The following is a 137,965-nucleotide window of genomic DNA, read 5'->3' on the forward strand; positions in this document are numbered from 1 at the left end:
TGTACTGGTTCCCCTCCAGAAGGTCAGGTGCTTTAGGGGCTCTTTGGGATAAAAAAAAACAACGATATTTAAATGAGAGCAATTACAGAACAAGAATGAATTCAGGGTTTGCGAACTCCCTCAGTTATTAGTTTCTGGTTATAGGACAGCGAGCCCAAATAACACCACCAGTTAAAACACTAAATGAATCAGACTGCAAATATTGCCATTAGTGAACCATATGCATTTTTATTAATTATATATTTGATTGCTGTTCTGTGTAAATGGTCCCACTTAGCCATGTAATACTGTATCCGTCAACTTACATGAAAACATACTTTATGATGATGAGAGTCAATTTCTAAACACAGTACATAAATATGTGAATCTACTGTACATGCACAGGGAAGGTTCTCACTATTGTCTCCCTAGGAATTGGCAGGTTTATTTTTACTTGCAGTACTCCATGTTGGTATGGATTTTAATCACAAAACAGCAGACATACCCCAATTAGCAGTAGTTAAGGGAAATTAATTACATCTCTTAAAATTCACAAGGAACATCATACAGTGAGAGGACAGAAAAAGGAAAGGAGACAGTGGCCAGCCACAAGCTTTCACACCTCTTAAGTTAGAATGAATGGAGCATAAGGTCAACTAATGAAATACTTTACTGTACATCCTGCACGAAATGACCACTGCAGATACTGGAAGGCTTTACAGTTACGAACAATACTGAATATGTACGAGCAAATCACAGATATAATTAATGCTTCACCGTGTATACACAATGTACACATTAAAAAAATACCCTCATTGAACACGTTCTTTTACCATGATATTGTATGCTACAATACAAAACGGCCATCTTGTTTTCGTTCTTTCTCTCACTGTTCTCTCGTTCAGAAAGACCGGAACAAAAATAAAAATGTGGCTATGGATGCATACAAGGGAGAATCAGACATCCTTTAAAAATGAAACAAAAAAGTGCCGTGGTAAAGTGAATTCAAGTAATGGGCATGCTTTACACCACAAGACGCCCCTGGAGAGCTCACTGGCCATGAACAAGTGGCTGCTCCTCAGTTTAGCTTTGCTGTTCTGTGCTTTCAGTAATCTCCCCTTTGGCTGCTTTTGAAAGGATGTCCATCCATTTCATTTGAAGCTCCTCGTCCTCTGCACTGAACAGTATGGTCTGTTGGGACTGGCTGAGTTTGATGACATGTTTCATTTCCTGCTTGTCCTGTGGCAAGCAGATTTCATAGCCTGGCAAAGGGATGGCACGTGGTGAGCGACTTTCCTGAGGAAACAGCAACAGACACGTTAATAAGAGGCTTGAGCTGTCACAACAAAGTCCAACAGCAACGTCCTCCTTTCTAAACTTGTTCCGCTCCACTTGGGTTTAATATTTATTTGGGACTCAATACCAAAGTCACAGAAACCTTTCTTCCAGCAAATGTTTTATTCAAAAAGCAATTAACCACAATCTCAGCCACCTCCTGGCTTTTTAAAATTGAAGCCAGAGAGTACAGCTCATATCAGACCCTAGATTTGGCGAGTGGAGTTGGGTCAGGTATGTTATGGGAACACAGCTGTGGGATCACGCTGGCTCTTGTGTAGCGTGATCCACTTTCCGAGCCTTTATCAATTTTTAATTGAAGTTTAGTTCACCCTTCAAGTAGTTTCAGATGTATCCGCTTTTACTCCCTGCACTGGAGGAACTGTGAAGTGCTATGCTAGCAATATGACACTCTCATAATGATGGTTAAATTAAAGAGAGGCACAAACGTTAATTATACAAAATAACAAATGACACAAAGAAGGACACATTGTTTTTTAAAGCTATACACCCTAGAAGGCAAAATGCAAAAATGTTCTTAGATTAGATATCAAATCCATCTAACCTAGCAATATTGAATATGGGCCAGTATCCATTAAGAAATAACATCTGATGAGCCGCAGGCAATATAAGTCTTTTTCACCTGCTGGGTATTCTAAATTACCTTGCAAACTCCTGCATCGTGTAATATCATGCACTACGCTCCTTTACTGAAGTAATTCCTCCCTTCAGGCTGCATGTTATTACCACACGGCTTTTCTTCAGATTTGGAAGAGCAGACCGCTTCATCTGATTTCTATTTATCCCCATCTCTTGTTTTGGAATACAAAATGATTTGGGATTTTTAGAAGCAATGGGATGGTGCACAAAAAAGTTATAAATTTTAAAACCCCCTGTCGAAGAAGCCAATCAAGCTTTCACACCCCTTGAGCTTGGCAATATGTTGGAAACTCGCCAGTGCTAAAAAATGTCTAAGCCCTAACACATTAGACTGGATATAATCTGCAAGGGCTCGTGCCAGACTCACAACATCAGGTCAGTACCAGAGAGGCTAAATCCTCTGACCTAATTCTCTTCAGCTGCTGGCTGAATAGCACTTACGTGATCAATCTTACCTGATCGCTCATTTGCAGGTATAATACCAGTGGCTCATTTTTGGTAATGGTAACCCAGACTTTATTCCAGGTCTTCCCCTTCTCTAGAAAATGCAGATGACTGCAGAATAGACTGTTTTCTGCTGCTAGTGAATTCTGTTTCTGTCAGAGAGAGGGACAGTGAAAAGGCACAGAGGTTATTTTTTCCTTAAATGGGAAGCAGTTACATTTTTATCTTATTTTTAAATGTCATTATTTCTACGTTAGTACAAAACCACCTAGTAGTGCTCTAGAGCAAAGATTCTCAGCCCTGGTCCTTGTTCAACTGAGCCCTTAATGATCGGTGCCTGTAACTGATCTGTTTGCTCGTTCGGATTCTGTTTTGCACAGCCCTTATTCTTAAAAAACATCCTCGATGAGTGTGCAGTATTTCTACCACACCAGCATGCAAACCCTTATGCACTCTGACCTCAGTTTCGTAGTAAAAAATGTCTTCACTAAAATGTCTTCTTCTGAGTTAAAAGCCTTTAACAGGTGACCAGTTTTGATTAACAGGAAGATCATTAATACTGTATACTGTATCACTCCAACAATGAGTGTGTTTCCTTCTGCTTTTCTCAAGAAGCCCAATTTGTCACTTTCAGCTAACACACCTAAATGAGGGCAGGGCTAAAAATCCTAATTAGTAGGGGAATGATAGCAGTTACAAATCCCATTAATTTTCTAAGGACTGAAAAACAAATACAAAAATAGGCATCAGATTACCTAAATCAACAAAGCTTGTGATTAAGAACTCTTCTGGAGCAAAAACCAGATCTCCTGATCCTGGAGAGCATCAATTCAGTCAGTCTTACAGGTCACCGTAAATGTGACCTCCTTTTCAAAGGTTAGGAAACACTCGGACATTATTGATTAATTAAGCAAATAATGTGTTCTGTTAACTGAATTGTGGTCCTTGAGGGTTTAAGATTATTTGTGATTTTTGTCTCTAAATTTATTATTTCGAAAACTGTTGTTTAACTGTTGACAGTTAAATTACACCAATCTTTTAAAATTGATTTCGTGGTTACCTACAGTAAAATCTGTTGGTTTGGAGCAGGTTGGTAACAAAAATTTAAAGCCAAAACCACTTCTAAGTTTAAATAGTATCCTCTTGTGGTCACTTCTGGGCACTACACTTCCTCTCATAAAATATAAGCAGGAAAGTAGAAGGAACACTGAACTATTTTTATAACCATGATAGGATCGTTAGGACATGCTCGTTTTCCGCCTGTTCTGATCGGTCATATACAGTACTTCCTTTCAGACAATTCTGCTTTACTACGTTAACACCTGAGCACTTCTTCATTTTAAGGGCTGCTGTAATATAATATTTAAAATATTTTACTGCTGCAAGGATATTAAGATATAGACGATTACAATATACACCTCAGAAATTAAAAAAAACTTTGTCTAAGATCAAAGAATTAGAGAAAATGTTTTCTTTGTTCTTAAGACCTTTCTTTAGATCCATGAATATCAACTACAATAACTGCATTTAGAGCTATAGTTCTGTGATACAGTGTAAGATATCCATTAGCACTGCTGGATCACAGTACAATGTTTAGACTTAAGTTAAACCTTAAATGAAATAAAAACAATTAAAACTAAGTAGAGCAGCTTCAGTACAGAATGGTTACATCGGGAATCACATATGTAGAAATATTTTCACTATATATCTTCAGGGAGCTATATACAGTGACCTATTTAGATTTTAGATATTAATTGCATGTAATTGAACAGTTATTTTTACATTAATAAATATTTAATGTGTGTATATTTCCCATCTGCACTAAGCAAGTGCATAGTGAGCCAAAATATTGAGCAGCACACTGAAGCTCAATGAGTTAAGACATTTGTATGCACAGCATGCTGTATCCTGCGCTGTGCGGTATGTGAACTCTTGAATTTAGTGTGTAAAATGAACGTGCATTAGCATTACAGATGTTGGATATTAAACAAACTTGTCATTCAAAGTGACAGAGAGTAGTGTAGATAATGACATAATACTGAAGAACTTTCTGCCTTCCAGCTTGTCTTTACCAAGAAGCTAATAATCATCTTTAAAGCAGAGAATATTATTGCCAGATTATGCATGGCTATTCCAGTAGAATAAGTCATAGTGATTAATATTAACATATCAGCCCTCTGCAGCACTAAACCAACGACAGCGAACCTTGAGATCATGATGCGGAGGTTATTTCCTCCAGAAAAAGACTGCATGTAGCAGGACAGGTCCCCTGGTGTTCCTCAGGCTACCCATAACCTGCTGTCATCCTAGTCGTAATGACATCCAAGGACATTTGAAGGGAGCATAATGATTCCCTCGTGTAACATAAAGCAGGGGGTTTCTAAAAATTTCTTCTACATCGTGAAAAAAAAAAGACACAGCAGAATCATATTTTATGCTACCTGGCTTTCACACATTTTTTTTCTCTCCTGGTTTTATGAATCCTAATTTTTTTAATGTCCATTTTTTTATCTCTTTATAATTCATTGTAAAGCTTTTTTTCAGGACCTTTTATCATAACGTCATCATTATTATTTAATTGTTATCGATAATTAAAATAATTTGGCTTATTGAGTTCGAAGATCTTCTGTATTGGGAGAAACGTGTGGTCGCATTTTTGAGACGATAATACAAGAACAGGGACTGCTGTAAAACTGCTTTCCTTTTTGATACACATCGAGAGCTCACCATTTTTCACGGGTCTGTGTTTAAGATTAGCTTCGCCACCTGAAAAACTTAGAATTGGTTGAGCTAAATAAACACTGTTTTCAAACCGTATAGTACACTTTTTCGATCTATTCAGGATTAGAAGGTTAAAGAGCAGCTCCCAGATCAAGGAAACATATGCTCAAAGTGTAGTTCAATTTACTGTGGCACTGTTCTCCACACTTATCCCTTCCATTACTATCAATAACTGTCAGATACTTACTCATGCTTGCCATTAGCAGGTACATTGCCTAAACAATAATTAATCACTGCGAAGGTTAAACTCTGAGTTTGCTTAGCCATATCGGCTTTTCCATTTGTAATCTGAATTGTACTCTGATTTATCAGGCATTGATTGATTTTTTTATTCTGTATTGTGCGGACACTAAAACGCGAGCCGTCTTTGTAAGATTTAGCTTTATAAAAAGTCCACGATAGAAAGCGAATTGACCTATTTTACACTGCAATCCTTACCTTTGGTGTATGTGTTAAACCTTACAATTAATGCTTGCGATTTTGCATCGTATTACTCAAAATAATAATTTTAACATTATGTGGTGGTCATTTGATGGTTAAGTCATGTTCAAGGTGGTGCTAAGCATCTAGAGCTAAAATACAAAAACTAGTAACGACACTAAAATAATTTTGCCGTGATATTGATGTATATGGGAAGGCGAAAACTTGCCACCCCGAATGCTTATTTAAGACAATGCTTTTGCTTTTAAAAAAAAAACATGGTGATTATGGAATGATTTAGTGTCTGCTGCACTATGGCAGGGGGTACTGGGTTGATTGGTAGCTTGAATCTTTAATCACTTCTCTGCGTTTAGCTGCTCTGCGGCTCACGTCTGGAAATGAATGGGTTTGTGCCTTTTCTGGCTCCCCCTCGACTAATAGAAATCATCCATAAAGCTGGCAGTGAAGGATCTCCAGAAATTCCTGCTGACCCCATTACCACAGAAACAGGCGGGAGGATCTGACTGATGCTCAGAACAAAATCCGCAAAAGCACCGACAAACAGAAGGAGCGGAACTCGCGCTTTTCCCCCAAGGATTCCCGAGTGCTTTACAGTACGTGTATTAACAGGGGACTCGCTTCCTTCAGCACTGAAGAGCAGCCCCCCACCTGGGTGATGGGCAACTGTCATTACGTGCCAGCAGCCTCACAACACAGCACATGTTGGAGGCGGAGAAGAGAAGAACCTTCAGCCGCTGAATTAAGTGGAAAGTAAAGCAAGGCTGGATTTTGCAGGTCCCTAGTAGAATGTAACCAGGACGCTGGGGTTAACATCATTGCTCTGATGGACAGTTCCACAGAATCTTCAAAAACCAAATAGTCAGTTTAAAGTCTCTTTAGACGTACAGCACTTCCTGCATCACATTATCCCTAGTAGACATATTGGGTTACAATCCATTGGGAAGAGTGCCACCTACTGGTCTACCGACAACATCTACAGCAGCAACCTTAGAGTTTCTGCATCCCGTTTCTGACCAGAACCGGCTTTGCTTTGCTCCTGCTCCTAAAGGGAAGGTCAGTCCTTCGCCCAGTGGAAGAAGATGCCTTCTAATCCACTAGCTGAAGGCTGTAAGGTCTTACAGTGTTGTGCCAGGTTTAGTTTGTCAGTGATTTAAGCTGAACTCAAGACAAGCTCACATCAAGGCGCAGACTTTCCCCTGAATCTTCCCGGCAGCTCAGCATGGCTCGGGAAGCGATTTGAACAGGTTCAGCTCTCGCACAGTGATCAGTCTCACCTCGACCGCGGTCTTCTTCCTCTGGTCTCCCGCGGTCTCCGGTCCAGAACTCCCCTGGCCTGCGAAGCACTCTTTACACACGCGGCTGGGTTTGTTCTCCGATATCTTTGTTTCAGAGCATTTCCCACAGATTGCCTGCCGGAGAAAGTGCCCGTATTTTAAAACTCTCTCGAAACCCAAGCATTCCGTATTTGAGTTCAGACCCGATCGGGAGAATTTATCAAACCTTTGTTTTCAGCCTCTAAGTGCTGGTAATGGATAAATGAAACGAAAAGCATATGTACATGAGGTTAGCTCCCTAATCACACAATTTCAGTACAATTTCCTTCTTTCAGTTCAACACGGAAACTAGGAATTTGCTGTTACTAATTTGATTTTGAACTGGCCGTTAAATGACGTCAATAATAGAATAATAGTATTGAATAACAGAAGACACTGTTGACAGAGTAGTCCAGAGAGCACTCTAGTCCTTTGGCCATTTTCAGCAGCAGGATGGGCTACATGTGAGAAGATCCAGTGTAATTAATGTATGAAATGGTTACATAGAACAACAAAAAGTATCAACTGACACTACACTGGAAAAATAAATGCAGTGGGAAAAAAAGGAATCGGACGATGACACTTAGCTTAAGGCTGGTGTCAGTACATTTTTTCCAGCTGTGTAAAGGAAGCATAAGGAACCCCCTGTCTTCCTGACAACACTTTCTCCCTGTTACTCACTGCTCCACAGGCCTTGCAGTGGTGACGCCTTTTAGTTATGGAATGAAAGCTCTCGTTGCAACCTTTACAAGTCTGCTTCTCCTTTTCCTTCTTTGATTTGGAATTTTTCTTGCACAAATCCATCTGCAAGACAAAAAAACAAACCAAAACAACAACATTTAGGGGGCCTTCCCAACCACGAGCAGCCTAGCCTGTGGTTTCTCACAAAACATGCGATGACAGTTTCCTCATCTGTAACCAACCTGCTACTTTGTTAAAGCAGCCACACCTCAGCTGTTCAGCTCCCCCTCCCTGCTGCGTTCTGGGCTTGATGAGAGTGAGAAGACAATCCGTGAAGCTGGAGGGGACACTGAGCTGCACATCGTGTCTTCACTGACCAACATCTCCAACGTCTCCTAAACCCGTTTTTCTCAGGGGTATCGGCGTGTGGTTTTTCAGCTAAATCTGATGGGCGTCAAGTTTACCACACGTGCACAGGAGAAGGTAAGAGGTGAAAAATATTATTATACCAGCTCTGGCTGAAGGTATTTCTCCACGTTTCCAGAAACAGCTTGGGTAACATTTCAATGCAATGATGGCTCAAGAATCAAACAATTGTGTTTCTCTTTTCCCCACTTCTCAGTGCGATATCAACCTTTACTTGCTCACTAGCCCAGAAAGCAGGGGTGTGCAGTTCTGCTGCAGTGCTGCCCCACCAGACCCACAACAGCTGGGATGTAGAGGTTAATAAGCACATACTGGAAGGCATTCCTTCTAGTATTTTTTTTTACCTTGTGACAACAAAAATGGAAAAATCAGAGTACAATCAAGCAACTTCTCCCAAGATAAGAGTGGGCAAAAACAAACCTGCTTCATGTTTATTGTTAAGGATTTCATGGGATAGTCAAAACTAATTGAATAGGCACATTCCAGCATGGTTGGTACAGTGTGCTTCCATTGGCGTTAAAGACACGAAGGACATCGCGTGGCTTTACTTTCTTTACTGATCACAGCTTTATAATAACATACAATATAAAAGAATAAAACATTAGGTTCTTACCCCTACTGGTGAGCTGCTTCCATCAAAGGAATCCATACTGATATTACTACAGACACTCTGCAAAACACAGAACACCTATTTGTTAATGGAAACATCTCTAGTATATAAAGAGAGGCACTACAAACTCAACAAATTCTAGTAGTTCCAAAAATCATGTGACAGTTTTTTAATGATGAATTTAAATTAGTTTAATTTAATTTAGTTTTTTTTAATATACAAAACGTCTATCTCATGAATGTCTTTACAGCTTCATGCTGCAATGAGAGGGCTTACACTAGACATTTCTGATCACTAGGTGGCAGACATTACCCAGGAAAACACAAGGGCATTCAGCCACATCGTTCTGGTTAAGTAGGTCAGAAATAGATACAGTATGTGAGATATGTACACTTATTGAATAAACTACCCTGAAAACTCCATATTTAGTTCTGACATCTTCAGGGAAACTGCAAAAAAGTTTTTTTAATTCTGTAACAATGAGGGTTTCCATTCACAAAACCAAACTGTAGCACAATATGCCAACGTTTGGTTGATGGTTTTGAATTTGGACAGTCTTCTGGGGTTTAGTACCATAAGGTGATAGCACAACAAACAGAAGTAGTTTACTAGGAATGAAGAAACTGGACTCAATTCTAGAAAAAAAAATCGATATTTATATGTGAGTTATGAAAGCATACAATTGTATCTGCGCAGGACTGCCCACATCTGCTCACTGCCCCTCAACTTGAGGGAGAAATCAAATTCGGTTTTCTTACGACTGAAACTCAGACTAAAAATCAAAACGTGGGGTTGGCACTTGTACTACTTCATAAGCCCTTACTATCCTAAGGCATTAAAAGAACAGTAAATGAGTATCTGAACCAATAGCATTTGTTGCGTTTTTAATATCTCTCTAATACTTGCAGCGTTAAATCCATTGTCATGTACTGTTCTGTCACATCCTAAAAGACTGCAAAACGCCCAGAGAGACGAAAGCAGTCAAAAGAGCTACAGCGCCATTTCCCCCGCAATATGTCAAGAAGCTTCTATAGCAAGTGGCTCTTGTCATCCAGAAGTCAACACCCAGGGAAAAAAAGCACTTAACCTCCGGACACTCACAGGGGATTCAGGAGGATGCTCTTCGTCTCTGGAGAAGGAGCTGTTGAACGCTTTATTGAACGTCTCACTGTTCTGCTTGTGCTTTTCTATGGTGGCCATAATAACCTGAAAAGGATGAAAAGCTTTTACGTGAAATAAGCATTTTTGCAACAAGGACTCCCATTATATTCCTTTGGGGTCAGCCTTACGATTTTATTGTCCAGTGTTTCCTGACAGAATAATCCCAAATTACAGGTTGCCAGTAAGAAGCATTACTCTGCTGATCACGAATGGTTGCAAGCTCAGTGGCCTTGGCTAACAAGAGGAAACAGCACTAGAAAGGGAAAACTTTCACTTCCCCAGAACACTTCTGTACAAGAATAAAAAAAATACAGTATTTTTACCGGTTTGACTGTATTTGCTATTGATGCCTTGGACCACAAATCGCTTGCTGCCTTATTTTGATATTAACACAGTTTACAAGTGTTTGCAAGGAAGATTCTTCTACTTCACAGTGTTTCAGAATCTCTGCTGAAATGCCAGTTTGTGCTATTAAATTGTCTGGACCACTAACTGAACAGACAGGTCTAAGTGCCTGGTACAATGAGTACTCACAGACTGTGATTTTGTAAGAAGCTATTCAAAACTAGAAGTTCCAGAAATTACCTTCATAATGTACACAATTAAAAAGAAAACTGAACAGTAAATATGATATTAAATAGGTACAGTGAACTTACTATACCTTTCGAATGTATTGAAATGTCAAAGTCTGACCTAGTAAGTTATCCCTTCACAAGCACACACTGAACAGGAGCAGACGGGGCTGTTTTCTCAATTTGAGCAAATTGAGAATAGCTACTCTAAACTTGTACTGAGTATTAACCTGCTATCTCATGCAGTCCTATATCAGGAAATCTTAAAATATCTGCCTGCGTATCTTAATTATCAACAATAACTGATACAAGATTATTTACCTGAATCCAATCTTTCTTTTCTTCCTCAGTCCTGGTAGATAAAAAAAGGAAACAAGAACATACATAAATACCAAAATTTTGGAACTCTCCTCCATTTGATATTTTTTCTTAAAATCCCATCTGTAGTTCCACAGCAATTCTACCAAAATCCTCTGATCTGAAATCTTAGAAAAATCTCCACCTTCTTTGGACCACTCTGAAAGTCACTGTATGGCAAATTTCATTGACCCTTTTCTTCCCAACTTCCACCCATCCATTGCTTTTCTAACTGCCTCTTCCAATCCAGAGTCAAAGGGGAGCCGGAGCCTGGACAGGACACCAGTCCATCACAGGGCAGACACACCCGGAGGGAACATACAGTACGAGCCCCACACAGGTAGCACCACAGGGATTGCACCCAGGGCCCCGGCACTGCGAGACAGCAATGCTAACCACTGCGTCAATATGCTGCCTCTTTCTGACTTCAATAAAATAAATAAAAAAACCTTCAGTCATATTGAAAAAATAAGCAGTAAGGCATAAATCCACTCTGCTCAGATCTATAATTTGTCCAGACTGGTGTTAACTTCTGAAATAATTAATAGATTTGGACCCAAATTCAACCCCCATTGAACCACATGATTCTTTACCAGAAGATGATTCTGTTCAAGTTAAGGACACTGCATTCAACTACAGTATGTGATATTCAAAGACTCCGGGGCACTGTGAGAGCTTAGGATTTCAACAGAAAAACTTCAGAACTGCTTCTGAGTCGCAGACATAAAGTGAAATGGATCTCAGTTCTATTTCCATCATACAGATTTGAAAATATACCCAGTACGGTAAATACAGTATGCACCCTCACAAACTGAAACTGTAACTAAGGAGGAAAATCGATACTATTTGTTTCAGGTGACAGGTTTCTACAACTCTTTGGCTCCATCTCACCCCACCCTTTTCTCACGCTCCCAAATCCTACAAACAATCCGGTTTTTGAGTCTTGGTTTTGCTTGAGGCGGGCACTCCAAGCTTTACAGCCCAAGGAGGCCCCTTTAAATGCAAAACGATCTGTTGTTTCAGTGGAAAACAAGCAATGATCTAATCTCTCAGTCTCACACCCAGCATGTTGGTTCGAGTGACACATCATGCAAGCTTACTTTGCATAATGATATTTCAAAGTGTCACTTGCCTACAAAGCTCACAGCCTCCGACATGTTTTTTATAGCATTTGAAATGAATAATAGTAGCCAATCTTACCTTGCCTGCAATTCCAGTGATCTCTGTTTCCCAACTATTGCAAATGTATGAGGCAAATTGTGCTTCACCTTTTCTTGCACCTACATATTAAAGAGAAATAAATGGAGGGAAATCTCGTCAGATTTGCAGTTGACAAACAGCTTTTAAAAACTTGGACTCAAACGACCGAGCAAGCAAAAGAACAAACCTCCATGCCAGCAATGTCAATCCTTTCTCTAACGCTGAATTTTTGACCCATAAGCCGGAGTTTTGGCACACAGTACAGCACCATATTGTTAAACTACAAGAAGAACACAAAAGTTATGTTAGTCAATGCCACATTTAAAAAAAAAAAAATCGCAAAACATGCAGCAAAACCAAAACCAAATTAGAATCAGTAACTTCCAGCCTGGTTTTGTGAAGGATAGAATTAAACACTGGAATGTTCCCTGTTGTGAATTTAGATTTAGAGACGTGAAAACTAAGACTTTTGGAAAAAATACCATCATAGCACAGCATTATAAAAAATAATTATGAATAAGAAGGCAAGACAAACTATTATTTTTCGCCACATTCCAACTACAGTGCGCAAATAAAAACTATTACAGTGGGTGTTGCTATAGACCTACTTTAATCAAAGAAAAGACAGGCATGCAGATTAAAAGAAACTTTAAAAGGATGTCTTTAGCAGGAACAGGTAAGGGCAGTTCCTTTCTTAAAAACCGTCAGGGCCTGAAATTTACCACAGATTTGCATGCCACCCACAAGACAGACTGTCAGTCTTAGTCTGGTGGAACAGAGCTGTTTATCACAAAACACCTCTGTGTTATAAAAACAAAGTCCAAAGCCCCTTTTCTGAAAAAAAGTTGCAATGTGCAAAGCTAGCTATAAGCCCTGTTCAGTCAAAAAACACAGAACAATCTACAGAAAAATTAAGTCTAGTAGAATATTATTATACTATAAGTGTTTGTATTTTCTCCTCAATTTCTAACCTTTCTTTTTCCCAAGCAAATTACTTACTCAAGGAAATTCATATACTGCAGCAACAATATTCAATTAATTGCTTGAGAAGATGCAGAGTACTGCAAGTCTGTAACAAAACAGTCTCCTTTCAAGGAGATTTCTTGGTTATTTAAAAAGTGTTCAACAAACATAAGAATTTCTATGGAAGTGTGTTTCCTTAAAACTGCTGTCTATTTGTTTTACAGTGCTGTACTTTAAAAAAAATCACTATTGTGGTACAGATAAACTACTTATCTGAAAAAAAGACTTACCACATATAAATATCTGTCCTGAGCAGTTCCATTCTTGGCAGACATTTTCTTGATATGACCTTCTTTGATAAGCTCATTGGCAGGATTAACGATATCTTCCTCACCTCCAAGTCTCTCGTAGACTTCCAGAAGCTTGTGCATCTTTTCCTGACCACACATGAATTACACCCAGAATGACATCTTCTTTATTCACTATTAGGTTCCATACTGTATATTAAATCACAACTGAAAAATCTTTATTTGAAATTCAACCATGTAAGTTGAATTATTTCACTGATATCTCACTCAAGATGCTCCAGTGTTCATTATTGATTATAAGTTAATATTTATCCCACCTTGATGGTGTTTCCAAGAGGCCCAAACATGTTCTGGTAGCACCATCTGTGGGCCCTTTCCCAGAACTGTTTTCAAATTCAATTATTTTGCAGTGCAATTCAAGCACCTTAACAAATTTTACCGGTCTATTCTAGAACAACCTACAAGTAGTGGTAAAAAAGCATTATTTCACAGCTAGTAAACCGCTCACATACAATGTGGTGTGCAAAATCCAATAAATCAAAAACAACAAATGTAGATCATTTCAAAGTTTGTTGAGTTACATTATTACAGTATATTACCTAATACTGAACAAGTACCAGATGCTTTTGACAAGAAATGTACTGTAAGAGTCTTGCTCCTTGCCCACAGAATACCTCATTAAGACAGAATGCAGTTTAACAGGGAGAGAAATGTACAGAAAATGTACATACAGAACAAAACAAAGCTAGTGGATAAAATATGAGCAGGAATCATGATTTCAAACTACAAAGAGGGGGATGTCTGGATTAACATTTTAAAAATAGTTCAAGGCTTTCAAAATATTAGAGAGACGCATTTCTGAAATAGTCTGCTGTGGCAGATTAACTCATTTGAGAGTAAACTAGGTCCTGCAAGTTGAGACTGGCATCCCATTTTGCATTGTCTCAAACAGGAAATGGCACTTCCTGCAATGAGACTTCTGTGCAGTTACAGTGTGAAGAGGAACTCGGGCCTTCATACTGTTTGAAAGCAGTTGATGTGATCTGGCTGCTCTGTTTATATGAATTAGTGATGACAATAGTAAAGGTAGAATAGCAATAAACCCCTATTGTACTGAGGAAATCTGCATTATCCCATATGTTCATCTCACAAAATGCAGCAATGGAACAAGCTGAAAGTAAAGTAAGAAGGAAGGCCATGCTGAGTTTAGTCCTGCTTTTAGAATCTTTTAGGACATTAACAAAAAACCTCTCAAGAAAAGAGTCACGAAAGAGGCACTGCAATGAATGTTCACTGAACAAATGCTCACTTACCATTTTTCTGATAGCTGCATTTGAATGGTTGGCTGCTGTAGAGATAAGCTCCAGTGATTCTGCAAATTGTCAGAATATGTACCCATTAGAGAAGATTCGGGGGAAAAAAAATCAAACAACCTCTGAGTTGTAGGAAATCAAATATGTGGTTAGATGAAAGAGACTCTATGGGGCTTTGAAGCTAAGGACTTTTCCCAATATTGTCTGAGAACGATGAAGAACAATAATGTCTACAGTTTGCAACAGTTTCACCATCAGCTTGCCATTAAGCACCACACACTTTTCCACAAGACTAGTAGAAAAGGTTTTGAAAAAACATGACTGATTTGTCCCAAGACATCACTATAGAAATGATTGCAATGTCTGAGAGGACAATTTCAATGTAAATTTAAAGTGAAACTGTTGTTGTTGAGTTTCAAGTCGTTTATAAGAGGCCACCACAGACAAAGCTTAAAATATTAAAATATGCTAGGTTATTTTCAACCTCCAAGACAGTGAGCTAGCTGCTGAATCTGAGGTTTGGTTCTATATTCACAGCAAGACCGGAAATCTACACAGAATTAAAAGTATACGCTAAACAAAAATTGCTGCTTGTAGTTCTAGACCAGTCATGCTGTATCTCATACCAAACCAATACAGAGAGATTACTATTTTATTATCTTTTGTTAAAAGACACACATTTTGTATCTTCACTTGCAGTAAAAATGAAATTAGCATCCTTCAGCTAGTGAAACCAAAACTACATTCTGAAAATTGACAAAGATAAATTACAGATCATGTATTCCTTGTATGCTCACCATTTAATTACAGTAGTTCAGTAAGAATCATGTTTTGTTATATATTTATATACTGTATATATAAATAGTTATATATACTGTATGTTTTGTTCTTCATTCAACAATACAGAGTGTAGTTGTGAATATCAGAACTGAGAGCTGTGTCATTGATAATTTTGTGAATTAGCCTGGCAAACAAAAGACAAAACTTGTGAGAACGCAGCATTTCACTTGAAAATGTTACTACTACTGATGAGGCAGAAATGCCGTGCATTGCGTTACAATGCAATCTAAATTGTTTCAGCATATGGTGTGAGTACATGCTGTATGTATCTGTTGATTTCAGGGATAAGCTTGGGTTTAAGCTGAAACAACCCACACTGAGCTGCACTCTTACTGCACACATTTTGGGGAAGTGCAACACGAGCAGTTTGCAGAACCATGTAACAGGTAAGTGGAACACAGAAACCGGCAAACAGCTTTTAAAAGAAAAAGCCTTATAATTTAGTTTCAATGTTCCTAATTATGCTTCTCTGTCATAGCCATTCAGAAAGTAAACTGTCATATATTTTATTTCTTCATAGTTTGGCTCACCTTGTTGAAGTTATTGGGCTTTAATGACTATTATGGGTCTATTGCCACATCAAATTCAACAGAGACATCGTAAAAAGACACTAAATGAGGGCCAAATCCAGAGATCGCCGTCAGGAACGGTTTCACCGAACGGCAGTACGGATGAGCGCGGGGCCTCGTCCGCAGGTGATGGGGAAAAAGAGACGAAACGAAAAAAGGGGCGGTGCTCACTCTCTGCGTCTTTCCTGTCCAGTGCATCCTCGGGCAGCTTCTTCAGGTAGTCCTTGAGCAGCAGCTCGTACCGTGGGATTCTCTGCACAGGCTCCAACATGTGATGCTGCAGTGTCAGGTTCCCACACACTTCCTGTTTCTACGAGTGAGCAAGAGAGATAGCCATCAGAGCTCGTGGGCCCCCCTCATAGGACAGCCTGGATACCCCACCCCTGACAGCACCACGGAGGACTGCAAGCTCTACCCTAGATACAGAAAAATTCAAATGTCACCATGTGTCTTGTGAGTCATCTTCTGGGAGTACCTGATCTTTAATCAAATAGGCTTAACTCCCCATTACACTGATGATGTATACATATTTTTCTACTGTACACATATAAGGTGGGCAAGAGCATCTCACACCAACACGTAACTTCTTAGAAAAGAGGGTGTAGTCATTTATTATTATAAAATTTGCCACCCCCAGCCTTACACTTATGTTAGAGTGACGTGACTGGGGAACCTACAGGAAATGTTTTTCAGATTTTGGAATGGCTCTTTCAAATATATCAAAGTCATTTCCAGGAAAAGATCGTGAGACTGTGTACGAGCTAGCGGGGCAGGGTAGGTAGAAATTGGACAGGACCCTCTTATCTTTCAGCAAAATAGCAAAGTGACTTCAGTGACCTGCCAGATGTCAGCAGGCATGCATTGAAGACACCTTGCTCCAACAGCTGAAAAGGGCTCGTCTATAAGGCGATGCGGAGTTTGCAGTATGTCAAAGGGTCAATGGCTCTCATAGGTGGTCTTCATTCTTCCCAGACAGCACAGGAGTCAGTATTCAACTGTTTGCAATTTCAAATTGAGTGGGTATATAAGGGAAGAATGTGTGAATCCAGTGTAATAAAAAGAAAACAAAATGAATCTCCACACCAGAGCTGCCAACTTGCGAAAGCAGTGAGTCAGTAATGAGCACTGGCTTTGAGCAGGCTTACCAGGTGCAAATGAAGCAGGAGCGTTTTGATTCACATTTTTGCGCAAGATCATAGCGAGTGTACAAGTACTGCATAATTTCACAGGCCCCACTGTTTATTAAAATAATGAAGCTAATGCTAAATAAGCTGCTAATCAGGAAAGCTGGCAGCCGCAAGATATTTTGAAAACACTGAAAAAAACTATGGCAGAAAACATTATTTGCGTCTGTATTGCTGAATTAATGCGAAAAGGATGCAGGGACTATTGTGCGCTTTTTCACAACCCACTGGAATTAAAACCCTTTAGTGAACTGACAAGGAATATACCCATTTGTTTTAGAAAAGTTACCACTGGAAAGCCAGAAGACTAGCGAACAGTGACGGAAAAAAGATTGTATACCCCTGACTTAACAAGGGGTGTGACTTCACAAACCAAAGGACTGAGATGGTGTGATCAGACTACAGCGAGATAGAAGATACAGTAGGTGACTCACCCACAAGGGTAACACAAAAACACACAGAACTGACACTTACCTGTATGTGCTGAATGACACCCTTGAACTGAGAGGAACGCTGTGTCCAGGTGTTTACAAGATCCATCGCGCGATCAAAATTCTTCACATACTCTCCATACATCTTCAGGAACGGAGCTAGTTTCTGAAGGATGTCTCCGATCCGAGGGTTGGAATTCCTTTGGAAAAAGAAGGGCAGCGAAATGCAGCAATAACTCTCGACCTGTAACCCGCTCTCCTATAAAAAAATCCTTTCTAACTAAAAACAGCCTTACGATGTTTCACTGTCGTATTAATTCCAAGTAGTTAAATTTCATTTTTGCTGCCAATGTAAACATCCTTTTTTCAAACCCAGTTTTACCACAATTTGAATTTCAAAGATATGTTATTTCATCGGTACAATACAATACAACACTGAAAAAATCCCTATTCAGACCAGCTATGGATACAATTTCTTAATTATTCCTTATTTAAAAAAAAGAGAAATTGTTGCCACATGTAACTGGTGGGGATATCCAACAGAATTAAAACTAATGAATTTCACACATTGCAGCCATCTATTTTACAGGTATTTAATTGAATTAAACTGTGTGTTATCAGCTCAAACGCACACTCAAGATGTTTCTCTCAGGAGAAAAGAGTCTTTTATATACATTTTCCACAGAAAAAAGAGGATAATGTCAAGGACATTAATCACGTAATCATTGTCAAAACATTATAAGAATTAATGATTCTTTAATCATAAATCTCTTACAGCTCATTAGCTCATTTTAAACCCTTCAGTTAAAACGGATTCGGGGGTGGTTTGCTAAGACACTTATAGAGGTCACTAGTAACACATCGAGATGTTAACTGCCTTGTGAATAAAACATTGAAGCTCAGATTCCAAACTGTATAATACATGGTAATCAAGGTCACTGATAGCACAGCTATCACTCCAAACAGGGGCTGTGTCCTGTCTCTTGAGTTGTCTGCATCTAAGACGCTATAGGAACTCGATTTCAGCCAAACAAAGACGATGATAGGGGAGTGCCTTCACAAACAAGTGCCATTCTGGGTCATCTGGAAGTAACCAAATCTGCCTAACAGAGTAGGTTCACTAGCTTAGTGATAGCATCTTATTTTTCTTAGTTTGTTTAGGTTAGCTTTTGTTTTTAATTACCTGCATATAAAAACACATCATTTTTATATTTTTAACTGTTCAAAAAATACTGCAAGATAACCATGTTGTCTTACAGATAACTCTTAGACTCGTGGATAGTTAAAGCAGTGCATTACAAATCTGCGCACAGACACTGTGCACTTTGACCCTTACACCAGCAGATGGGTTCAGCGATGCTGGTAATACTGCTGGCCAACATAACATTTCTGGTAGAAAGAGCATTGTTCAACACAAGAACATAAGCAAGAACGATTACAAACCTTAGGAGGCCATTTTGCCCATCTAACTCATTTGTTTAATGGTAGCTAATTAATCTGATCCGGCTTTTTCTTGAGGGAAGCCAAGATATCAGTTTCAACAGTGTGGCTGGGCCACGTGCTCTGGATATCCTCACCCCTAAGAGTCTGTTTATTGTGTAGATACAGTAGCAGAGCTGAGAGGTTTGGTTTTTACACAGACATGCACCCCTGAACTGCAGCGCCCTTACTCACCATTCCTCGGTGATTCGGGTCTTCAGCTCAGGGAGGAGAAACTGCTTATGAAAGCAAAAAATTGACGATATATTGGAGAAGATTCCAGTGATCACCTCTGGAGGAATTCCAGCTTCTGTTAATTTAGTGCAAAATACCTAAAATCACAGAAAATTAAATAGTGGGAGATTATCAGAACATAGGAATCTCCAGCACAGACAAACAGAACACAGCACAACACAACAACTTAACACAACATGAGCCTCTCTCTTGGTTATTTTTTATCTTTGGTGTTGTTTTTTTTTCCTGAGAAGCTCTATAATTCAGCTCTGTCCGGTGACCACATTAAAGTTGTTATCGCTTTCACCAGAAGTTGCAAAATTCCCAATCAAACCTATCTCTGTGCTTATTGATATAATAAAATAATATCAAAGCAGATAATCTTCCACAGCACCATTTCAACAGGGTGTTTGGGACACTCTGCCCAGTAATTCTCAGAACAGATGAATAACATCAGTGTGTTCATTACTGTGTCTTCCCAAGTTAATTTCACTGGGTGTTTTGTCACTCAGCCTTTGGAAGTTGAGGGCTCCAACAGTAATTGAGATACCTGGTCCAGTAAATGGAGCCTCTTCACATATGCTTCCTCCGTCTGTAGGAGTTCTCTTGCAATGTTCAGCAACTTTTGTGGCTCTGTGCACTAGAAAATGAAAGAAAACGATTGAGAAACAAATGCATGTTCATTCTGTCGTCCAACAGATTGAGGAACACTGATGAGAGTTTCAGGCTGCACATTATCATCAAGTCGCTGAGCTAATATCTTGAGGGACATGTTGAGATATCACACTGATGACGACTTCTTCTAGGTCAGAGAAATCTGAAAAAGCAGGTCTTTACTATAGCACATAACACAATGTGTTTTTTTTAAGCTTCCTTAATGCTCTGGAATTTTTTGTTCTTTTATCAATCTGTCTACAGATCGTAGGTCTCTAACTATAGGCCACGTGCTACATAAGCTTTCTCTACCAGCTTGTAAAGGAATAAAATTAACAATCAATAAAAGGTGATCTTACTTTTCAACCTCGAAGACTGTGAACATTTTCAATGTTTTCATGGAAAACGTAAATCTAGCTGCTGTATATCTTTTTTTCCCCAAAAAACCCTAAAGACCAAATTGATAATGTTTCTGACAGACATGGCTTTACACTGAGTGTTTCATTCTGAATGTATTGGTTCAGTTATCCACAAGCGAGTTAAAACAGATAAATCCTCTATGTAGTATGACAAATTGCCAAGATGGTGTCTTAGGCCAATACAGTAAACCAAACATATACGTTTGTGTATGTACTGTACACATTTTCTTGAAATATATCACATACATTCATAGATATCAAAATGATGCTGGATAGTTGATATAAATTAAACAAACGTAAGCTCAGAACATGTTAATTAAAGAAGTCATCCCCAATATGTATACCTCATTGGTCAATTAAAATGAAAATCCTACAGGTTTATACTTTAAATCATAATTGTGTGGAACAGACAGACTCTGGGGCTGTAGACAGCTATTACTCAATACCCACTTGATATTCAATGAATAGATCTGAAGCAATTGATTGTTTTACTGAACTGTTAACAATCCCTTTTATTTTGCAGATTATGGTAGAACTAACGGATTTTTTTATTAGCGAAAGAAACTGAAACAGCTGTCAGAAAGGCATGACCTGTTTAACTATGCCAGGCCACAAAGGCAGACAAGAGGCCAAATACGTCAGCCAAGGAGGAAATGGGAGGAAATGCAAGATGAAGCCCTCTTTCAGATTAAACTTTGCGAGGGTGAAAGCTGAGGACTGGCTTCCTGATAATACCTAACCCTGTGACAGAAGCATAGACAGAAGCAAACACGATAACTTCTTCTTTGTAATGTTATGAGGCACGGAGTCCGAACCACATCCTGTCTGAGATGCCAACTAGAAAAAATAATCATCTGACATCACATCATGCTTACAAATGTACTTGAATGGACTAACAGGCATTGGGGGCAAGGATCACACTCTATAACCCCCACCGCCCTGTTCTTGCTGTGAGATCCAGAAGAGGCAGATTAGAAGGAAAACCAGATTTTCAACACACAGCATAACAGATACAAACACAGACTGCAAGGATGAGGTGGGTGCAAAATAAATCACCTTTCACTGGACCTTGGGTGTGCTCTTATGTTGAGGCCATTGTTAAACACAACGATAAATCCTCATTTAAATTCACAAACCATTCACAACTAAAAAAACATTCAATAACGGAGACAAAAATCCTTCTAACAGCGGCTTATAAAGTATAGAGATAAAGATCATTGGTAACACTTATTTTTTTATTGTCATGTTTTGCATTGACAATGTACTGCTTTCCTACACTGAGCAAAATTACTCTGGCAATCTCTGCCAAGTGTTAATGAATGCTCAAAGTCTGTTTCTGGTCATTCCACATAGCACTCTTAATTAAATCTACAATCTTGCAATACAAACAAAGTGCACTTGGGAATATGATTCTGTCCAACCTGGGCTATTTGGCAGAAAGATAAATTAAAAGGACAAAACCATCCTGAACATCAATTGTAAATAAGAATGAGGAACCACATTTTTTTTTGTTGCTTTGCTAGAGGTGGAAAGAACATTTCAGTTAGTCCAAAAGCATGACTTGCTTTAAATAAATCCTATGTAAATACATTTGAAAGCCTTTTTTTATTCCAAATCAAACCTATAGACAATGCATGCTCAGAACATATCCCATCCCTACAAAGCTTATATGCCAAATATACTCAGACTTCTAACAACCTGTACAGCAGACTCGGGCATTGTAGATAAATGGTGATTACACAAAGGGATATTGAAATCTGTCACATTTTCAACATGATCCAATTCCTCATGGTTCACTGCAAGAGTCTTCAACCATAACCACATCACATCTACTTATTCACGTGACACAGCTCTTCAGGAGGAGTGTTTCTTTAATACAAAGACTATTCTGAAGTCAACAATTTGCATTGGGGGCCCTGGGAATTTCAGATTGTCAGCGACTGACAAATTTGAACAATGCATGAAGCCTCATTTAATAGTCTTTTTTATATACCACCGTACGTTGGAAAGAACTCTAAAGCTTGTTGATGGAAATCAGGCCTGTTGTTGCTCATTTATTGCTTACGAATTCCACAGCACCAGGTTCACAGCAAGTGTTAGGTGAACAATGAGCTGTAAAAGCCACATCAATTTGGGACTAAGAGTGCCTGCACAGTGATGTGCAGGGTATCCTGGGCACAGCTGAAGTGTTCGAGCTGATCTCTGTGCAGGGTGGTACAATGTACCAAACACCAAAACACTGTATCTGCATTCTACATTCCAGAGAATACTCCATTCTTTTGAATCCTAAGAGTTATCTTTGCATAAAACCAAATAAATAAACAAATTGGATGGGACATAAGCTGATATGTACATGACGATCATCCAACAATACTATACATTAATATGTGTAGTGCTTTATTAAGACTTCAAGATACTTAAGAAAGGTTACAAAACCAGAGGAGACCATTTGGCCCATCACACCTTTGCTAGTTAGTAGATGATTGACACCAGGATCTCAACCAGCTGTTTTTGGAAAGAAGCCAGGATATACAGTAGGTTTCAACTTGGTAGCTTGTTCCAGACTTCAAAAAGCTACTTTGTAAAGTTACTCTAGAACTTATTAATTAGCCCTGGATTAAAAAAGTGTGAAATATGAATAAAACATCCATAACCAACATCCTTATTTTGAAAGGCTGGCACCTGCCACCCACGTTCTCAGCAAGTCTTACCTTAGATGTGTCTGGCTGCTCTGTTTTTGGCACTTCTGCTGTTTCGTGTTCCTCACTACTGCCCTCGTCCATGTCGCTGTCCTCCTCGTCCTGAGTGGAGTCTCTCTTGTGGTTGTCCACGGACGAAGCACAGCTCTCCTTCGCCCCGCTCTCCATCTCGGCCTCCGTTTCATGCTCCGCGAGACTCTCGCTCATCTCCTCATCGATGGCCTCCTCGTTCGGAAACCCCTCTCCTTCCACGTTACAGGAGGGGCTGTCGATGCCGCTGTCCCTGTTGGGAATTTTGCCATTTCCGTTGTGCTCCAAGGCAGAGTCTCGATTGTCACACGCACGTGAGTCCTCAGTCCGGCCAGCGGAGGAACAGTCCCCGTCGGTTTTTAATTCGCACGTGCCTAAATCGCCGATCTGCAGCTCGCTGAAACTCGAGAGCTCAGCGACATCGGACTTTGTTTCCGAAACGTTAAGTGCAAGTTTATCTGCCGTGGAACAGTTACCAGACCCCTGTCGATCAGATTCTGTACCCAGCTGGTCCGTTGACTCCTGGGGAGTATCCATGTTAAAAGAGAGATGTAGTTGGGTTCTCCTATTAATTCCAAAAATAGGAATTCTGAAACGAAAATAGATCCTACTCAATAGCAAAGTATATACTGATCTTTAAAGAACAAAATAACCAAACAAAAGGTTGGGAAAATGTGGTAAATGAAAGTAGGCCATTTGACCCGTTTGTTAGAAGCAAGCAAAAAAAAAATGCTGTCAGTGGTTTTGATATTTAGGCTTACCTACTTGGGCAGGAAAAAAAGCAATATCTGTTTCAGTGTACTGAGTTTTTAAGTTTTAGACTATACAGTAATTATTTACACTAGCTGAACAGTCCCTTATATTGTCTGTTCCCAATGATGAGATTCTCACGCCTCTACAGGTGTGCATAATTTCACTAAAGCACCTTCTCCATTTTTATTATTGAAAAGTATTGTCCATTTTTAACATTACCTTCTGTGTTTGTAGATAACAATGAGAGGGAAAGCGTGTGTATTTACCACACAATTTCATTTAACTTCCACGAGCACAAACAAAAAACCAACACAAAGCATTTTTCTCCTGTAGAAAATCTGCTCTATAAATTCTCTCTCAGAATTTTAAATGTTCTCAAAAGTCTATTTAAGAGAAAACAACTTTAGTTTTGATATTAATATCTATTTTTGTCTCCAGCTTAACTGACCCCTTTATATTTTCAGAAACACTTCAGTCAAATAAAGATGAAAGACTGTTCTGCATCAAAAAACGTCAAAGGCCCCTCTGGAAATCATTAGAGCAACTATTCAGAATTAACATTTGTAATTTGAAAGAGGAAACAAATGGTTAGCTCTAGATTAATGGCAACAATCTAAAATTAATCAAATACAAAAGAAAAGCACCTAATTCTCATCTAAACACAGAGGTAATTAAGAACATTCTTTAAATTAGCTTTTGTAAAAGAACCGTGTTTTTAAACAAAGCAAACGGCATTACCTGGAGTTTTCAAACTTCTCAATGAGTAAGCAAACACTCTTTACTGGTTTGTTTTCCTCCTTCCCTGCAGAGACAGGGCTCTTGCTTGGCTTCGGCAGAGGTTTGGAGGGCAGGGGTCTGGATGGAGGTGGTGGGATGAACTTGGGTCTTCTTTCCTGACCAAAACTCTGCAGGTGAACGGGCTTAGGAGGCACTAGAAAGACAAAATATTGCACAGCATCCTTTACCGCCGAAGTCAAGATGTCCCAATGCTTCACTCGCCACCCAGGGACGAAGATTCCATCTTTCCAGATCCTCAGAACAGCACTATTCCAACAGAGATGTATTAAATACAGAGAATTTCAAACAAAATACAGAAAAATGTGCAGCTGTAGAAAATTATGACCTGCGAACACCAAATGCAGACTGCTTCTTCCTTGTTCCTAAACAGGATGCTGCAATGTGTGCTGTAAGTCAATGTGGTTTGCGCGCACACACAGACACAGATACACACACGCAAGAGACGCATCGCAAGAAGTCATGGCATTGCATTATTTGTCTCTGCGGCCAAAAAGTCTTAACCCCGAAACGCGCCGTGGTACGAGAAGCTGAGAAAAGAGGGACAAGGAAATTCCTTGCACCTGTGAAACAGTTCGGAAGAGAAAATATTTTAAAAAAAGATCGTTTTCAGGAACTAGCTCACATAAATGACAATAAAGCTTTCACTGTGGTTCTTTCTGCCATTTCCTTCCTCTTTGGCTGTTCTACTGAAAAAAAAAAAATTATATATAGTAGAGTTATAATTTACTCAGGTTCATGCTATGGGTTTTAGAAACTCGTCCAGCTAATTGGTCAATGATTCTTTTCCTCTATCTAAAATCTTATATATATATTTATATTCTATGCGATTATTTGGAAATATACACTGTGCCACCCCCCAAAAAAAAATTAAAAACATCTACGTAAGCAGTACCCATGACAACGTATTTACAATTTTGCGGAAGTCCACACAGGGAAGAGAACTTTGTTTAGATGATGTGAAAATACTGAGTGTTTACCAACCCACACATTCAGAAAAGTTGACAGGTGGTTAGGGGATCTTAAAATAATTTTCACACAATTCCAGCATTAACCAACACTATGCACTATGTAGCCCTATTCAAAAACAATGTCCGGATCAGTCAAAGCATGAATGAAATAAAATAAAATATGCTTTTGTTTAATGTTACATTTGTTTTTTTAAGAACATATGCTTGAAAAGCAGGTTTTAAGCACGCAGAGACGCTGTAGTTTTTGCTTAACAGGAAGCAAACTGAGTTCTTAATGACTTCCACAGTCACCCTGGAGGATGGCTTCATACATTGTCGTTTCCATGGTGATGTGAGGATCATGTTGGAGCAGACAGGGAGACTCTAATTATATTCTGCTTTGCACACACAGACTTCTTCCCCCTCAGTAGGACATGCACTACTAGTTTTCCTTTATTCATTCTGGCAATATGCGTGGCAAAAAGCCAGACACATGACAAACATCATTTACACAAGACTGGTGTTAGATGACGTTTCCAATAAGAATTGAACGGTTGACTAAAATAGTTTGCCACCCTTCTACCGGCAATAAAGAAGCTGACTTTCCATTCGAGACCCAAAATGGTTCAGAACTCACAACACCCCATTTATGAAGGAGTCCGCAAAGGCAATGGTTGTGTAGGCACACCAGGAATGTGGGCAACGGAACATGATTTTCCAAGTAGGTTTGAGTTTAGTGGGACACAAGAGGGGGGAAGTGTTTGAAAACGAGCCGTACCTTGGGGTTTTTGTGCAGGCGGGTTCTTGGCTGCAGCAGTGCTGGAGATGAGGTCCTTCCCTGATTTCTGCACACATGGCCTGGCAGGGGGCGGATACAAGGCCCCTTTAACCTCCAACAGTGAACGTGAGTCAGCAGAGCCACATTTAATCTGCAGTGCTGCAGGAGAGCAACCTGGAAATACAAACAGTCTATTACTAGTTCATTCTAGGCACAGTTTCTGTATGCATGAAAAAGACAATGATTTTGAAAGTTATATTATACTTATTTGAAGAACGTCAAAGGTATGGTTACCATCCATATAACATATTCACCTCATTTGAATTGCTTATGTAGGGAGGCTATTCAGAAGAGCACTCTCTTTTTTGCAATGTCTTTTGACAGTTCTGCAATTATTCATGAGAATTTAAGAGAGCTGATGTTAATATTTTCTCTAGCCAAGTCATACTGAAACTCTGAAAAAAATTAATAATAAAAAGCTTTCTTCTATCATCATATTGTATTAGATCTCAAAGTATATTTCTGAGAATTGTAATTGATTTTTACTAGGTCTGCAATGCTGTTTTTAGTATTTTTGCATGCTTATGCATTGTAGGAATCAGATTTTGGCAAAAACTCTCCTCACAACGTAGCAGTTTTTGTGATATTCTTGCTAACTTGGAAAGCATCAAACACATACTGTATTGCAGCTGACACACACAAGACTGACTGTGCAGCACAAAGTCCTGACACTGAAGTGAAGAGCAAAACTTAAGTAAATTAGTAGAAAACAAAAAGCCATTGATACAAACTATTTTAAAACATTTTTCACCATTGCAGAGTTAAAAGAATAATTACATTACAATAATGAGCTATATGGATATATCTGAATATTAACATTAAGAGACATTAAATAATTAAGAAAATGTAGTTAATGCCTGCTTGTGGAGTGGAAAAAAAAACTTTTACACACCATAAACCCCAGAGATTTTGGCATAATGTCAAGCACAATATTATCAGCATCAGTAGTTTCTTAAAAGACTGAGCGAGTAATCTTTACAAATACACTAGTTTCTAAAAATGCTGCAGTCGTTTTCCAGATAAGAGCAAGGAAACATGAATGCGATCGATAGTGTAGCCAACACTGAAGGAGTTGCCTGCAGTAATGATTTTTTAAAAGCTTCCCTGAGCTCTATGCATTTAAAGCTTTTTCTAGACACAATTGTACTGTCAGATAGGACAAATTATGTGATTCAGTTTTACTTTGGCACTAAACAGAAGTTTGATATCTACAGTAAGATGTGAAAGAGAAGACAGTAAGTAATTTTAAACATTTTATTGGAAAATTCAGACTGTATCATATTCTAACACATTATAACACACTTAGGTCATTAAAATGAACTGGTTAACCTGCTTGTAAACGAATGGCCTCTTAAATAATCACATAAAGGAAAAGTGCAGAACACTGAAGGAGTAATGCATTTGAACCGTATGTGATGTAAACATGGCTGTGTTACAAGAAAATAGGTCAGACAAATGCTCTGAGGTTTGGATAAATCAAGTAGTAAGTATGTCACATTTTTAAAGGATCTTTTGTAGCTCTTTTTGTATTTTTCATTTGTGGTGCATGCGCCACTGTGTTCTGTTTTACAGCAACAATTTCCATCTGGCACACCCCTTGTGTGAGACATATTTACTGCAGTTATGTGATCCGTAAATGCAGAAAAGGTTGAATTAATAAACCATTTAAGAACCCTATCCAGGGTGTATTTTTGGGGAAAACTCAGAATCAGATCAAATTGTACGGGAATCATGATAAGTACAAGGTTATTTAATATATCTATAGATTCCTATCTATCGGCACTTTAAAATCCAAGGTTATCATTTCTGCATTAAGAAATATTAAGAAATATTTCAGAATAAGCTGCCATGGAGAAACGCAGGGAACACACAGCTGTATGCAAATACAGATCACAAACACTGAATAGGGAAATAAGTGGAGTAAAGTTTTCACGAGAGCCTTATACCTTAACCCAGCTCTGTGCAAATGTATATTGTTTCACCAACGGTTATTCAAATGTTCAAGTCCATTATAAATATTTTCTGCTAATCAGTAGCACTGCAGGATAATACTTCCTTTTTGAGAATCAACACCACTGCAGGAAAACAGTATTAAAACGAAAAGCAAATCATTTAATTAAAGACATGAGAAAGAAGTTTTAGTATACCAAATAAGAAAACAAAATCACTCAATGCAGTCTGTATTCAATCATTTCAAGGACTTCTACAGCTAAATTGAAAGTGAAATCTAGCCTTCAAAAAAATGTAGTAAACAGGGATTGTATTCGTTAACACTTACAGTACACAACTTAACTGCAAGGTTTTTCAATTGATGCCTGCTCAGCCCAATAAAACCATATAATCTAAAACTAAAAGTCTCCATTGTTATTTATAAAGGATTTGTCTAAGCTTTACAGAAAAAGAAAACATTCATGCAGGTTCTTTAGGCAAAATTAATGAGCTCCACTGATAAATACCCACTTGCCAAGTTTGCTTAAATATCTCACAGACAGTTATTATTTTTTTCTTTCAATGAAATAGATTGGCAATCCCATACTTGTTAATAAATAATAAGTAATGCTTATCATTTCAGCTGCATTGGAAAAACCATAAACCTGCATACAACTGTATTCCTTATATTTTTAGCACATAGATTCTGGCATATCTGCTGCAATGTTTTTTGAGAATCATGCATGGCATAAACATGCACAGGTTAACAACAGAATGTTCATGAGAAATGAAAATTAATGAAAAGTAGAAAGAACAACGTTTCACAAATCTTCTTTTTCTCTGCTTCTCAGTGTGGAATTAACCTCTACTTGTTCCTTTCCAACCTGCACACTTACAGTACATTGCTCCTCCTTTGAGCCTACAGTATGTTGTCAAACAATTAATTCAGTTCTTATTAGGGAATACTGAAGTTTAAAAATAAACATACGTTTGATCAAATACAATATTAGTTTTGCATAACACCTGAATAAATGTTCTTTTCCAAGATTAGATCTTGATATACAGAAAAGTAATAACCCAACTGAATATTTAAAGAACACGCAATACATAATCATTGAATGTTTCTGCTTGCACCATTACAACTTCACTTCTATGTTTTGGTTTCAAACATCTCTTTTTCTCACGGTACTCAAGCTCCATACACACAGTTCTCAATAAATGTGGTAGTTAAGATATTATTATTTTCCAGTAGGGAGACGGAGTATTCTGACAACCAAAAGGCGAATCCACCCTATTTTGATAACGCGTGATTACACAAATCAACTTCAAGAAGCACAGAAGAATGTCACTTACACCTTGCAGCACGTTGCCCAGTTTGTATTAAAGTGTCTAGAGTGTGAAGAGATCCATCCCTCCTGCCTTGTGATGTCCCAAAATGACACGTCAAAGCTCCATTCTACCATCTACAACACCCTGCTGGGACTATGGCCCTTTCCTTTTCCTTATTCGCCACCTGCATTGCACACACTTCCATAACCACAGTTGCCAAGGAAGCAAAATAATCACCTCCATACTTGCCAAACCTGCTCTGCAAACCCGGTCCTGAACTTCTGGAGTCAACAGACATCACTGTAATGGGAACTGTGAATACCTTTGTGCAGTAAAAGGCTATCAAAAATCCCATTCAGCACTTGACTGTGTTTCCGATAGGCTCCCTATTATCAGAACATTAATTAATACAGTGATCTGTGAGACAAGCAGAGGGACACAGAGGAATGTGTATAAAGTATGTACAGTACAACATTAGAGTAACCCTGGTGTGAAACTTCTTGTCAGTTCTTCCCAAAAAAAAATGAAACAAATTTTAGGTTTAGAAAGACAAAAGGGTGTAACAGACCTCTTTCTTTGTAAAATGGATTTATCATACAATAAAATCTACAGTATGAATCAAGGTAAAAGAAAGGGAAATGATGGAGAGTACAATTTGATACAAACTGTTAGAAACCATGGAAAAGCAAAGTCAGTTCATTTACGAGCACGCTACTGTACATCCTTGACAAATGTGGCAAGCAAATGTACCGTGCGTAAGTTCAACATTAAGCAAACTGTACGTCTACAGTAGGCTTCACAACGCTGATACCACTTTGAGTGAAATGCTGTGACTGATTCGAACGTACACAGGCATGGGCTGGTCGATCTATTCATACAGGTCCTGCAGGCGTTTCCAAAATGAGTCAGCACCGGTGTAACAAGGTAAACACCCTGCAGTTCTTTCCAAATTATCAAGCGCCCTCGTCCCTGTCAATTCTGTATTGGTTTTGGTATCAACCCCATTAACTCAGGCACACTCCTCAGACCTGCCAAACCCAAAAAGTCAACAAAACACTCAGCAGCAGTAGCAGGGCTACGCTGCCAAAAAACAAAAAGTCAACAAAATGACATTTTTCTTGCAAGCTAAACCTCAGGCTTCTGCTTTACAAAATGATCTGGATTCTCCTGAGATGTCCTCTGTCTGACTCAAAAAGAACATATTTAGAGTGTGCAGCAGAAACATGGAATGAATATGGAAAGTATGCCACATTTACTACACTCTGTCAAAATCAGCAAATTATACACTTGACAAAAGCACACTCTTGAGGAAGCACAATTCAAAAGGCTTGTCACTTGCACTATACAGGCTGGAGAGGCAGTGCCTTCATTTGTTCATTCAGACCAGGAATCATCTGCTATCACGTTATCATCCATAATAATTAGTGCTGCTCCGGAAGTGCTGCACTGAATGGGGTTATACAGAGTACAGGATCAGGTTTCTCTTCCAAAGAGACTATTAAGACAACAAAGCCTTTAAATACTCTTCTATTCTATTACTTTGCCTCTTTCAAAATAGACTTCCAAATTGTTTAATGCATTTCTACGAGACCACTTCTGCGACAGGATGGCTCATACATTTCCCACTGAAGGCATTATTCCCAATAAATGCCCCCTTAAGTGGAGTCAGTGATTTAGTTTTAGTAAGGTGCACTTGGAAGAAGTACACGCGGACACTCTTCATTCTTTGGCGGCATAAATTTCTCTACACTTATTAGCAGCTCCGTAGTGTTTCAGTAATCTCCGGGTGATAGATTATTCTGAAAATGTACAACTTGTTTTATCCCTCCTGACAAGATATTGGTCTACTGAAATGCAGTGAAATATTGTCTGCAATCCTTAAAATCTAAATTTAAAAAATCACTGCTCATAGTCTGCTCATACTGTAGACATCTGAGGACAGAATTCAGAATGGGCACTCAGGTGTGTTAGTTATTGTGTTTTAAGGTAGAAAATAGCTTACATCTATTTACATCTACATGTTACCAAAAACTAAACAGCTTAGTCCCAATATTCTAATTTTCCATAGTTTCAGTCAATAGAAAAACAAGTGTTTATGCCTTTCAAAGGAGCTAAATTCCTGCAACTGTTAATGTCTCTGCAGTCATGATTACATAGGGCAGTAAGATTACCTTCTTGATATTAAACATATGGTGACGTTAGACACAAGGCAATTAAAGCAAGCAATGCTCTTTTGCTTCAGACACAGTGAATAATTCAGAAAGAACATTTTGACCCTAAAGCAGAACTGGTGCTTGAACAGACTCCGACTCCAACAGCAAGCCCACACAGGGTCAACCTCATTTACTACACTTACTGGAGGGGGCAGAGACGGATCGGGTGCTCTTCAAGTGACGCCCATAAGGCTAGGTTCCTGCCATCCGAGAACAAATCTTGCCTTAAAAAAGCAAGATCCTGTACATAACTGAACCCTTCCAGCACACCAAAGTCAGAACATATAATACATTGGTAGAGTTACAGCTATTTGATTTTTCATCAGATTTGGGGGTGAATGTCATTAAAAAGTCACATTAATGAAAGTCACTAATTTAATTTCTATACCAAAAATACACTGGCTGTACCTTCTGTAATCCATTTCATTTGAAACGTGAAGCAGAACATTTCTGTCTCTCTGTGAAAACATTATAAAGGGGTTAAGGTTCCCATACTTCGGATAACTTTTTGTATGTTACCGACTATAACATTTTTATTAAGTCTGGAAAACCCAGCTAGTCAATGTCTTTTTGCTTCACAAAGATTATGTTAATTGATTTCTCTAGCCAGTGATTAAATACTCTACCCTTCTTCTTACTACATTATACATATCTGAGATTTCAGCGAAAATAAACCACGAGTGCAATGATCTTCTTGACCTTACGGTACTCAATAAACCTTCACCAGTTTCAGGCTCTGACAAGACGATATAAAGGTCAAGATAGAAAAATATAGATCAAGGTGAAAATATACTGAAGAGACCCTTTACCAAGCCGAGACTCAGACCTGCTATCTGCTACTGGAATGAATACTGCTTGACAGACATTTGTACTCCTCAGCAGTGCCAGAAGGCCTGTTTTTTAATAAAGCAGCATTCTAATTGCACCATATTTTCTGACCTTGATATGTCTCTATTATATATACACCAAAGACTAAAAATTCAGCATTGTTCATTAGAAAACATCCACTAATTCTCAGCGGGGTGGGACGTTGAGCAATTGCTCATTAAATCAGCGTTCCAGTGCTGTCACAATACTTTATGTTGCCTGTCCTCATTTAAGTAAGCATTCATACTTAGTGCAACATACAGAACTTACAGTACCTTCCTTTCTTGTATCTGACAGTGCACAACCGCTCATTTGGAATATATCTAAAATTCTAAAAGTGTATCTCTCCTCCTGTAAGGCAATACCCTCGAAAAGGATCATTTTTTATTTTAATCAAGGGTGAAGCTGCAAGGCATCATTAGAGAAATGGGAAAGGCTTGTCATCTAGAAGTACTTCTGTCTTCTATGTCCAATAATGAAGATGTTTCTTGGCAACCAAGGTCGTTATGTCTCCCAAAGGCATTCTACAGCCCCAGACACCAACAAGGTGAAAGCCCACTGTTTAAAAAGCCTGTAATGGCCTTTCCAGCTTCAGCACAGTGAGCCCCCCAACCCAGAGCAGAAGCTCTGTCATCTTCAGATCATTTGAATGTTTCAGAGCACTGATGAAGAGAAAACTGTAATTCCACATGCTTGTTTTTTCATTAGTCTTGACTGGGTTTAACCACAACATTACAAAAGCAGTTTCTTTTCTGCACGTCATGTTTCTGACTCTGACTCCAAGAAAGGTTTTCTCCGTTCACAGCTATCCACCTTCTGTCACATAGCGATAATCAGAGTATGTCAAGGAAGGAAGACGAACAAGTCAAAACAACAAATAACAGGCCATTCATCAGCAAACGCCTTTGAAGTGTTTATCAATAAGTAAAATGAAAATCTGTCAAAGACAATAACACGGCAGATTAGGTTAAATACATTTCAGCAGGGATTGAACACATTTTAGAATTTTTAATTATGCAGAACAGTTTAATTGAATTTGTTCCCTCCATCTTGTACGACAAATTAAATTAAGTCAATATTAGACTCGCACTTTTCAGTGTGGCTTTTACTAGCCTGTGTCCTTAATTGGTTTGTTCTACAAACAATAATTGTGAGAATGCTTTTTTTTGCTTTCTTGCCATTGATTGTGATTTTCTATAGAAGGCATTTCATTACAATGTCAAGTCAATCTCAAAAAGTTTGCATGTCACCTTCATTTAAAAGTGAACAACTGCTTGTGCCTCAGAACTGGACTCAATATCACTTATCCTACCACAGTGCTATTTTGGCATAAATTCACATGCAATATATTTGTGAGAAACAATAGAACACACTAAATACAAACCCACATTGTGAACTCTATGATGACTCAGAACCTTTAAAACTGTATTATTCAGGGGATAGATTATGACAGGCGGTGTGCTAAACAGCCGGCGTTATCAGATTGCTGGTGGATTATGGTATAAACTAACAAAAATAAGAAGCAGTGGATAATGACATGATCAATGACTGCAGAGTCTTCTTCAGGTGTGTGGAAGACGAAGACTGTGGAGCTTGAACTCCAAATTTCAGGATCAATAACAGGCCATAAACTATAAATACACTTACACTGCTATAGCTATCTGAAACTAAAGTGCAAGTCCCACACTGTAGCTTATATCTATTGCAATTATATATACAGTACATGTTGCATGACATACAGTAACAAACATGAATGTTAGTAATGTAAGAAGAAGGATATAAAGAACACTGTGAAATACATCATGTGTCATCTGATTTGTCAGTGGGAACTAATTTAGATTTATATTGAATATCTAAAGGTTTCTGTGATGATCTCTCAGACTCTGCTATGTTCTAGTTTTTAAATATTTACATAAGGTGTATGTAAAACCTATACTAACTGATTACTTTAGGATTGAGGATGCCTAAACATATTCCATCAATGCATGGTATTGAAACAAATTGTCCTAAAAATTATATTTTAAACCTAAATATATGCACATACAGTAGGCTTCGGGATTAAATTAATAAAATTGAACATAATCCATATGCCACCTAAATACAGATACCACAGTAATGCAATACTTTATTGCATTCATAATAAAATAAATCTGATTTGTACTTATTTCTGATTATTCATAAACACCAGTTTAATTGATTTAATTTGCTATATGTTCATATTAAAAGTGGTTAAAAAAACTGCTGCCTGAGAAATGCAGATCAGAGACTGCGGCTCAAAGCTTTCTGCCAGGACAAGTCTTTTAAGTGTCTTTGAGGTAAAGCCCTTTGCCGTCAACCTTTCATGTAGAAATCACCACATTTAATATTCTTTTTCTGAATTAGGTCAGCGTACACATCAATTAAATGCCTCCATTTGGATGTCAAGTGGGAATCTTTTATTTGCTCAACAAGATTATTGGCTTGACGGATAGGGCAGCCATATCTTTTGAAGTGTAATGTGAAGCAAGATTAAAGAAGCAAGACTAAATGACACCAGGACAGCATTACTGTAGTAAAAAAATCACACACGCTGCAAAGTAACATTACATGAAATGTGGGATGAATAAAGTTAATAACAGTTTGTCTGGTTCTGCCACACTTAAGCAAAAACAGCCCTGCCAGTCAGACATATTTATTCAGTTAGGATTTACTTCATACTCAGCCTGAAGGAAACAGCTAAGACTTTATTATAGATACTATACTGACTGAGAGCCTGTCATTTTCTCTTACGCAAACATGCAAGTGATAAAAATGCAACCCATACATAAATGTCTTCGGTTTTCCTATCTAAAATTGCCAGCAGTAAAACACATTCTTTATCACAACCACATGAAGATGTAAAAATAACAAAGTGATTTGTTTACTGTACATTTTATCATATTTTTCCCAGACCTAAACCTTGTACGGACTGGTACCATTCCAGGAAATCTTTGATGCTTCTTAAAGGCCGCAGAGTAAAGTAGCTGTAAGACTCCTGAGTTCTACTTCTTATTCCAAAGTCATAGGAACTGCCTGACGCCGAACAGCTCGACACTATTATTAGTCACTTCCTAGAGAAATAAATCCAGCTGGTTAAGACTTAATTGCACCCTTTTCACCTCTTCACAGCTTCTGCAATGACACTGCCTACACAACCAAAAAAAATGGTCTTATTTAAATGAGCTGGACTAGCCAAAACACTAGGAGACAATGTTTTAATACATTTTTTTTTCTCAGATAATCCACTATAGAAGTAAGGAACAATACATCTGTGTACTCAGGCAAAACATGACCCTGTTCCATTTTAAAGATATACTGTACATTCAGTTAAATTGAACTGCCAACGAACAGAGAAATAACCTTCCCAAAAAAAGAAAGGGAAATGGGTAATCACCTCAACATGCAATTCTGCATACAAAGACAGATCGCTTAAAAGATAATTGTAATTCTTTAGCAAATGTTAAATGACTTGGAAAAACTTGCAACAATTCTTTTCAGTGCCAGAACCTAGTGTAGCTTGCAAAGAATACCAACATGCAATTTGTGCACGTCACTCATTTGTCTTACATTCTAATTACTTCAAGTTCTTTCAAATCTTTAAAATATGCACTGTGGCAGATAAAAAATAATACTGTGGTTCTGTTCTTAGCTAATTAAAATCTTGGGAGGGAGTGGAGATGTAAAAAACCCAACATTTGCTCTGAGAGAACAATTTGAGATTGACACTTTTAAGATGTTTAAGCAGAGCAATAATTTCCTATGATTGGATAAGCTCGATGGAATACAAAGAAACCTCACGCTGTTTGGATTTCAATAGCTGGAGGGCTTTTCATGAAATATTTCTGCTTTGTCACAGATTCAGTTCAAATTCAGCCTTTGCTGAATGCTAAACTTAATTGATACTGTAAGTCGAAAAACATACTGTATATAGTATATAATATCACACACACAAGCCCGCAGCTATCCCATATAAACTGGATTTTTTAAGAATTAAAGTAACAAGAGTAAGAAATCGCTTGTACAGTACAAATAACATGAAGGGAAAATACTGTCAGGATGCTTCAGTTATAAGTCTTTTTTTAGTTACATCATTTTCAGTTTATTTCTGTTTTTTTAGCTAAACTGAACATCAGATGACGAACACTAACACTAATGTCACCGTTTCCATTTAACACTTTGTTCATCTGCAAACTTGAGCAATGGGAATTCAAAAACGGACTGCAAGAACTGATCGTTTTTATTGAGTCTTACAAACGACATTGATCAGAAATAAATCAATTCACAATGTAAGGAAACAGGATATTGGGGATGGGGGCCACTTACTACGCACACATTAACAGAAAAAAAATCAAATAAAAAGAAAATAATTGTGATGGAATGTGTGGATCAAGGGAAGTTTTTGAATGAAACCTTCTGCAGTACAATATAATAACACTGTTGTATGGTCTTCTCTGTTGGTAATGTCTGCATTTCTTGTTTTTTTTTTTATAGGGCTGTGACAAGAGGATAATAAAGCTTGAATTAATAACTTAGAGCTTACAAAATGTCCTGGATCACTACCAAAGTGGAATACACAGGAAAATTGCCATCTTGTATTACATATACTGTATATATGAGTGTAACATTGGAAGGTGTTCCTTATTTGTGTTATTTTAATTTCTCATTTTTCAAGACATTTCTTGTGCAAGGCATATAAGAGACCAAGGCATCTAGCCAGCAGGGAAGCTACAGTAAATGCCAAGGAACTGGGATTCCACATTTCTCAGTGAAATACTGCCAACAATTATGCCAACCAATACAATAAGGGATGAAGGATCACTTGGGTCATGTGTGACAAGTCAGAGGTCCAGAAATGGATAAGGACCAATACACAAAATCTTACAATGTAAAAAAAAAAAGATTCCTAAAAAACTGTCCACGAGAGGGGTGATAACTGTAAAGAATATTTCTTGAAAGATTCAGAGGAGAATCCATCGTGACCCCGAGGACTTGCCACTGCATTAATTTATTAGTCTCAGTTATTTAATCTAAAGAGAAGGATTGATCCAGGTCACATTCTGACTGCTGGATAAAGCAGGGAATCTCAGCCTTCTGGAATGACGAGCTAACTACTGAAGCGTCAGAGGAAGATTCCACGTCCAAGAGTACGAGCCTTGAAAACAAATCCGATTTAGAAAAACACATGTCACCGATACACAAATATTTTCCAGGTCGAAAGCTTTAAATCGAAAATCAAAAGACTGAATTATACGTAATTACATATTCAGAAGAAAAGCTGTTTTGCCTGGCAAAAATGTGAAGTCTTACATACTGTAGTCTCAACCAAAAATAACAAGGTAGATATGAAGTTTGGAAATTTTGAGAGTGTTGACAGGAAACCATAGATAGACTTCAACCAGAGGGTTTTGCAAATTGGCGATGCCTCTTTATATCCACTTGTGATTTTCCCAGGTGGACGAACGCACTGTTAAATCACATACTGCCAGTCTTACCACAAGCATAAGCATGACAATAATCCCCTCTCGCAAATGTACCTTGCACATGGCAGGGGGGTACATATCTAAGCCTTGAGGATTGCTTTCATCCAAACTAACAGAAAAAATTCTCAAACTATAAAAATGAGTCGTTTGCCTCAATGAGCAAATACAGTTCTACAGTACCTATGGCAGTGCCAAGGCTGAACAAAAAGGACTCATCTTCAAGAAAAGTGTTGGAACACCTGCCCAAGGAGGAGACCTCTAGCAACAGCTTATGGCAGGACACTGCTTAGGGTGCTGCACATCCATGTTACCCTTAATCTCTGAGCAGCTACTTTTTTAGAGTTCAGTGAAAGTTCAGTTCCCTGTTGGAAGCTTGCGGCTGCTCCGACTGAGCAACTTGCTCAGAAATGTCCTTACTCAGAATGAATTCTTCCGTCCAGCAGGTCGAAAAGGGAAATTCACCCACCCATAAACAAGTTTGGTGCCGGAAGCAGAAGCGAAACCCGTCACTCTTTACAGACAGCGAGCTGTGTTGGGCTGAAGAAATTTATACAAGGAGCGAAATGAGTAGAACTGTAATTTGAACTGACGCGCAGATGACAAATTTAATGATAAATACTGGAATTACTTTTTGATTAGAATTTCAAGGTGAAATGTGAGCTTGTTTGAATATAGACAGATACTTTATTGATCCCGTGAGGGAAATTGCAGCAGCTTAACACAGACACCACAGCACAGTGTAGCGAAATGATACAACAATACAATACGTGCAATACCGTCAGTACAGTCAGTGAGAAGTGCACTAAAAAAAAACTGCTCACAGTACAGAATATACCAAAAACATAACTTTACACAAAAAGTTGTACTGCACATTATAAATATAAAAATATATACATCTAATGTTTGGTTCAGAGCTGGAAAGAGGTACACAAGGCTCCTGCTCCACGCTTTTAAATATGATCTCTGCTCTTTCCAGGGCACAACTGATACCTTTCAATTCTCAGTCAAGGTTTGGTGGAGAGACTTGGATCAAAGAGGAACACAAAGATTTCTTATAAATAATACCTAAACCGTAGCACTGCCTACATTCAAGGTTCGGTCAATAGGGCTGTTTTTCTGTCTTTCATGTTTTTTAAAATACGGTACTATCACTAATGATTTTTATAACTTTGTTCCGAATCATACTGTAGGTTTATTTTTTTTCATTAATCTGAATGTATCACTTCGAAATGTACTGTTTTTCTGGGCTTTTAGTCATCGCTGTCCTCAGAAGCCGGTGCTATCAGAGACGTGTGCTCACCAGCAGTGAATTATCGCAGTCCCCTGGCAACAGAGACTACTGGGGAAGAGTCAGGATGTGTAGGGAGGGTTTCAGTGCTCCAACAACAACTTTATCAGTCCTCGGAGATTTCACTTTCCACAGCAGTCAAAACCAGGGAGGAGACAGCACCACTGCAGTCCTCCCAGTTTGTTGTTAATAAATCACACAACGAACTAGCCAAAAAAAGAATCAATTACGACAAAACTAACATGACACACTGACACACCTGGCTGGGCCCTGACACCGAGATAAAAATATCAAACCATTTTCAAAAACAGCAGGAGAACAAAGCTATCTTTTTAATGTAATAACTAATAATACTAAGAATGAGTTACACCATATTAGTTATTATTGCATTCGTTTTTATATTTTCAAACCTGTAACAACCTGCAAGCTCTATTATTGTAGCATTTTATATATTTTTTTCATTAAGAAAAATTCCAAAACGCTTTGAATTATTCAAACCATATTCTAAATAATAGATTAGACATCAATCAACATCTTAGTAGCTTTAGCAGCAGCAGCTGTTGGGAATGTATTACTGTCTCATGATCCAATAGTAAACACTTGTAATAGTCATCTTTAATTCAATCTTTAATCCTTAAAAAATAATTTATCACTTTAAAATAGTCAATTATTGTAGAGTCATGGTCTCTGAATTCTAGTTAAGAGCTAGAAATGTTTCAGGAGTGGATATAACCTTCTGTTAATTAAGTAGAGGCAACCTCAATAAATAAACAGTTAAATTTTGCTGTGGAAGCTTCTTTTTTATCATTAGTGGAGTTATTGATGCACACACTAATTTAAGTGACAGAAATAAAAGTCACTGTGCATTAGGTTTTTATTTAATGTCATAAGATTACAAAATGTCGGCGGTGATTAATTTTTAAAGTGACAGTCATGATGGTGTTTTTTTTTATTTTCCCCATTGTGTACAGACAGAAGTCAGCAAAATTAGATTTGTTCCTTAATAGGAAAAATGTAGTAGGACTATTTAATTCTTGGGCTCAGCTCAGAGCATGTGTTGCTTATAAATATACACGATTCCAGCAATGTTCTGCATGTCAAATTTGACCACTTTAGAGAGAAAAACACATACTTGTTCTTTAAAGTTTCACACTTTAAATGCAAGCCTGTGAAAAGAGGACAGCTTAGTAATTACAATAAAATCACATCCTGGTGACAGTTCAGATCCAGACATGATACAAGGAGACGTGGGTAATCTGAATCTAATTCCCCTCTTACAGATGGAAACAGAGATGATAGCTAAGTGAATTTCTGCTCCCCCCAAGCTTTGATAATTGGACAATTTTGCCAACACTGGAAACAAAAGGCCACATTCTCGTTAATGTCCAATTGACACAGCAAACAAATTATCCACTACACAACGCTGGTTTATTCTTTTGAAAAAACAAATGTTTTCTTTTAACGTATTATAATAAAACAAGGGAAACAGAATAAACGACCACAAAAATTGAGATATTATGCACAACCTATTAAAGGGGAAATGAAACACTATTTTTATGTTTTGGGTTTAAAAAGAATCGGCATTGAGTAGGGCATTTCAAACCATAGTGAAAGTAAAATGTACACAGTAAAGTGTGAAACCGCCAATTTACATTAAAAAATAGACAAAATTACCATGTGTGTGCCGCACCATATTCGCCAATTCAGAACAAAGCAACCAAACTTCTGGTAATGTGAAGAGGCCTTATTAGACTGTAAACGAGCAGGCTTGTGAATACATCTATTTTAACCCAATACAGATATTGCTCTCGACTTCAGGATTATTTTGCCAACAAATACTACTTGTTAACTCTGCATGCAGATCACGCTGGAATATTTCTGCTGTGAATTGTCTGCTGCACAACCTTCACTTATTCGTTCCTACATTGCATAATATGAGTGATTACAGTGACTAGTGAGCAGGAAGGGCCACTTCACATCGCAATTCTCGGGAACTCTCATTCTCACCTGTGGTGAGACCACAGGTCTGCAACAACATAGCGACTAGACACTACTTTCACAAAGTTCACCATGTTGTGCTTAACTTGGAATTTGTAAAACTTTGCAATAGTGTCAATTAATTTATTTCATTACCGAGATTTAAAAAACTGGTCTGAGAAACTGGGACTGCAGTTCCCCTTTAAGATGGATATTTCCAATATAAACTTTTTGATTTCACTGTTGCAATATATAGTGGAAACCTGACTTTCCTTAGGTAGTTAGCAGTGTAAAGAAACAATTAAAAATGCTTGTGATTAGATTCTGAACCTATTATAAAGTAACTGAGTAATATTCTTATCAGTTCAGACTCCCTTAGCTAAAATACCAAAAATATGACTATGCAACATCTTCACTTTAGGTTTCTGTTCATTATTCACTTCAATTCAAGATAATGGTAGTTTACAAACCTCCCAGATTGCCCTTAACTAATGACTTCAGCTTCTCAGATTTATCCAGTGCTGCAGTACAACCTCCTTAAATTTACCAAAACTTACATAAACTATTCTTTTACATCTCCCCCTCCAGTCCACATCTCTCATTTCAAAGGCTTGTTTTCTCCTTTTATCACCTCATACCTGTGATGTCACCTTGGGTTGGTCTATACACTCAGGTGCTGCTGCTCGCCTCCAGCTCAATAATTCATTGCCTGAAAGGATGTCAAACACTGACAAACTAGCACTGCTGCTCTCCTCACTCTGCATGAGAAGCAGAGAAGAAATAGTCACCGTAAAGGGTCTGAAATATTGAACAGCCCTCCGCTTCCACTAAGCTGCACTGCAGAGTGGCTTGCCTCTGTAAAACCCCTCTATGTAATTTGCAAAGTAGACTTAATTATACATAAACCACTAGTATTTTTGCTTTAAAGATACATTTACAATTTCACAGGAACATCTATTAACCTCATAATGATGTTTTTCCTACAGAACCTTAATCATTTACTAGAGATGAATTCCTGCATAATGCTTTTTGATCTCGGCTTTTTCTTGGCTCTTTGTATCTTGTGGAATACATACATAAGTTATGTGCAAAGGCAAGTCCGTCCTTGATACTTTCACGAAAACATTTTAAATGTCTTTGCCTATTTGAATATTTTGCCAAAGCTGTGCCTATGGGCATTTCACACAAAAGGACTTACTAAGGCATAAAAAAAACACACTGTATGGACCTAGAGAAATAATTTCACACCTCACATGTATCAGAGATGGCTACATGAAAGAAAAAGATAGCACCCCTGGGGCAACTATGTAAAACATCCTGACTCGTACATCTAAAGCTTCAGGAAATTAGCAGTGAAATCCCACTGGAACATGTCTTTAGTCTTTTACATACAGTATAGTGCCACTGTGTGTGGTGTTAAACTCCCTTTTAAACAAACATCTGGGGCCTCTTGCGCGGCTCCAGCCGAGAAGCTGCTCAGCTGACTGGCACCTGCACTCTGTGGTCAGGTGTTTAAGCCCGGGTCACGTCACTATCCGACTGTGACTGGGGTTCTTACAGCGGCACCGCACAGCTGGCCGACTTCGGCAGAGGGTGAGGCGGGACTGGCGAACCGTGCAGCCTCCTGGGCTCCGGCAGGAAGGCCGCCTCTCCAGTTGGAGCTGAACCTCCGGTACGGGACTGTCCCGCCCGTGACGTGCTCAAAGACGAGCCCTTCGAAGGTGGGCGGGCTGGAGGGGGTCTCCCTGCACTTCCTGTTCTCTCCCCTGTGCCGTGGCAGGGTGTGTAACTGTGAGCCAAGACAACAGGGAACACACAGCACGCTATTCCAAACTGGGTGTAAGAAACATTACTGGCAATTCTAAATGTATCCCTCTTACAAATGCAACCAAATATACAGATACTACCAAATGACTGTCGCGGTGTTGTCACTGCTTACTGAACCAATTGAACAGAAATATGTAAGTGCTAACACATTATATGCAATCCGACTTTGGCAGTGAATCCGGTTTTAAAAACCAAATCACTAGTGATATTTTTATATCTCTAGGAGTTGACTACTTATTCTATTAACTCTTTGTTTCTAATACTCCTCCATGAGCAAGCTTTGGAATTTGCCCTTGATGCTTTCTGACTGAGAAAGCTCCTGGCGTCTTGGCGATTGCGTGTAAATTATGGTTAAATTATTATCAGTGGGGTTTTAACAACATAACAAGAACAAAGAACATCTTCTAATGCACAGATTCCAAAGCAGTGAAATCAAACTACAAACTTTGAAAATAGTAACCTACTTATTCCACACAAAGTTCACTGAGGGCAGTATAATACTTATTAGCATGACAATGCTGCCCCCAAAAACTGTTTTGGAGCTGGAAGAAACATGAATGCCATCTTTATAATCATCATGGTCATACTGCTCCATAAAACAATTAGCACTCCCTGGTTTTCAATAAAGAACAAAATGAGCAGACAGTTAAGGCTGTTATAAAGCTATAGATGCTAGCACTGCTATTCTCGATGGAGCTGTTACATTATACAAGCGATTCTGTTCAAGGTCATACTCAATGCAGAAAATATTTTTGTCAATCTTTCTGTCCTAATACGGAAATCCTGTGTGTTCACATGATCACAGTACTGCAGGTGAGCTGGTCATCCTAGGGTTTTTATCGAATTGAATACTGTGAATCTGGCTCTAATCTAAAGTATATCCTAGTCTAAGTAAGAACAATTAAAGCATTTTATGAATCTTACACAGCAATACTGCTACAGATTATGCCTTATGCTGTATGTCTTAGACTTCTATAAATAACAAAAACTAGAGAGCTGAGAAGAAAATTATGGTAAATGATGGGAAAATAAAACTAAAAGGGCAATAAAACTGTATAAAATAGGTCTTAATGTATTTTAGACGCTTAATAAAATTACTGGCGAAGTGATCCCAGGGCTTGACACAGACAGAGCCTACAAACCTTCCTCAGAGATCCCGTGAGAAATTCAGAGCTATATAGTACATCACAGCTCTGAAGCATGATAAGCTCTACTTTGATTGATCTGGGGTTAAAAGGTCACTTATTAGACTTTCAGAGCATGAATGTAAAGCATCGTGTAAGAGACTCTTGCAGCTGGTGCCGGTTGCCATGGAAACATGATGACCCCACTACGTACCAAACCCGCTGTGAAATAAAAAGAGGTTCACATGAAATGCTTGCTTTTTTATGTACACTGTCAACATCTGTGAGGTGGTGTCTATTAACCTTTCACAAGGCTGTGAAAATCACCAGTACACAAACTAAATACTTCCTTTAGCATCATCTGTCATTGGTTCTGCATTTCACCCCAGGTGTCTTCATCTACGTGAAATAACATATCTGACCCATTAGAGCAGTGACATTTGCTTTCTTAAGATGTAAATACATTAGTATGTTTTCCTTAAATATGCTGTGTGCACTTGAACAAACAGCACATGGGTTTCAAACAGAATTTTTAAAGACTAAGTTTGTGTGTTCCATAGCTGCATAAATTCATAAATAAGTACCTTATGTTTCTAAATAAACCTGCAAAACCTGAGGGGAAGTTTAAAAGCATAAGAGCATTTCTAACATTTTAGCATAAATCACAATTGCGCTGCAAGTCTTTAACCTTGAGAACTGTGACGAGACTTTACTGCACAAAAACGTCTTGCTAGAAAAAATTCAAACTTATCTTTGCTCAAGGTGAAAGTCAGTTTCTGCACTTGGTATTTTAATGCTGCGGACATGAAGCTAAAACAGTAGAAGTAGAAGCTGGCAGGCAGGTTGCAGTGTTTTAACTCAATTTAATTAATACCCATGCCCAAAAAAAGCAAGCAAAAGCTACACGTATTTTAGTTATTTAAATAAAAGACGTAATGTAACACTGAAAAAAGGCGGCAGTTTTACCAAACATAATTGCAGCAGAACCATGCCACAAAATGTGCTTGCTATCACGGGCACCATCTTAGAAATGAATTCAGGCAAAACAGAGAATCCCAGAAAGACACATATTTGCAACAGATCGCAGTGTGAAAGCTTACCAGCAACTCACCAGCTAAGCCAGAGCAACCATCTGCCTGGTGTGTTTCCAAAGCTGCTTGCTTTAAATCACTCTCCCTTTCATTCCAGCAGGAGAAAAATACATGACAATCCCAGAAACCACGAATACTCCATTCCACAGACAAAGAAAAAAACGGAACGTGAAAAATAAGATAAAACTGCAGAAGGGAAACAAGAATCAAGCAAGCAAAAAGGAAGGCATGGTTTTCACATGAAGCTTTCAGTAGTTGCAGTGAATCTCTCAAGGTTTTCTTGGTATCTGCTGTTTTAAGGCCTCCCCCTAAATGACACAAATTGTCCAACCAAAACGTGTTCTGCGGTCTTTTTTTTTTTTTTTTTAATTCAGGTTTCATTCAATGCTGCAGGCACACACAGAGCCTCTTAACAATGGCCAGGCACCACGATGAAAGAGGAAAAAGTAGTTTTCAGCCTGCATAATGCCTTAGAATGGTTGTCATAGAAACAAATGACGGTGGGGGAGAGAGTGAACAGAGGGAGTGGAGAGAGAGACAGAGAAGGAGAGAGACTGCTGACCAGCTCTGGTAAATCGAGAAACGGAGAAGAGCTTTAGAAATGGAGCTTTTATTTCATTTTTTTTTTCTCCTTTCAAACACAATCCTAGCGGGCGTTAATTTCTCTGCCACCTCCCAGACTGTGAAATTAAAGAAGATGCCTAGACGCTGCTCAGGCTGTTTACGTCGTTCTTTATATGCACATAAAATTATTTTCCTCCATTCCTCGTTCTGTGCTTTCTTCCTCGGACATCCGTGAAGATGTTTGAATTGTGTGAAGAACAGGGGCCTCCTCACAGTCGGCTGTGTGAGACTCTGACCTGAAAAGAGTTCATTTGCATAACGACACTGTTGCAGAGCTTCACTAAAAATAATAATTGGAAACAAACATGCATTACAAAACCACAAGCTTCTCTTCTTTTGAGTATAGGGGGTGCTTAGGTATAAATATTATTAAGGCTTCATGTCAGAACGCAGGTAGGCCTGTGACTGAGTTTCAAAATTGTCATTTATAAATAACCCTTATTCTTCACATGCACAGGCTGTGTAGTGTATATCAACACTGTGTGAATTCAGCTGGTGACAAAGTGACATCTCACCAAGGTTATGCACAGAACAGTAAGGATTTCTATGGTTTTGGCTTGGACTGCAGCTTTAAGTGCATCATTTTAATATAGCGGGTTAGTGCTATATAGTGGACAATACAGACATCTTGGCAGGCAGCAGAGTACAGTAATAAATTGTATCATCATCATCTCAGTGAAACAAAATGTTAACTTGTTGGGTAAGAAAGGAGACAGACATAATTTGAATAATTGCATGTTAGACTGGAACATTCTCTGAAAGATGCTTGCAAAGCACTTGTTTTATTTTGCTTTGTCTTTCTTCCACTGATCTGGAATGCCCATGGTTGTGATCGAGTGCTTTTGACATTTAGCAGGAAAAACCCTTGACTTATTTAGGAACTCTGCCTTTTCGCATGCGGAGCAATCTTTTTCAGAAGCCCTGCGCTGCCACTGTAAAACACTGCTCTTTCAAATCGTGGCATTTGAGAATGTGCCCAAGAGATATTTATTCTGCCGGGGAAAACACAAGCTATTTTTTTTGTCCCTCGGCTTTTTTCCATACCCAAACTCACTTGCTTCCAATACCTTATTCAGTGGTAGAACAGAGCCGATCTGTTTGTCTTCAGGGGCAGCAAAACCTATGCCAAGAGCAGAGAGGCCTGCTACACCAAAACAGCAGTCCCAGAGAGTGTCTCAACTCTAACAGTCTGTGACAACAGCAGTGTCTCACAAGCAAATCAAGGATATCCTGACAGAATGGATCCCACCTAACCTCAGTGGCATTAATAGACGATAGTGAGACGACAAGGATGGTGCAAAGGAGAAGCATTTCAGCCCAACTGCTAGTAAAATACACCTAAACCCTTGCCCTAACCAGGAAACAAACTTGGGCCACAACACTGAGGGTGCCAAGCCCTAACTACTGGACTACGAGGGAGTACAAAATAAAAAAATAAATGATTTAAAGCAAATTGTTCACAACTCAAAACATTGTTATATTCACTAACTTGTGGATAAGAATCCATCATTTCCAGAGATCCACTTTTACTGTATGTTGACCCGGAACCCACAATTCCTATAATTTCATTTGAAGCTTTGATTGAGTTAAGTGTAATCAGTAGATACACTGTTACGTGTATACCAGTGCAAGAACAATACAACAATGTGCACATTTCCTCTGAAATGTGTTCTCGCATGCTAACAAGCACCATTTCACACTACCAAGTCAGGACAGAATGTTAAAAGTGGTTGCAAGGAACAGTATAGAACTACCAACACGAGGGACTTTTATTTCTGGAGACTGAGTCACATGAGTCACGCTTAGGGACTGTTGCCCTGGTGTTTGTCCTACTTTTCACAAACTCCTCTAGCCCCGCGCAATCAGGACATTTGTTGGCTGAGATTACAGTTCCGGCTACAGTCCATGTGAAACCGCACGTGAAGGATGTCAGACAATTGAAAAGTAAGGCATGAGTATTTCAATTAACATTGCGCTGAGTAAAGTTACAGTACATTATAATCTGCCGGCTTCTGAAATAACTATCCACAAAAATGCCAAGGTCACACGGCGTTTGCAGAATGACTCAGGGTTTCAGGTTTGCTGGAAGCTCAAGACTCACAGTCCTGTGCACGCTGCTCTCATTGTCCGAGCTCTAGTTATGTTTTTTGTTAAATTGCCAAATCGAAAATTTATGGTTTCTTTTTAAATTGGTTTTCTTAAGAATGTCTGTTTTAGGATCTGTCTGATTCAGTTGTAGAGAGGCCAGAGGATTCAAAAGCTTTTCCCGATCACTGTCCAGTTCACTGTAAGATTCTGCAGTGGCCACTGGTATATGAGAGTTTCCAGCACCTGCACAGACCCAGCATGTTCAGCTGCACAACAGTATGTTCAGTTGCTCCAGTCCACCCAGCCAATAATCCCCGCATCGCATTCCACCCAGTAATCCCAGCGCTGAGGCAGCATCCCAACCAGCTGGGGTGTCAGATGCCTCATGTCTGCTCAACACTATGGAAATCAGGATGAGCTGCCAAGACTTTACCTTTTTTCAGGAATTCTCTCAGCTGTCTGCCACCTTGCAAATGTTCATTTTATAACTCTAGGTCCCAGAAATGTAACAGAAGCAATCACTATTATTATTATCACTATTATTATTATTATTATTAATAATAGTGAACTATTAAAATAATAAGAACTATTAAAAGAAATGCAATGTCTCACTGTATATAATTACAATTCTAATGATTATTAATATATGAATATTAGGCTTTTAGCTATAATCACTACATAATCTGTAAAATTTCTGATTACAAAACAAGCAATAATCTGTCAAATACTAATAGTGCAAAAAAGTTGAGTGAGTATATACTGTAAGTAAACCTGTTACATCAATTAAATCACATAAAACACCAATGTTTTCTCAGGTTTGGTACAGAAAAAAAGGGGAATTACGGCTACAGACACATCTGTTTGTCCAGGGTGAGCATCATGTGACCCACGGATGTCTGCTAGGCTGTGGACACCACGCCGTTGTCATAACAACCAATCCAAGGGCCCCGAGCACACTGACCAGCTCTTAGATATTCAAATAACCAAACCGTTCAAAACACCCCGTCATAGCTTGTTTCTGTAAGGTCAAAGACTACAATCGACACATTCAGTCGCTTCAGGCAAGTCTGAACAATCCTATGCATGAAGTCAAAAGCCCGTGAGACACTGCAATTTAGGAAATCTAGGAAGACTGTGAAGCCTTTCTCATTCGTCAAGGTCCAGATAATCATTTCATATTAAACCAAACATAAACTGAAAAACGTTATAAGGTAAAGACAGGATATATGTTCAACTTTAAAACTAACGTTTTATAAATAAGTCCCTCATAAATAAGCTAAAGTTGTTGTTTTTTAATAAATAAGTCCCGTATTATAATACTCTCAATGCAATGGTAAATAAGAGAGTGTTTGGTATTTATTAAAAACGCCTAAAGAAAAAGAGCTATCGCCCTTCTGGATTGAATTCAAAAGGAAACCAGTGATGTGTGTCAAATATCCTGGAACCCTTTTCTGGTATAAAAACAGTCCAAGATCAAGGTTCATTATTTGGGACGTTTTGATGTTCTGAGTGCAGCACCTATCCATTCAGCACAGGGTTTCAGCCCGTTCGACTTGATCAGTCACCTGCACAATTCGCTGGTCCATGGGAAACCCATGAGTTCCAAAGACCTCCTACTACTATTCACCTGATTCTGGGTTATTATTTAGCAAAGTGCCCTCTCTTATTGCCTTCTCTTTTACAACATCCGTCCATCCGTTTTCTAATCACCTGATCCAATACAGGGTCCTGGGGAAACAGAGACTCTCCCAGCAAGCGACAGGCGCAAGGCAGGGCACACCCTGGGTGGGACACAAGTCCATCACGGGACACACACAGGCATAAACATGCACACACTCACATCTTCCCTGAAGCTAATGAACCTACTAGTGTGTCTTTGAACTGTGAGAGGGAGCCTGAGGACCTAGAGGAAACCCGCTTGAACAAGGGGAGAACATACTGTACAAACCCCTCTAGGGTAGCACCCCAGGAATTGAACCCAGAGCCCAGCCACGCTAACCACAGTTCCACTGTGCCACTCTTCTTTACACTATCTTAAACAGAAACAAGCAATATGGGATCATAAGTACAAGAAATCCAAATATTATAATTCATAATAACACAATTGCATACAGCAGGCTTGTGTTAGACCTAATACATTATGGGCATGTAAAGATATTTTTACAAAAAAGGATGAATAAAACTGATGTCAACAGTGGAACATATTAGAATTTTTTTAAAAATAAAAAATGTTAGGTGTTTTAGAGTCAGATACTCCACTTACACTACATTATATCCAGGTGTTCGAATGCAGCAATTTTCTATATTAGTTTAACATACCTTTGTTGCAGGGCAATTGTAAGAGACACTCATTTAACTCTGTGTGCAGATCCATTAGTGCTCAGAATTCCAAACAAAGGCCAATATTTCAGCCAAGCGTACTCAAAATAAGTACAACTACTATATGAGCACAGATTTTCAAACACAAAGCCTGTGTTTCAATAAAGCTTTAAAGCCTGACAGGCCCCTTTGGTGGTAAAAAGCATCTGCTGTGTAAAAGCGAGGTCTGCAGCATTACTGCATTGTTTTATCCACTGTGAAAGCTTTTTTGTTTTTAGAAATCAAAATCATATTTTTCGAGAAAGAATATGAATCAACCAACACCAACAGCACTGACAGAATGATCTGCCTTAGTTTCTATTTGGATGCTCTCAGCTCACACTTCTCCTGGGATCTCCCAGTTAATTGACGGAGAGAGACCAGGCAGGGCTTCTCTTCTGCAGGTCTCACTTGTGTTCAATGAGGCGCCAGCAGCCAGCTGGATGATCTAACCCACCATGCTGGACTGGCAGTGGGAGCTTGTCAGCCTGCCATGTGGAAATAGCAGAAGAGGGATGCGATTCCTTCGCCCATTACCGCATGAATAAGAAATGTGCCGAGTAACTGTTAAAGGGTATGGGGTTGCGGAAACAGTCCTGGATAAAGCGTCAGATATTTTGGGTGGCACCGTATATGCAGTGGGTAACACAGGGAATAAGTGTATATTTTTTACTTTATGTCTGCACAATTTGCCAATGCCTTATGACTTGACTTTACGGCTACACCCCACTGTGATGCACAGGGACATTGAGGACCTGCAGGAACTATGTGCCTTTTGACACTTGAAAATCTCCGCAGCGGAGCTTACAGGAGAGTCAACAGTGACTGAAATATTACTGCACCTCTCTCAGATCAGGTGCCAGGGGCTTTCCTACCTCCAGCTGAGACACTCCCGATGCCCGTGTGCACACAATTGTATTCTCCACCAATCCGTAACTGAAGGAAAGACAGGCTATGCAACATGTGTGCACACATATATGTATTTAAAGGAAAACCATCTTTCTTGGACAGCGCACATCAACATCAAAATAAATACTTCTTAGGGATTATACAGTACATGCAAGAGGAATGTACTGAGTATATAGATAATTCTGGTAAATGCACAAGGCTCAGGTAATGATATACCCATTGATGAGGTTGTTCAATTGAAATTATCCTTTTCATTTTGATTGTCTGAATACGATCTGAAAGCAGTCACAGAAACCTGATACATTTAATAAAAATTACAAGTTGTCTTAAATATTTGCCTTTTTGCCTCCTTAACATCAAAGTCAGCACGTTATAAATAACACCCGATGCAATCACATACATTTGTTCCTGCCAGCGTACAGTACAAATACAGAAAGAAGTCGCTTAAGCAATAGCAAAGTGCAAGTCTCGTGAAACCAACTCTCTTATGTTTGAGCCATTCTTTTTCTTTTAAGTGTTAAATGTTGAACTGTTAAACATTGATAAACTATGCATAACAGCAGCACATTGACATGAATGTGTTTAAATAGTGATGTGGTTCTATGAATTTTTCAAGATTATTTTAAAATTAACTTACAGCTTATCTTCCAAGTCTTTGCATCTGGAACATCATACAGCTGCCCTACTTACAGAAAATGTACTTTAAAAAAGACTTAATGATAACATGCTATCACTTTATAGTACTTGTCTTTGGTTTCATTGTTATTAGACAATTTCACTAACGCTTTTAACAAAAACCATTTATTTTTGTATGTTTTTCTACAAAAGGACATTTACTGAAGCAAGCAGAGTGAAAAATATTGTTCAAAGGGGTATAGCAACAATGTGCAGCCGGGATTTAAACCCACAGCCTTCAAGTGACAAGTCAGGAGCCTTAATCACAACCGCCTTACACCTACAAACACTGGCTACAGGATAGAAGGATCTTAAAAGAAGGATTTCCATCATTCATTCAGGGGGTAAAGAATAACCATGGTTCTCCTACCTAACGTAAACTTTAAATGAATCATTACATTATCAAGCATTAAAGTATACTATGTTGATATTTTTCATGTGAAGAAATAATGTAAATTACATATTACAAAATATATTATTATACACTTTACTATTATATGTTACTAATGGTTTAAAACACAGTATATTATAGTATTCTAGTTCTAATACAAGCGTATAAAAGATATTACAACATTGTTCTTCAATTATTAAAGATCAACCTAGTTAACAGATAAGAAAATGCTCTTTAAAATAGTTTTTTGGTTAGATTCCAAACTGAATAAAGTTTGGTGAGGATCCGCTGGCCACAAATTGCTGAAATGAGCTGATCTCCAACGGCAACACAAGACGAATCAAGGGAAAATATGAAGAGAGCTACCAAAGACTGTGAGAGTTAGATCTAACAGAGAGGAGGTCTTGTAAACAAGTAAGAACAGCCCCCCAAAATAAACATCCCATTTGTTAGTTTTGACAGTTGAAAAGACCTGATAATACATTACATGTGATGAACAATATCAGGCCTACAAAGGCTTGGGAAGAAACTAATAGAGGAAGCTCTTTCCACTTCGTTACTTGAGCTGTCAGCTTTAATTAATTATAATGACCTCAAAAAACCCTGCAGTCTTTCTTTCTCCCATTTTGCTGTTTGCATAATTAACCCCATGAAAACCTACCGATTTCTAGTTTCACACAACATCTTCAGCCCAGCACACTTCAGAGACCAAGTGTTGCAAATTGTCTGGAAAAGGAACAAGCATGGATTTGACCAAACAGCGGTCAAATCCGTGCTGCGGAACATATGGCGTGGCAAAAAACATGAAGTTGCCGATGTGAAACGTGCTGCTTGAGCACTCGAGTGAAAGATCACAATTGGCTGACCATGAAAAATTGCATAAGATGACCTCCTGCATTCAAATAATGTTGCAGATGTTGAGGTGAGAGTATGAAATCAACTGTGATTCAATGTATATATACAGTATCTATCCCTCCATACAGTATGTCTTTAAACATGTGGAGTAATTGCAACCGGAGGGCACAAGTGGAAACAGAATAATTAAAATCTGCAAATTTTAGTCTTGACATGAAGGGTTGTTGGAGTAAGGAACAAGCTAACCAGTAATGTTGATGAAGTCAAAACCCTGGTTTATTTCAAGAACTTGTTGATTGAGATCCTTACCTTAATTAGCTACTACTTACCACACGAGGTAGATGGTATATTATCATTTTGCTTTGGAGGGTGCGATGCTACATTACACCGCAGTACATTATTAATCATTATTTCGACTGGATTTGAAACAATATATTTAAAACAAACAATGCAGTTTTAATGTCATTTGAAATAACTCCTTATTATTTCCTTGCAGGATGACAGAAATTATACAGTGTATGACTTTCAGCCTTTGTTGATCGGTATAAAGACCTCCCCAAGACTTTTTCTTCCAACTTCAACTTCTCATAAAACTCTCCCAGTCTCTTTGAGGGTTGCAGTTCAGCATTTCCTTGGTCCAGTGACACTCTGTCATTCATACTACACGTATAATCCATTGCCTTGCTGTATTGCATATGTAATATGCACTGGAGTAAGAACTTGAGTGAGAACTACACAGTTCATCATTCCAGTCTTTGCTTTCCCTAGTATTAACACCACACCACTGTCACACTTAAAGCTAAACGGTGTTAGTGATTTGACCAATTTGAAGAAGAAGTCAAAACGGTCTTCCTGGTGCACCATTCCTCCTCAGAACTGGAAATGGATTGTCTGATCCTTTTACCATTTCCTCTCCCCATGTGGGCAAGAAACAATTCAAATATCGCGTTACAAAATGTTAATGAATTTAACGAAGGAGCATTTTTCTTATTCTTCATTGTACTGCAAATGCTGTCAACATCAAAGGAGGAAATTGAGACAGAGGTGAGAAATGGGTTCTGGGTTTGACTGTCAGGACATGAAACTGCTTGTTGATATTAGTTGTCAGCAGCCAAATCCGCAGTTGTGATAACCCAGGTCTAATGAAATAAATGAATGAGGCAGCACTGTAATGACAGCCCTTTCAATTATTCAGAATCCCACAAGGAAATTCCATGAGCATGTAAACTTGGCATAATTATACCCACCTGGCTCCACAGAGAGATCTAGCAGCCCTGTAACGGGCACTGGGATTTCAGCACACACGCCAGAAGAGAGCAACTGTCAAGGGATTTTTCTGCTTTATTTCTTTTTGTTCCGACAGCTTTTTGCTATCTTAATTAATCATTGCATAAGAGTATTACTATCTTTAAAAAACACCAGCAGAGAAACTATGAAAAACAATGCAATGTTTTTCAAGATGCAATTAAAACAAAGTGAAGTATGACTGGGGGCATGGGAGTTAGCACTGCTGCCACACAGCTCTTAACCCTGAGTTTGAGTCTGGCCTGGGGTCCCTTCTGTGTGGAGTCTGCACGTTACCGTGCTTATGTGGGTTTTTCACAGGTGCTTCAGGTTCCTCCCACCTTACTTTCCAGATTAATTGGCATCTCTAAATTGCCCCCATATGTGTGTGTGAATGTGTGAACATGAGCCCTGTCCACGGTGCAGTCCTGTCTCAACACCCTGTGCCTGCCAGGTTAGACTCCAGGTTACCGTGACTCTCTGAGGATAAAGCAGCTACTGTAAATGGATGGCTGGAAATATGATTAAGCTGGGTTGTGAAGCCCACAGTGTTATATACGTAAACTGTACAAACAGAAAGCCCCTTGAAGGACGTTTTCAGAACAGAGAGCCGAGTTTTATAAAATCGATAAACGTTTTTTAAGCAATTTTCTACAGCACATTACAGCCAAGTTCTTTTATTCAAATTTTCAAACTAAAACGGACAGTCAAAATGTCAAACCTTTCCAAAAAGCCTCCCATTTTTGAAAACGAAGCCTGACGTTTGACAGTATTTGAACGTACACAGAACATGCCCTGAGTGCTATGGTAACGCAAACATTTTCATTTATTAGGTACTTTTTATGCCTACCTTAACAGTGGGTAACTCCCTAACCCTTTTAATTATTTCAAAAAATAAACTGCACACTGATGGCAACATTTTAATGTGGGCTGCCTTTTCTAGGCAGTAACTTTGTGCACATTGATCTCTTTACTAAGCCAAAAGATGGTAAATACTGACCTTTGAATCCTCTTATCTCAACAGAACCTTCTTTTACACCACTGGTGCAATAAAATTGTTCTGAAATCAATCTCAGTCATATAGCACTTGGGGCAAGGGTACATGGGAACTCAATTTTAACCACCTAGTGAATATTGCTCTAGTTAAGACCAAATCTGCACTGAGGCTAGGATAGATGTTGTCTGTGATCAGTCCTGACTGATTATAATGATTATAATTTCCATGTTTTTGAACAGTGAGACTTATATCAGCATATGAATAATATATGATTAAAACAAGAATCACTTAAAGTCTACTGTACTTTATTTTATTTATTCATTTTCCAACAAAAGGCCCTAACCTTAGAAAAGGCCAACATGGTTTGATAACTAACTTCCAACACGATCGGCATTCCATTTAAGACAGAGCATGTTGTCTTCTATATAATATCAGAGAAGCAGTTAGTAACTGACATCAATAATGTAAAATGGGTGCTTAAAAGCTTCAGATCACTAGAATTTTAGCATAAAATAATCCAGAATAATCATTCCACAATCCTCATCACAGAAATAAGTGTTTTATTTCTATTTGTACTTAATTAGGCGGATTTATTCATGCATATTTCCCTTATTAAGTGCTGTCAGGCTTCAAAATTAGAAGAAAACTACACCGCTGGTTTCTCTTTGAATTAGAGCTCCACCTAGTGGTAACTTTGCATTGAACACGCCAATAACTGAACAGCCTATTTTCTGCACTTGGTGAGACTTGGGAAAGGTTACAAATGAGATAAGCCTTACAACCCATCTAGCTTGTCTGGGTGCTAGTAGCTAAGTGATCTGCTGAACCGAGACAGTTGTTGCAATAAGTCAGGGCTTCAGCGCAAACAACATGGCTGGGTAACTTGTTCAACACAACCCATCGTGTAAAGAAGTGCCTGCAGTTCTCCGTTTTAAATTAATTCTCTGTAGTTTCCGTGTCCTCTATTTCGTGTTGATTGAAGCAGTCCACTGGATTAACTTTGTCAGTGCCTTTGAACATTTAGAATACTTGAATTAGATTCCCTTGGACTCTTTTCTGTCTAATAAGATGTAGTTCTTTTACTCTGTCAGTGCAGGAATGTATCTGGTTGCTTCACTGCTGGTGATTCTGAACAGCAAAGTCCTGCAGTAATTCATATCCACAGCACTGGGGGAAGTCAACTAATCACAGTGCTAAGGACAGGTTCTGTAGATTACATTATAGATTCATTTTATTGGACATCCACCTTTAGGGCATGATTAGGGAAAATCCAACCCACATACAGTACAGCACATTCAGGCTGTAGAAGAGAGCACTTTACTCCCTTCTCTTCCTGTAACAGACATTTAAACTCCATTGTGGAAATCCAATAACATGCAGATTCACTGCAATGTTAAATTTGTCAACACACTTTTTACTTAACGGTTGTTTCGCCATGACCTGAAATGCTGGTGAATAAACAGCTGGACATTGCAGGTCAAGAGACACATGGGGGGTGCGCACCAGTGAAAGCTATTGTTAGCATGTTTATAATGGCAACCAAACAGCGTTTCCCAGATTTCTATTGTGCTATGAGGAAGCATTCATAGGAAGGCATAGGCTGTTTGAGCACTGCCAACAACAACAAAACATCAGCTGTTTTAAAGACATGACAACTACAACAACAACAACAATTCTCTTTGGTTTAAGAGTATTTTTCTTGTCTTACAGCAGAATATCATTGGATTGTTCAAACGCAAACCAGTCTGGGCTCCAACGCATCTACACAAAAGACAAGGAAAGCCAAACCTAATACTGTACTGGGACAAAGCCACTGTACCTCAGCTGTGACCAGAGTATTCAGTGAAAAAACAGGGCCTAAGACTGAACAAAACAGCACAGCTGAGCAGACCTGACCTCTAACATCAGACTGTGTTGCACATCACAGGGGGAAAGCCTTATCCTTAACTAGAGTCAAGGCCAAGTACAGATGTATTTATTGGCTGAAGATCTTTCCTTTATTTTTTTCCAAATAAAGGAGAAACAGCTACAGTGCTGTATTTTAATCTCCAGTTACCGAATATGTAGAATAGTGTTCCTCACATTATGTAGCCCAGGCATTGAGAGCACTAGGCGGCACGAATGTCAGATCAGTCAAGCGTCAGCAAGCAGCAGACAAACCACCATATCGAGAGGAAGGTGATGTTGAGTCAGCTCTCCTCAGGTGACTCTCTAATTGCCCAGCTAATCAAAGCTGTCTGCGCTGTCGTGTAATGCTCCTCCAAGTCAGTCTCTGCTTGTCTGAGGTGGGATTCCTGGCATGAAAGCCCCAGCTCAGCCGCTCAGCTCAGCTGTAACAAATAACGTAAAGCAAGAGGAGGTCATTTCTGTCCACTGCCACGCCAGCCCCAGCTGGAAGGGAGCAAGAGCAGGAGGGAGTCTCTGGGAAAGAGAGGCCGAACGAGAGACCTCAAGCGTAAATGTCTCCAATTGAAACTGAACATTCCGGGCTGGGTTTCCCACAATTCTGTGTCCAGCAGGAACACCACAAACAGAACGCTAACAGGATAAAAACAGCAACAAACATGCGCTGTCTTACCAGTTCCTTTTCATAATGAAAGTACAGTACTTAAAACTCCTGGCTACAGACATCCCTCATTGCTGTTCTAAAAAGCATGTCTCTTTTGCAAATCTTCAATGTTTTGTAATCCATGTTATTGTTCTCTGTTTGTTGTGTGCTGTTAAACTTGACTTACTTGTGTAATCCACCCTCAGCAGGAAAACTGTAATTGTAGATTTTCCTATGGTAGACAAGATCAGGTGTGATTGTAAACATGAACTGTATAAGTATTCTTTTGCTGAATCCTCCAAGACATCTTCAAAGAACCTGATAATGAAAGGCTTTTTGTTCTTTTTTTATCTTTATTATATTGCTAGTCTCATGTTACACTGAACACAATAATCACTGCTGGTTAGCAAATCATTACCTACTATGTATCTCCCTGCTTTTTAGCCAAGTGGTGTTAAGACAGGACAGGAATGTAACCTGAAAGCTTTTAAATGGAGATACTGCAGTTAAATGGTAAATGTACTGTGCAGGAATTACAGATCTTCATCATTGGACCCCAAATCATTAAATAAAGCACAGCTAGCACAGCTACTGACAAATGTTGAAAACAAATGAAACAGTCAGTACCCACATCCATTGAGAGAGAATTGTCATCTCACCACCAAATTGTTTAATTAATCGGAATTGAGTTTAGACATTTCAGTAGGACATCCCAGGTAAAATCATATTCTGGCTTGTCATACACATTACCTTCTCTGTGGTCCCAGCAATTCTTTGAGATTCCATTCTGTGTTATACAGGAGACAGAAGACATAATCAAACCTGCTTCATGCTGAATTGTTAAAATCAGTTGTGATGGGATGAAATCTGTATTTCACTGTATTTGACAGCTGATAAAAAACAGCCATGTACGTTGTGTTTGAAACAGTCTAGAAGACCAAGCCTGGTTTCCTTTATCGGAGAAGGACCACCATTTTAAAAAACACACATAAGGTCACACAAGTGATTTATGATTAAAGACACTGATCTTTTGGCAATGCACCCGCAATACACATGTTAGAAATACTGTTATACAAGCGCAGACAAAGTTCAAACAAGACGTTTGTGGCCACTTAAAAAAGCAAGAAAAAAAATCAGAAGCAAAAAAACTGCCTGCAGTAGCTGTGTAGTTGAATAAGCACTGCTTCCCTACAGCTGTCCTGTCTGTGCTGTCTCAGGGCAGAGGTTTCTGATTTTCAGTGTCAGTTAAAGACATTTAGTAAAATTCTCAGTGACTGCATGAGCACATTTGATTTTTCAACTTTGGCAGAGGACTGCAGACAGAAACGTACTTGCAGTCATGGCTTTTTTGCCTGTAGGCTATCTTCCAAAAGCATGTCAATTATGTAAAACTAGGCATCATGTAAGTTACTTCCATCACAATGATGCTCGGTTGCCCTAATCTAATCTTTTGCCTAGCATTTTAGAGCTATTTCTTAAAGGGCTAAAAAGTCACTCAAGTGTAAAGGCAGCTAGCAAAGCAATATAATGCAGGCAATGGGACTCCTATGGTAAGCATTTACTTTAAAAATGATAATTGCCTGCGTTTGAATAGTGCTTTTCACCCCCCAAAGGATCCCAAAGCACTGCACATACTGTACAGGGGACCCCACTACACCCACCTCTATGATCCATGGCAGCCATTGTACACCAGCAGACCCACTACACAACAGAAAGAAATTGACTTTAAGGTCAGTTCAATTCAATTCAAAGACCAGTAGACTTAAAGGGAAACTATGAGGAGCCCATACTTTAGAGCCCAGAGAGGAATTTGGCCAAAATACTGTGGTTAACAGCCCTATTCTTATGAATGGTGTCACGGGTTTTGGATCTTGGATCTTTAATGACTAAACAGCCAGGACCCTGATTTCCAGTAACATCTCGTCTCATCCAGAGAACGGCACCTTCTCCAGCAGTGTTGCTAGTCAACGTACCGAGCTTTTGGTTTGGAAATTTTTGCCTGCTGTTACCAAGAGGGTGTACTCAGTGGCCAACAGAACAGTTTCACTCTCGTTTAGCAGAGTCTGCGAAAGGTTCCTCACTGAATCCGGTGTTTATTTAAGTAGAAGGGAAATGTTTATAAAGTAATGTTAAACACAGGCAGCACTAAGTAATTCTGTTAATAATAAATAACAGAAACAATTCTCCCCAATGCCTGCTGGAAACCTACAACTGGTTTTCTTACTTCACATAAGAAAAAAAAATCTGGCTAAGTTATGGTAAGTGTACAGGATACTGTTGAATCTGTTTAATACAGTCTTTTAAGTGTCCACTTTTGTCTATGCTCTATTCCTGAAGGACAATAGCATCTAACTGTTGTAGTTTCAAATGCCATAGTTAATTAATTCGATTATGTTTTTAATCAGGGCAGCACAGTGGTAGAGTAGTCAGCACAGTTAGCCTTGCAGCACATAGGTCCTGGGTTCAGTTCCTGAGGTGCTATCTGTGTGTTGTTTGTAAGTTCTCCCCGAGTCTGTGTGGGTTTTCACTGCCTGCTCTGGTAATTGGCTTCTGGGAAAACTGGCGGTGTGTCAGTGTGGCTGTGTCTGTGTGTCTGGCATCCCACCCAGGGTATACCCTGCCTGGCACTGCCTGCCATGCTGTACTGGATAAAGATGTTCTCAATGATGTTTACTTAACATTTTGCCTTTTTTTTAACAATTGATAGCTTGAGTATTGAAACTGTAAGATCTATGGCTAAGGTCATCTAGTTTATTAGGTGACCAGACTAAATAATTGAGAGCTTGGCTGGAGCAAAAAGCTGAGAATGGTAGGACCTCTAGGAATATAAACTATAAACTGGTACCGCTGCAGTATGGCCAGAAAGCATAGAAAAAAATGCACACATCACATCCTATGGATATGTCTTGACGATCTAAAGGAAAGTGAAAGAATAAAGCTAAGGTGACAAAATGTGGTTAAGAAGGTAACAAAACACACAAATGTCTTTCTTCAGCGTTTCAGTTGAGGCTTGTAACCTCCAACCTTTTCAAGGTAAAGCAAAGGGTTTTGCAGTTTACAGCAAAACTAACAGAAAAAAAACGCCATCTGACGTAAAGACGCGTAAGACTTGTAATTGCTTGATTTTCCTCCAAAAAAAAAAATCAAGACAAAACCGACCTTCGCTAAATATGTTGACCAAAACCGGTAGTGTGGAGTTTGCAGGTGATAACTAAACAAACCTACACTGAGCTTCCACTAAATAAACGCAACTTTTTACTTCTGCTTTTGTGATTGTTTTTATTTCATTTCTTCACCAAGAGGGCTGCACAAACTCATCTGAAACCTGTCTTGAACTTTCGCCGTCTGGCTTTTTAATTGGTGTTCGTATGGCCGGGGGAACGCGAAAACCCCGCTTATTTCATTTGACAGCAGCACAGCTGTCCAGTCAGAATAAGCAGTCCGCTGCACAGGGAGGTTAAAACAGCGGATTAAGCCAGGAGTTTGATCAACACTCCTCGCTATAATTCACCCCAAGACAAATAGCGCTGTGCTCAACAGCATGGAAAAAAAAGTTAGGGGCAGAACGGAACCGTGGACACATCAAGAGTAACAGCCTACAACAAGGCCAATCCTGCAGGCCCTGTCTTCGCATGAAGTGTGTTAAAGGGGTTCTGGTCCAAACAGCAATTAGTTTCACGGCGAATCTCTTGAAATGAACATGAAGGAAGCATCAGGAAAAAGCAAACAGCGAAAACAGCATTATCCCACACATACCGTAAACCAGATATTAATCCAGTTAAGACAGAAATTACAACGCTCTTAAAAATGAATAATATAGGCGTAGTGTAGGTAAATATCGGAGTTAAGATACAGTACACTAGGGTTTTAATTTATAGCAAATAGCGTATTTTTAAACAATTTTACTAGGCGTTTTAAAACCAGTAATAATAGTTATATTCTCACAACTGTCTCCCGAACGGCAGAAGTGTAGACTTTTACACTTTGAGTTTTATAAAAGTCAATTTTGCACTGATATGGGGAAAATCATACAGATGAATAATCAGATACAGTACGTGACGCAAGTTTTGGATAACTGCAATCGATGGTGGTTCTTTTTTTTTACTGGTGTTGTGATTACAAACGTTTTTCAAAGAAAGCAATATGCTTGCTGCCTTAGTTCTGTGACACACGACCTGAACCTGTGATTATCTTACATTTTTAAAGCTGTGCTTCTCATTTTTTGTCAAACCGGAAATCTTCCACTATCCTAAGATACAAAGATCAATTGACCTTTCGAGCTTAAAATAAAAGCAACACCAAAATCAAAGAACACGGTGGAAACTGAACAGCTCAGTGACATATAAACCTGGAATAATGAGGATCTCTGGGCTTTGGTGTGATCTGCACAACAAAAAAAGCCATCTCAGAGTTCAAATACAGCAGTTAGTAAAGTGATTGGTGATAAATTATTTACTTAATATTAATAAACGTGCATGTCTTATTAATATTTAAATGGTGCGACAAGGACAACTTTCTCACGTACGTAAATAATAGCTATAAAAAGAAAAATAAACAACCCCCCCCAACCTCATATCACCACCAGATCATTCACAAACAGGTAAGTATGGAAATACCTTTTATTTACTTACCAGTTGCTGATACTCCCTGCATTCTGGCGACCGTGTTTTTATTTTCCCTGTCGGGCTGTCCTGAAACCTTTTATTTGCAGGACTCTGACTCTGCCTGCTGTGACTGCAGTGTACAGCAAGAGCAGAGCAGAGCGCTCACTGCTTCCAAGCACTAACTCAAATGAAGGAGTATCCCGACTTCAAAGTGCACTTTCCCCCTGCCTCTTGCCAACTTCATTCTCGGGCTGCGGAATTAAAGAAGAACAGCGTGTTTTGAAGAATTAAACCTGATTTCCTCTTAGTGGGAGCCTTCTATACCCGTCCTTCTTTCATTTGCTCTTGAACCCATCCACAGTACTTACCCTGCCTGCCCCGTCTTCCTCCGTATTGGGCTGTTCTGCTCAATACAGCGCGCTGGAGGAAAATGTGAGCGCGCACGGATCCCAAGCGCGCTCCCGTCGACTGCGTGTAATTTCCAGCATCTATAGTTCTCATTTTTTTGTTTGTTTGTTGTTGCTTTTATTTTAAAACAAGGTTAACATACCAAGCAGGGACCCTTTCGTGTAAAAATAAAATAATCTCTTTATTTTTGCATGGTTTTAATGCGTACATATTGAAGCTGATACAATATACCTTCCAATATCTACGGTAGCTCCGAAATTTTGAATATATACTGTATGCCCACGAGTACACACAGACAACTGTGATTAATTTAGTGAAAGTGTGGGGGAGGAAAATATTATGGGCAGGAATAAAATTGGAAAGTACCCAGAGATGGTCAAGGGGAACGTTTATGTGGTTTTCATCATATCAGTATGCATGCTTTGCGGCCATGGTTAAAAAAAAGCGTCGTATTCAGAATATTACAGGACACTGTTCCTTTTAACATCGTTTAGGATGTTCTGAAGCAGCGAACACTTCTCGTTTCTTTCCTAACAAAGTTTCTAGTTAATAATGTTGCGTTTACATTGAACGGGAGAATTGGAAACGTTTCTCAGAACTTCTCTGCTTAATTAATATTTTCCCAAAACAGATATCCTATGTGTACATATACTAGTATTATCCATCAGATAATTGAGAGAAATTGGATCAATAACCCAACCAAAAAATGATCGAAACTGAGATATTAACCAGGCCTGCTGTCACGTTTAGTGATGAATTAGAGGGTAACACTAAGAAATGCCTGGTCTGCTATTACTTTACAGTCCCCAAGAATCATGGGACACATCACATGCTAGGCTTTTCCTCCTACATTGGGCATGATGGATCAGTTGTGCAGAACATACTGTTTTGTGGTACTGGGGTAGATTACCATATCATACAAATAGTTTTAACCAGGTTTTGATAAAGAATCTGAAGTTTCCAAAAGGACAAGTCTGTGATGGAAAAAGAATAAAGTCCTCTCTCATAATCTACTGCATTTAGGCTTTATTAACTCAGCCCTATGAGCACAGAATGCACAAAACAGTCATTCTCCTGGTGTAAAAACTCTATATGAAAAATATGTATAAGATATTTAATATTCAAAATATTAAAGTAGATTTAATAGCCATTCAAATTACAGGATTCCGGCTAATACTTTGACACAAGGGGAAAGTAACTTGTGTGCTATCTGTCATTTCTAAATCCTGGAGTTAAATCAAAATTGCTTTGATCATACAAAGATGGATTAAAATGGCATTTCCTTCCCTCTGCAGAAGACCACTGTCAGCCAGTACGTATAGAGTAGAGCTGCATTAAATGGATTTTGAACACGCTTTTCAAAATTTCACTGACAAGCATCACTGCTGTGGCAGGAGGAAATACTGCAAAACAAAAATACCATTGTCGTGTCTGGCATTTCTTTAAAGATAGCCGGATTTTGTCTTTTATGGATCTAATTGTAAAGTATACCGCATTGAAGCAGCCTGAAACAGGGAGAAGACAGCTGCTTACATGATTTCAATTTATGCCAGAGGGAACCGATCATATCAGTCTAAACTAATAAATTTAGACAATAAAGTTTACAGAAAAAGAGGAAGTTTTACCAATAACCCCATGAGCTGTAGGGAATCACATTGTTCAAAACCATTATGCACCATCCTTTTTATCAAGTGAGAACAACCCTGTAAATGAGTCTTCCTTATGTTTATGTTTTTATGTTTTTGTTATGGGTGAGACTGAGACACTTCAACTACTCCTTTCTTTAAAGAAAGGTGCAAGGTTTTTCATATAAATTGCTCTCTATGATATCAAGGATGTTTCTGTTGCTAATACAATCAGTTAATCACTTAGGATCAGCTTTTCAAGAACACAAGGCGGAACTCATGATGAATGACCTGTGTGGAAATATTACAAATGTATCAGGTTACATTTCTGCATCTTGCTTCAAAGTCCCTTTTAAAGCCACATGAAAATGATGTGCAGTATCAGTAGTCTTTCAGGGGGCTCAGACAAGTCAGTAAGGAAAATGGGTTTATGGTGTACATAAACAGTATATTTGCATGTCAAAGATAAATAAATGTTTAGTGAGATTTTCCTTCACTCTCATTAAAATATTAAAGCAGACCTTTTAAGACACTGCATATACAGTATTAATATATATGTTGGAAATGTCATTTTTATATTTTGATAACTGCCAATAAAGCTTTTCTTTATAAAAGCAATGAATGCTTTGCTGAAAATTGTATTACATCAAGTTAAGTTGAAACAGTATATGTTAAAACCAGTAACATGAATATAAAGATTTTCTTGTAATTTGCAAAAAGATAAGCCAAGTGTAAAGATGAAAATGTTACGAAGATAAGTAGAAAATTAAGGTGAATCCTACCCCTTCACTATCCACATTTTGTAGCTCGTGTCTAACAACCTAACTTATATTTTAAGATAAACTGTGAATCCTCAGTACTTACTTTTTAATACATAGTTTAACTTATTTCTAATGGGCTTATGTGGAAAACAAAATTCTATAATTTTACTGTACCTTAAAAACGTGTCTGTGTCTTCCATTCTGCTGAGATGATGCTAGTAAACACTTACCATTTGACTGGAACTATAGTCAAGTCAAAAACACTCTAGGAGGAAATGAGAATTTGGGGAGCTCACTAAAAGTCAACAGGAATCTATAACCTAATTATGGTAATAATTAGAAAGACTAAACAAAAATAACCCTGGTACTAAAAAAACATTTGGACACTTACTGAAGAAACGTTTCAAAGAAGGAGGAGTTGAATGAATGTGATGTTTATTGTATTTACAAGCTATCAATTATGAATATAACATTATTAATCATTATGTAATAAAATTAGTTTCTCAACACCTCTGCCATTAAGAGTTAAGGCTATTTATAATTCCATAGAAGGACAGAAACACCAGCATTACACATAAAACATTGTAAAATCCAAACCTTTCCCAAATTAAGGCTTATTTTTAATTTTAAACTTAGAAGAAATACAAAAATATCACCTGTAGTGGTCATATTATACTCAGACAGCTGCCTGATTAAGAGTCTTTCTTAAATTGGGTGAAGATGTGGGTTTTTTTTTCATCTACAGCAAATATTTAATCAACTAAAAATGCCAGTATCATGTTTGTATTCTTTCCTAAAGGAAAGGCTGTGCAGGGAATGTGGCTGATGTTATAAACGCCCCTAGTCTGTTCTTTTGAAGGTGCATCCAAGCTCCTAGTCGGCAAGAAAGTGCTGGGAGAGCGAATGTAGCTGAAAGGCAGAGAAAAGATTGACAGCTACCTTCAGACGTCCTTGGTGCTGCTGGAACACGGGCTTCAGAACACCAGCGGCGTTTACTGAGAACAGGCGTCAGATATTTACTTTGAGTGAGGACATTTCTATAGAGCACAAGAGAGGATGAAACGGGACCCATCGATTTCTTGCTGCTATTGTACGGAACACGCAAGCACTCTTCAGCACCTCATCAGTTGTTGTTGGTTTTTTCCCCCGAGGTAGCTGACCAAGCGTGTGCCGGCCACTTCTGTGGAAGATAAAAGGGTCCATCCCTGTCTCAAGCCTTCACTTCGCAGCTCGTCAATGTCGAGCGCACACGAGGTGAATTACTGAAGTCTTTACACTCTCTAATTAGCTGATTGATGCTTATCAGCGAGTGCACGGCCTCTTATTATCACGGCGTCGCCTCTCGTCACGTAGAAGGCCACGAGAGACTAAGGCATGACAGTGAACCAGGTTTAAAAAAAAACATGCTCAGCATTTTCAGTACTTGAAAGCGGTTTCCTTGTCGGTGAGAGCACAGGCGATTGCGCACGTAATACGTGATATGTTGACCATAATTGGACAAAAATATTCTCAAGGGGTTAACTGCCATTTTTGATCACTTTTAGTGTTACATCTCTCCTCTCAACGTAGTTTTAAGCATAAGACTCGGTATTGCTTTACAAACAGTGAACATCTCAGTGAAAACATCTGACAGCGCAGATTGCATTTTTGCATTTGCATTTTGCATTTGCAATTGCATTTTTAAATGTCATGTCATACATTCATGTTGCATAACATATCTCAGGTTTTGCCTATTATCATTGGAGTTTTACCCTTTTTTCTAAATTCCCTGCAACAATTAGACCTTGTAACCCGTTCCACCTAAAAGCTTGGCTCGTCTTGCCAGTTGCAGAGAGTTGGCAAACTCATTCATTCATCTTTTCATGGAGTTACGAGCTTAAAGGGGGAAATTTGTCTTAAATTTTCAAAAGCCTTGCACTGGTTGTCCTCCTCTGAGTTCATATCATCATCTATAAGAGCTCTGGATTAACACATATTTCGTCTTTTTCTGTACATTAAGAAAATGCACAAGTCTGTGGCTCAGAAAGATACGAACACTGACTTTTCTCAAGCGCCTGATGCAATATCCTGAGGGTCGCTCATGTGGTCTAACCCCCCCATCATCATATGACAAGATGTATTGAAAGTAAATGGTGTCTTTGTGCTCCACAAGTAAGACGGCACTAGAGGGGACCTCGCGGCACAAAGATCTAATGTTTTGCAGGGCGAAGTCTGTATGTTTGTTTGCAAGAAACAAGCATCTCCTGTCTACGACAGCCTCTTAAGTTAATGACGTCAACCGTGTCGAGCCGTGTAATAAACGAGGATTCGAAAGCAAGGCGATGTGAATGCAGCAATTGTGTTCCTCCGCGATCACACTGCTGTGTGAACTTCATACACGCTTCTAGCCCGCAAGGTCTCTAAACCTGCGTTACTGTAGTTCTGGGCTGCGCTATGGGACAGCAAGGACAGAGACGGAAGAAGGTGTAAATGACATATGGTAGGGAATAAATAATTAATAATTAATTAACCCTAGAAGCACAACATGCCCATCAAAATCAAAGGCTTTTCAAGAACAGAATTTCTCTTCGCATCGGATTCAGTCATTTAGAATTTAATTTCAATGGGTGAGAATGAAATAAAACTACGTCATTTCAATCAAACCAAGCAGGTATTCCTAGATGTTCCAAAGGAGTAAGTTAAAGTCATTCCCTTCACATTCCCCCTTCCTCTATAATTCCGGTTCATGCTTGAAAACGTTTGTGCTTAAAAGCACATTTAAACATTCGTGGTTTGTAGCGCCATCTGGTGGGTGTAGAGAATAGCGCAGATTCAAGAAACGTTGAAATGCAGCAAAGAAAACTTCCTTTTGGTTGCGGTCTGCTAGAATGCAATATTGGAGGTGTACCATTGAACGGAAATCGGCCTTTTAAGCGTATAGAAATGTTCAGATCTTTAAAATACAATATGATAAAATGGTCAGAGGTGAAGACTTAATCGATAGGTTCTTTATCTTAAGTAAAAGATGAAATTAGTATCTTTGTAACTCCCCCCCCACGCACAACTTTGCCATCAGTAAAGCCCAAATTGTGAGCCTAATTTCATAAGTTCTAGCTTCACTCAAGTGAGCCGGGCAGCCATGTCAGGGAACCTAGTGCTGAATCCCAGCCAAACCGCCGGCATGCTTGGTGACCTCATCCAAATAGCCTGAATGTGCTGTAATTTACCCCCACTCAGTTCTAAAACGGATTAGAAACAGACCCAAACTTCATCTGAGAAAGTTAAAAAGAATGCGGCGGCCGTGCGTGTGGAGGCGAGGCAGAATGAGCACCAGAGTCGCTGCTTATGGCGCAGGGTTTTAGCACATCTCAGCGGTGGCGAATGTTTACCGACTGGGAGTCCTGGAAATGTTCCCTCTAACTAAAAGACGACCGGTTTGACGGTGTGTGTGTGTGTTGTAGTTACATATGGAACGTGTCCCTTCTCTACTTGAGTTGATGTATCTGAGCTCATAAACCTGTATTCCCCGGGTCTGGCTGACTGCAGTAATCCACGTGTACTTGCTTAGCTGAACTAATCATTTGAATTTAATAGTTGTCCGCTTCAGAAAATCATATTTTGACGTTTTTTAGGTTCATTAAAACCGCTGCTGGCTGCTCCAGAACTGAAAACAACCCCCCCCCCCAAAAAAAAAAAAATCTGATACATTAGTTACATGCTCATATCGATGAAATAACCAAGATTGCAGCTGTGACAAAAAGAAACATCACACCTGGGGACTGAGGATCTGAATTGGGGAACCACTCCACACACAGTACACCCAGATAATCATTACTTCGACTGATCTAGAAAGCAGTTCAACCACAAAAATGATAATATATTCTAACCTACTGCAATTTTGGTTGCTGTGCCAACACCCATATCACCCTGCAACTCAGAACTAGCAACCATGTGAAGTTCAGCAGGTGTGAGCCTGGTCAGTACCTGGATGGGAGACCTCCTGGGAAAGACTAAGGTTGCTGCTGGAAGAGGGGTTAGAGGGGCCAGTAGGGGGGTGCTCACTTTGCGGTCTCTGAGGGTCCTTACACAGTATAGTGACGGGGACACTATACTGTAAAAAGGCGCCGTCCATCGGATGAGGTCCTGACGCTGTGGTTATTAAAAATCCCAGAGCATTTCTTGAAATTGTTACCCCAGCATCCTGGCCAAATTTCCCCCTGATCTTTACTTATCATGGCCTCCTAATAATCCCCATCTCTGAACTGGCTTCATCACTCAGCTCTACTCCCTCCTAATAGCTAATAGTGTGTGGTGAGCATTCTGGTGAACGATGGCTGCTGTCGCATCATCCAGGTGGGGCTACACACTGGTGGTAGAGGAGGTAAGTCCTCATTACCTATAAAGCAGTTTGAGTGGAGTGTCCAGAAAAGCGCTATATGACTGTAAGGAATTATTTTTTGCAAACTTGTGGTTAAATACAGTAACTACAAGTAAATTACAAATTTATTTTACAGCTTTCAAAGTCATTTCATCATAAATCTTCACCCAAGTGACTGCTAACTCATCCAAGCATCAAAAAGGCAAACCCTTACTATTCTTGAGCATATTGATTTGAGGGTGCATGATCTTAGGCTTAGGGTTGTGCCTAAAATAATTTTCCATTCACCCATTTCGCTACTACACAATTCCGAAATGGAAGAGCTGGCCACATTGCCCTGATACTGTGTAGAGATTCAATATTCTGAGACAGAAGACCAGAAGTTACGAAATTTACTGCAACTCAAGTCTTGCAGGATTAGGCAGGAAGTTTCTGGGTGGAAAGGTCATCTGAGCCCAGCTGACGCTGTCTGTGGGCGTTCTGAGATGTACAGTTAGTAGAAACACATGTGAGAAGATGCCCATGACACTGTATGGAAATGGAGTGTTAAGTGTGTTCATCAGAGTTCCTAGCTTTGTTCATTGTGTAAAAATATGGAAAACAAAGCCCAGTGAAACTGAGAAACAGATGGCAGTGGAAACTCTTCCTGCACAAGCTGCTGAAAAAACAAACATCATTGAAGAATCAAATGAAGCGACTGTGGGTGTTTTTGAGACAGGGTGCCTAGATTCTGATTTTCAGACACCTGCAGTTTTACGAGGGCTGTTGAGCTCACAATTCCTTTCTCTTCCATTTGTCTGGTAATATGGAAAGTGCTGATAAATATGGAAGTCAAGAAAAGTCTGAGAACAAGGAAACATTTAAGGGGTCATATTAACTGCTTTTGTTTCATGAAGAAAAAACAAAACAAACAACTAATGTAGATGAGGCTTCTTTGAAAATGAGAAGTCAATTGCTTAATCTTTCCTTGTTGTACATTAGGCATTATTATTCTTGGAGTGAACCATCAACACCTCAAGAATTCTGTAACAGCAAACTAAAATTGTTCATACCGTTCCGTGTGGACAGTCTGTTTTACTTCTAGATCTAAGAAAAAACAAAGAGACACAAGGACTTTATAGCCACATTTATTGATTTAGCCAGTATGACTACCTTTACACAGACACAGTCTCACTAGAGGACATAAAATAACATTACTTTGGATTAGTCTGGAAGTAATACAATAATACCTAATGTTACTTTTTCATTTTTTAAACACAGTTTTACATCATTGGAATCATTTTCTCCTCATCGCTACAATTGCGTCTTTGTTTTCAGATCTGTGTAAAGGTTGCATGGCTGGAGAACATGCACATGACATTAACTTGAGATCAATTTGCCACTAATGGTAACACATTAAAGTAATACAGTACTGCATGACATCATTTCAAATAAATACCAACATACAGATGAAGTAATTATTATATAAATGTATCAAATTCCCATATGGATCAATACTGTAACAGATTATGTCAATATAAAGTCTGCACAGCTAGTTATCTCAATGCTATTGTTTCCAGCAAACAGAAAACTTTTCCCTGCTTAAAACAGCATTAAAATTGCACTTAATTTAAAAATAACCTTTCAGACCATATCCATGACTTGATATTTTTAGTGCCTCAACAAACTGAGCCAATACAAAAGCCACAATATGCTTGTTGATGCAAACATTGTTTTCTGTTTACTGAAATCACAACAGTTATATAGGATGTAAAAACCAATAACTTTTTTTAAAAAAAGGAAAAAAAAAACAAATGCTTTCATCTTCCACATTTGCCAACAACACCAATAATAGCACGTGACCTTCACCATACAAAGCTATAGATACGTTAATATTTGAAAGAGTACTCTATCCTGCACCCTCAAATGTGACTAAATATTTTTTTTTGTTCGATAGGAGGCCAAAGTGATTACATTTGGTTCCCAAAGTTCAATAAAAAACATTTCACGATACCCCTGAATTTGCAATTCTGCATGTTAATGGGATCACTGACCAACAGAATTCAATACAATTTCTATGACCCTAATTTAAAGACTATGTGTATACCCATGCAAGATGGGGAACACGCTTTGCTCTTATTGCTCCTTAATTTCTGTCTTTTGTATCTATGATTTGTTACTATTCATTTAAAAATAAAACTAGGATTCTCCCTTAAAATTATGAAAGGCACTACTGGTAAGAATGAAAAAAAAAAAAAACAAGGCGCTGAAATATCACACCCGAATCACAAGGTCTTCTAGGATTTCCTTCTTTTATTTTTTAAGCACACCTAAAATGTACCCAGATATGGTACAATAAACAAAGAGAGAATGAAACAATTCCAATTTGGAATTCATTTGGAATACTTGTAAAAAATTCTGTTCATCTGTGATCCCGCCTGAATCTTAATCCAGAAATTCTGGAATGGAGAAGGTAATACTAATCACTTTATTATTCATGGTTTTCAAGCTCCTGTTACGGTTTGAACCAGAACATCAAGTTTCTCCTTGTTACTTTGAACTATTCCTAAGAATAATAATATGAAAAACCCCAGAATTTGCTCACCCTGGATTTTGTTTAGAACATGGCAGTATAACATCAGTAAATAATAACAACAATAAACACAAAAACAACAAAGCTTATTAATTACTAAGTACGAGTCAATTAATTCACCATAGGTCAAGATAGAGCTCTGGTTTGTGATACGACTGAAGTGAGAGAAAATTACTCCTAAACATGCATATAAAGAGGGCAACTCAAAATAAACCAATGGAAAAAAAAAATCTAGTAATATTAATATAAAAATACTCACAAACCATAGCACTACATACCTTTCCTAAAGACCTCGTACAACAAAAAATCCAAAGTGAAATACCAGTATATTAAAAGTGCACAGGTATAAACAATGTTTGAACAAAAACACTGAATAATTGCAATACGTCTTGCTGAGAAACAACCCCTTCGCTCTGATTTTGCAGCCAATCTACGTCATGGTTTTTGAAGGAAGGTCTATTTTTCTGCAATACTTGTGAGCCTCATCTTCCTGCAGCAGCAACTGTTTGGTAAAACCACGCCTTGTCCATAATTCCATGCCATAGTGAACATGTACTATTGCAGGAAAGTCTCCGATTATAGTTTAAAAATTAAGTTCCAAGTGGTTTCCTTTAGCGCTAGCGGACGTGACAACAGACTAGTTATGGGTCGGTCTAAGACACAAAAGTCAGCAGTACAGCTGCCCCCTTTGTTGGCAACTCCGTGTCCAGGATCTACTCAATCACTGGAAAAATTAAGAAAAAAAAAACAACAAAACATCAAAATTAGTCAAATAAACGTCAAATTGAGATAAAAAAATTGAAAACTGCTTACAAAAAAAAAACCACACACACACACCGGGGTTCCAAAGCCAGGTTAGTCAAAAATAAGAAGGGCAAAACCTGTTAGTTTTACACAGCCCAGAGCAGCCATCATTTTAAAGGCCTTTTTTTTTTAAAAAAAAAGTGCAAAAGCCTTAAAGATTTTGTTACGAATGAAGATTACCAGTCAGTGGATAGCTTGTTGCAGGAAGCAAATAGCTCACAAGTACCTGACACCTACAGTATGCTGTACATGCATAAGAGAATAGCGCATCAGAGCTTGAGAACATTAGAGTGGACAGTCACTCCAACGCCATGCAGGTCAATATTTGCATGCAGGCTGCAATTATAATGAGGAAACAAAAGTGAAAATAAGAAAATAAGCCAAAATAAGGAACCTGCAAGCAGAGGTAGGCAGTGGTTTTCATAAGTCTGCATGCTGTGTCCTGCTCATAGACATCGAGCTCAAACTAGACAAAGATTTTTAAAATCATATTTCTCCCTCTCGGTATCACGAGCTGAAAATTTGTACGAATCTACGTATTCCACTGAAAATGACAAGCCCATTTTAAAAAGGGATCTCAAGCCCCACTTATAACCAGAATCTGAACCAACTGGTAATGAGGTTGTTCAGACTCCTTCACTCTCTCTAGTTTGAATCGGTGCCTACTGCATGGCATACGCAGGTAACACTAGACATTTAAAAAAACAAAGCTGTACGTTTCTCAAATCATTTGAACACCACCATGTAAGCATTTGCTCAAGAATTCCCAAATATTATTTTTTGCCTTTTATTATGAGCGACAGTTTATTCTGTAAAAGCATCACTTCAGGGAAGCCAATAGTATCCTTTTTATTTACAGCTTCCTGACACAGTGGAAGCAAATTACAAAGCTGCTTCTAGATGGAGCAAAAGTGATTAGAACCACAGAATTTCAAACGCCTGGTTCCTTCTTCTTCTGTGAGGCGTAGCGACAGGCATTTGTCATTTCCTCACAATGCAATAACAAGAGGGTAAAGGCCATTGAGAGTAATGCAGCATACAAGGAAAGCAGTAGGAATACTGAAGCTGTTTTTTCTTCCAGTCTCTTTGTGACTACACATTTCAGCTACCTCCTTTTTTTTCAGAAGAAGCTGGAAGAATTAAACCTGACCATGATTGCAAAACAATACATTATGTACATTAAAAAAAAACATTTTGATTTTACCCTTAAACCCTGCTTTTTAGTAATATAAAGCTAACCATCCAGTTTATAAAGACCATGTGAATTAACAAACAAATATGCCTGTGTCCTTTTTAACTAGCTTGCAGATTAAAACTTTTATCACTAACAAAAGTCAGAACAGTTTCCGCCTTTACACACCGATGACGCTGCAGTGAAGAAGAATGAAATTTAGAGGCAAATTCGTCATCATAATACTTTGGAAAATCTTTTAAAGAATGTTTCACTTGTACGGCTGGGCTTGAGTGGATTTCGCAAGGGCCAAAAGTGAAATCCAGCTACTCAGCGAACTCAACTGGGAGAGAGCTCACACACACTTCTAGAGTATTACCTGATGGTAATAACAGGGTATTTCCATTCTACTTATAGGAAGGGAGGCGTTGTAAAGGAAGCAAGCTGCTGACAATCTAAAAGAAATGGTAGTCAAATGAAGCAACAGACAGCATTAGAAATGGCTTAAAGAGCTTCGAAGCTGTCATTAGACAAAAGGAAAAAATGCTCACGCAGCTTGTTTTGGAAGCAAAAGGGAGAGAAAGGAAAGAGGATGAGAGACTTATCCTTATCACACAGAAAAAGGATACAGGGCTTTACAAAGATGCAACATGATTGGTTTTACAGGCACTTCCATGAGTCAGCATTTTTTGAAAGTAAAAATCATACTAATGTGCCCTTTTGTGCTCTTGCAGAATACAGATTTCCATAAAAAATTGCTATCAAATCTACATCTTATTTGCTCACAGTTTGTGGATTTCATATCAATTACGTTTATATGATTATTTCAGAATATTTAGGCACCAAATTGGAAGTGCACTTAATTTTGATTAAGCTTGATTTTTGTTCGATTTTTCCTGACTGGCTGTCCCAAAAAATGCCACATCACAGACCGAGTCAGGGGCAAAGCCCTACCTTTTGTGCAGAAGCTTACAAAATGCTTTTTGTAAAACTAGCCTTGAAAGCTTCTGTCTTTATAATGTAGAGCCCTGTGATATCAGCTTTTGTGTGTATAACACAAGAACTATACCTTGTACAGAAATGTTAATATTTTAGCCAAGCAGCACTAGTGACATTAATACTGAAAAGCATTGCATTGCGACTCTCAAAAATGCTGTAGTGTATCAGTACAGTAGAGGTACAGATAGAGACATACTGTCCAGAATTAGATTTCTCATTTTACCATTCATCATGATTAATAAGCTGTCAAACTGGAAAGGTCTTTGGAATTTTCAACCAATTGATCTCATTAACATGTTGTCACAGAACACTACACATTTTTTTTAAATCAGTTCTCTTCCAGCTTTTAAGAGCTTTCAGTTTTTAAAAAAATCGGTCACTAGCCTTTAAGCTTTCTCCAACAAGACAGGATTAATTTGCATATTTCTCTAATGTAAACATGTGCAATATTGTTAGCGAACACCAATAACTAGAGCCCTCCAGGCCTGCTGAGTCTGGAGAAAGATGGGCTGTAACAATCCGAAAACTTACTGTGCTCCTTCAAATTCAGGATAAAATATTTTTCAGCTTTGATCAGTTTGGGGAGGACACTAAATCTCACACTATCTTAACATCATAGCCTTCAACTATTAATATGTAGATATACCAAAACATCTTAGTTTTATATGCTCCTTTCAGACAATTCATGAATTTAGGACTCGTGTTAAGATTATTCCTATTAACAGTTCATATAATATTAGATGCCTACCATTCTACTGCTGCAGTAGAAACAACTAAGAGAAACAAACATACTTTTTCACGGGAAGTCAAATTATTCTTAGTTCTTCAGTTATAGTTCGGAAGCCAAGCTAAGATGAAGAGCAATTTCATCCGAGAAATGTAAGTTCTCGTAAGCATTACAAGGTGTCTTCTATTATTAAATCAACCTGAACTTGAGACAGACGGCACTGTGCTTCCCATCTAAAAGTGATAAAGGAATCTGACAGGTCCAGGGTTCTGAAAATCAGACTTTCCCCAATAGTAAGTCAATGGAGACCGATTCCATGTGCGTAGAGTGTGTATATTTCCGCTTTGTTACAGCCCAGGAGAAGAGATCACATTTGTGTAGCACAGACTGTGACCAGCAGTGTTCGCCACAGGCTTGGAGGGGGGGGTTCGGGGAAGGACATCTCAGCAGAAAGGTTACTAACACCAGCGTTAACAGCCCCAAACTACCAGCCACAGAAATGCAGGTTACATTACGCGTAAAGCTACTACCTTCACAAACGTTATCATAAACCCCTCAACATCGAAAGCCAACGCAAAACGATTTACTTGGAAGGAGCTATCGTCGTCATCATGCCGTACATCGCTACTAACAAGGTCACTGCATTCCCGTACACTTAACACCATCAGCGCACACAGCGCGGCTTAAACTGCAAACCCAACACAGGGGTGCAGTTTGACCGCTAAGCAAACGGGGCTTTTGCGCCTGGGTGCGACGGCCAGCGGTGGCACCCGGACAGGCTGGGGGGGAGGGGGGGGGGCGCCCCGGAGGCCGCGCCCTCTAGTCGCAGTAGATTTTGTACTTCTCGCTGCAAAAGACGGCGTTACCGAGGACGGAGCTGTCGGGCCGCACGGCGCAGGAGTGCGCGTGACTTACGTGGGGGTCGGCCGGGGCCGCCTTGCCGCGGGCGGCGGCGGCCTTCCCGCGGCCCCCCCGCCGGGACTGCTCGTGGTCGAACTCCAGGTCCTCCAGCCGCTGCGTGAGGGCCAGCTTCTGCTGGATGGCCATGCGCAGCAGCGAGTTCAGCGTCTTCTTCTCGTCCTCCGCCGCCGCCAGCTGCCTCTGCATCTCGTCCAGCTGGGTCACGTACTCGTCGCACCTGCCCCGGGAGGTGGGGGGGTGGAGAGAGAGGGAGAGAGGGAGAGAGGGAGAGAGAAAGCGCCCCCGCACAGGTTAGGCTTATCCCGCCACATTACACAGCCAGCAGGGGTGAAAGGAGGAGGTCACATCACACAAAGTATTGAACGAAACAATATTTTAGCGTATCTCCTTATTATTTGAGGTTCTCCTGCAGTCATCTCGCTCTAGACCAGGTGACAGGAGAAGACGCTGTAACAGGAAAGGATGCTCAAGAGATGCAGCATTGTAGGGAATCCTGTAATACATGTCAGTATTGGTGGTCAACATTGCTGCCTCGGAGGTCTGGGGCCCTGGGTTCAATTCTGGACCTGAGATGCTGTCTGCGTGGAGTCAGTATTTCCTCCAGGTGCCCCGGTTTCATCCCACGGTCCGACAGGCAGGACAGGTTAATGGGCTTCAGGGAAAATTGGCCCTGGTGTGAGTGTATGTTTGTGTCCGTGTGTGCCCTGCGATGGACTGGCGTCCCGTCCAGGGTGTACCCTGCCTTGTGCCCGTTGCTTGCTGGGATAGGCTCCGGCGCCCCCACAACCATGTATTGGATAAAGTGGATGGATGGATTATGCCTTTGGAACAAATATATAAGCACAGATAAGGCAATATTTCAGCACGAGGCACACATGTTAAAACTCAGAAGAAGCCCTCAGTTGTGACCAGGCTTATCCAGTCATTCAAGATTAAAAAAAAAAGGATCAAAGTACCACTAGAGGGTGCACTTGAATCTTGGAAGAGGGTGCGCTTGAAAGTCGCCTTGCATTTTATGAACAAAATTCTTCGGTTATTACATCATACGTCTCCAGCATAAATCCCCCCTTCACAGACGCACACATGCTCTCTGCGCCTACTGAACGGCACATTTGTTATATGAATTCAAACAACTGCATAGATGACAAGGCTTATTTGAAGCAAAAGCACAAAGAGGTTATTATTAAATTTAAGGAACTCAAAGTCATACTTTGAACACAAATATCAAGTCCTGGGATTCAAAATGCTAACAACATACAGCAGGACCACTTGAATAGCCAGCTGGATTGATGACTCAGCTTTACTTATTGTAATACTAATGAATTCAACAGTTGTTACTATGCTGGTAACCAGAGATGTTAAAGGACACTTTAATAATAAGATATTCAATTTTTATACAGCAAAGGAATCAATATCATGTATTTTACAGTATACCTACATAGGATGAAAGCACGCTTAAACCTGTCCTTAAACCTACAGTAAATGCCAATTCTTCATGAAAGCTTGTTTTTATTTCAAATGTAGAAATGAAAATCAAGGAATCCTTTTCTGTCAACAGAATGGGGGATGCAGCAAGTACAAGCATGAACGATTCCAGAGCAAAATTAATTCCAAGATAAAACATGGGCCAACCTGAAATAATTCAAAACGTACACAACTAGGCTACAGGCATTTAAAAAAAAAAAATTGAAATTATGAATCTAGGAGAAGGGACCGGAAGAACATAATCCCAGCAACAATATTCCAAAGAACCAAGAGCACAGTGTTTCAAGAGGTTTGCTCCTGGGCTTCAGTGAGCTTTATCTAAAATACAGTCACATTCACACCGTTAGAGGGTTCCGCTAAGATACACATCTTAATGTGTAACCGAACCTGGCTTTGCAAGAAGGTGTGGTGTGGCTCCAGCTGTCACTGCAGTCTGTGGGGAACAAAGAACTCATGCACCCCTTCCCCTGCGGAGCAAGACAGCAGGTGTGGCTTCGCGGGCTCTGCAAACCGCAGTTCCGTTGGCAGTTTTGGTGGGTATTTTGTTTTGTCTGAGGTGCGTAGTTCTCCTCAAGAGGCATGCCAGCGACTGAGAAAAATTAATATTTCCTTTCTGCTGAGGGGCAGATAACAACTATCATCCTGGGTGGCATCAAGGTCACACAGTGGGGGGGTTAATACACTGTCTTTTTACCTTCCATAAAAGCCAACACTCAAGTCGGGCTTAGGATTCAGATTTAAGGAGCTTGATGATCTCAGTTAACTGCACTGTGATTCAGCGCAATTCACCACAGATCTGGGAAAGGCAATTAGAGGGGAGTCGTGTCCAGGTTCTCTTATGCTCTGCTCTGTGGGAAAGCTGCAATTGTGTTTGCCACATGAGTGCCACATTCTTTAAAAAACAAGGCTTCAGTCATGGACTTCGGTTGCTTTAGCTCTCTTTGCACAGCTGCATTTCTGATTAGCGAGTGCTTAGAAACTTCTATATAAACCTACTATGCTGATGCAATCCACATGATCTCTGCTGCCCAAGGAAGAGGAAGAAATCATTATCATAGCCTTGTAATTTCTAAAACCATAAACATGTAGATTATACCCAAATTCTGTAGGAGAATGACTATAATCCTGAATAATTATCCGATATACCCCTTTTTGAACAATTCATGAATTTAGTATTCTATGCATTTAATGGTTATATGAATACTTTTTTCACATGCTCACCCTTCTAGTCTTGCTGTAGAAAAAGCTGCAGCTAATCATCAGAAGCCAAATTCATCTTAATCCTTTACAGTTATAGTTTGGACACTAGACCAAAATTAAGAGGAATTTCATCAGGGAATCTGAGATGTGGTAAGCATCCTGCGGTCTTCTTTTTTATTAAATCAACTTCAGTCATCAAAGACAAACGATTTAAGATTTGCTTTCATCATAACATGATTAAGTGGAAGTCATTTCAGTGTTATTTACGTTGATTTAAATGCCATCATTTTCCCCGAAGAGCAACTTGTTCCACTTTTTTATCTTTGGGAAACAGATACACATTTTGATGTTAGTCATTTTGGTTAACCCACAAACTGCCTTCTCCTTTAAGGGAAGGAGGATTTGAGGGAATATCCCACTAGGGCTTTAAAAACTCAACTTGTGGAATTGTCGATTTTAAATCTGAATTGAAAGATGAATAAAATAAAATCCAATTCCTGCTTAGGGACAGCTAGACCCGCTCTATTGACAACTTGTGTGGTGGTCACCCTCTAGAAGCTTCTGTAATCCTGAGACCTTGCTGGCAATCACAACCTCACATCGCTGACTGGTGGAGGTCCAGAGGAGTAACGCCTGCTGTGAGGACATGACATTTTTCATGAAACCTCTCCTTTTCAAACTCCAAAACAGAACAGAAGCTCTATAGACATGGGGATACGTGCCTGGAGAGCTCCTTTGCATAAGTAAATTCAACAAACAGGGCAGATGAGGAAGAACACAAAGAGAAATTAATACACAAAGGGGATTAGTAACACCCCATTTCACAGATACCTTTGTGTGATGTACTCCCTGAATCAAGACTTGTTTCAAGATGGGTGGATGTCAAGGAAAAGGTCGGAGATTTTCCCGGGAAAAAAAAAACTTGCTCTTTTCAATGGCCTAGAGATTTCAATGAGACTCCTTTTCCCATGACAAACTGGGGCTACTGAGACACAAGGAAAGTGGAGGCTGAGGCCTTTTGTTCAGGAGGCACGACCATTTCAAGGAAACAATTGCTGTATTGAGCATGTTGTAGACGTCTTTCACCCCTCACGCAACGTCAGAATAATATTCAAAGTGTGAGAAAATACATGACATATCATCTCAGTGAAGGTGGAGTATCACTTGATTCTTAAAAATCATACAGTGCATACATCAGATGGCATATTTCTCTTAAACTTCTCCATGAACTTGGGTAATACACTGATAAATACAACAAATATTTTTACCTCCAACGTATTGCTTAAAATTAGTAATGACCATCAAAAAATACGCAAACACATTACAAATACACAAATTAAGTAGACCAGTGTTAAAGCAAAAGATCCTGTTCTTATTGCAGGACGACCAGGGTTTCCTTTACAATTCTATAATTCCACATGCTTAATAAAAGGTTATTTTCTAGGGACTCCTGGTGTGCATTACAATTTTGCCCTCCTAGGTAATTAAAGCAACATAAATACATTCAATTGAGATAAGCTACAGTCCTGATGAAATCTACATGATCTAGCTAGGGAGCTACTCCAGCCCAGAGAGGAGCACGAGACGTACAAGTGAACGCCAAGCCAGAGGGCCCCCAAACACCACAGTCACTGAATTGCTACACAGGAATCCAGGAGAACAATTACAAGCCCCGTATGTCGCAACAAAACCATCTGCACTTGCCTTCATAAGATGGTTTTGGCCACTCAGCCCCTGATGCTAAGACACTGCGAAGTGCTAGAATCGATGGTATCCTTCTGACAGGCAACTTCAAAAGAGTTTGGCTAACTCATTTTCTGCTTCAGCTAACCCTCTAATTATAAGTTTTTTTTTTAATAAGAAAGCTGCCAAAGCAAACAAATAGCTACTGGATGTGAAACCGTAAGACCTTAATCTATTTGCCATTAACTTTCTTTTCTTTCAGAAAATACAGCGATCAGTAGTACTACCTGAAACAGTGGATAGCAATACACATGCATCGCATTTTATTTCAATACACCAAAACGACATTTTCTCCTTCCAACATAGTAAACACACACAGAACACGTAAACTACACTCTTTATTACATTATTAACCTACAGCTTTTCTTCATTAAGATACAGCTGCAGCAAAAGTGAGTGAAGAATTTACTTGAGTTGACAAAGAAACGGTCATTAGGACAAGACAATGTGTCATACATATAGCCCAATTCAGCCAAACAAAGCAGGAATAAAATCTGAATAAAATCAGTTCGTGTTTTTCTTTAATCAACAACATATATAGGCCAGTGTATTAATTAAATGGCTAATTAAGATGGCCTCTGGTCTGTCTCATGTCTTGTGCAAATTTAATAACCTAATTTCAATGTCTAGGAATTAATGAGGCACAGGATTAATACACTAAACTGGAAGTATGAGGACAAATGAGGAAAAAATGGCTTCTGTTTGTACTGGGATATAATTATAGCCAGGAGAGACGAACAGCCACATAAAAAATATTTGCATTTAAAAATCTACGTTTATATGACTACCCTTATTAAAAAGGCATGTGGCCATTTTGAGACAGTATTATTTGGAACCATGAAAACCTTCTCCTACAGACACATGCACTTGAATCCCAGCTAAATCAGCCTCTGCAGTCCTTCCCAGTCCTTTGCCTTGTAGAGAAAGATATATACTATGTCAGTTATGTCCTGAGCTGCATGTACAAGTATCGACAAGTCCCAGAACTCTGCAGCATGGTATTAAGGACAATTACACTTTCACTACAACGTTTATATGTTCTTGGAATTGTACATGAACCATTTTCTCAGCATGCTATTTGTGGCTATATTAAAGGTCAGGAAATTTGCTTCATTGGTGCTGGCAATTTTTAAAGCTTATACCGGATTCTGCCGATATTCAAAAACATGTCGCTATTTGTTACTCCCTCATATCTTGGTTATCTTTGTAGGTGCGTATGAATCTGCGCCTATCCATTGGGAGCAGCAAAGCCCACACACAAAGCACATCCCCTTAGGAGAGTGGATGAAATGTGCTAATTCAAAGTGAATTTGAACAAGGCAAAGAAAGCCTCCATTGAGACCACACAATCAGATGGTTTAGTAATTAATAGAGCAAAGTCTCACTTCTTTTGCCTCATGTATGCGAGAATGTGAAAAGTCCTTAAACTGACTGTTTCAGACCCAGGACGGAGAACAGGAAAAAGTAAGTTTTTTAAATAGGGGGTGACTGCTGTCCCACTGCTACATTGAGACAATGATATCATAATAATTCAAGCATTGTTCAAAGAAAAGAATGAGTTTGCCATTATTTATGTACACAAATACAGTATACAGAAAATAACAATACCCCTGGCTGTAAAATATATTGCTTTCATTATACATGAGCAATAACTCAGTAGTTACTTCATTTTATCATTAAACTTCTGCACACTTGTTATATTAAACATGGCATTGAAATTCTGATACTTTCATTCTTGATTAGCCCCTCATCTCAAACAAAGAGACATGTGCTTAATTTATGTTCTGTCTACTCTTAACTACATTACATTCCTGGGAAATGTCCCTAAAATAGCAAGAATATACCCTGGGGTATCAGAGCTTTGAGAAAAATGTAAACTAAGGAATATTCCACTCCCGGGAAAAAAAAGATTAATGGGTGTGCCTGGTGTTTTTCTCCATTTCCTGCTTGAGAAATTATAAGATGCTGAAAAGAAGAAATCCCTAGGTTTCCCTTGCTAAAAGCAGTCTGAAAGGTCACAGAGTCCTGTCAGAATCCTGTGGACACGCATTTAAGGATTCAGCATACACGTTTCATCTTTGGAGGAAGGAATGTTCGTTACAACAAAATATAAAGATTTAAAATAAATACAAAATACAGGATATAAATACAGCTTATAACAGCCTGTAAGTACAGTATGCCAGGAGAAATTGTTGCCTTTTTTGCTACTAATTCATACTGCACATTCACCAAAAATAAATGTTTGAATTGGATTTGCAGAATGCAGCGAATAATTACAGGGCATGGCCTGTTCATGGGAGCAGCCTTGCCTTTACATGTTGGCGTGTAATAAAATATAGCTTGGGTGGTGTAATACTGTGCTTTCATGCCATCAAATATTTTATTTTATAATCCAGTAATTACAGCCATCCTAATTTAGAGACACCTTGTACTGCCAGCTGTCGGACTACATGAATAAAGAGCTTCAGGCTTTAATTAGAATTGCAAAAGTACAAAATATAAGGAAAAAAATCTCCAAGTTCAGATACACTGGCATTAGATAAGTGTATGCCACAATCTATTTTTAAATGTCTCCAAAGTCCTCCTATCATTCTGCAAACAAAGCACTCCATGTAATCGAGATGGTGGATCTGAAAATAGTACCATCACGTTAGACAGTAGTTCTGCACTGTAATGAAGAAAGTCGTGTCATTTTCAAAGCAGCTCTCGAATGTCTTCCTCCTGATCAATTAAAGATATGCAATGTTTGCACTAAAACTAAGTGTTGCAGACTGAGGAATCCTGTATGGATTTAAGACAAGGAAGAGATTTTGCATTTTTAAAACACTCCCCTGGTTAGTATCACCTGTGGGCAAATAAGACCAGAAAATCACGGTCAACGACGAGGGTGGGACACCAGTCCCAGCTAGGTATGGCTCTTCGCTCAGGACATCCAGGTAGTATCACATTGTGTCCAGACTCAGTAGGCGTCACTCTCTGCCAGATGTCACAGACACACAGTGAAACTAAGCAGACTGCGCCCCAGACAGAACCTGCCCTGCTGCACTGAATTGCTTAGACAGATCCATTAATTAGCTTCACTGCAAGACTTGAAAAACGCTGTCATGGAGTTGGGATTACCATATCCAAAGTCCTTCAAAGTATTGGGACAGCAAAGTCAAAATATTATTTTAAATATTAAACTACTGTGTAATGTTACTTACTAGTCTTATTTTTGCTTTTCAGCCCCAATATTTTTGTAGGTGCTCTATATCGGATTTTGCTTATTTCTGTACATTTAGAAAAAAATAGCCGATATCGAAATACTTTGTGGTTATTATGTCTTTTGATGATAAAGGTGATAATAAAATAGACAATTTCAGAGGGCTACAGGAATCAGATTTTTAACAATTCCTTCCATCCACTTTTACATGATTTAGTTTTGAGTTCTATTGATTTACCATTTTAAAGAAAATAAAACTCAGAAGAAAATCAGAATGATCAACTGTTCTTCAAACTGTCTCCGCCTTCGCTTGAACCTTTGAAAACAACTAGTAAGTAAAGTTTCTTCTCCACAAAAAGACTTTTGTTCTTTTTACTGTACTATAGCTTTTTCCTACTGCAGATATTTTTTGCCAATTATATTTAATATTTTAATGCAAAAAGCAATAGTTGCAAACCGTGGCCGGTGTATTAAACAATACAACAATACGAAAGAAGAAGAGCATATAACTGTAGTACAGTAACTATCACATGCAATTCTCTGCATACGCTGCAAATGTTAATTCAAGCAAAGAAAGTATTGAAGCAGAAAAGACATGCTGAGAACTGCCATTGGACACAGAACAATTCCTGGGCCTGAAACCGGCAAACATTTCAACAGGTAGCAAGGAAAAAAAAAAGATATTCCAAAACACTAATAATCTGGCACTGTTTTATAGGTCTTTAAATTTATGCAAAATTAAACGCAGCCACTTCTGGAGGTTTAATAAAGTAATGGAGGGCACTTTCTAGTTATGTAATAATCTTTATTTTCTAGAGATTAGACAGGCTCAAACCATATCTCTCCTTCTTGCAGAAATTGGGGAGATTATCTCTCGAGCAGTGAACTAAGCTCATCAGATGTTGAGATGCGGAGAAACCACGGATTGTATGGTCGTTTTTCCTAATGTAATCATGGAAGAGCTCACTTCAATTTCAATCTCTCTTTGCTGAAATAATAAGGCACAGAGTGGGTTGGGCCTTAATATCCCACTGCACTGTTGGCTTAGTAAGAATCTCACAACATGACTTTCACCCCAGACAGATACCCAGCCCTTACCTTGTGGCAAACATCGCCCTGAGAGACGAGAAAGTAGCAGCGTCCTCTTTGAGAGCCTTCAGCTCGTTGCGTAACTTCATCATGGTCTCGGTGACCATGGCCTTCTCGTTCTCATACTTACTCTTCAGGTTGGCCAGAGCCACCTCTGCTGTCTGGAGGGCAAGAAAAGGGAAGAAAACCGTTCCTTTCATAAAAAAGTCAAACGTAAAAAAAAAACTAGTCATCACTCCAGAACTAGCAGAAGTTATTCGCTTGAGCAAAATCCAAATCACTGCTTGCTTACTTATTTATTAGGAGTTTCAAAATACAAAATGATAAATCACATGTAATATGAATGTAATCCATGACCACATTGACTACGTCCATGGTGGCTGTTCTAAGCTTTTTATCTTTAACGTTTTTTTACACCTTTTCACCTTTCATCCACCCTAATAATTGACAATGCTGCCTCTCTGCAACAAACGGTATCATGCTTACAGATACAAAGAATGGACATTTCTGTGAAACAGAAAAAAGAGGCACTTCAGGTGTTCAGGTTTTAAGATCACCCAAAGTAACCGCTGTTGTTGGGTCTATTTTTGAACTTCTATGATGCTGACCAATTCAAAACTAAACACACACGAATGAGTGAACTGTGACTGACCTGCTTGTTCGCCTTGAGAACTGTTCTCAGTGTTGCTATTTGTTCTCGTTTGGTGCTCAACAAAGACTTGAGCTTCAGGATTTCCTCCATACAGGCTTCCTTGTCTTTGTCCACCACTTGCCCCAGCTCCAGTGTAGCCATCCTCTGCCTGGAGAGCTCTGTGGTCCGATCCACTGCTGTCTGCAAGTGTTTGATCTGGTCCCGGATGATGGCAACCAGGTTGTAGATGTTCATGGGCTCCTTACGCGGATCTGAGACCGGGGATGGAAGGGAAGACACCGGGGATGGGATGCTGTCGATGTTTTCGTTCTTTGCCGACTCGGGGAAAAGGCCTTTCGTGAGCAAGATGGGTGAACGGCGACCCTTGCCCTCCGGACTGGTGCGCCCCCCCTTGCCTTCCTTGTAATAGTCCAGCATGACCCTGTTGGGTGTCTCATTGTTGCACATGCAGACGTGGTTATAGAGGTTGGCCAGCTCCTCACTGAAGGTAACCAGCTCATCCTGCGCCACGCTGAGGCTGCCCTGTGTCTCTCCGGCAACATCGCTGACCTTCTTTAGCTCCTTCTCCAACCGTACCATCTGGTCGCGGTCCGTCCGGTTGGTCTTCTCCAGGCTGGTCAGCTTCTCCGTCAGCAACTGTACCTCTGTCTCCAGCCGGCTCTTCTCCTCCTCGTACTTGGACTCACAATCTTCATACTTAGCCTTGACTGTCTTTAGTTCCTCTTTAAGATCCCCAATCTCAGCCATGGCCACCTTGTACTTGCACTCCAGGATCTCCGGTCCATTGATGTCCACCTCATAGTAGTCCCCGTCCTCGTGGCTATCCCTCTCCTTCTCATTGTCCAGGGCTGACTGGCGCTCCTTGCTTGCCTGCAGCTTTTTCATGGCATTGAGGTTCTCCGTGAGCCGGCTCACTTTCTCATGCTGCTCCGACAGAGCGCCTCTGGCATGCTCCAGCTGCTTCTGTGAATCCTGAAGTGTGGACAGAAGATTCACCTTTTCCCTTTCCACCTGCAAGAAAACAGGAATTAAGCATGGCCATTGCACAGAGATGGGAGTCTGACTATCTCGCACTCCACAGTATCTACAGTAGAACAAAGTACTCAGGTGAGAGCTACATAAGACATTCCAAGCAAATGCTGCAAAAGGCAGAATCTTTTGCAAGTAGTAGTGCAACATTAAAGATCAGTCCTGTTGATCTAAATGGGAAGATGACATACACTTAAGAGAAAGCACTTGTTTTCTGATTGTAATACCTTGATGTAGCAGCTGAGTGGATAAAACATAAGTTTGAATTAAAAAAAAACTGAATAAGACATGTAGAGAGCACATTTGCACCCTGAGGAATATTTGTTTTGGACCTGTGCTGCCAGCGATGGAAGCAACAAGATTTCAAAAACTGATAGTGGTATTGTTTTGTCTGCTGAGACTACCTGGATCCAGATAACGAACAGAGCACTAATATCTGATGTTTCTGTATTCCAACTTTTCTGCTTTCTCTCTTAAATGTTAGCAATATAATGCAATTTTAAAAACTGATTTAGATACACAATAAGATAATATTGCTGTGTACTACAGAAATACTAGTAATCGTCCCTAAATATCAGAAGTATTTGGTAGTCAAACATGTAGCTCTTTTAATTCCTGTGCAGGCACACAGCCTGATGCCAAATCAATACTGCTGCCTAACATTTTAATGGCCTTTTCTGCCATGAGCAGGGATGTAATTCTCTGTAGTGCTGATGTGTCACCTCACAGCTGTGTACCATAGCTGAAATTACACTGCACAGTAAAAACTGGGAAACGTATATTATGTTTGAATGAATGCATACAAACAATTTAATTTAAATCAATCACAATGCCAGAGGAAACTGCATAATTGTTCTTCAGAACCATCACTATTTTATGTGAAAGCACTTCTAAGAAAGTAGTACAGAAGAAGCACAGAAAGAAAGAAAGCTCCATTAGGGAGCATTGGAAAATGAATCAGAACATTTTGTGAAAGCGTATGAATTCAGGAAATTAGCTAATGTTAGCTATTGAAATGTCATCTGACAGAAATTTTATCAATGATCCTCTACCACATCACAGTGCTCCTAGAAATTTCCCACCGGGCAATTTTTAATAACAGTCCTCCTTGTATTGTAGTTGTGGTAGTTAACAATTTGAGCAGCTCTAAGTACTCTATAATACGTTTTATACTTATCATTTAGTAATGATATTGGTCCACAATAACAATTCTTCTAAATGTACCTGCAATGCAGACAAAAGTGTTGTATTTCATTCAGTGGAAAATCAATGATCACCTTGAACAGTGCTGCTAAAATAAACTGCCAATCAAATACAAATGTAAAATCAATATATATGCTATAAATAATAAAAAGTGTCTTTTAGGGCAAGAGACCATCAAACTGCTCAATCAAGGAACTGGAATTAACAAGAGGAACATTATTTCCATCTTGAGGGACCCCTCCTAGGATATGTTTATTTCTGTTGATACACTATTTTCACATTCAGTTCTCTCATTGCATTTTTATACGGTTACTGTTCAATGTTATCATTAACTTATTCTTAGCTTTATTATAAACTTATTACTGAGGGGGAGTGATAGTCTAAGAAGTACCAATTGGAGATATTTTATGAAATTAGAGAGGTTTTATTTCTATTCTAAACATCACATATACTTTTCTATTTTTGATAAGCAGATACAGTACAGTATGTTGCTAGGACCTCACCAACTAATAACCGAGATAAACCTGATTGAAACAGAAAGGGAATTCGGCAATGAACATTTGAATGGATGACAGCTTTGGGATCAATGAGTATTTAATAGAACATCAGAGCTGTCAAATAATTATGAAGAAGATTGCATTACATTTTTTGTTTTCCAATGGGGGTTGCTTGTGGCGCAGCGAAGCAGTTCACACGGTTCGTTAATCTATTCAGCTGTCAAACGGAAAAGCTTTATACTGCAGTGCACAGTAAAGAACACTGCAGCCTTTTTTCCCCACCTTAAGTGGCTCATATGCATTTCTTTAGCTACGTCCACAAAAAGAGCAGAGGGTTTAACACTCCAGAGTACTATTAGCACATTGCTCAGCTATATTCATTCGAAGAGCATTTCCCCAATTTCCAATTTTAGCTTTATTTTTTTTTCTACCCTAACCTGCTGTTGTCTTTCAAATACAAAGCAGGGATAATCTCCAGTTTCCAGCCCCACTGTAGAAAAAAAAACCCTTTTAAAGCTTTGTATTACACTTTATATGTACAGGTGATATGGATCATTGTTTTCTCTAAAAACTGGCACTTGTGTTTCCCATTTACATAGGAATATGAGGTTGTTTTGATTGCAGCTGCCAAAGACAATGTTATGGTAAAATCAGATATTACACTACTGGGGACACCAGTGATTTTCCTATTGTGTCAAGAGCCATGAGCACACTCTCTTCACAAGGATCCCTCACATCTAGGAAAGCAGAACGGATCATGATTTTCTGACAGATGGCACATCAGAGCCCTGCACACCATGAAGGGGGTGTTTCTGCATGGATTAGCTCGAGTTCTCCTTAACAGGATTTATTTCTGTGACCTAGTGGTTTAGAGGTAAGAATGGTACTGTAAGGACAAATGCATTATCTTTGACTAATTAAAAAAGAATTGGCATGTATTATACCTACTGGTACTAAACTCTGTGATATCAACACCAGTTGTGTATATCAAACATAAGTCAGAATGGAAATGAAACAAATCCAAGTGCAAAGACAAGTTCTGAGTTCAGGCTGCACACTTGCTGACCTGGATCTGAAACCCTGAGAGAGTTCTGGGAGGGATTTTGCATTTGATTTGCCATTGAATAACTTAAGAGATCCTCTGATGTTTAAGAAAAAGGCATGATGAAACCGGCCTGAATTCCCTACCTGCATGAGCTGCTGTTTAAGCTTCTGGATTTCAGAGATGTTGAGCTCGCTCAGGAGGTCATTAACCAGGCTGGGGGCAGGGGGGAACAGCTCGTGTTTCTTGGGAGTGGACGCCTTGTTGTTCTCGCCATTGGCGATCTTGCTGAAGGAGGTGTGGTCGTAGCCATTGAGCGCGTCGTCGTTGTTGGGCTCCACCGTGTCGTCGCTGAACTTGAGGCCGTCCAGAGAGATGCTGAGGGGACTGTTGTACATGGAGTCGCTGATGTTCATGTAGTGGGACAGCTCCTTACGGAGGTTGTTCTTCTGCTCACGTTCGGTTTTGATGGTCTCCAGCGCCTCGGCCAGCTGCCGCTCGGCGATCTCCTTCAGTCGAATGGCGTCCTCCAGCTGGCTGTTCAGGAACTCCGTATCCTCTTCCAGGCGGCGGATCTCATGTTTCAGGCCTTCGAATTCAACCTGGATGCAGGGAAGGAATGCAGAAAATGAAACAAATATCCCCAATAAAATCATGCTCTCACACTGCTGAAAAGAAAGGGTCCCCAGATAAACTGTCATGTGATTTATGGAGAGATTCATCTCTTACCCACTCTGTTAAGTTTTTACTCCACTCTCCACTCTAGCTGGAGTTATCACATATTTGAAATTTGGAGTATTTTAATTCACACACACTGATGCTAAGCAGAAAACGGGCAATTTCAATAATTCAGAAGAGGATTTTGCAATAGTAAAAGTTAATTCATATTCGTGTCCCCTTGTCCAGTGTGATGCCCTTATACATAACCTCCTACTCAGCAAGATCCTACATTGGTTAAGAGTGTATAGGTAGCAGTTCTGTTTTTTCAACTAAATATATGAGGCTAAGAAGAAAATTACCGAATATAACCAAACTAAATTTAGAGATTTTCTTGCAGACACCACATAAAATGAACATAAAAAAAATCAGCTTGTACTAATGTTACTGTTGTACCTTGAGTGAGGTACTTTACCCCTGTCCACCCAGCAATATGAATAAGGAACAGAGATAGCTGGGGATAGGACTGGTGTCCCATCACTGGGAAGGAGGAGAAGTCTGCTTAACAACAAGGCTAAGGTAAGCTCTTGACCAATGGACTTTTGTGGCTTGTTTATGAACTGCCTACCTACTCTAATACGACATACTGTAAATATAGTGCCTACAGAGTGGAAATTGTAAGGCACTGGGTATATAAGGCTACAAAGTCCTGTAACTGACAGTTTACAGATGTATTAAATGTACCAACAGAGACAAATGTGAGATCTATGAGAGCTGAAGTTCCACTCCATACTTTTAGGCAAAGCATGCAACTGCTGCTTTAAAAAAAATATTTATAGCAAGTTTAAATGTATACATATTGTAATTCTCAGTCTCATAAAGGCTGTGCAGGAAGGTCATCAAGCTGACAAGCACAGGAACACTGGGCAGAGTGTAGCCAGTTCCTGCTTTCTCTCAAACCTTTATTGCTCAATTAGAATGTAAGGTGTAATAACAGAAGTCTTTTCATGCACACAACCTTTTAATTGCTTGCCTGTAGTAATTTGAATGCATTCTAATAATACAGTCCATTACAAAAGAAAAAGTGTTTATTATTGAGCTCATGTAGTGCATGAAGGCTCACTGGTTTACAAATGCAGTTTTTTTTTTAACACACACTTTCAGAAAAACAGAGACGTGATTGCGTGAATTCCAATTCCCGTTTGCCATCACATCTTCACTCACTGACCACCCTCCCAGGAACTGAATATTCAGGTTCCCCTGCAGCTCGCCGAACGTTCTTCTCGGGCAAGGGGGCCATGACACCTAAGAACGGTCTCCACCTTGCTAATGCCACCCACCTGGTTCTGTTTGAGGACGGAGACCTGTTTCTGCAAGGAGATGTTCTCCTCCTCCAGCTCGGTGTAGTCCTGCAGCAGTCGGGCCTCCCTGAACTTGTACTCCTTGATGTCATCGCGCAGACGGTTCCTCTGCAGCTCCACCACCTGGGTGTTCTGCAACACAGACAGGAACAGATTGCGGTCAGCAGGCCCCCAACAAGGCCTCGCCGATACGCTGCGACTCAAAAGGGAATATTGGCTGGAGCATTTGGCACACAACTTCCACCGCTGATGCACAAAACGCCAAAGAAACACAAATCGAGAGCAGATGGGCCAGATTTATGAGTCAGAATTACAGGAACTTAATCCACACACTTCTCACTTGATAAATAAACCCATGCATAAGCCGCCCACTTCATTGCAAAAAAATAATCATCTAAATAAAACTATTGTTGAAACAATCTTTCTTATTGAAATGCTGAGTATGTTTCTTATTGAAACATAAGAAACGGTATATTTTGCTGGGTTCTTTAACAAATTCGGCATGCTGGACTATTAGTCCCCATTCCTCATATCAGCAATTATCACCTGATGGGCTTCTCCATTTACAAAGCATTACCGAGATATTATCTTCACGTTAATTAGATAAGTACAATCACTCTGATGCACAACTCGAAATGAACAACCCAATATTGACTTTTCAGAATTAAATCTCCATGGCAGCCGATTGTAAAATCGGCTGTTATTAATTATTAGTTAAAGTGCAGAGCAGATGGCACAGATTTGACATCAATTATCCACTCTGCAGGGATGGCAACATCAGTCTTTGATGACAGCAAATTAATAATTTAGGACTGTCAGTGGGTAGGGGGCTGTGTGGAGGGCTTAGGGGCGATTCTGATCTGGTACTCATCCAACTCCACCTTCATTTCCGTCAAAGCAAGAGAGAGTAAAGACAGGTAAGTGAGGCTGTCTGCCTCTCCCTCCGCCGAGTGCCAGAAAAGAAGAGGCCGAATACCTCCACTTCCAACACAACGAGTCGAAGACGGCAAGCAAATCATTTCACCTGACAACAGCAGTCGACAATCAAGAGCCGGACTGCAAGGGGCACACCTCCAGGAGTCTGCAGTGAACGTGTGCAAGGACAGTAGACAATATGTAAGAAAGAAGTCAAGGTGAAAGGTCAGCAGGCAGAATGCTGCCAGCGATGTAATGCCAGAGGCTGTTGTCTGTATGGGGACAGAGGATTCATTTCTGTGGGACACCTAATCCAATAATGTTAAAGACAAGCTGCCACGTAAACAACAATGCCACATGTCTAGACCTCCAAAGATAAGAAAACCATTATCTCCAATCACTCTGGTGGCAACCTGACTGTCTTGAAAACTCATCAGGAGCTGAAGGTGTACCAACTGAGCATCAACCCACCACAGTGGACTGATTACATCATCTCATAAGTGGTTGAATCTCTTGCTGACATTTGGACAATACAACTCAGGGCACTGGTGGCAGCAAAGGCGATGTGGATTACCGATTGTACAGTTTGCTTTCTAACAAACCAAAGGGAGTTCGCAAGACAACGGCTGGACGATCAATTTCAATTAAAAACCACACAAGGACCGTCGTCCTTTCACCCAGCCAGGGTCAAGAAATGCAATTAGAGGGAATGAAAGGAATTTGTTGCTGAAGACTCGCCATATTTTCCCTCATTCAAAAAGACTGCCAAGAAAAGCTTTGGGAAAGTAAACTCACTTTAAAATGTCTTTAGCTCAGAAAACCTGAGTTTGTTCACACGGAGCTACCAGTGACCCAGCAGGTCTGTATAAGTGGCCTCTTTTGTGCTCATACAAAGATGAAGGCACATCAGCAGTTCCGTTGGTAAAAGACAAAGTATAAGACATTGCTAGCAACTTGATGAAGTGTCTTTGGTGTTGGCATTACAAATAAAAAGCCAATTGCTATGACCAATTCTTTGCCGAGGTCACCAGCTGTTAACTCAATGCTAATAAGGTTAGAACGAAGAAACAAATCCTATTATAATAGGTTAGTCTCTCTGAGAATGGGCTTGAATGCAAATCATTTGAATGAAACGAAGAAATGAAAGAGAAATAAACAGGAATTGACTCTCTACATCTATTAGAATGATCATGCTGCCTGTGTGTTTAGAAATAATGTAAAAATCAATCAGAGCTCATTCATCATACTGCAATTAAAAGCCTCATACAGACATGAATTTAACTTCCAAGCAACTGTTAAAAAGCTGGAAACCAAAATCTCTGTAGGTATTTCAAAAAAAAGAGTTAAATAAATACATCAGATATTGATTGAACAGACCTTACACATAACTGTAATGCCATGATTTACAGTACTTTTAACTTTGGTTTGATGTATTGATTTCTTGAGCAATAAACAGCACAAAACTAAAGGGATACAGAAGGCTCATGTTCAAATCCCCTTTCCTATTTGTAACACAAAATCAAGGATGGATAGAATTATCAATTAGGAATACCCCAGTGACCTTCCTCCCTTGGTCTGGACATTTCCAGCAGCAAGAGGACAAACCCCTTATTTTACTCCTTCCCAGAGAATCCGGATACAGGCATCCAAAGGGATGATTAGAACTCAGAACGCAGTCTGGCTTTGTAAACTGAGCTGCAAATTATATATCCATTTCAATCTCTACTGCTTTTTCACTACAAAATTCTTTACCCAGCTAACAACACAACGTGGTTTCCAGAACAGATACCAAGGAAAAGATGTCTTTATCTCCTCAGCAACATAACTGAAATGAGCGAGGATTTAAATGTGATCCCAAAGTCACTCAACCTTCCACAGTGTACAGAATAACTCCAAAATACGATACTGCCACAGTGACTGAATTAATTTAAAGATTTTGCTAATCCAGACATCAAGACTACTGAGGATTATAATCAGAAATTATAAGAGGGTTTTCTTTGTAAAATCATCAACAAAGTCCTGATTGTCTTTTGCATTTACAGCAGTTTGATTAAAACTGTCCAGAGGCCTAAGCCAAATATTTTTAACCATGGATATCATCTTCAGTAATTATTATGACTGAATTAGAAAGGAATTTTCTATGTGTTGTTTTACAAATGACTAGCTAAAACTTTAAGGCTGACATTTTTCACCAAAAACGTAAAAGGGTGCTTTCAGTGGTAGAATGATTTTTTTACAGTTCATAAAAAGGTCTGAGACCTATCTGCCTTGACCATAATTACAGCAAACAGCACTTTTACAGTTGCCAGTTGGTAACAGCAGAGTTGTGATTCACCACAATGAAATCCATGCAGACTAACAGTCCGGTGCATTACATGGAAATCAGAGAAGCAATCAGTAAACAGAAAATTTCAGTTAACTTCACACCAGCCTGCTTTTAGTCTTCCTTATCACAAAATGAAAGCAATGACTACCCACCTTTTTACAAGTCAGGAATATTTTATGTTATTTTCAAAGACTGCTGTATTTTGTGCACCTTCAAAACACCATTATATAAACGAGAGGTAACTATCATAAAGAACATAAAGATGACAGCGTATTGGAATCCTTACAAGAGGTATAAAAATAAAAATAATTTTACATATAAGATGAAAGCATGTCTAAACAACAGAAAAAAATCTAATTCACTGATGGTGTGAGTGAAAGCACCTACACAAATGAAATATTGGACTACAATGAACTTCACTCGACAAAACTTTTAATATGTTTCACTTTTCAAATTCTAATCAGCTCTATTACGAAACAAAATGGCAAAGCTGCAGTGATTTTTAGTTTTGTAGTAGTCTGCCTGCATGGACTGACTGGGCTTAAAATAAATGAAGAAGAACAATAAGACATCATCAGTCATGCTGGTATATGTCGGAATCAAGGCTGGTCAAAACTATCAGCTGCATAAAAATATTTTTTTTACAGGCTTGAAAATCACAGTTGTATTTCACATCACAAAATAAATGTCAAGTTAAGGCTGGAATTAAATTCCCCACTAAAACATCTGTACAGATTTTCTTCTCAGAAACATTACTGTCCACAGGGACAGGACATTTCAACTGAGTAGAAAACATAAAAAAATATTTATTCAGCCACCTCTCACTGAGTGGAAAACATCCTGAGCCCTAGACGCCTGCCATTCCAGTGACTGCAGCAGAGTTAGGAGTGCATTCTCTAGGGAAACAGCAGGTACAGTTCTAATATTTTATTGACATTTGATTTACCAGTACCTAAAGACCTCTGTCAAAAGTTAGGTTTTATCTATGTAACTAGATGTATAATTTATGAACAGCCTGAGGTATTTACAGTCTTAATCAGCAACCCAGTGCTGCTGGCCACCATTAACCATACTATAAATGACTTAGACTGGAAGGTCACTGCACGCATGCTGCATTCAGAACAAGCCCGAAAATGCTGTGCATGATGTGAATATCATATACAGTGGGCTGAAAAACACTGCCTTAGGATTTTATGGTTTAACATATTTACAGTACCAACATACTGAATGCAGGATGATTTTTTAAATAGCAAAGTATGTTTGTGTATTATTTGGAAAACGAGTTTAGTTTTATCTACTGTTAGGGTTTGGTGATAAAATCATAAAATCGTAAGGAGGGGGGACTTACTTTTCCACCACACTGCAACATTGTGGTTTAAGCCTTTTAGGGATAAGTCTACCTTCATGCAGGTGAGAATGGGATTTTTAGCATTCAGGTTTGCATGTGTAGGCTTGCCTTTTGTAACATAATTCCTTGACAACCTCAATACATCTTTACTATTTGGGAACTGGTGTTGGGACTTGATATGACACCAACATCTGTGCAAATCTTCATATCACTAAAAACCATTACAAGGCCAAATAAAGATGACTGACTACTGTACAAACACTGTTAAAGTTGAATGTTTGAAAAACATTAAACTGCTGCAGTAACAAAAACAGGAAGATTGCATTAGGCTAGGCTGGCTGGAATGGCTGCACGTTTTATTTTGGTAAGAATTCTCTGTCATCACAGATTTTTGTGATGAAGGTGTGTGGCAGCTTTTAATAATCTTTTTATTGTTACACTATTATTTATTTCAGTATATAGCTGAGATACTGCTCAACTACAGTGCAATACTATAAGTGCCCCTGCATATCTGATACCCCAGACCTCTTCAAAGGAAACAGGGGAACATATCATTGATATTCACTGTGTTCAGTCCTGTCAAGAGCCCATTACTGGTCATCAATACCACAGGTTAAAGTGCATTGTAGCAAAATGAACAGACAAGAAATAAGCAAAAACGACTGAAAAATGACTTAAACTCCCCCGACTGCAGGTAAACTTAAGACCAATATAAAAAATGAATTAGGTGCTCAAAGCTTTATGATTCCTGTTAAAACAATACAACTGTCTTTGGTGACAATGTATTTGCTTTCACTTCCAAAGACAAGGCTTGAAAGCAAATGAGGTCTTAACTTGCTAACCTATGTACTTGGCAAAGATCAGATACTTTCAAAGCTCTACTTAAGCAAAAATGAAATCGATCCTGATAAATGCAGTTATTGATCAGACAGAGTCCTAGCCTAATTCTGTAGTCTGGTTCTTTCCTTATAAATTTCCTTTCAATGCAACAGGGAAGCCGGAGATCAATTTCCTCTTAATGTTACCATGACATTAAGCTCCATGTGACAAGATAAAAAACAAAACCACAGCAGGTCACTTTATTAGTTTCTCTTCCCCTTCATCTAGTTATGGCCATTCTGAAGGCTTTCAAATTGGCAAATATAAAATAAATGTCATTTATCTTAGTAGTTCATGTACATCATATGACTAGAAACTACAATAATTCCTATTGTACTCTAAAGCAATGATCCACATTTGACAATAAGCAAAAACCCTTAAAGCATTAAACGTGGTATTACTCAATACCAACCACAACAAAATACTGGATGACAGGCTTTTCCCCAGCTCCTTGTTCTATCACATGCCATCCATATGCATTTCACTATAAACCATGTAGTGTAGCTGCTCTATCTTTTACTAAACTGTATGTTTGCCTTACTGAACAGCTTTTATGGGATACTCTGATGCAATTTTTGTTAAACCACTGCACGTTTAAATACTGCACTGTATGGCAGAATGTAGCCTTTTTGTGTTTTTACAATTATATTACTTTTGTAGTATAATTCCATTGTGGAATGAGAGTTACTACAGTTACTGTGGGTGAAAGTGCCTGCCAGCCATATTTAAATTATAACTATTACAACAAAAATATTTAGTCTATTTCATAGCCAGGAACACAGATGCAAAGATGCACAAGGATTTTTGAAAAAACAAGGGGGGTAAAAAATTAAAAATGACAAGTAGCAGTCTAACCTTTAACTGAAATTGGGCCCAACATATTTCTCTCAGGCTGATAATACACAGAAAGAATAGCTGCAAATTGTTATTAAGCATCACGCTCAAACTGGGACAGCTCCACATGCCATTAGATGACTACATTGTTCCGTTACAGTGCAGGAGGAAAATACAAGATCATGTGTTTTCTATGAATACCATTTTCAAACTCCTATTTTTCAAAAAACAATTTTCATTGAATAGCCAATAGCCGGCTGTTGGTTTTGGCAAAATCATATCATTTAAATTTTAAGTGCATGACATAAAACAGTTTCAACTCATGCCATCAACCAGCCCCACTGTGATTTCTGTAATTGAATGCAAACTTAAATTATAAGGCAACACCAGATGCAAAACAGACAAATTAATCAGAAAGATAAATAAGTGCAGATACTCAATATTGATCTACTTAAAGGCATGTGACTAAATGATTGCTTCGGGGAACAGGGAGAAAAGAGAAATCAAATTCAATCACAGGGCATGGAGGCTGATTAGTCAAAATAGATTAGTCTGTATTTGCATTCCCCCCTATGAGACTGGAAGTAAAATGCTATTCACTAACGTCCAATTACAAGGCTTGCGGAAACAAACCAATTCCCCATGTTCACAATAAAGAGCCCAGGATCTCTTAGTGACTGCCATGAGAAATACTTATGACTGCTTTCACAACAATAAAAACCTATTCTAAAGGCCTTGAGGTCATTTGTACTTTAGTTAAAACAAGGCTTGCATCAGCAGATATGAACGTGGTCTAAAATAACCCCTCCACTGTCATATCCAAAGAAGCATGAAGAACTTTGTCACGCCTAACTGATGTTTAATTTATTCCTGCAGCTCTTGTGGAACAACTGCTAAAAGGAACCTCAGTTTTGTAGAGGTGCAGAAGACAGAACTGTTGTCTGAAAAGGAAAAATCAGAAGTCTCTTTTCTGTAGAACGATGGTGGAAAAACTGTATTGAAAAGAATCACTAGGTACTGGCTTTTCTCATGGTAAATTCTTACAGATCTTAGTTACACCCATTTGTTTATTATCCTAACCATTTTTTTCCCACAAACCCAACTGTCCTGAATAACTCTCCCAGTTATGTTATTTTCTTAAGGTAACACTCAAGTCTGTGCCAACTGCTTTGCATCTAATCCCTGTTCTCGCACACCTCTTGCTTCTCCAGAGGGTGGAGAAGCACCGCAGCAAAGCCAAATGAAACCGTTTCCTGATCATTTTCAGCTTGTTTTTCTCCACCCTCCAGGCAGGGTGGGCTCAGTCATTGTCAGTGCAGCTCAGCAGCTGGCTGGGTGTGATGAGGTTTACTGGCAAAGAATAATAATTAAAGTCACCCATCAAAACAGAGTGAGTGCCTTTATTTGGAAAGTCCCAGTCACCCTGGCACCCAGTCTCGTCGGCACAAATTGTCTTGCCTCCCACGCACTCAGCCTCTCAAGAGGCAACACGAGCACTCTGTGATCAAGCCACAAGAAAAAACGATGTTAGACCAGCTCCTGGAAGAAAATGGGTTGAGTGGATACCAGATCAAAAATGCTCTTGCTGTTAAGTTTTACAAAATACCTCCTGTAGATACAGACATCAGGCATTTACCCGTGGAGTGAATACAATTTGGAAAAAAATGCGCTGGAACCTGAGACTCAATGGTTGGCTTGGCTGAAACACAACAAATAAGACTGACAAATGGACATTGATGGCTGGAAGATGGATCATGCCAGGCATCAGGGCTCCAGGTGTTTTCACATATGTGCATGATTGCATACTGTACATATTTGTATAAATGTCAAGACATTAGGCATATTCACTGACCATGTCTGCAACAATATGGAATGACGTCTGTAGAGCACACTGATGCACCATTACAACACAAGGTTTCTTTTAAACAGAATAAAATGGTAGATCTTTAGCACGGTGTTATTCCAAGTGGTACTTCACTGAAAATCAAAAGGTCAGACACACAAAAACCATTGTCTCTAAATTCAAAAACAGTTAATAGAAATTAAAGCAGTGTATTGATGTCACAAAATGCAGTGCTTTTTTCATTTCTGGTATAACGAAAATTCTTCTGAAGCTGAAGTCACTGAGAGAACTAATTTCTGAACCGAAGATGATAAATATTTAATTCTGCTGTGCTTGTGCACATTTCTTCCTTAGGTGTGGTACTTGCAAAGAGAAAACAACTAATAATTTATAAATCCCAATTCAATACTAAGACTTTTCTGGGTCAGATGTTAAGATGATGACTAAAAAAATTAAAATGGGGGGACTGGATATTCTGAGCTTATACTAAATGGTGAATTTGTGAGTCCCTGCAGCACCAGGTGTAACTTGAGCATAATTTATCTATCATGCCCATAAGTAAAATTATTAAATATTTTAAACTGATAACAATAAATCAAAAAAGCAGAAATTTTAATACAAGAACAGTCTATTCAGTACAAAATATATTGCAGCCCACAAATACTCACAAGATTAAAGGCTGTTACTCTGAAATTCCCTGTATTAAAATAGGTCCTCTTCCAGGTACTAAAGTGTGCTAATCTTTACAAGAGAACACTGGCTAAGAGCTACGTGCTTCATGCATTTGCCTAATTGTTCTTTGTGATATTAATTTCTTCGTGATCTTTAATTAATTAGGACAACTACTCCTAATTATTGCCTATACCAACAAAGAAAGGCATTGTGGCTCTTGGTCTGCGGTGATGGCAGGATACCACTCTGGTCTGAACTGGCATGAGCAGAGCATGTTATCAACTATTACTGCAATCGATGGCATTAGAAACAAAGTCTTCAAGGGTCTCCCTGTGCCATTAGCCAATGGATGTAAATGAGAAGTGTCTTCCATTAAATTCGTTTTTTTTTTAACTGAATCTGTAAATCAGCCAAACTGATTAAATAACAACAATAACAACCATGAAAAATGAAAATGAAACGAAATGAAAAATGAAGAAAAATGGCTGTATTTATGAGAGACCTGGTCGTACTTGGCCAGAGTGGCAGAACCTTGTGTTTGTTGAAGGAGTCCAGCAATCGTGCTCTGCACAGTGTCAACCCATGAGAATACATAACCGAATCTCCACAGATCACAGCGCTTCACAAGTCATGGTCTCCTCACTGACCTTGCCTTTCAGGTGTCTGTACACCCGGATAAGATTTAGATCACACTAAACGCATCATCAGGATGGGTGGAGGCAGATAGCAGGCTCGGGCATGAAACACACTGATCAGCGGGGAATTAAACTAACTAATCCTTTCGCTTACACTTTGATCCCAACTAGAAAATGAGCACAGGGAGAGCAGGTTTAACCGCAGTTGTTGCCATATCTTGCCATCAGGGAACGCCTGTAAATACACTATTCTAATTAAGTTAATATAGTGAAGCAGTTGAACCCACCAGGTCTTAAGTGCTGGAAGTGTGGCACACCTAATTCTTCCTCAGGTTCCACACAATAGGACATGTCAGTGGAATTCACTATGACTCTGCCATCATTTATAAAATTTGATTAAAGAGCTATTAATTAAATCCTTTAATATATAATTTAGATTTAGTCTTGACATGTATGTTATTGTATAGTACTCTGCATTTCTTAAAAAGGGCTTAGATATATTATTATTAATAGTAATATATGACTCAAGAAATAAATACGTTGGAAAACCTGTATTTTAAATTCATCACGTTAATCGCGCAATAAGGGAAATTACACCTCCAGTCTTCTAGTTTTGTTATAGAGATTAAACAGAGAAAAGAGTTCAGGGAATTGCATATTTCAAATAACAATAATGCAACACAAATATTTTTTTTTAATTCCAGCACATTTCACTCCCTGAAAACCACACACACACAGATTTGTAAAGTGAGAGCCAGCTCTCAGCCGTCAGCTCCAAACCCTGCACTTCGTCCCCTACGCCTGAGCTGGCCAGTAAAACAGTTGCATTCTTGGGCATTCTAACTCAAGACGTCAACCAGTTGTTGTGCAAGTCACAAACAAACAGCTACGATAAAACTAAAACCCTGAAAGCTTAGCCTAATACGGCAGCTTCCGTAAATAATTTCACCCCTTGTCCTCTCCTTTTCTAACTGACTGCAACCTGTCTAGACAAATCCCAGCGGTGTGCCTGTCTCTCGGTATCACCATCACAACAGCACTTCCTGTACACGAACAAAGGCAGCCTACAGCTGGGCTCGCTTACCCAGAAATCCTTTCCAAGGCAGAGCTGGAAGCGATTCATTAGCCACGTAAATCCTCTCTGGCCCTGATAATTCTCCCCAGTGCGGCGCAGTGAAGGGACAGGCACTGCTCCGAGATAAACAGCCACTGTAGAGTATGGGCAGTTTCCTGGGCGCAGCACTGCCTTTTGCAGAATAGACCTCCAGAAGCCCCCCCGTCATGACCCACCACCTCATCCATCAGAGGACGCACAATAGGATCCTTAAGTACCCCCCCCAGCAACGCACATCACTACAGTCCACTCTGGAATAGTACTGTCAAACGTGGCAAATCAAAGATCCAATTTGCACCCATTAAGTCTGAGGGTTTAAATCCCACCCGTGCCAAATGCATGTGGCAGTGTATTAAGGCACTAGACTAGCCCATTTCATTATTTCATTGAGCCAATTTGTTTCAGTTTCATTAAAGAGGTTCTTGGCAACGCAGAAATATGTGAATTAGATAAATTACACATGGCTTTCTTCTTAGCGTAACGCCAGCACAGGCATGATATCTCTTGTGAAACACAGTGAAGACCCCTTTTTACTCTTGAAATATGCAGTTTTCAAGTAACTCGTGGAAGCTGTTTAAGGATGGATGTAAGAGATCTCTTGTTTTAAACTCTCCTGTGCCACTTGCATTATTTCTTTATTCAGTAAAATACCCACGTGTTCCATGAATTACCCTGGTTGTTACTTACTCAGGTCTTCAATATGAATGGGAAATATCTGCAGCAAAGTCAACAGCACCTTCTGCAGCTTCATCTACCTTGTGTTCATACAGTATATTATTCTGTTTCCACTCAGCTAGTATTTTACAGATAAAAATCATCTGCAAAGATTAATATCTAAATAAAAATGTCAATGACTTGATGACCTCAAGCACCTGCAATTTTATCTCAAAGCCAAAACAAACTAACGATACCTTGTTGATCTGTATTCGGTTCAACTATGTTAAGAATTGTTTTTGTTCACTTGATGTTTAATGAGATGGCATCCAGTGAAATTGGAAAAACTGGAGGAAGGAAGGAAGTTGTATTTGATTGATTTATGTGGGGATGCTGTAACACTCCCCTTCCCTAAAATTGCAGGGAGCTTTTGTCTAGCTTCTTTTACATTTGCATAGCATCATCTGCCACAATCTAAAAATGCATTCAGTTTCAATCAGAGCCTGATTTCAGTCAGCTGAAATGTGACAAGCTCTTATTCAGTACAGTGTGCGCAGATGATCACTGTGAAAAGCGGCTGCGGGCTGTGCTTTGCACTGCACTGTGGCCTGAATACCAAGCACTGAACTGCAGTGGGGTGGCTCAGTGGCGTGGCAGGGCTGCAGACTCACAGCCCCGGGGGCCCGAGGCATCCGTCTGTGCAGAGTCTCCACGTTCTCCACACATCGGTATAGATTTTTGCCAGGTGATCCTATTTCCTTCCACCTCCCAAAGACACGTTAGTGGGTTTCTCTAAACCCTCCCCCCCCCCTTCTTTGGGGTCTTGCAATGGACTGGTGCCCCAGCCAAGGTGTGAGTGTGGGGTCGGGCCTGCGACAGCCCTCCCCAGAAAGAGCAGCTTTCTGAAGATGGATAGTTGGACTGCAGTGGCGCTGTCTAATCTGAGACAGGTGAATCCAGTCAGAGCTCTTCATTCCATTTTAAGTCCAGATTCTTTCATAACGCCACCGTTGAATCAATACGGAGCCACTGCGCAGGCACTTACGAATTACAAAGAAGGGCTGCTTCATGGTTCGGATGACTGTTTACCAGTTTCAGTAAGACCTTTCAATTGTTATTTCAAAATTTCGGAATAATTGTGTGCACCACTACATGAGCAGAAACAGATTTTCCAAAACTAGGAAACGCTAGGAAAAAGCAATAAAAAGGTCAGCTGAACATTAAAAAAACAAGTTTATTTTTTAAGCATTTTGCATGCAAAACGTCGGAAAAATACTGAGCAAGGACAGCTGGCCCCCACAAAATCCATTTTACACAGGATTTGGCAGCTTTGAGCTTATTTTCCCTCCACAGAATGTCAGAAATTGTATGTATTAAATTTTAGAAAGAAAATTATTTTTTTAAGGACACGAAAGAGGAATAAGGTCACATAATAGCAAAAGCCACAAGCCAAAAAGTCCCAGCTTTTCATTCCTACATTTTCAGATGTCAGCTAAAACAGGAAATAAGGTTTTTTCCAAATACCACTGGGTCTTGTTGAAGACAGGACTAACCTACATTTTACCATATACGTAGAAAAGCACCCAAACATGTGCTGAAGCATACTTCCTCACATTTTCCTTCTCAGAATGTTAAAAACAATATATTTCATCTTTCTCTCTCACGCACACACAAATAAAATTGCGGAGCACAAAACCTGGCGGAGACGGATGTGTTTTGCAGTAATTAAACGTGCAGCATATTCTCTTAAAGGGAAAGTGCCGCAGGCTGCTCTTCCCCATGTTAAAACACAGCGCAGGGAGGGGCAGGGAGGGAGCAGCTCTGCGCCAGGCGGGCCTGGCCTCTGGCCTCGGACCGAGGCTCTGCAGGATTAAAGAGCCTGCAGTGCTTCTTCCCCATGAGGCCAGCTGTGATCCAGAGGGCTGATCAAACGAAATGGAGGGAGATGAAATATCTTCTTCGGGTGTGTGTGTGTGCGCGTGCGCATATGCCTGCTTAGGTTGTGTCTTAACAGATGGAGGTGTGTGTGTGTGTGTGTGTGTGTGTGTGTGTGTGTGTGGACAAAGAAAGACCAGCCAGCTCCCCTCCCCCAAATCAAGGAAATCAGGCTGGAGACAGGAGAGTTAATAACTCGCTGTCAGCTGGAGCAGCCCAGACACTGTGCAGACGCTCAGAGATCGGGAGGGTTCAGACCAGAGCTGGGGTATTTAATGCACACTGACTTCTCCTCCCCTCCTCAAGGAGGGCACTTTTCCAACAATTAAACCAAAGACTTCAAAGGGAGGATTTACAGGATTGATCCCCTCCCTCTGCTCAATCAAGAGGCTAAATTATTTTATTCCGATGGTCTGACTGGGAATCCCCTTATCCGAGATAAAAAAATCCTCACCCAGAGGTGACAGCAGCTGACACTGGGTTAAAAAGTCTCATGATTTCTTTATATATATGCCCTTCACTCAAGCTGAAACCTGAGTATAGCACCTCCTTTTAAAGAGTATAAAACGCATCCACATGTCCTTAAGATTTGAGATTTTTCTAATAAATTTCAAACTATCCTTGCTAATAAGCTTGTTCTAGGAAAACAATGTGTTTATAGAGAACATACGATCTGTAAAGCAGAACTGAAAGGTTGTTATTTCTGGTATTGAGGTTACTTAAAATCTTTTATAGCATAAACCCCTCATATTATTGAGGCAGAAACTTGATTTTAATCGCACTGAATACTGATTATACCTCTAGCTTTTCATAAACTAAAGCAGGTCTGAGCACAATCCAAATCTAATTCAAGTCTGGCACAGGAACAAGAATGGGAACATTCTGGCATGTCTGACAGTCTGAGTAACGCTAGATTAATGTCTCACCGAGTTCACATATTGACGCTTTCAGTAACCTGAGCTCCTTACAAATTACAAATGTGCCCTTAGCTGGTCCACCCTGTGTTCCAGGACCTCTGTAATTGACTGGACATGTGAAATGTGCTTTATCCTTTATCCTAAGAATTTTTTTTTTAAAATGCTGCATTGCTGCGACAAAATCAACTGGTAATTCTGCAGCAACGTGAAAAACTCTCAACCTCAGCAGACGCAGACGGCTCTGTGCCCTCAATTAGCACCTCTCTGGGAAAGTGTAATATATCAATGTAATATGCAGGGATGAGAATGAACTGAAACTGATTTTTACCCAACAAGAAAAGGTGACTTCTGGTGCTTTTTATAGCATGAAGTCATTTCTACTTAATATGTCCTGCACAACCTGCTGCTAATTATGATCTCAGCAGAAATACAAGACAAAATACATTTGCTTTGGTGAGGGAACTCTTTTTAAAGATATTACCTGGGTGGGAAAACATATTACAGATGTAAGAATACTGAAAATATACTGAAATTGTCAAACTAAATCATCCGAACCAAAGAAAACTGCCAATTGTCTTACAATTTTCTGCAGTTGTTTTATAACAGCTGACCAACAACAGTTTGAACACCTGTTTGACCACCATACTGGCCTGATAGGAAAAAAAAAACAGCCCATTTTCTTAAATGCTGTGATTTGCTTTCATGCAAAGCATATGTTATAAATACTGTACAGCTGGAAGACCTAGTCCACATATAATTCCTAAAACCAATCTTCCAACATCCAGAGATTTAAGGGGAATGCATAAGGATAATTATAAATCACTGATGCCCTAGAAATCTATTGGAATCCTAAGATTCTACAGGAGCTTTAGTGCTTAAGTCTTAAAGACCAATCTAAGGGTTCTATTTAATGAAGAAAACAAATCTGATGGATATGTACAAAGTGCCCAGAATTCGAGTACATGAAAGGCTCACGTTGCTAATGGCTTTCATCTTGGTGCACTCTTTCACTTCCATTTTCTGGCTGTCATTATTAGACACGGACGACAGACCTCTCAGAGAGCAGCTTCGCTTTCACTTCATGACAGCTTCCTCGTTCACCGGCGATCTCAGACGAGCTTGGGGGAATTCAAGGGCAGCACATGCCACGTTTGCTTTCAAGCTAAGCATCCCATAAACGAATACTGGTGTCATATAGCGTTCAGCTGGTCTAGGGTAGCGCAGGTGATAAATCCATCCTCCTCCACACGGGATTCTTTACTGAATGCACCAACTTGGCAGGGCACATCCATAGTTTTAATAAGTCAACTTCAGGGATATTACAAGAAGCTTAAAAAGATGCATCTATAGTAAGATCATCACTGCACACGGACCAGGTGCTTGTTCTAATGCTTGAAGCCCAGCTATCCCACCGTACCTCTCGCATCTCTTGTGCAACCGAGGCAAGCCGGTCGTTCTCGGACTGCGCATTGGCCAAGACGTTCCTCATCTGTTTGAGCTCCGTCTGCAGCTCCAGGACCCTCTGTTCGTAATAGGCTTCCTTCGAGGCCGACTCCTGGATCAGGGACTCCTCCCGACTCTCCCCGTCCGCTGCTACCTTCTTGTGGTTGGAATGTGCTTGTCCAAAGGCCTGAAGAAACGAGCAACAGAACACAACAACTTCAGCGTCACGGCCAAAACTAGTCCTTATTGTGCACAATAACAGGACGCTCCAAAAAAATCAAGCCGTGGCTTCAAATCTGGGCTGTAATTCCTGAAACAAACAGACAATCTGCGAAGGAAATGATGTTGCCACCAGACAACCATGACCTATCCAGGAAAGTAACGGGTGGGATGCAGGGTACAACCTGGAATTGATGCCAGTCCACTGCAGAGCACACACAGACACAAACGCACACACTCGCACCAGGGCCAGTTTTCTCAAAAGCCAATTAACCCACCAGTATGACTCTGGACTATGGGAAGAAACTGGAGCACCCAAAGGAAACCCATGCACACACGGGGAGAACATACACATTCTATGCAGACAGCACCCCAGGAACTGAATCCAGGACCCCTGCACTGCAAGGCAGCAATGCCACCCACTGTGCCAACATGTCATCCACTGACATTACCTCTTATTTACTTTAAACTAATTAACACTGTACATCCTATTAAACCTACAATGTTATTTGCTACATTACACTGGATTATTTTTGGTGATGATGGGCCAGCTCGATTCCCTAAACCATATTTTCCCCTCACAAATGGACAAAATGTTTCTAAAATGAACTCCACTAACTTCAAAATCCTGAATGAAAGCTAGGAAATGGAAATGGCATAAGTAAAAAAATGGCTCAGGTTTTTCTTTTTTTCTGGAGCTCCTATGGTGCTGAAAAGGCTTCAGACATCTAAGACAGCGGTGCCAAAAATCAATTGCATCATTCTTTAAACAGTGTCTGTTCACATCATTGCAGAAATAAAATCTTTCCTGGAAAGAGATGGCTGCCATGAGCATTGTTGAGGATACAGAACCCCCCCAAAACAGTTAAGGCCCATTTCGGATTCAGTCAAGCTCAGCCAGGTCAAGAGCAAACATCAGTTATCTGGACAGGAGGCAGTGCTAATGTCAGAAACGCCCCTGGGAAATTAAAAATACAGACCCATCTCTGGAAAACAAAATACAAAGCCATCTGTGCAAAGACTCCATGATGTGAATTTCAATCTCTTTTCCATGAAGGAAAAATAACCCTTAAAAAAGCTTGACACCTAGTAAAAACATAAAAGGGAAATGGGAAACAAAATAATCTCACTGAAAAGCAAGCTGGGGGTGTCCTGTTCTTGTGCTTGATTCAGATTTTTTTCCATCTCTGGTTTAACATTACACTGTTCAACAGAAACTTGTTTTACAAACAAAAAAAAAAGGGCAAAACAATGATTTAAGAAAAGAATCCATTTTGCTATTAGGGGCTCAGATGGGAGAACATCATTTTACAGCTCCCATTCAAAAAGACAGCTGAAATGCCAACTGACTAAAGAAATGGGAACGAAATATGACACAAAAAGAAAAAGATAAAAGTAAAACTTCCCCTACATGCATCTCTTTTTTTATTCTCTGCATGCTCTGCTACAGTGTTACGATAAATTTAAATCCATGGATTGGGCCTGGCAAGTCTTTTCTGCTTTATGTGTTCGAATGGGCAGTGACAATTATTAAATTATTTTTATATTCATATCATATCGATTTTGAAAGAAGAGCTGGGCTCTTGGCTATATAATTTAACATTGAACTTCACAACAAAGGAGATTCAGGGCTGAAAAATAGTGAATTAGAATATGAAAATCTCCGTCTGAAAAAAATATTTTACATCCATTTCGCTTTCATTTCCATAGCTCAGTTTCTAATCTCATATATCTTTGCACTGAAATGCGATGTCTTATAAAAATTGCCTGATTTAATACGGGCTTGATCCCACATTTAAAACCTCTGACAGATGAGACGATTTCTAATCTTTTCTTAGTTTTCAAACGTGGATAACCTATCATGATAATCCCCACAGAGATCAAATTCTGTAGCCCCAACACAGTAATGAATCTGAATAATGAAATTTACTCTAAATATGTAAGACCAGTTTTTGGCCTTCTGAAATCATTACAAAACCTTGTGCCACACAAGGCGATTCAAATTATTCCACACAGCACTGAGAGTCATTTTTGGAGCAAATAAGAACCGTTACATTTAATTATAAGCACATCAAATAAGAGAGCATGAGCTCTTCTTTCGTACTTAATTTTCAAACAAGCAGAAAACTGCATGTTTCAAAAATGGCAAACCTCAGCCACAGAAGCGACTAAAGAAAAGTTCACAGGAGTGATCTGACATAAATACACTTTGTAATTCGCCAAGGCACAACTGCAAGGGCACGGAGGTCACACGATTCAAGAATTCAACATTTTAGCCCTCCAGAACAAAACCCCTTTGATACAGCCTTCCTGAGGATTTAAATGTCAATACATTCCAGGGCACGACCAACAACACACAGACATGCAAGTCTGTCTTTGGCATAAAGCAGAATGAAACATCACGTTGTCAACTTGTATGAAACGTTCAATCTATTTCATTTGAACTACTGCAGTAACACTCAGGTTTTCTTATCCACTCTTCAAATGATCCAAGCCACCTCAGCCAGATATCCATTCCAGCAAAGGCTATAAGATTGTGGAATGTCCCTGAACAAGTGGATTTTAAGTCAAGGCCCATGGCCAATGAACACTTGAACTGCAGCGAAGCTGTAGGCCAGAAACGAACCATTATATATCCCATATTCTAATCCCTATTTAAAAGCACTTCATTAAGTCAATAAGTGATAAAACTGCCATATACAGACACGGTATTATAAAACTTTTATTGACACCGTTTTAAATTAAAATATTACTCTGGAATATCATGCAAGGTGTTAAGTACGGAAGTGTGGAAGAAGAGAAAATGCACATCAGCTTGTGCTGACAGCAGCTGATTCTTTTTAAAGCTACAGGTCTTAAATCTCTGGATACACAACCGTGACTGATCGTTAGCTAGCAGTGAAAAACAAGCACTGGGGGACACGCGCGGAGACTGGGAATTTTACACAGGAGCAGGCAGGGAAAGCACCCGTTTCAAGTTTTGAAAGGCTGGAACAAAAACCTCGCCTACCACCTCCGTCTCTTTTTAAAACAAGGCGGCGCACTTCATCAACTTGGGGAAACAAAACCAGCCAAGATGAATCTGGGGGAGTTCTCCACCAGATCTCCAGTGGCTAATTAACTGTTCGGTATCTGGCACTCAACAATGTCTCCTGTGTCTACCGAGAGCACTGTATTACTCACATATGAAAGACAGGTGAATTCACATCAAGACAGAAACTAAACTTAGTCCCAGCAGCAACTTTGCAGAAGCACGGGGATCCGAGATAAGATATGTGAAGAAAAAAAAACAAAGTTCATGAGTAAGTTTTTTTTAATGAAGAAATCGCCTGCTCTTTGAAGAGCAGCAGCTAAAATGTGAAAACCAGTTCAGGCTAGTGGTGTGGTCACCTGGGGATGGGCAGACATTAACACCCTGTCTATTCTGTGTCTATTCTATAACACCAGGTCTATTCTGTGAGAACTGACCAGACTCAACTTTTAATAACTGCATGAACGAGTGCATCAGCTTAATCACCTGCAACATTTAACGACAGAGCAGAAGAGAACTGTGTGCTTTCAAGCTCCAGCTTGTAAATGTCCTCCAATCTGGCAGTTCTGTATGACGGCATGAATGAGATCACCACGAGACATTAACTTTAGGATTGGCAGCACAACAGAGATACCAATTATTTCTTCAGTGGTCATGTTCAATACGCCTAAACATGCTTAATTGTTAATTGTTTCGCTTTTTTTTACAAACCCTGTAAGACACATCTTTAACATTACTTATCAGTCCCAAACAAACTGTTACATCTGAAGTGAAGTGAGCATTGTATCACTGCCAGGGACAATTCCAGTGTCAATTAATATTCAAAAACCAGCATCAAGCCAGTGGCAAACCACCTCAGTCTGTGACGACAATTTCACACTGTACTTTCTCAGAAACACTGACCCAGCCAAAAAATATCTGGTAAGACGAATTACCAGTTACTAACAGATGTAGTTCAGGTGGGTAGCTGCTAGATGTAGGCAATTTGAGGAGCTTGGTGTGAAAGGAAACAAATGTATTAATTTGATCACAAGCGTGTTACCCCTCAGTTAAGAGTCAAAATACGGGGTAAGTGCATGAATAATTTAGAGCTTTTCTAATATAGAGTCTTTGTAGCCTGTCAAATCTGTCAGATAAAGAAAAGCACATTTTTCTGTCGGGGTGGGACTAAAATTCTGAGAATCCAGTCTTAAAATGAAAATCTAAAGGCTTACACCATCACTTCTGTCTGTCAGTGCTGGTTCTTCCAAACCTCGGGAGCCAGAAGAGGGCTTTTGTGCCTGGCCTGGAACAACAGAAACCGTCTCGAGAGCACCGCGAGCCATTTCTTAGCAGCGTTGCCAGGTTAATGGAGAAGGTTTCAGTCTCCTGGGCAAATCTTTGAGAAAGGAGGGCAGCTGTAGCCGTTAAACCTGAATGAAAATCAGTTTGCATTCACATGTGGGCTAAATGAAACATGACAGGATGAGTAATAAAATGTCTATCGAGAGCTCAAGTAGAGAAGCTAATGTTAATTTGCATGCATTCGTTTTAACATTAAGGAACATCTCAGAACCTTAAGAACTGTTACGGCAACCACTATATATAGTTATATACACTAACTGAACTTACAACTAAGATATAATTGGTATGCAATGACACCAACAGACTGGACCAGGGGGAGGAATGTTACACAACATCAACTCATTACTGTGTTTAAATATACACTACTGAGTATGTGACGGGTCTCGAGGTATACAATCCATGGCTTATCTCCGGGTGGTGTGACAATCCCATTGAGCCTTAAAAATGTAAGCAATGTTGGAAATCCTTGTATGGCAAAGACACAACATGCTTAGGGGTGGGAAAGTATTCACTGCTCTAAAGCTGAGTGTAAAGAAATACACTTACGCATCTAAGCAGAACCCTACTAGCACATGATAATGTATGGATCAAATTGGCTCTTGTTAGAAAGGTACAATACACCAGCACACCAAAGTGAATGGGCAAGATACCTGAAAAGAACATCTCTTGCCGTCATGAAACTCATTACAGCTGAAGATCAAGACAAAAGTCTTCATCAACTCTCCTTTTTCCACTCCTGACAGCAGTGTACACAATTTTATAGTCTGCATTCTAATAATGCTATACTTTCAGAAGCAGAATCTTTCACTGAATCTCTTGAGCAAAATTACTTTAAAGTTGCCCATCTGGACCAACGGTGGGATTTGGTGCTGCTTCTAAATCCTTGACCTTCTTTAACCAGGAGCCCTAAATTCCTTCAATCCTCTGCTGCCCACATAAAAATACTGCAATCAAAAAAGACACAAAGGAGAGAACGTGGAAGGCACATTTTTGGCTTATGTTAAGGTAGTATGAGTTCATAATTTGACATTTTCCTCTGAACAAAATGTTGAAAATCACCCTCATCCTATTAAATAAAAAAAGTGTTCTTCGGATTATTTTAAGAGGGTCTGTCAGTAGATACAAATGGCTTTTTGCGATCAGCCAACGATTTGTGCTATTAACCACTGTCAATTGTAGGAGTTAACTGGGAAGAGGAATTCCCATGGAAATAATATTAGCTGGATTGGCTGTTTGTGAAACCTGCTTTGTGTAGTGTTTTTTAAGGGTCCTTCAGCCATTGAAGATTTAATAAATGCTTTTTGGTAAAAAGACATCTAAGCATCTCTCTTCGGTCAACTCCCATTCCAATTCTGTTTTCCCCTTGGTCTCTTTTTGACTCTGGCTCCCGTACATTTTCTTCACAGATTTTCCTTGGATTTTGCCTAACCTAAACATTTTTGAATTTCTCTGTTGATTCTGCCCCAAACCAACCGGTGTCCATCTTCCTTTTCATAATAAATGACAGGATTTGAAACGGAATGCAATTAAAAAAACGTTAATTATAGGTTGTTGAAAGCCCTCCCCCAGCTGGCATGTACTGGAGTGAATAGTGTGAAAAACTGATATTCACACATGGCTGGTGACATGCAGAGTCGCTCTCTCTGTCACTGACAGCAAGCTTCTGCAATTACAGCAGGCCAGCAGAACCCCAGACTCCCCCACATTTTCCTTGACCTTCATCTCACTGTTTTCTTCTCTCCTGGTTTACTTACAAGTGCTAAGACTGCCAAACATTCACTTTGCTCAGGACCCAGCTGAGTTCGCCATCCAATAATGAAAATGCTTTTTACGTGTAGATCAATACCTCAAACCTGTTTCCATCAAAGCGCATCGAACAGAATGATGATTTACCGGGCCATGATTGCAGTAAGGCGCTACTTTCAGCCACAACAGGCAGTTGCAGACAAGACAAAAATTAAATAATCCTGTTGAATGCAAATATGCCAAAAGCCCTTTTACAATACCATTTTTTCAATTAAATATTGGTACATACAGTATATATATATACTGTATTTAGATCATCCTTGTTCTGAGGATTATGAAACTGCATTAATTCATTTGTACTAAACTTGTACAGTACCAGACTAGTCAGAGGGTGTTGATAAGTGACAAAATATTCATTAACACTTCCCTCTAGCCCGCCTCCACTTACAGTACTTCACTGGCATTCCTGACAGATGTGTGAATTCGTTAGATGCCAAAGCAAGTTAATGATTACAGATTTATGGGATCCACATATAGTAAAACAAACAAGGCTGTGGCGTGCAAAGAATACCTACCTCTCTCATGCCATACTATACAAACAAACCTCTAGCCAGGTTTTCTCTCCATTTCATGAATTTCAAACCACAACAACCTAGATAACAGAGGCTGTAACAATAAGAGGTACTATGGTTTTGGGGGAAAAAAAGTTCACAACCTCAACCTGAACCAGACAATTACATTTCCAAACACTGAGCAGGTTGGTTCACAGTGAAAGGAAGAATTCCAAAGATGCTTGCTGAGTTGTAAATGCTTTCTTATTTGTTTCGGTTCCCCCTGTCTACCTCACACTCTACCATCATGGCCAGTATCCAATAACACAAAAAGCATTTAATTGGAAGGCTTAGAAGCACTGCTTTTTTCATTTTAAAGAAAAAGATCACCCACATGAACATCTACATATAGAAGAGATATTACCCAACTAAACTCTGAATTTATCCTGTAAAACAAGGTGGCGTGCGTACTTTTAAAACTGAAGACTAGAGCTGAAAAACTTTCTACAATGAACCGGTAATGTGGTCCACATGTTTGTCAAATCCGTTTCAGCTCAACACAGCAGTTTCTCATTAACTGCAGATTCTAGATCCAAGGAATCGTTCTCTCCATTCTTGGAAACCGTCTTAAGAGTTTAAGTATCTGGGAGGCTGGGGGGAATGGGGAATCCTGTCTCTCTACGCTTATCGTGTCATTGAAAGTAACCTTTTGGTTTGCTAGTTCAGGATGAGTGTAGATTTAAAAAATAGGACACAAGCTATCTGTGTGCAGAAGAGCTCTGGAGATAAAATACTGTGCTGCTAATAACCATTAAGTTCCTGAGACTGCACTACATTCAGCCAAATCTCTTTCTACGCTGTAGAAGACCATGCACATGCGACAGCTTACTGTGCTGTCTTGTAGGCTTGTGAGAGGCAGAGAAGATCTAGATTCTTTCTATTAGATTTAAACCAGTCTTTTTAATCTTCTATTCTATTTATACAGTGCAGGTTTCAGCCCGAGGCAGATCACAAAGTACACACAAATTACAGCATTTTAGCATACTGGATTAAATAAATACTTTATTACCATCTGGAGGGAGACACAGAATTCATTCGCATATGTGCTGTAGGCTGTTGTACTAGAAAAAAAGAAACTGTGGAGTACCAGAATGTTATTGCAAATGCAAAAATCCTGTTCAATGCCCAGTCAGATAATCTGCCTCTTTCTGCCCACATGGGATTAAGCAGTGGTTCAAGACTTCAGCCTAATTATCTCTGGCCAGCATTGTAAAGGGTCAAAACCATAATCACACTGTCTTTCTTAGCTCTGCGTACACAATAAGATCCCAGAGGGCGTTTCTCCAGTAGATTCACTGCTTTGCTGTAAAGGACCGTACAGCTACTGTATACAAATTGTCCTTATTGCTACATTCAGAAATATGAAATTGTAATATGGTTAACATTCAAGTCCAGAAGACTTTAGAAGACTTGCTTACGACTACTGCAACTACCATGTATCATCAGTGCAATAGTATATGGGTCAGGCCGCCATCCATTATTCACAGGACCTTGAGAAGCATAACTGTGATTGAATCCGACATTCCTCTCACACCGACCCTGTAAGGCAACATTCCCACTTAGTCAAGGACGTCCTTCATCCTGTAAAGCTCAGGTTCAATATCCACATGTGCACTAGCAACCATGAGCCATAAGCGAACTCTACAGGAATGAGAATGACTTTAACCTACTTTTGAAGGCAAGCAGTATGGTGCAAAAAGTGTTTCCTTCACACTCATCTTGGAAAGTGACGGTGATGATGCATTTCCAGCCCGGATGAAGTGATCAGTCAAGCCTGGTTCAGTTCTTCCAGCACTCCACAGAAACGGCTCCAGGGGCTGTCATGATTCACAACGTTCAAGTTGTTCCCTTCCTTAATGACTCCAGCATGCTTTGTTACTCTAAATTAAGATGACAGAGTAGGAATGTAATCTGGATGGGAGGGGGATCTATACCTCCCACACAGAAAATATTATTGTGAAGGGGTTTACTCATTGCTTTGCTGCAAGAAAGGTCTCTGAATCTGAATCTGTACTGAAACATCTTCTTCTGACAAGCATTACAGGCCCGAACTAGCAATGAAGAAAAACAATTTCCATCTAAAAAGTACTGCCGTTCAAGTGACAGCACAGCCTAAAACGTCTTTGACTTTGGGCTTAAAAAGACACATCTCGCATCTGGAGATGGTCGCAGTAAGGGAAATAGGAAAGTAGAATTCCCAAGCAATAGACAAGAAATAGCCAATGTACCTTAGAGATAATTAACATTTCTGGAGCTACTGTTGAATAAAGAAGTACCGTTAAGCACAATGGGGCTCAGAAGCCTATTGAATTTCAGAGGAAGAAAGCCAACCCTTTACTTTCCTGCCAATATTCTGTTTCATATTCGTGTGTTAAGCAATACAACAGGGGGAAATATTTAGTGTAGTTTCTACTTCAGGTCAGGAGTGGGCAAAAACATTTGAGCATTTTAGTGCACTTTAGGAAGAGACACCCATGCATTATCTCAGCTGTTTTGCTAGTTTCAAAGCATTAAAAACGCAAAGACTCTCTCTCCCTCTCATGTTTCTCCTAAAATGGTTTAACAATCAGAATTTTTGACTTATGTATGAAAGCATTGCCTTGCTGTACAAATGGAAGATCTCTGAAAATTGCAGGCCTTGTTCCAGCTAGCAAGTTTAAGTTGTGATGACTGTGAAAATACTCGGGTTTATCTCATGCAAAAATGGAAAACAAACTAAAATACATCATGACATATTTACAAAGGAATCAAGCTAAGCTATGTTAAATTAAGCTGATTTTTTTTGTTTATAAAATGTCTCCCTCAATCTGGGTAATTTGATAGAGCCCAGTAAGAGAATCTGTCCCACTTATGCTCTATACAACACAGACATCTGTTACTGTTTTGCAGATGTACTTTCCAGCAAAACAAGATTAAATCAAATGAATATGCCACAAATTGATTTTAAAACACCATGTGAAAAAAGGCAGTATTATTATAAAATGTTGTCCTTGGATGTGGAAAAAATCTGTAGTTAAAATGGCTGAGAGGCAATGAATGTGTAGTTCTGCACTGACTCAAACTTTCAGAGGCAGCGCTGTTTTATGTAAAATAAAACATATGAACATGAGAAGGAAGAATGAGATCAAAAGAAGGAAAAAAGGCATCTAGAGCAATAAAACCTTCTGACTTCTCCAGACAGAGTCACCTTCTCGAAGGCTATACATTTGGGTTGTTTTTTTTTTTTTGCAGTTTTCCTCTTTGCTTATCACACAACACAAGAAGAATGAAAAATGTAAATGTTATTGATGAGGTAAAAAGATGAAGGGTATTCTCATTTTACGCCAGCTTCGTGAACTACTCATGAACGTAACGGATTGTTCTTGAAATGTACACAGGAATTCACAAACAGTTCCAAATGTGGGAGGGGGGAACATCGTTCCATTTACAAACCAAAAGAGGCTGGACCGGGTGAAGCAGATAGGATAGATTCTCTACTCGCTAGGTTGTGGTCAATTTCAAGGAACCATGGGGAATGCTTTAATAAATGCCAGAGAGCAATTTCTTTTTTAATGGAAGCCCTAATGCAGTGAGCTCCCAGCTAGGGGCAATGAGTCTTCTAACAGACATCTTAAATCAATCAGGCGAGACGGCTGTTCCGGGGGGGGGGGTGGCGACTTCCAGCAGTAACGGCCTTCGCCAGCCCCTGACCCTTCAAGGTAACAAAGCCCTGGCTTAACTCTTGTGCCTCAGCAACTGATACTAATACCTCAGTGTGGTGGATTACAGAGGCTAGACCAGCAACTGTAAGGGACGAGCTATAAAGGCAAACTCATATTCCTCTCACCCTGTCGATATATTAATAACTTAAATGATCTCAAAAGTAAAAGATGGAAATCTGACACCAGAGCCCTTGGTCTTAAAGTATGTGTGCCACCTTTACAAAAGGCTGTTGGCTTTTCCCTTTCTAAAGCACAATGGCTAGTGAGACCTCAGGCTCTACAGGGAAGCTTGTCGTAATTTTACTTTCTTTTTGTGCAATGATCTGCTGACGAAACACGGCAGTAAGTGTGCTGTTTTTAAATAACGGACAAAGGACTGGCTTCTTTCATTTTAGCTGAAAACTGGCTGAAATTCCTAGACAGATGAGCCAGGCCCATTAAGCAGCCAAAAGGCACAGCCTGTTAGCTGTTGTATAGCTCGTGGTACTCATACTGAACAGGCTTGCCCCAGCGCAAAGGGACCTCTTCTTTGCCAGTTGAGATTACAATTTAGCACATTCATATTGTTCAGAACTATTGGACAATGGTCTGTCAGGAAAACCAAAAAGAGCAGTGGTATAATTGAATTATGCTCAGACAGTAAAGAGCTGTGCTCCACTGTGTTACACTGTGACCTGCTCTAGTGGTTCCATAGCATAGCATCGATGAGAGAGAATTAAAAATTGAGACATATGAACCAGAGAGGCCTACAAACCTATGTACACTTCATTTTACTGTATATAGGAGAGATGGTATGTGTTAAGATCTATTCTGACTTGATTTAGCACGCAAAGCAATTTTTGTTGTGTGTGTGAAATGCTAATACATCTCAAACGTGTTACAGAAGGTCTTACTTTTGGTCTATGGCAGCATGAATGCAAAAATGTCTGACCTTTTTTACTTGTTCCTGTATATATATATACTATATGCTTCCAATGCACATAACAGTACAAGATGTTCCTGACAGAACACCCAGATGGCTGGAGATTTTAATCTGGCGCACTGCTATATAACAGTAATTTTTGTTCTTTTCTGATAAAACGTCCCCACAGTGCCTTTTTGGCTAGTATTTGTTCAGTTCAGTGTTTTGCAATGAAGAAATGGGTTTTACTTTTCCCCCTCCCAGTATTTGTTCGCTTCCAAACCTAAACATGGTCTCATGATAAAACTGGAATTTACCTAAAATGATTTTGTGATTAATACTAAAGCAACTGTGAAGCATTACTGAGAGTGTTGCAACCATATCACAATATAATTGTGTATTTTAAGGACTGCAATATCAGTGGATTTTACAAATTATCATAATCTTTTTTGTGTGGTCTTCAAATATTTTTTTCATATCAGCATCTTAGTTCACACATCTATAAAGAAATAAATACCATTGCTCTGTACACATATTGTTCTGGAATTTAACAAATTAAATAATGATAAAGCTTTACTTAAACCCCACACTGTTACCCATATTAACCCATACACTTATTATTGAACATGTATCTCAATGATATACTAATTAATAATAATAATTGAATATACTGTACACATCTCTTTCATCCAAAATTGTCCCAAAGGACTTCATATACAGTATATAGGAGGGGGATCAGTTCATCTACCACTGAAGCACAGCCTCCACCCAGGAGATATATAGCAACAGTCCTCCTACACTGCAGATCAGATGGAGAAGAAAGAATCAACCAGCTGAGCTAAGTGGAAACTTTAGGGAAACTAGACAATAAAACACTAAGTAAAATCTAGCCAAGAGCTGGAGTTGATACCAAAGTCCCTGGCCACCATTTCATTGCTGACCAGGCCCAGCCCTGCTCATCCAAAGAACAAAGTTTGCAAGCAAGAGCAAGCCATTTGGCCCATCAGCCATGTTTGTGTTTTAGTAGCTAAAAAAGCTGCAGAGCTCACCCAGCATTTTCCTGAGAGAGGAGACAGTACCAGCTTTGACACCATGGTGGTAGAGCTTGTACCAGACTCCCACCACCCACTGGGTAAGGAAGTGCTTCCTAATCTCAGTAAATGTCCTTTTTCACTTAGTTTCCACTAGTGTCCTCTGGGTTGTGATTTACGAGACGTTCTAAAGTGGTTTGTGCTTCTTTGCTTGGCCAGAAGAAAGTCTATGAATCCGCTATATTTAAACTTTAATTAGCATGCGGAAAGGAGGACCACCCACAAAGCTAGAGAAATGCCAGAGCAATGGGACAGAGTGTATGTAGGAGAATGTGTAGCTAGGAACATGTAAATCAAGCTACGCACTGTGATATACTCACAGAGTAGACTCCTTAATGCACAATAATGGAAAACAATTTCAACATCTGTACTATCCTCAAAAAGATATTTCAACAAACTTTTGTTTCTCATTACTACAGCATTATAACAAAAACATTTTTTCTTAGCTAAAGCAGTGAAATTAAAGTACTGTATGTCCAGAAATTATTTCCCTCCCCTAAAGGTTTGTTGTTACCCTTATATGATGCATGTACACATCTTACTCACACTTCACTTGGCAAAAGAGAAACTCAATCCCGTTTGTGGCAGATAATTTCAGAATGAGTGAAAAGCACAGACTAGAAACTCCTTTCTTGTCACCCCTGAGAGCCTGGCTGAGATTCAGAGCCACACTTGTTGTTGTTGTTTTTCCATCTGTCCCAATCTGCCCGTGATGAATTCCACCCGCTGGCCTACTGTATATCAAACATCAAGGGCAAACACCAACCTCCAGTAGTAAGGGAACACCAGGATGTGTTCATTCAAAGATTCACTCCAATACCTTAATGCATCCCAAGTCTGAAATAATAGTAAACTGTTTAATACCCTGCTTTTCTTTTCGGGCTAGCTCTAGTGGTTGTGTGTGTGCAAGGAAGGATACTCCTTCTCTCTAGCTGAAGGAAAAACGGGACTTTTTTGTGGATTACTACACAGTCAGCACTGGAACTGTGAGACACAAAACTCCAGCATTCCAAAGTTTTCTGCCATGCCTCTCTCCACCCATTCATAGAAACAACATTGGGCAGCTTGGCGAACACAGCATGCTGTGTCAAAGAATCTTTGTATAGCTGTCACTGGACACTTTTTTTTTATTTTAAAAGGAAATAAGTAAAAGGAGAAAACTGTGCAGGAATTTGCAGGATACAATTAATCTAACAGGGCTCAATCCCCCATGTTTGGGAGCTGCAGTCATTCAACAGAGGACATAACGCAATTCCCACTGTACAGCCAGGCATGGCCAAGAAAGGCTAATGAAAAGACTTAATTTCCCAGATTGTTCCATTTTTATAAAAAAAAATGCAAAATGACTTCTCAGTTGGGGGCAAAAAAGTGTACATCAGTCAGCCTTTTCAGATTCAAAAGGAAAATTAATTATCCTTATCACTACTCTACAATTACTCAATCTTTTCTTTCTCTCAATATGAAAGGAAGGGGAGCTGTAATTACTCATAATGACTTGCCCCCACCTTCCATTGGTAAAGAATGGGTTGAGGTCTTTCTTCTTCTTGGAGGCTGTGAAAAATGCAGCAGGCATCTGCCATCTGCTCATAAACATCTTCATTTATTTTTGTAAGCTACATGACTCCCCCTTTTCCCCTGTAGATGCAGGCTCTCCACCCCCGAGTCTAACATTTTATAGGGGGTCTCCTGAAGATGCAAAGAAAAGCCCTGCCAACTTGTGTGTGATGTGATCAGTATGAAAGAGCATGAACTATCCAAAAACGCTCCCCAAAGAACCCGGGTGAGAGTCACTAGTACAAAACCCCCACGGACACACTTCTAGTGAGAGACCTTCCAAACTGTATCGTATACCATGAGTATTCGATAACGTATTTGAAAGTGTCAAAACAAATTCAGCATTAATTAGCTTTCCCCATTTCAATGCCCCGATAATCACTGCAGTCCGTACTGTTTCTGAATACTGAAGAGTTTGTTTCGGTATAGTCGGTGGCCCATATGAAGATTGAAAACCAGGAATGGGTTTCCTTAATGGCAATTACTACTGCTGTACCAGATGAAGGTTATCAGTCCAAGGACATGGCAGTTCAACGAGTAAGGTCATGGTGATTTCCACTCACGTCCCTTTGAGTTTCAGAGGCCTGATTCACTCATGAGTCAGCCCAGAGACCCAAGCTGTTTACACTGCTTTCTTTTTAAATTCGATGCTCTTTCTTGCAGAGTCCTTTACCTCTCTATGCAGAATTCCTGCACTCTGATGAAAAAGATCTGGCCAAGAGAGAGAAGTAAAGCAGAATGTTCTCCTTACAGCTAGGAATGTGCCACATACGGAGCACCAATGTACACCGGAACTAGTCTTAACAGGAAAAGGCAGCATTTGGTCATGTAATTGTAATGGCTGAGTCAGTAACACTTGGATAATAGCAAACATATTCCTGAGACTTGTCTTGACACAGAACCCCAAATAAAAAAACAGATGGGTGCCCTTTTGTATCAGATTATTAATAGTTGTTTAAATGACATCCATGTGTTTCCTTTACTCAGTAATACCAATTAAAAAAAAAGAGCTAAGTCAGGCCACAGTTTTCTCACGTTTTTCCTCATTGTTCAATGACGCTTCAACCGGTCTTCCAGCAGCTGACAGGACACAGCACCTGCTTTTATTCACAGAGACACCTCATTCTTTGAATTCAAGAGGTGTGTGTGCAACCAAGCTCCCTACTGCAGTATAAAAAAAGATGACTAGTGTATAAACAATGACACTATTTTAAAGCACAACAAGAGTGCCTTTCATAGATACGTTAGCACAGGATTAAGCAAAGTATTACTTACTGTATATTTATGGGTTATTATACACAAAATTCTAGATAACTCAAGATCTGCAGTTTAGCCTATCCGCTTATTAAGTTAGACAATTTTGTTTGTTCAGACCCATTTCTCCGAAGCACCCTCAACTTCCAAAAGCAGCTGAAGATAACTGTTCAAAGAAAGAACATCATTTTTGTAACCGATTGATCAGACAACAGCAGCATTTATTAATTATATTTTTTATCCCCCTTGACATAGGACTTAATAGCGACACTTACAAAGCTAACCGCCAACAGATCTAGCTGTTAATTGTCCGGTTCTTACATCGCGGAAAGAGGTTTCTATAAAAAATGCAGATCTAACGTCTGCTCGATAGGAGCTGTACAGTTCAGATAGTGAAACGGTCTCCACAAGATGCTGCCTCATTATTAAGTTCCAGCAATTCAGCACCCATCAATCTCCATTCCAAGGCCTTCCTTTCGGGATAGAATTTCAGCTTCCTTCTCCTATAAATACACAGCAGCTAGCTGTAGTAAACAGGAAACTGGGGGCCAGCATGTCAAACATTTCAAAAGCCCAGACTACAATTCAGCTGAGGAAGTGGGAAGTAGAGGAGTCACATGGCCTCGCTGTTTTTTTTTTCACTCTGACAGAATTGTTTTTTCTCCCTGGATCAATGATGTCATTCTACTTTTCACATGTTCATCGGGATGGCTGGGAGCCTCTCTACAGCCTCCCTGTAGAGAGAATTTAAGGATCTCAATTTAGACCATGAGATGAGGAAGGCTGAAATTAAGGTTGAGTCACGAGAAACCTCAGTTAGTAGGACAGGGTTTTATAATAGGCATCCCAGTTTCCTGGTATGTTTTATTTTTTTATTCTGGAGCAGAGGACTAAAAACAGCAAAGCCTTCCTGGAAAAGACTGAAGAATGGAGCCAGAGATATTTATTTCATCACCTGTTTTCAAAATATTTGTTATAAACTATATAAGAACAATTAAAACGCATATCAATACATACTGTATGGTGTGCTTTAATATGTCTCAAGAAGATTTTGCACAGCCTAATTGTTAACCACCAGGATCTGTAGTTATGGTTAAGTGGAGATTAATTATTCTACCTCAAAAAATGCTGTTTCCCAGGCAATAAGAAACATTCAGTAGACAAAAGGGGCATAAAAAGAAAAAAAGATTTGAAGGCACAGCAATCTAGAGTATGAATAAACCTTATTATGAGGAGAACGGCACACACAATACTGACTTCACTTCCTGTATTAATAACCCAGATGACGATTCCCAGACTGAGGGTGGCAAAGTTCACCAGTGTATAATTTATTGCCTCAATACTAATTTTGTTCTTTATTCCCCGGAGAATGGATTGAAACAGCAGCAGTCCCAAGCAGCATGTAATAAACCACAAGAAGGAAAGGGAAGAAGTGCCTTTCAGAACAATCAACAGTTTGTTTCTGCAAATGGAAAAACGCCTCATTGACAAAGACGAGACAGGAATAAAAAAGAACCGAGCAGCAGCTTGGAGAAGCGATCAGGGGTTTGGACTCATAACTGGAAGGCCTTGGGTTCAAATCCCTCGTGAGAAACTGCCGTCGCAAATCACTTCACCTGGATTGTGACAGTAAAATCCTCTGCTGCATATAAGGGTGCAAACACAAGTCGCTTTGGATAAAAGCGTCGGCCAACTAAAAAGATGATGGGCAAGAGCTGGCCTTTGAAATAGCAGATCGGTATCCTGCACTTACACATTCCAGAACCAGCTTCCAGAAACGCCCCTCAGTATTCAGCACTGGATTTGACCACAAGAAGCAGAGCCCCAGTGTGCAACCAGAGAGGACGACTGAGCTGTGCAACAGTCTACTTCGAGCACAGGACGGGGGAAGCTTGCCGGCCTGTCCACAATGAGCTCATCTTCCAGATTTAGTCGGGAGGAGGCCATTTTCTTTTTCTGCCTCTTTTGTCTGTCTGATCTGTGACGATGCAAGGACTGTGAGCTCAGGGTTTCAGCAGTGTCACAGTCCACCTGTCACCTCCAACGGCAGGACAAATGGACAGGCAAATCCATAAAGCAGGCAAAAACAAGCATCTATATTTTTTAAGCATTTGTTAAATATAAGGTTTAAACTGAAGACATATCATGGCCTAAGTATATCAGTTTTTATACTATAATAAAAATAATAATAATAATAATAAACTTTATTTTATATAGCGCCTTTAAAGGTGGCTTCTCAAAGCGCTTTACAGGGTGACAATAACAATAAATAAGGAGATTTCACAAGATAAGACACAATTACAATTACAACAATAACAATAGAGGAGACCGTGGAAGGTGGTACTAAGAAGAGCAGAGGGGTGAAGAATGGAACCAGTTAAGTAAAGGCTTTTCTGAAGAAGAAGGTTTTGAGTCTGGATTTGAAGGAGTTTAGAGAAGGTGACTCTCTGATATCCTTGGGCAAAGAGTTCTAGAGCTTGGGGGCATAGTAGGAGAAGGCCCTGTCGCCCATACAATGTAGACGGGCTTGGGGGACAATAAGGAGGCAGAATTTGAAGAGTGGAGGTTGTGAGGTGGGGAGTAGGGCGATAAAAGTTCTGACAGGTATTGAGGTGCCAAGCCATGTAAAGCCTTATAGGTGAGCATGAGGATTTTAAAGTCTACGCGGAATTTGACCGGAAGCCAGTGCGAGGACTCCAGGATAGGAGTAATGTGAACACTTGCACTAGACCTGGTCAGGATTCTGGCTGCTGTATTTTGGACATACTGCAGTTTGTTCAGAGTAGATTCTTGCCAAAACCTCTTATTGAGGGATGTCAACTTAATATCAACTAATCAGGGACATGTACTCTATGCTGCAGAGTGACACTGTCCTTTATCTGTATGTTTGAGCTCTTACTGATTTTTTCCAGGTCCAGAGATCTGGCTTGAAATCACTGAAAAGCTGAGCTGAGATTTGAATAATGTTCTCCTTCAACAATTCAATAAAGGGGTATTCAATCTGCAGAGTGTCTTCTGAGCATGGCAAGCCCAATGTGGCCTCTTCTATGACATCAGGTCAAGTATTTCTGTATTGCCAGTCCTAGCAGACCTCCTATCTCACAATTTGGAGCCTCCCCTGAATCATTACCCTGGCTTGAATTCAACTGATTTCCACTGGGAGATACAAATCAAATTACTTTCATCCATTGCCTAATGTAGTCCTTTGCAAAGTAAATAGAGCTAATTTGGCTGTACTGTAATCCATCACTCTACCATATCAATGGGAGCAGATGGAAGCTCAGAATTAATCATTTTCACCAGCCATTACACAGTGCCCAGGACAACCCATTCGGCAGAACAGCAGCGTGCTTTTTACACACATAAGGGGATATTTAAAATGCACTCGGTGGATGATCGCGGATGTAGGTCAGAAATAACTTTAAAAAGCCGGCCGAGCAGTAGAGTCTCATGAATTTTATATGAAACATGCCCAAGACTACCAGCTCCCTGCAGTAATGTCTGCTCTGAAGCAAGATATCACCAACAGGACACATCAGTTAGGACTTTGGATCTGCTTCTTCCAAATCCCTTAATGCCCTTTTTTTTAATAAATTCCACACATGTAAAAGCCCAAAATGACTAACAGCTCTCACATGAACTTCTGCAAAGCATTTTTATCCCTCAACCAAATTGCCACAAGATACTTACAGCAACAAAGACCATAAAAGTGTCATCCTCACTAAAACAAACAGCATTCAGCAGACGTCAGAGGCCGAAGGGAACCGCTTCCTCATTCAGATAGCGCAGAACAGTAGGCAATGGGTATATTTATATACTTTCAGAAGTTTTCTGCTTCTCCATTCCCTAGGGTTTCTCTCAATTTCAGAAAACTAAAGCAGTCCAGGACACATGGCCTGATTGATGGCAATAAAAGCCGGCTGGTTGCAGATGTAAATTCCTACACTCCGACATGCATTGGTTTTATTCTTTCACCAAGGTCTAGAGGCTGGGCCTTCCTTACAGTGGCGAATCAGAGGGGTGCTAGTCCTGGTGTGGATTTTTGCAACGGATTCCCACAGTTCGCTCAAACAGCTCGAATGCACCGTGCACTGGACCCTTTCCCAACTCCTAAGCCGTTTTTAGAGAGACAGGGATTCATCCTCTTAGTAACCATAAGGGAGGGGATTTAGGACTTTATTTAGTGCCATTTAGAAAAGATTACCCCTTAATTGCAGTGCATGGATGGTCACAAATGAAAAGGCTGAAAAGAAACACGATGCAAAATAGGGGGAATGCCAGAGAAGAGGCAGTGGAGAAGTGGGGTGCAGGACAGGACAACTGGTTCACAAGACTCCCAGGCTCCCAATAGGCTAGCAGATAAGGGCCTCGGCATACAAACACGCAGACGGCCCTCCTTGGGTGAGAAAGGATAAGATGCAGGTCTTTAATTTCAGGCCTCATCAGCAAGCAGCTGCTGTCTCTTTGCACGGCTAACACTTTCCTGAGCCAAAACACAAAACCCCGCATTCATCAGCATGCAAATCAGCAGGTTTAGCGGCCAGAACAGGGCCAGTGGCGAGCAGTGAAAGCATTAAATGACCTGGTCACGTAATCAATGCAAATTCTCACCGCCATCATGTTGTACGCACGGATTCAAAGGGAAAACCCCATATCAAAATTCATCTTGATGTTCCTGCCCACTGTGTTGACAAACAGAGAGCATCTGAGGAAGGGAGATTCTATCCTGCACCTAGCTGAGCACTGTTAAAGCAGTCTGAATTATTTCAAGTCTTCTCAGCCCCAGTCTGCATGCATCCAAGCACGTGAACAAAAACTTCAGCGCAACAGGTGCTCGTTCAGCAGGCTTTGTCCAGAATGATTTTCTAAAGGGAGACATCTAAGATTTTTTATTACACGGCATTTGTAGAACAATTTTGAAGCCCTGTCATCTGCATTTACGTTCATTATTTGTCCTTGCTTTTCTTTCTAGGCTTTTGGAAGTACAGAGAATGTTTGTTTAACGGAATACATTCCGATGTAAGTTACAAGGCTTTTGTAAAGCTTGTTATGGGAAAGACTGGCAGGGGTGTCTAAAAGAAATCCACTTGTGTTAAGAGTTAGTTTTAGTCTAGAGGAGGGGCAGCCCAAGCTTGTTTAAAAATGGAGCTTTGGTATGAAAGCTTGGGAACCCATTCCTTTAGTTTTCCTGGGATTGTTTCTGCATTCACACAAGAAGTACATGCTTTTCAAACTAATGGCTTTGCAAACTAACAATCAAAATTAAACTCTGTATTTGGAGAGGAATGCAGTATTGGTTAACAGACTGATCACACGCATATGTCTTAATAAGAATAGGTATTTCAAGAAAACAAAGGGTAAACAACAGAACCGATTCCTGCTTTGCGATGCCTTCATGCAATATTCACAAACCCAAGATTTGTTAACTTCCAAGATGACAAAACAAGCGAAAGGCAAATAAGCCCCCATTGACTGAGGTTTACACGGCATGCTGAAATGCGCTGCTGGTTGTTCATGAAATTCCAGCACACAATCCCCCAGCTGCTCTCACGGGCATTTAAGCAAGAAAAGGAAGGGATGAATGCCTTCGCTGTGTTCTCTGACACCCTCGACAATGCCAGAGGTCTGAGCAACATCAGCTCTTTGTAATGTTAACAGGATTGGGAAGGGGAGAAGAAGGCAGGGTGTTTGCTTGGCGAAACAGTCCACTAACTCATGAGAGTGCGTACACGGAGTTTAGTCCCTAACGTTAAGGCACGGTATGGCCTTGTTTTCTTTTCCCAAACTAATCTAAAGGGCCTTGACATCTTTATGGTCTCCTATCCTCTTCCTGACATTCCCAGAAGACCCGCAAAGGCCATAAATGCAAGTAAAAGGGAGCACGTTTAAGCATGGGGTTTCTATTAGCAGGAAAAATACAATTCAAAATTCAGATGCATTAAAGTGATCATTCCGGGTTTGGTTTCGTTCTGATTTTGTGAATGGATTGTTTCGAACCCGGACTGAGCACACTGCGTTGTAACCGATAAAAAGAACATTACAAAAGACTTTAATGAGTAACCACGCTACAGCTATGACACTCAAATGTCCCATACATTTCATACATGTAAACAAATACATTCGGATTTGGTAATGAATGATATGCAAAATTGTCCAGAGTTTACAAAACTATATAATGTTCTTTAAATTTACATGGTGTAAATAAACAATGGAACTCCTATAATTATTTTTATAATAATTTAAATGATTTTCCATTCTGCTTAAAACATTAAACAATAAGTCAATAACAAAACTATTGATCAGTCATTGATCAGTTTCAATGGGCTCTTTTATTTTTTGCATGCAAATTCAGAGATAAAAAAACATCCTTTCATCACAACTGTTCTTAATTTCTCACCGAAATAAGATTAATTACTAACCCAATCAATTTCTGCAGGAAATTAAGTTCCTGTTTTTCATGCTGGGACTTTTTAATATCCAGTTATGGATTAATTGCTCCAGCATGAATGGCAATCAACAAGACAAATACAAACACTTTGATGGAGTGGTATGAGTATAATTTGCAGGGATAATCTTTCCAGGAATGTTGACCCACGCTTTTAGAGACAACTGTTTCTCTGCACATCTCAGTCGCCTAAGAGCAGTGCATTGATCGGGCGCCTGCAAAAAAAATTGAAGACAACACGCCCTTAATCAGTGAAGGTCACTGGCAGAGGCTCAGACTGGGAACTCACTGTGGAGCAGCAGTCTGTTCGGAGGAGACACCACAAAGCAAAACACTCAGTGACCTGAAACTAATGCCACAGCAGATGGAGGAATTAATCGTGAGCAGGACAGGGAGAGCAGCGCTGATAATAATGTATCAACACTTCACAAACTCAAGCTAAACGTGGAATATATGAAGGGTGGGCCACCTGCTCCTCAAGAACAAGGGCAAAAGTTAAAAGTGAAACGAGAAAAGGTCACAGCCCAGGAATGGCATGCACAGAGATGATTAAACAAGGCCTATGGCAGCCCAAAAGTGAAAACCACACCAGCTGACGGGAAATGTATAACAGTGTGTCACAGCAGAAACAACAGGTTTTACTTAATTGCAGTATTTTTTGTAGTACTGTATGTTAAAAATCGATGGGTTACTCAAAATAGAGCAGCATTAAAATACAGGAATGCACATGATTGATTTTATGAAAAGATGTTGCAACTGAACACAAGCATTTTTACAAATGAGAGGGACATACATCTGTATGTAATCTGTATTCTAAAGAACCAACATCTGGGCATAACATTGTACTACCAAATGATCTATTACTATTATTTAAATATTACTGTTCTGATACTTACCCATAGAGCTTTTCAGCATTTATTCCAAGACATACAATGATCAGAAAGGTTGGCCCATTAAGCAGTGCCGAACAAAAGCTACAGCAGTAGACAATAACAGGTTCAAAAGCACCTAACGCAAGATGACACAAACAGGAAACTAGGCAAACCAGCAAAGGTTCAGAGTTCCAACCCTACTTCAGATGGAAATAAGATGGCCAATCGCCGCTCAAAATTCAAGCCGACAGCAGTGTTCTGCCACTGCAGTTCAGGTTACCATGCTGTTGAAGACAACACCCTGGTTTCTTTAAAAAAAAAAAGGCTGGATTCTTGGAACAATTAACTGCCAACTACCAAATGGGCTAGACAGGCCGAACGACCTTCTCACGTTTTGAATCTTTCTGATTTGCTTAAGTTCTTAGTCTTGCTCATTAAAAACACAAGACTTTCATGAGCTTGAGAGGAACTCGCCCTGCCTCTGTGAGTTACATGCAGTACAGTACATGCGTGACACTATTTGGCATTATTTTGAATTAAACTAAGGGGTTTTGGGACTAAAAATAAAAACACTAAAAAACAAATCCTCTAAGTAAAAATACCAGATGTAATTGCCAGTCACATGCAAAAGCTTAATTTAAAGAGATGGGAGTTTTGATGACCTGTAATACAAACCACATTGCAAAGCACTAACAAATACAGAGCTGTTGCTAGGTGACAGCAATGCCCCCAGCAAGCTAACTTTAAACTATCAAATTAGCGGATGAGAACTGCGCAGATTCCTTACAGTTTTATTTTCCCCCGTTGGATATCTTTTTAAAATGCCATGACAAAACGTGGAAACAAAGTGCCTCGGGTTTCATTACAGCTCCTCATGTTCTCTAACCTCCTTCTCCACAGAGTTAAGAAGAAAGAGAACATCTGACCTTTAAAAGCACAGCAAACTTACTCAAAAATGCCTTTGCCAACTACGTGCTGACTGAGTGGAAGAAGGAGTTTAGTTCCTGAAGAAACTTTACTGGTGTCAATAAAGACTTCAGTTCAGAGGTCAAATTCGAATGTAATATAATTGCATGTAATTGCAAAAGTCGTCTTTTCTCAAATATTTTTCCAAATAAGTCATTTTATCATTATTATTATTACAATTTGAATAATTTTCTTGTCTCATTTACCCAGCTGGACAAAAAAATACAACTTCTCTAAACAGTAAACAGAATTGAAAATCTAGTACTGTGGTTCTTAAGGATTCTGGGCTGTTTGCAGAAGTGTTAAGTAATCAAATTCTTTATCAGACAGCATTTGGGTGTGCATGAAAAACATATCTACGGAATGACTAAGCAGCATACATTTCCTAATATAATAAATAACAATTGTTACTTCCAAAAGAAACAGAATTTTTATGCACGGAATGTTGATCCTAAACGGAAAACAAAACTGTGTTGCAATACAATACCTAACGACATTGAAAGAGATACAGAAGATTAAGTGCAGAACAGGTTTCTTTTAACATGAACACACTGCAGTATCACTGTTGCCTTAATCCCTAATGAGGCCCATAGGAAGGTGCTCTATCAGGGATTAAATCACTCTGCTGCAGTCATTCTGCACTCTGGTAAATCCCTTTTAATCAACAAGCCCTGGGCAATTTTTCCAGTCAAAACCTTAAAGAAGGTAACAGCTATTTGTTTTTTATTTGATGGCCAGCACTAGGTCAACGTCAATTCTTAGACTTTGCGTATACTCTCGGCAATAAATCTGCTATATTCATACGAAAGTCTTTTATCGTCAGAGATATCCAACAACCAATCAGTACCATAATCACATTTGTTACATGAAGGGTCTGCGATGGAAAAAAAAAATCTGTTATGTTAAAGATGTACCCCTAGAAAATATAGAGGCAGACTGGATGAAATGCTGCAAAACAGACCCAGTGGAATACAAAGAGGCAAAATCGTCTGAGGCAGAAAAGCTCATCGTTCTCCTGCGTTTCCACCACAGCGCCAGCGAATGAGTTGCTGTACAGAGGAAGGCAGAACACGGTGCTATTTTTAGAGACTCCCATTCGTCCTTCCGAATGCCCTGCTGTCCCAGCCTGGGCTCACCTCACAGCAGACTGATGCTGGCTGAGATCTTCACAGAGCTTGGGCACAATCAACAGCTGCCTGCCCATTCCAGCCTACAGGGAGGGGCAGGCTGTAGAACTGGGCTTGACTGGATTCTCGTGATGCTAATAATAAAGGTAAAATCTCTCTTCGATGTGTTACTTCTGTCACCACGCCTCTTTATTAATTACACGACACAGGCTGAACCCTGTGAAGGGCTGGTTAATATTCAAGACACTTACTGAAGCATCTGAAAATAACAGCCTGTATCTGGCCAAATAAGGAATAACTGGGTTGTTTTGAAATTCTGCTGAATAAGTAGTAATTCAGCTACTTTGGAAATTCCTGTCCTTCCACAATAGGCTTTTTAACAATGTTCTTTAAGAAAAAGAGCTTTTCTTGTTCTTTTTTTTATTTTCTGCTGCTTTTGCTTTAAAAGATGGCAACGCAATTTGAGGTCATCAGGCAAAAATAGGTAGATTGCATAGCACAGAAGATATGGCTTTAGTAATGTCAGATTACGTCAAAGCCCAAGTCGAAAGCAACTGACCTCTAAACAGGAAAAGTGTTATCCGGGGAAGATCTCCATCTGGAAAGGTAATGTGAGCATAATATTAACAGCTTTTTAAACTATTACAGTTGGTATTTGCTCATTACTTCTACGTGAAACCAGCCATCAGGGCTGAGCAAACTATGAAACCCTTCATTAAAGTCGTAGGTTTAATTCCAGCACACAGAGGAAGATCAAGCATCGTGATACGATGCTTAGCCTGCTCAGCTCATTAACTAATTAGCCTGGCTATTTTGGTTGACTCCAGTGAAGATGGGACACACAAATCACAGGGCCATTTAAGCCAGAGAACTACTGTACTGTATGTCGAGCAGGCTGTTTTAGCGAAGCATACACTTTCCAAAACAGACCACAGAAAATTATCTCGCGAACAGTTAATTCAACTCATTTCTGCTTCCCAAAGAGTTAAGCCTATTACATTTTCTTCATAACAGCCACATTCACCAGCCTGCATCTGGAATTGCGAACCGACTTTAAAAAGCCGAAAAAGACTTCGGATAATCAGACTGTGGTGGAAAGAGGGTTTCAGGCCATAATTTTCCTGTAAAACACTCATTTGTGTTGTCTTGGTTACCCGTTGAGACAGGCCAAACAACAGCTTGCTCTCCCTAAGTGTTGTGGGAGAGCCAGAGGAATGCATGGGAAATGAATCACTGTACAGGCAGCCTCACGGCCCCTTTCAGTCACAGACCGGCTGCCCAGCGAGAGGTGGAAACGCTGAAGTCACTGCCTGCAGCTCAGTGCTGGTTCCTCACCAGACCATCCCTCAGACTGTGCACCTAGGGGCTTTCTGCTGTCTGCACAAAGAGAGCTCCATTCTCCCCTGCATCGGAGAAGAGTGCATACACCCCGACTGTACTGCTGGAATACACTGAGAAACAATGAAAGGGCTTTGTGGTTCCTGTTCCGAGTTCCTACAATTTGTTTGAACAAAGAAAAAAAGAGACAAGACTACTCAAATACGCACACCCGCGGAGAAATAAACAAGACCCAACACTGAGATGCAGTGTCTTCTGTGTTTGCTTGGCAATTACAGAAAATGTTTTTCCCCACATTTATTGAATCCTCGAATTATTGTAAAAAAACGATAACCGTTCCTTCACTTTCTAAATATCATACACTAATAATTTTTTGCTTAAAAAAAAAACTAAAAAAAGCTGAGCACTACAACACAGAGCTAATAACAATATCTAAAAAAAACCTTAGATAAATTGACATATACTGGGTATCATTGCAGATATTGGGTATGGATTATGTACTGAATATATACATATTCATCATGGTTATAGTTTCCCACTAAATGCAGATCTCCACATGTATAAATACTCCTAATGTAGTTTTTGTCTTGAAAGTATAATATTTATACTGAAAAATAACAGTAAAACAAAATGCCCTACCAAAGTAAAATACTCTGCTATTTCTTGCCCTATAAATCTTTTGTTCTTGAGGCACTCTAGCACTATAGAGGCGTTCTGTTTCTCACACTGCAGTGAAAACCACCAACGAGCTCCATATTTGACTTTCAAACTAATGAAAATCAGAACAGTGACGCAGAGCACTCTACATTTTAGGAAGAAATAAAAGGCATAAACTGTACATAAAGGCTTGCCAAAGCACTTCCTTTTGCAGACTGGCATCCTCAGACGAATCTTAAACGTTTGTCTGAACCTGCTAATCTTATATAATCGACATCACCAGTTTACCGCCTGTTGAGGCTGCAGACACTCATTCTGGCGCGAAAATAACTTGATCCTTCAGGGTTCCCCCTCCACCAGGGAACCCACCAGCATTCCTCACATTCCACCACGGTCAAAACTTGTCCGTCCATTCCTCGACGCACTTTAAACTCACTGGTCGACTGGTCTCAGACTGGCTTAACCGTCTAACAATAAGGCGCTTCAGTTTGTGCAGCGCCCAATCTCAAGATAAACACCCTATATACATTTTAATGTAACTAGCAGGTACATTAAAATTAAAAAGGGCAACTTCAATAGCTTTCACTTACTATATATTAGTCTATATTCATATATGACATTCTAGAGGAGGCATTTAGGTTATATATATATACATGTGTGTGTAAAATCAAAACATGAAAATCTACCAGATTTAATAGCTGACTAAAATGCGAGGTTATCTCAACGTTATCCAAGCCAAATTCGTCTTCCCTTCCATAATCAGCCGGCCGCCCTGTAGAGGGCGATAGATCTAATCGAGGGGAAACAAAAACTGCAATAAAGGTTCAAAAACGGAACAAAAATCCGGTTGAACCCGTTTAAAAACATAACAAAAAATCTAAATGAACGAATCCCGACTTCTGTTTCTTCGTTCAAACGTTTCTGAAGAGCTGTAGTTGTAAAGATACCATTCAAACGAGAACGCGAACTCCTCTTGCAAATGGATACGCCTAGTTTTTCGTTGAAAGTTTATGCTACAAAATGCTTCTGCATCTCTTTTGACGTTATAAAGAAAACTTAAACTGCCAAACTGAATTCGGACACCCTATATATAGTTGCATATAAAAGACAACATAACCCCGGAGGTGGGGTGGAGACTGAATGCGACAAACTGAATCTGGTGATCGTCAAGTGCCACACCAGCAACACCGATATCTAGGGCTACAGCGTTGGAGATGCCAACGTTTTTAACCCTGAAAAGACGATCTTGTTTTAACGGAAACGGGGACAGCTGAGGACATAATCCCTCTCCCGACGGATGTAGTGCGTATCTTTCCCAAGAAAACGTTTTTTTAAAAAAAACCAACAACCCCCTGTCTTAACCGATATTCCTTTTGACAGCTGAAGACCAAGCTGAATCAGCGACTTGCCGAGAAATGTTTCACCGCCTGCGCAACAACGTTGCGGGCAAACATTTCTGTTTGTTTCTTTTTTTTTTATTACAATGTATCCCGTACCTCTTTGAGCTGGTCCAGCTCCTGCCGGACGGTCTCGTACTCGGCTTCCAGGTCGTCATACTGCTGCTTCAGCTGCTGCTTCTCCTCCAGCACCGCCAGCCCGTACTCGGCAGCCTGGATCTTCTCCCGGGTCGTCTCGCTCAGCTCCCGGGACAGCCGCTCCACCTCCGCCCGGAGCCACTGCGGTCCGGCGTCCGGCACCACCACCGACCCGGGATACTCGTCCACGGACATCTTGATCTCGGCTGGCCGGCGGCACACGCAAGCGGGGTGGGGATCTAAAAGCAGTGAGCAGAGAAGCTTGAACCGGATCCCTCGCCTCTGGAACGACCGCAAACGCCCCTTCTGATTTTAAAAAAAGGGGGTTTTAAAGTCTTCTGCGTTTGAACTGCATGTTTGCTCTCCTTCCCTAGCAGTTGCTGTATTTCAGCCCTTCCGCTTTTTTTGTTTCATACGCGAAAACCAGCCCTTTTTTTTTCTTCCCCCCAGACCGTTATACTGGTCTCTTTTAAATCTAGTTCATGGTTGCGGCTTCTGGTGCCCTGAGCTTCTCCTCCTGCTCAGTTAATACTGACGGGAGGGGGGGGCTGCGGACTGTCGTGAAGTCATCCCCTGGGATGCGCTCCAAGGGAGCGTTGGCGCATACCGGGAGATGCAGTGCTCTTGTCGGCTGTAACTACAGCGCGACGGGTCAAAAGAACTCCAACTCCCATGATCCATTGCTAGTTTGTACATGTGGACAGCTCACTCGCTGCCAGAAGCTGTAACGCTCGCTTTGACTACTATATGGAATATGTGGAGGGCGGCAGAAGCCCGAAGAGTGAGCGGTAGCGCCACCTTCAGGTTAAAAAAAACGGATATTTTATACCGCTGTCTGCATTTACAGGCAGGCCCGGTCAGAGATGAGCTACGGTGCGTGGAAAACTGCATTTGGGAATTGGTATTTAGAGTCCTTCGGTAGTATTAAGTCGTTAAACCTGATTGCATTCGAGCGTGTGTTCAATGACAAGGAAACGATTTTATTATCGGTTACAGTTTTGTAAATGAACGTAACGAATACCGATTTGTCTTATTGAGTTCTTCATTATAAATATATCAAATGTATTGTATTTAACCTATACTGTACCTTGCGTATTACGAAAGCAGACCAAAAGTAGATTATGTCAACGAGGGTAAATCAGTACTTCGTAATGTATCTGACGAAGGTTTGCGTTCAAGATCTTGTACACGTTTGACTTCGAAACCACAGAGTTTAAAGAATTATCTTTCACGTTTCCACTACTACAAGGATTTAAATTTTGCACTGCCAGCAGAACGTCATTAACTGTGATGTGGTGTAGTATTATCATAATAATTCATTGCATTGTATGTCGTGTTTTCATCCCAAAGGATCCCAAAGCACTTTACACATAAGAGGGGACTCACTTTGGCACCTGGATGCCATTATCGGCCACTATACCGCAGATCAGTTGAAGAAGTGAGAAGTTACTTGTAAAAGCCCTGAGCGCGATTTAACTTGAATCCCAAGGTGAACAACACCCGTACTCTTACAAACAGCGCACAGTGATCCTTAATGACCACGTATCTAAGACTACCGTCTTACATCTCAGCAGCAGGATGACACTTGTTACTGCAGTTCTGACACGTGGGAATTGATGGTACAATCCCTTAGAGATGGGGAGTGCACCACTGTTTCT

General features: G+C 39.6%; 2 protein-coding genes across 4 annotated transcripts; both read right to left on the reverse strand.

Moving 5' to 3' along the window:
• Positions 1–202: 202 nt before the first annotated feature.
• fgd (faciogenital dysplasia) lies at positions 203–63,368 on the reverse strand. 2 transcript variants are annotated; one of them, XM_088636937.1, is made up of 20 exons: positions 63,264–63,368; positions 62,923–63,146; positions 26,360–26,533; positions 24,575–24,767; positions 23,066–23,672; positions 19,832–19,921; positions 19,243–19,379; positions 17,612–17,768; positions 16,125–16,263; positions 14,545–14,603; positions 13,214–13,360; positions 12,148–12,240; positions 11,961–12,040; positions 10,725–10,755; positions 9,772–9,876; positions 8,674–8,730; positions 7,635–7,757; positions 6,915–7,049; positions 2,430–2,570; positions 203–1,275 (listed from the first exon to the last, which is right to left on the reverse strand). In XM_088636937.1, the coding sequence occupies exons 2-20, from the start codon at positions 62,942–62,944 to the stop codon at positions 1,063–1,065; spliced, it is 2,703 nt and encodes a 900-aa protein (XP_088493063.1). In that variant the 5' UTR covers positions 62,945–63,146; positions 63,264–63,368; the 3' UTR covers positions 203–1,062. The 2 variants fall into 2 exon arrangements, with proteins under 2 accessions (XP_088493063.1, XP_088493062.1); XM_088636936.1 differs by lacking the exons at positions 62,923–63,146; positions 63,264–63,368 and adding an exon at positions 45,583–46,002.
• Positions 63,369–71,157: 7,789 nt separating this feature from the next.
• Positions 71,158–136,929, reverse strand: LOC148662135 (protein bicaudal D homolog 2-like). Of its 2 annotated transcripts, XM_088636939.1 has the most exons (8): positions 136,269–136,927; positions 107,890–108,102; positions 92,380–92,532; positions 90,529–90,984; positions 86,612–87,622; positions 85,969–86,120; positions 77,235–77,457; positions 71,158–73,342 (listed from the first exon to the last, which is right to left on the reverse strand). In XM_088636939.1, the coding sequence occupies exons 1-8, from the start codon at positions 136,500–136,502 to the stop codon at positions 73,340–73,342; spliced, it is 2,445 nt and encodes an 814-aa protein (XP_088493065.1). In that variant the 5' UTR covers positions 136,503–136,927; the 3' UTR covers positions 71,158–73,339. The 2 variants fall into 2 exon arrangements, with proteins under 2 accessions (XP_088493065.1, XP_088493064.1); XM_088636938.1 differs by having other exon boundaries at positions 71,158–77,457; positions 136,269–136,929.
• Positions 136,930–137,965: the final 1,036 nt, after the last annotated feature.

The sequence above is a fragment of the Lepisosteus platostomus genome, chromosome 6 (genome assembly GCF_059453375.1).
Source record: "Lepisosteus platostomus isolate fLepPlt1 chromosome 6, fLepPlt1.hap1, whole genome shotgun sequence".
Lineage (NCBI taxonomy): Eukaryota > Metazoa > Chordata > Actinopteri > Semionotiformes > Lepisosteidae > Lepisosteus > Lepisosteus platostomus.

Coding starts and splice junctions, on each gene's coding strand:
- fgd (XM_088636936.1), bottom strand. CDS start 45,943: ATGAAACCTGAATTAAAAAAAAAAAAAAAAAGACCGCAGAACACGTTT. Junction 26,534..45,582: donor TGGTTGCTCTGGCTTAGCTG/GTGAGTTGCTGG, acceptor TTGTATTTCCAG/GTTGCTCTCCTGCAGCACTG. Junction 17,769..19,242: donor ACCCGAATCACCGAGGAATG/GTGAGTAAGGGC, acceptor CTTTTTCCAAAG/GAATTCCAACCCTCGGATCG.
- LOC148662135 (XM_088636938.1), bottom strand. CDS start 136,502: ATGTCCGTGGACGAGTATCCCGGGTCGGTGGTGGTGCCGGACGCCGGA. Junction 92,533..107,889: donor TTGCACAAGAGATGCGAGAG/GTACGGTGGGAT, acceptor TCTGTGTTGCAG/AACACCCAGGTGGTGGAGCT. Junction 86,121..86,611: donor TTCTCAAGGCGAACAAGCAG/GTCAGTCACAGT, acceptor CTTGCCCTCCAG/ACAGCAGAGGTGGCTCTGGC.